The 132,661-nt window shown below is 36.9% G+C and overlaps 11 protein-coding genes, 1 long non-coding RNA gene, 1 other non-coding gene and 2 pseudogenes across 23 annotated transcripts; 5 read left to right on the forward strand and 10 right to left on the reverse strand.

The window, feature by feature from the left end:
• Positions 1-1,759: 1,759 nt before the first annotated feature.
• LOC148693679 (CDT1-like protein a, chloroplastic) lies at positions 1,760-4,577 on the reverse strand. Its single transcript, XM_088677586.1, has 4 exons — positions 4,222-4,577; positions 3,640-3,759; positions 3,294-3,531; positions 1,760-2,988 (listed from the first exon to the last, which is right to left on the reverse strand). Exons 2-4 carry the CDS (start codon positions 3,687-3,689, stop codon positions 2,788-2,790), a joined length of 489 nt encoding a protein of 162 aa, XP_088533712.1. The 5' UTR covers positions 3,690-3,759; positions 4,222-4,577; the 3' UTR covers positions 1,760-2,787.
• A 4,804-nt stretch (positions 4,578-9,381) lies between these two features.
• LOC148693680 (uncharacterized) lies at positions 9,382-10,741 on the reverse strand (annotated as a pseudogene). The gene is made up of 3 exons (XR_015952451.1): positions 10,716-10,741; positions 10,251-10,488; positions 9,382-9,944 (listed from the first exon to the last, which is right to left on the reverse strand). The product of XR_015952451.1 is annotated as an uncharacterized LOC148693680 (transcript).
• A 10,660-nt stretch (positions 10,742-21,401) lies between these two features.
• On the forward strand, positions 21,402-24,618 carry LOC148693681 (uncharacterized). Its single transcript, XM_088678089.1, has 5 exons — positions 21,402-21,542; positions 21,690-22,846; positions 23,213-23,397; positions 23,724-23,988; positions 24,138-24,618. Exons 1-5 carry the CDS (start codon positions 21,402-21,404, stop codon positions 24,616-24,618), a joined length of 2,229 nt encoding a protein of 742 aa, XP_088534215.1.
• An 18-nt stretch (positions 24,619-24,636) lies between these two features.
• LOC148693682 (secreted RxLR effector protein 161-like) lies at positions 24,637-25,116 on the forward strand. The gene has a single exon (XM_088678090.1). It carries the CDS (start codon positions 24,637-24,639, stop codon positions 25,114-25,116), a length of 480 nt encoding a protein of 159 aa, XP_088534216.1.
• Positions 25,117-25,221: 105 nt separating this feature from the next.
• On the reverse strand, positions 25,222-26,928 carry LOC148693683 (uncharacterized). 2 transcript variants are annotated; one of them, XR_015951837.1, is made up of 3 exons: positions 26,788-26,928; positions 26,167-26,229; positions 25,222-25,453 (listed from the first exon to the last, which is right to left on the reverse strand). It is a non-coding gene; the product is annotated as an uncharacterized LOC148693683 (long non-coding RNA). The 2 variants fall into 2 exon arrangements; XR_015951838.1 differs by having other exon boundaries at positions 25,329-25,462.
• Positions 26,929-28,313: 1,385 nt separating this feature from the next.
• Positions 28,314-31,952, reverse strand: LOC137729621 (serine carboxypeptidase-like 20). Its single transcript, XM_068468601.2, has 14 exons — positions 31,688-31,952; positions 31,451-31,596; positions 30,961-31,037; positions 30,744-30,866; positions 30,392-30,494; positions 30,269-30,306; positions 30,089-30,190; positions 29,861-29,941; positions 29,532-29,777; positions 29,284-29,349; positions 29,058-29,170; positions 28,773-28,886; positions 28,643-28,688; positions 28,314-28,518 (listed from the first exon to the last, which is right to left on the reverse strand). The coding sequence occupies exons 1-14, from the start codon at positions 31,831-31,833 to the stop codon at positions 28,435-28,437; spliced, it is 1,485 nt and encodes a 494-aa protein (XP_068324702.2). The 5' UTR covers positions 31,834-31,952; the 3' UTR covers positions 28,314-28,434.
• Positions 31,953-40,908: 8,956 nt separating this feature from the next.
• LOC137728332 (monocopper oxidase-like protein SKU5) lies at positions 40,909-45,714 on the reverse strand (annotated as a pseudogene).
• A 1,364-nt stretch (positions 45,715-47,078) lies between these two features.
• Positions 47,079-49,127, forward strand: LOC137729698 (uncharacterized). Of its 3 annotated transcripts, none has more exons than XR_015952549.1 (3): positions 47,369-48,043; positions 48,148-48,430; positions 48,785-49,127. XR_015952549.1 is itself a non-coding variant. In XM_068468705.2 (2 exons), the coding sequence occupies exons 1-2, from the start codon at positions 47,576-47,578 to the stop codon at positions 48,208-48,210; spliced, it is 531 nt and encodes a 176-aa protein (XP_068324806.2). In that variant the 5' UTR covers positions 47,079-47,575; the 3' UTR covers positions 48,211-48,535. The 3 variants fall into 3 exon arrangements, 1 of the variants encoding a protein (XP_068324806.2); XR_015952550.1 differs by having other exon boundaries at positions 47,371-48,043; positions 48,597-49,127; XM_068468705.2 differs by lacking the exon at positions 48,785-49,127 and having other exon boundaries at positions 47,079-48,043; positions 48,148-48,535.
• Positions 49,128-50,136: 1,009 nt separating this feature from the next.
• Positions 50,137-53,114, forward strand: LOC137729011 (putative sodium/metabolite cotransporter BASS3, chloroplastic). Its single transcript, XM_068467828.2, has 5 exons — positions 50,137-50,732; positions 51,086-51,181; positions 51,298-51,604; positions 51,689-51,936; positions 52,363-53,114. The coding sequence occupies exons 1-5, from the start codon at positions 50,344-50,346 to the stop codon at positions 52,598-52,600; spliced, it is 1,278 nt and encodes a 425-aa protein (XP_068323929.2). The 5' UTR covers positions 50,137-50,343; the 3' UTR covers positions 52,601-53,114.
• Positions 53,115-71,126: 18,012 nt separating this feature from the next.
• LOC137727283 (transcription factor IBH1) lies at positions 71,127-72,164 on the reverse strand. Its single transcript, XM_068466148.2, has one exon. The coding sequence runs from the start codon at positions 71,926-71,928 to the stop codon at positions 71,380-71,382; it is 549 nt and encodes a 182-aa protein (XP_068322249.2). The 5' UTR covers positions 71,929-72,164; the 3' UTR covers positions 71,127-71,379.
• Positions 72,165-78,073: 5,909 nt separating this feature from the next.
• LOC148693684 (transcription factor IBH1-like) lies at positions 78,074-79,154 on the reverse strand. The gene has a single exon (XM_088677343.1). It carries the CDS (start codon positions 78,821-78,823, stop codon positions 78,356-78,358), a length of 468 nt encoding a protein of 155 aa, XP_088533469.1. The 5' UTR covers positions 78,824-79,154; the 3' UTR covers positions 78,074-78,355.
• Positions 79,155-83,275: 4,121 nt separating this feature from the next.
• Positions 83,276-88,081, reverse strand: LOC137729483 (fimbrin-2). The gene is made up of 14 exons (XM_068468445.2): positions 87,658-88,081; positions 87,398-87,571; positions 87,055-87,302; positions 86,770-86,941; positions 86,601-86,639; positions 86,403-86,471; positions 86,186-86,302; positions 85,805-86,016; positions 85,559-85,714; positions 85,029-85,228; positions 84,734-84,891; positions 83,982-84,078; positions 83,768-83,859; positions 83,276-83,648 (listed from the first exon to the last, which is right to left on the reverse strand). Exons 1-14 carry the CDS (start codon positions 87,742-87,744, stop codon positions 83,472-83,474), a joined length of 1,998 nt encoding a protein of 665 aa, XP_068324546.2. The 5' UTR covers positions 87,745-88,081; the 3' UTR covers positions 83,276-83,471.
• A 1,941-nt stretch (positions 88,082-90,022) lies between these two features.
• LOC137729140 (protein PEP-RELATED DEVELOPMENT ARRESTED 1, chloroplastic) lies at positions 90,023-95,261 on the reverse strand. 7 transcript variants are annotated; one of them, XR_015952650.1, is made up of 11 exons: positions 94,859-95,261; positions 94,162-94,317; positions 93,417-93,485; positions 93,117-93,287; positions 92,508-92,651; positions 92,151-92,303; positions 91,938-92,003; positions 91,615-91,674; positions 91,216-91,270; positions 90,804-91,035; positions 90,023-90,251 (listed from the first exon to the last, which is right to left on the reverse strand). XR_015952650.1 is itself a non-coding variant. In XM_068467982.2 (10 exons), exons 1-9 carry the CDS (start codon positions 95,180-95,182, stop codon positions 91,226-91,228), a joined length of 1,188 nt encoding a protein of 395 aa, XP_068324083.2. In that variant the 5' UTR covers positions 95,183-95,261; the 3' UTR covers positions 90,657-91,035; positions 91,216-91,225. The 7 variants fall into 7 exon arrangements, 2 of the variants coding, with proteins under 2 accessions (XP_068324083.2, XP_088534716.1); XR_015952648.1 differs by having other exon boundaries at positions 90,023-90,294; XR_015952651.1 differs by lacking the exon at positions 90,023-90,251 and adding an exon at positions 90,361-90,530.
• A 51-nt stretch (positions 95,262-95,312) lies between these two features.
• Positions 95,313-95,385, reverse strand: TRNAK-UUU (transfer RNA lysine (anticodon UUU)). Its single transcript has one exon. It is a non-coding gene; the product is annotated as a tRNA-Lys (tRNA).
• An 8,732-nt stretch (positions 95,386-104,117) lies between these two features.
• LOC137727961 (uncharacterized protein At5g48480) lies at positions 104,118-105,312 on the forward strand. The gene is made up of 2 exons (XM_068466824.2): positions 104,118-104,540; positions 104,848-105,312. Exons 1-2 carry the CDS (start codon positions 104,251-104,253, stop codon positions 105,083-105,085), a joined length of 528 nt encoding a protein of 175 aa, XP_068322925.2. The 5' UTR covers positions 104,118-104,250; the 3' UTR covers positions 105,086-105,312.
• Positions 105,313-132,661: the final 27,349 nt, after the last annotated feature.

Below are 132,661 nucleotides of genomic sequence, written 5' to 3' on the forward strand. Positions count from 1 at the left end.
TAGGCTTGATCTTGAAGAATGGGTGTATGAGTTTGTTAAGGTTGTTGATCCAAAGGGCCGTTGGGGCTTGATCTTAGGATGAACGATGAACACTTTCTTCAAGGGCCGTCGGGGCTTGATCTTGAATAATGGTTGTGTGGATTTCTTCAAGGGCTTTTGGGCTTGATCTTGAATGAACGGATGATGAACGATGAACACTTTCTTCAAGGGCCGTCGGGGCTTGATCTTGAATAATGGTTGTGTGGATTTCTTCAAGGGCTTTTGGGCTTGATCTTGAAGAACGATTGGATGTGTGGATTTGTTGAGGTTGTTGATCCCAAGGGTCGTCGGGGCTTGATCTTTAGGATGAACGGGTGATGAACATTTTCTTCAAGGGCCGTCGGGGCTTGATCTTGAATCGGTGGAAGTTCTTCAAGGGCCGTCGGGGCTTGACCTTGAAGGAGGATTTGACGAAGAACGAAGAGTGTTTTCTTGATCCTTCGGGATTTGCTTGAGAGCTTTAGAGTTTCAAGGCTTCAAGGTTTTGGTGTGATGTAAATTCCCTTCTTTCTTTCTTCCCTTCCTTCTCTTCTTTTTCTTTCCTTCCTCTCTTTCTCCTTTTCCCCAAAATGAATGCCTTGGCTTCCTATTTATAGAATTCCAAAACTTGATTTTTGGATTTAAATAATCAGATGAAATAAATCATTTCTGCCAGGTAATGACACGTGTCCTATTTGATGACTTTTCCAATTTATTTCAATTTTTCGTTGAGTCACACGCTACATGTAAAATTTATGTGACACGTGAGCGTTGAAATTTTAATTATTGGTCAACATTCACTTCACCGAAATTTCGATGTCCACAAATGCCCCTTTGAGCTAGAACGCTCCTATGGTTTATGATATGATGTTTGAGTTATTGAGCTCCAATGATATATGTTTTGGAAAGATTATGTTCATGATTTTATGTGCTTACTTAGTGAATGATACTTATATATGGCTTCGATTAGGTGATGAAGGGCCTTCGGGAAAATAATACCTATATATGGCTTCGGTCGGGTGATGAAGGGCCTTCGGGCGAATGATACCTATATATGGCTTCAGTCGGGTGATGAAGGCGAATGATACTTATATATGGTTTCGGCCGAGCGATGTAGTGCCTTCGAGCGGAAGATAATTATATATGGCTTCGGTTGGGCGATGTAGTGGCTTCGGGCGATTATGATACCATTTCTAAGAACACTTTATATGATATATAAAAGGTTTTATGGCATGCTAGGGTTTTCAGAAAACCTATTACTTATTATGTTATATGAGTTTTCTAAATTGGGGGTTAGTACATTTGAAGAATAACTGTTTTAGTATTATTTATTTATAAACTTGGTCCACTCATGTTTTGTTTTACGCCCCTCAACACTTAGAATCGAGGCGTACAATCCTAGCATCAAGGCACTCCCGCATCAGTATCTTCAAGTCCTCTCAGCGTAGGACCCTTCCCTTTGTTCGATATTTTTATAATATTCTTTTTACAATGTTCTGGATTAGTTGTATGCTCTGAACACGTTCCACAATTGCATATTCAATATAGTTTAATTTATGAGTTTTATTTATGTTTGTTCGTTCTTCACAGTTCTCATGCATGTTAATTTGGCTTCGTCACCTTCGGGTGTCAACCAGTACGTGTCTACCCTAGTGTTTGAGAAATTTCAGGGCCGAGCATGTCACATATGGTTGATATCCAAAGGCAGCATACGACATTCTTTCTGTTGGATACTGTGGAATGTGGAAAAAAGGATTGCACAAAAACAATGTTGTGGGTTGGATGAATGTAGTAATATTACAGTACACACTTAAGTTGAAGTCAGTTTCAGAAAGCCTTCACAGAATAAGTACACGAAATGTTGTCATAAGTAAATAAAATTTTGTGTAGGTGGTTAAAGTAAGCTCCAACAACTTTTATAGAACTATAGACATATAAGACATGACATACAAATTCCGGAAGAGTATCAGAAAAACCATTATCAATTGATGCATCGTCCATATCAAGTACTTCATTGTCGACCTTTTTATTCTTCACATGAATGTCAAATTCAGTGACTTGGAGCGTGGATGACAGCTAACCAATTTTTCTAGAGAGCTAGTATAATCGTCATATGCGCTTTGGCGGGTGCAATACTGGTGTGGCTGACATCAATCTGGCAGGAGTTGAAGTAACCTTTGGTGGAGCGTAGTGAATACTAGCAACTTTTAGGTGCAAATCATCATAATTTTCTATTTGGCCTACCTTTTTGGATGGAGCTGAAGCAAGTTTTGCTTGAGTGGACTGAATGCTAGCACTTTTCATGGGCAAACCATTTTGATTTTCTATGGGGTCGAGTTCTTTCATTGGTGTTGTAGACACTTGGCCAAACGATGAAGCAGCAGTACTAACTTCATTAGGGGAGCAAACTATCTTGGGAATTGACTCTGAAACTGAAAAATTTCAGCTTGGAAATATGATTGAGAAAAGTGCTTTTGAAATAATCAAGGAAGATGAGATGTTATTGCTGGTTGTTATTCTACTAGCATTTCAAATGATGATGCAGCAATATTAGCTTCCTCAATCAAGCAAATTATATTGGGATTTGACTTTGGAACTAAAACATTTTGACCTTGGAAGGTTGGTAGAGAAAAGTTTCGTCGAAAAGATTGAGGAAGATGAGTTGTTATTGCTGGTAGTTGCTCTATTGGTGCTTCACATGATGTTTCAGTGGGCAATGACGGGTCAAGAATTCCGCTTATGTTTGAATTCAAATCCTCCTTTGATTGTTCAGCTGGAGTTAAAATGTGTTTCATCTGCAGTCGCATCACCTTGAAATGAGGTTTTAAATGCTTCTGGTTGCTCAACTGTGTGTACACCAGTCAATGCCTCGGGATATGATGATAAGGAACACTTAATCATATCTTGATGCATATGTTGCTCTGCACAATTGAATGGTTGGGGCAAAGTTTCTTCTGGAATTTCATAACCCTGAAAGCATAAAACCCATTTTCAAACCGCATGTTATTCGAAAATTAGTTCAAGAAAAACAATGTTGAACCAATAAAACACAATCTTGAATTGCTAAGTAGCTTGATAGAAAAGAGTGTAACAAGGAGTAGGCTCAAACTTTTGAATCCAGTCAAACAAATGAAAATCTCAGAGATTGCTCAGAACATCCAATGTAAAAGTGGATTCCATTAACCTCAAATCTTACTAGAAGATTCAATAACATAGAATACTTAAGAAATTAAACCATGTTAGTTGTGTACCACTGAAAATAAGTAGATGTATACCTCAGGATGAGATTTTGATATCTCTCTAAGCTGATGGCGGAAGGCTTTCCTCAAATGCATATGCGCACCACCTTCATATTTCAACTTGTCGTCATTCTCTACTGCATCAACATTCATGGTGACACGAAGATCCGGCTTCATATTATTGGTTATCCCATCCTTAACAAGCACTTTCGTAATCTCAATAACCTCAGGTAAAACAAACTTCAACTGAGCCAAGTAACCAATTGTAAACCTCCTAAAAACCCAGATGAAGAAATAAAATCAGTCACTTTTTATGCCTAATTTATTTCTTCAGCAACCAACCAAACCAAATAATAGATTAAAAAGAAACCTTTCTCAATACCTATCAGTTAAACACTTGATTTTTGGGTGAAGATTTATAAAACTTGGCATAAAACCCCTCAACTGCAACAATCGAATCAAAGCATCCAAGCAATTGAAAAAATCGCTCAAAATCTCATACCTACAGCAACAACGAAAAAAAACCCACACAAAAAAATCAATCAAAATCCACCAAAAATGTTAGGAACAAAATACGAAAACATAATAAATAATCGAAATTCACGAAACCTTACTTAGACTTGGTTTGGTACTGAGGTGATTCTGAAAAAAGTTGGTGTTAAAAAAAACTGGGAGTTATTTTTGTGTTTGGTAAACATTCAGCTTCAGCTTTTTTTCACAGTTTTGAGTGAAAAAAAAGCAAAAAACAAGAAGCTGCAAAACCCAACTTTGAAAAATCGATTTTTTTTCACATATGTTTTACATAAAAGTTTACCAAACATTATAATATTGTTTTTTTTTTTTTTTTCAAAAGCACTTTTACAAAATAGTTTACCAAACACTCTGCTGCTTTATTTCATAGCCGCTTATTCTCACAGTGCAGCAAAATCAGTTTTTTTTCAAAACACAGCAATACCAAACCAACTCTTATTCGGCAGCTTCTCAAAGGCTCTAACATGGGTCTCAATCGGGTTTTCCTTGGACCAAGAATCGATCTTTCGTCTCGCAGATCGGATCTGTGCTGCTGGTTGCTTTGGGGGTCTGCTCCCATAAGAACTTATGACGGAACTGTTCTAGCTTCTTAGGGTTTTGGAGCTCAGTGAGTCAATTTCTACAACTCGGAGCTTTGGGTTTAAATGGGGTTTCTCCGATTTGAAGGTTAGAGAGAGACTGGGTTAAGTGGTCTTTTGGGTTTTAGAGGAACTCATCGCGGAGAGAGAGAGAAAGAGCTTTAGAATTTGGAGTCGATAAAAAAGTTGCCAATTTTGAGGGTGAGAGAGAGAGAGAGTAGTGGCTAAATGGCCAATTGGGGGCTTTTGAATATTTTAATAGGGTTCTCTGGTGGCGGGAAAATTTTCCCATTGCCTCCCTCGAAATAGATCCGTTGGGCAAATATTTTATCTTCCATATCAAGAGAGCACTGTTATTTGGGATAATGCTAGATACACCAAAATTTTAAACTAAATTTTGTAAAATAAATGACATGGATGTTGAGCGTAAGTGGCCATTTACCATAGTGTTGGAAAACTCTTGCATGACGATGTGAGTTCAAATCCTGTCAGTGGCTAATATAACATATACTCTAACAAATTCTATCATTTGATGAAAAAAAAAAATGACGTGGATGTTGATGATTGGATTATAATTAAGTATTGATTAGCGTGGTTCTTTTTTTATTAATAACATATCATTTGGTTTGCACCTCTGTCTCCCTTCTTTTTATTTTTCCAAGTCCATGGCGTATCCAATTTTCCTGCTCAATTTTGTCTCTTAACTAAACGCTTAATTCTAGCTGCCCTTCTGTGTTAAGCACATAGATGTAGAATGCCATGAGAACACGTAATGACAATTTTCATCAAAACGACTACTAAAAATTTCTGGGGTGGGATTAGAGGTGGGCATAAAAACCGCCAAACCGCAAAACCGCATCGAACCGTAAGAAAAAAAACCGAAAAAAACCGTGTTGACCGGAAAAGTCAATTTTGAGTGAAAAACCGAACCGAACCGATCAAACCGGTTCCGGTTCCGGTTTCGAATGACCAAGAACCGGCCGAACCAAACCGAACCGTTTTATTAATAATAAATTAATTAATTATATATACACACACATGTCATGGTATAATAGGTTGAAAAATAGGTTGAAAATTTGTGTACAGGAGCTGCTGCTTCTTGCTTGCTCTCTGAAGTTTGAAAACTTGCAATTTGTTTCATCATTTTTTTGTTTGTTGACTGATTGACCAGTGCATATGTATTTTAGTTGTCTCTTTTTGTTGATTTGGTGCCACTACCAAAGACATTTGCATTAAAAAAGATGTGTTGTATGCAACTTTATGTAATCAGTTTTAGAAGATGTATTTGAATGCATAATGATTTGGTGTTCAAATAATTTATTATTAGGAACCGTAAACCGGCAAGAACCGAATCGGAACCGGTGTAGACCGAACCGTAATGTTCTAGTCATAAATTTAAGTGGAACCGCACCGAATCGAACCGTTAATATATTTCGGTTCCGGTTCCAATTTAGGGGTGAAACCGCACCGAACCGCACCGTGCCCACCCCTAGGTGGGATATGAGAATGCTCAAACCCTACAAGTGATAAAAGTAAAAACGAAAGAAAATAAAATGCATCTATTTCACTTTTTGTTTCTTTTATACGATTTGGAGGGCACATTGGTCTTTTAAGCGAGTTTTTGGCTTTTGTTATAAAAATTGTATAAAAACTGACAATTATAAAATTAAAGGTCAAATTTTGAATATAAACGATAAATTCTTCAGCCGAGGTCTATATTTGTATTATTTTTGGAAGCGTGATTAATGTTGAGATTTGATGATATTTTACTGTAGATTTCGAGTCCACTTGATTAGTGTCATTAGTAGCAAAATACTGTTCTTTAATGACCAAATTCATATTTGTACTTCTACTAGTTTACCCAACCTTGTTAATGTTACATGTCAGATCATGGATGGTAATTTATATGCGAAGACTACTAAGATGACGGTTTTGTTCTTAAATTTCACGTTTCGTAAATGGATAAACTTTCATGTTAATCTAAGTATAATTAAGGATTATTTCAAAAAAAAAAAAAAAAATTCAGATACTTTTTTTCATTTTATATAAAATATCTTCTTCAACAAAATAAAAAGTATCGTTCAAATCAAATCTAGCAAACACACAAAAATCGACATCTAGTTTGTTGGGCCGGTCATGACATGATTGAGATAAGTCCAACGCAATTTATCTTCTAGAAGTCCTTTTATTTCTTACAAAAGAGCATTTAACCTTTTATTTCTTACAAAAGAGCATTTATCTTTGCATTCAAAGATTATTCCTTTTTAACATCAAAAGTGGGCACTTTTGTTTTCGAAGTCCAGACTTTGGAAGAAAATTTGTTTTTCTAGTCACAAAAACAAGTGTTCGAGTCCAAACATAAATCCCATTTAGACATGTGAGCGAAGATGGATATCGTTTTTTAATTGGATAAGAGTTTGAGCACATTGACTGCAACATACAGTTAGGGAACGTAATTCCTATTCAGTGCAGGATTAGAAAACATGAAACCAAAACCCTATATATATTTATTCACCACATCAACAATCCCACCTACCACAATATTTGCATCCTAATATTTGCTTTGGAGCTTGCAATTTTTCACGAATCAGGATGAAGAATTCTAATTTAGCTTGGACTTTCTCACCACATCAACCAAAACCCTATATATATTCATTCATCACATCAACAATCCCATCAACAATTCCAAATTAGCTTGTGCACAAGCTCTTCTTGTAAGATGGCTGAATATTTGACTGACTAAAATACGAAATGAATCATGTGGACGAGCTTAGGTAGGCTGAAAATCCTCTATTGATCCCTATTTACATGTGAGATGGCTGGAATTTGCTCCTCCATTGCCGTCCTCTCCTCATCTTTAAGCTGTAGAAAGATGAATAGATACTTCTAAAAAATGTTGTTCATATATTCAAGTCCACATAGATGCTAGGAAATGCTACATTAAGCACGCCTCAATGATTGATAATGCGATTGATTTTCAACAATGTAAAAGTTTCAACTTAAAATGGTTCCAAAAACTTTCATAACCTCGAGGGCAACTAAATACATCTATGTTGAACAAATACAATTCTTCTTCAAACTCAAACAAACAAAATACATGTGGTTGATATCCAAGGGCACCATACGACCTTCTTTGTGCTGGATACTATGGAATGTGGAAAAAAGGGTTGCACAAAAACAATGTTGTGGGCTGGATGAACTTACTTAAGTTGAAGTCAATTTCAGAAAGCTTTCGCAAAATAAGTAGACAAAATATTGTCATTAAGTAAATAAAATTTGGCGTTTTGTTTCCTTTATTTGATTTGGAGGGCACATTGGTCTTTTAAGCGAGTTTTTGGCTTTTGTTATAAAATTTTTATAAAAACTGACAATTATAAATTTAAAGGTTAAATTTTGAATATAAATGATAAATTTTTCAGCCGAGGACTATATTTGTATTATTTTTGGAAGCATGATTAATATTGAGATTTGATGATATATTACTGTAGATTTCGAGTCCACTTGATTAGTGTCATTAGTAGCAAAATACTGTTCTTTAATGACCAAATTCATATTTGTGCTTCTACTAGTTTACCCAACCTTGTTAATGTTTCATGTGAGACCATGGATGGTAATTTATATGCGAAGACTACTAAGATGACGGTTTTGTTCTTAAATTTCACGTTTGGTAAATGGATAAACTTTCATGTTAACCTAAGTATAATTCCGGATTATTTCAAAAAAGAAAAAAAAAAATATATATATATATATATATATAATTTCGGATAATTTTTTTTCATTTTATATAAAATATCTTCTTCAACAAAATAAAAAGTATCATTCAAAATCAAATCTAGCAAATACACAAAAATTGACATCTAGTTTGTTGGGGCGGTCATGGCATGATTAAGATAAAGTCCAACTCAATTTATCTTCTAGAAGTCCTTTTATTTCTTACAAAATAGCGTTTATCTCTGCATTCAAAGATTATTCTTTTTTAACATCAAAAGTTGGCCGGAAAAGTCGTCGACATCTCCATGGACGGTCACAAAGCATAGTACCTCCAGTAGAAGCACGTGTGCTCCACGCGTTGGCCAAGGCAAGCGCCCACATGCGGACCTACGCGTCGATTGGAATTTGGGTTGGGCCGGTTCTCATTTGGGTTTGGGCCAAAGGCTTAGGTTGGGCTAGCTCACTAAGACTGGGCTTGAGTTCTAGTTCATTGGATTGGGCCCAGGCTAAAGAGTTGGGCTGGAGCTAGTTTTGGGCTTGGTTACATAAGCCCAAGGTTTGGGCTGGATTAAGGGATTGGGCTGGGTTCTATGGGTCGGTTTTGACCCATTTTCAGGTCGAGTTGGCCGATTTCGACGGATAAGAAAGCTGGAACTTTCCCAAGCTCCAGTCAACCTTGATTCTCAACCACAACCTACGATCTACCTACCAAAATGAAGACAAACAAGTGTAGATTAGGATGGTACATTTGGTTTCCACGGTCATGGCCCGAGGTGGCCGAAAAATGGCTTGAAAGCTGCCGTACTTGCCGGAAAACTGGAAAAGAGAAAAATACGTATAAACAGGGTTAAAACCTTCGATTTTTCAGCTCAAGTACAACCTGGGTTCCCAGAAACTCTCACTAGAGATGAAGATACAACCTAAACTCAAAGAATCACCTTGGTTCGTTGGGCTTCTAAGTTAAGTCGTCGGAGCAAATGGTGGTTCCATCGTATATGCCTAGTTCCAAAGTTGACAGGGGCGAGAAGGGAAATGAAGTGATGATCTTGTTGTGATGCTGGTGACTGTCTATATGTGTGTGTTGGTTCTCAGAGGTAATGGTAGAGAGATGAGGGAGGGTTTCACAGGGAAAGAAGGGAGAGAGAGAAAGATCCGAAAGTTGTAACGGGGAGGAGGAAGAGAGAAGTATAAGTGGACTGGGGGACAAAAAGGAAAATGGGCCCCCACTTGGCACACCATTTAACACCCAAATAGTAGCCATTTCAAAATATCTAGCAAAATCTTATGAAATTACCAAAATACCCTTCCGATAAAAAATCCGTAAAATTATTCGCGACAGGTTGTTACATTATTCAAAGAAGAAAAGAATTGAAAGAAACACCGGTAGAACATGAGATGTTATTGCTAGTTGTTGTTCTACTAGCGCTTCAAATGATGACGCAACAATACTAGTTTCCTCAATTGAGCAAATTATATTGAGATTTGACTATGGAATTGAAACATTTCGACCTTGGAAGGCTGGTAGAGAAAAGTGCCATTGAAAAGATTGAGGAAGATGAGTTGTTATTGCTAGTAACTGCTCTATTGGTGCTTCAAATGATGTCTCAATGGGCAATGACGAGTCAGGAATTTCGTTTATGTTTGAATTCAAATCTTCATTTGATTGTTCAGATGAAGTTAAATGTGTTTCATCTGCAGTCGCATCGCCTTGAAGGGAAGTTTTAAATGCTTCTGGTTGCTCAACTATGTGTACACCAGTCAATGCATTGGGAAATGATGATAAGAAACACTTAATTGTATCTGAATGCATATGTTGCTCTACACAATTAAATGGTTGGGGCAGAGTTTCTTCTGGAATTTCATAACCCTGAAAGCATAAAACCCATATTCAGACTGCATGTTTTTTGAAAATTAGTTCAAGAAAAACAATGTTAAACCGATAAAACATAATCTTAAACTGCTAAGTAGCTTGTTAGAAAAGAGTGTAACAAGGAATAAGCTCAAACTTTTAAATCCAGTCAAACAAACGAAAATCTCAGAGATTGCTCAGAACATCAAATGTAAAAATAAATTCCATTAATCTCAAATCTTACTAGAAGATTCAATAACATAGAATACTTAAGAAATCAAACCATGTTAGTTGTGTACAACTAAAAAATGAGTAGATGTATACCTCAGGATAGGATTTTGATATCTCTACAAGTCGATGGTGGAAGGCTCTCCTCAAATGCATATGCCCACCACCTTCATATTTCAACTTGTCATCATTCTCCACTGCATCAACATTCATGGTGACACGAAGATCTAGCTTCATATCAATGGTTCTCCCATCCTTAGCAAGCACTTTCGTAATCTCAATAACCTCAGGTAAAACAAACTTCAGCTGAGCCAAGTGACTAATTGTAAACCTCCTAAAAACCCATGTGAAGAAAAAAAAATCAGGCCTAATTTATTTCTTCAGCAACCAACCAAACCAAATAACAGATTAAAAAGAAACCTTTCTCAGTTCCTATCAGTTAAGCACTCGATTTTCTGGCGAAGATTGGTAAGACTTGGCATCAAACCCCTGAACCGCAATAATCAAATCGAAACATGCAAGCAAAAAAAAAAAAAAAAAAACTCACTCAAAATCTTATACCTGAACAACAATGAAAAAGAACCCATACAAAAAAGTCTATCAAAATCCACCAAAAATGTCAGGAACAAAATACAAAAACGTAATAAAGAACCGAAATTCACGAAACCTTACTTTTCCGGCAGCTTCTCAAAGGCGCTAACATGGGTCTCAGTCGGGTTTTCCTTGGACCAAGAATCGATATTTCATCTCGCAGATTGGATCTGAGTTGCCTGTTGCTTTTGGGTCTGCTCCCATAAGAACTTATGACGGAACTGTCCTGGCTTCTTAGACGTTTTGGAGCTCAATGAGTCGATTTCTGCAACTCGAAGCTTTGGGCTTAAATGGGGTTTCTCCGATTTGAAGGTTAGAGAAAAACTGGGCACTATTATTTTGGATAATGCTAGAGATGCCAAATGTTTAAACTAAATTTTGTAAACCAAATGGCGTGGATGTTGAGCGCAAGTTGCCTTTTACTACAATGGTGGAAATATGTTGAGCCTTTGCATGACAGCGTGAGTTCAAACTAAATCAGTTGCTAATCAAACATCTACTCTAACCAAATTTATCGTTTACAACAAAAAAAAAAAAAAAAAAAGACATGAATGTTGATGATTGGATTATAATTAAATATTGATTAGCGTGCTTATGTCTTATTGATGTCATATTATTTGATTTGCATTGGCCTTCAATATGCTCCATTGAACGAGATTTTATAGTATATAGCCAAATTAGTTTCCTAAGTATATAAATGTTAATTTTTATGAAATTAATCAAATAGAGCAAAAACTCTATTTTTAATAGAACCAACTATCCTCAAAATTAAAACCTAATTACACCTAAAAACTAAAACCCTTATTTTGTGAGAGGAGGAAGAGTGGCCATTGAGGAACAGTGCGACCATTGCAGAACAATGCATTGTTGAAGAAACCATGAATCATGCATGTATGTTAACTGCACCATTGTGGAACTGAAATACATTTTGGTTTGGCAACAATAAGCACACATGTTGAAAAATAAATTAATTTATTAGAATCATTGGGAGACATAAAAACAGCCATTAAATCGATACATTGTTTTGATGACAATTTTTATGAAAACAATTACTTCAAATTTTGGGGGTGGAATATGAGAATGCTCAACCCCTTCTAGTGAAAAAGGCAAAAACGAAATAACATAAAATGCATCCATTTGGCGTTTTGTTTCTTTTTTATTTGAATTGGAGGGCACATTGGTCTTTTAAGCGAGTTTTTGGCTATTATTATAAATTTTATAAAAAACTGACAATAATTTTTGGAAGTGTGATTAATGTTGAGATTTGTTGATATTTTACTGTAGATTTCGAGTCGACTTTATAAGTGTCCTATTCTTTGATAACCAATTTCATATTTGTACTTCTACTAGTTTACCCAACCTTGTCAATGTTTCATGCGAGAATATGGATGGTAATTTACATGCGAAGACTACTAAGATCACGGTTTTGTTTTTAAATCTCACATTTGCTAAATGAATAAACTTTCACGTTAATCTAAGTTTCGGATACTTTTTTTTATTTTATATAAAATATCTTCTTCAACAAAATAAAAAGTATCATTCAAAAATCAAATATATCAAATACACAAAAATCGACACCTAGTTTGGTGGGTCGGTCATGACATGATTGAAATAAAGTTCAACCTAATTTGTATTCTCGAAATCTTTTTATCTCTTACAAAAGAGCGTTTATCTTTGCATTAAAAAATTATTCCTTTTTAATATCAAAAGCGGGTACTTTGTTTTCGAAGTCTCAACTTTGGAAGGAAATTTGTTTTTTAAGGGTTCTTTAGATATTGTCCTCAAAAAATCATGATTTCTAAATATAAACCCACATATAATTAAACATCCAACAGTCAAATAAACTGCTACATGAGAATATAAGTAACCTACTATTACCAATTATTTACAATTTTTGCCACACCATTTTACACTGTTTCTCACACTTGAATTTTAGCTTCAATCAAGGGCCTTAAAATCTGATTAATCATCCTGACCATTTTTTTTTTAATTTCTACAACAATCTAGTGCATTACCTTATTGAGGGTAAATTATTCTCCTTATATATAATAGTAACACATCTCTACTAATTTACCTATATAAATAGTATTGCCCTATAGTAGGTTATTTACCTACAGTATATACACATTCTCGTATTTCTTTTGGCAATTTACCTATGATATACGCAAATAATATTCTCATATTTTGTAGGTATTTTACCTATAATGCAAGTAGATAAATTAATAGAAAGTAGGTAAATTATGTTTTTCTTTTTCTTTTTCTTTGTCCTAAAATTAATTTACCTGCAATTTTATCTCCATTAATTTATATATTTTTACCTTGACAACAGTTTTTTTTTATATATTTTTAAAGTACAATAATTCACCTATATATAATATGGACACATTGTAATGGTAAATTGGAATTCGAGTGTGCCAACCATAGGCTTTTCTCCTTTTTAAATGTGTTAAGGAAAGATTGAACCAACAAATCCGTAAATTTGTGCCAATTCGAAATTGATTATCAAATTGATATTATCATGGATCCAAACCAACAAATCCCTACATTTATATCTAAAATATTATTTTGGGTAATTTTGTATAAAATCAATAAAAAGTTACAATATTGACAATAGATCAACAATATTTATGTTAATTATAAATAGGTCAATTATGTATTATGATACTTAAATGCCTTTAAAATAAACAATAATTACAAAATCTGCCTCTATATCTATCACACTCTTTCTCATATTTTTATATTTTGGAATAGGTCAATACGAATTCAGACACTACAATGTAGCGTCTGTTTCCTGATTCTGTTTTTCACATTTGGATTCAGACGTTGTGTTGCAATGTCCACTTCCTAGTTTTGTTTTTTCCATCACTCATCGTGCGACTCTTGATTTTTACATTTGGATTCAGACACTACAATGCAGTGTTTGTTTCCTGGCTCAGTTTTTATATTATTTTTACATTTGGAGACAGATTCATTTCCTAACTCTTTTTTCTTTTCTTTTTTTTTTTTTTTTTTTTGTGACATTTTGATTAAGACACTGCAATGCAGTGTCCTTTTTTTTATTTTATTTTTTATGCAGTATCTGATTTGGGCTTCAATTAAAACATGTTGAAAACCAATTTGTCCTTCGTTATCCATGGCTAATCCCATTGATCATTGTAAGTGGAAAAGTGTGCAAATCCGAAAGAGAAGTCCTACTGCATTGTCACATTTCAATGTAAATGGAAAAGTGTGAATATTTGTATACTAACGAGCAGCAAAGCGATAACTATGTCCATATTCAAGTGTTACAAAAATCTAGTTACAAATAAACTAAAAATCAAAGTGAGTTCGGCATTTGGGCATGCTTGAAAACGCAATCTCAGTTTCGAGCCCATCAAATTGGGCACCTCGCTAAATTCCTTTCAAATTTTTACTGTCAACGTATGAAACGTGTAAAGCAGCACCAAAGCATCGCTCTAATGAAAAACACAATTCCACACACAGCTGAAGCAAAATCCAAAATTTCCATCAATTCGAAATGTGAGACCAATCCAATAATCCATACAACAAAAAGATGCATACCCAAATCAAAATCAATCAAAAACACAGGAAAATCATCCAATTATTGAAACCCTGTATCGCAAACTAAATGGAAAACAAGACTCACAAATTGAGGGAGGCAAGGCCCAATGGGGGCACATGCCCCCTCTAATCCCTTTTTTTTTCATTACAAATTATTCAATTAATCATATTAAAATAGTGAAAATCTTCTTTTAGTTTTTAAATGTCCCTCCGCCTTGTATATTTTTCTCACGCACCAATGTCTAAACCTCGTTGATTGCATGTATTTGGTTAATTAGTACAAATGAGCATTAGATTGTCAACAATTAAAGACAAAATTAGACAATAGAGTAATAAAATTAGGCATTTTGTAATTAATTTTTCAGCATTTGTAAAAGAACTAGCTTTATTTGTCCAAAAAAGGAGCTCAAATTTTTTTAGGTGCCCCTCTTAGTTAAATTTCTAGCTTCGTCCCTGGATTAAGTCCAAAATTAAAATCAACCATTTTTATATGGTTCATTAGTAAAAATTTTATTGACCTTTTACTATATTTCTTTATTATTTTTGTAAAATCATTAATTCCCCTTTACAATTTGCTTAGAATTAATTGTGTACATTAAACATTTAAATGAGGGTATGTTAGGCATCTGAAATTTTTTAAATGGGTAAAGTCAAACATAATTAATGAATTTGCTTATTTAGAGTTTAGTGAATGAGTTTTATTCGAGCAAAAAACTTATATTGGGTTTTATGTGGAAAAAAAATTGAATTTCAAGGGTTAAAGTCATATTTTCAGTTTTTCTTATAATCACAAAAACAAATGTTCGAGTCCAAACATAACTCTCATTTAGACATATGAGCGGAGATGGATATCATTTTTAATGGGAGTTTTAAAGAAAATGGCCTGAAACTATTCATTCTTAACCAAAAGGACATTTTGTGTATGAAAAGTCCATAATGGATCAAGTTTTTTTCTTTATTTACTCTTATGCCCTTATTTTATTATTGTAGCGGGGTCCACAATGATGTTGACATTTATGTCTGGAAATACATTATTTTATATGATGTTATTCAACTTATGCTAATTTGCTGCCAACTCTTCGTGTTTCCATCATGTTGTCGATGTTATGGAGCTCTTCTTCTGTCAAATTGTTCCAGTACTATTCATCACTTTCTACTAGCTCTGCATCTCTTTCTCTATCTTCTTTCACCTTGTAGTACATTTTTGTTGTTTCTTATTTGAAAATTTGAAGCTTCCAATAGCGCTAATGACTAATCCTTGTTTTGTTATAAACATACATTTCTTCTTTTTCTGCTACTAATACCATATCATACCTAAAATCTTCAAACTCATCTAAGGCTAGCATTTAGATCCCTCGAAATTTTAGAATATTTTTGTATGAAGGAGTCCACCATATCTTTGTAATAATATCCATCCCTGGTTTTGGATCAAAGATGGACTGATACAAAGCATATTGTAATTGTAACTCATTCATGGATTGTGATGCTTTGCTCAAGATCTCATTTTGCATATCTGATGACATTATTCTTAATTTTGCTTTTGAAATTTCTTCTAATATGATATCATCTATTATTAAGTCTAAAGATATATTCCTAAGAAAACTTTCATATCTTTCTTGTTTTTTCTTTGTCACTTACATGCTAATGTTGTTTATTATTTTGATGCTGCTTCATTTCAATGTTGTCTTCTAAAAACTCAATCTTAATCTCTTCTATGGGTTCATTAGCCTCTTGTTCTATGAGTTTATTTTTCTTTCTTTTTATGCTGATCAGTTTCCAAACCTATTTTCAATTCTCTTTTCAAGGTGTCACTTGCCTTCTGCTGCATATTAAGAGATTGGAGTTCTTGGTTCATTTTGGTAAACTTACTGAGTAATGACTCATGGTCTCTAGAAATGACTTGAAGGCTGTGCTCAAGAGAATGAATATGATGCTGGCTTTGATGGATACTAAAATTAAACTATCAAACTCTTGTTCTAAGGCTATAATTAATTTTTCATGACCTAACCTCATGCTTGGCTGTTTGATTTGAATATTCCAAAAATTATCTAAGAGAACCTGTTGCCTATCAGAAAGTCCTGGTACTCTTGACCTATACCTCAGAGTTAGATTTCTGATTTCTTTAACAATATTGTCATTAAAGTTGAAAATTGGTACTGGTGGTGATGTTGATCGGTTTATGCTATTTTGTAATCCATTAAATGGTGGAGGTCCATGGTACATCATTATGCTATTAAAGTGTGCTTTTCTGCGTTGTGGTCTTGTGCCATTTGAGGATGATGGTCCACGATATTCCATTTATGTTCAACAAATTAATCTTGATAATATATCAGCTAACGTATTGTCATTACCTTTTATATGTTCAAAACTTGGCTTAAAACCATTTCCTATAATTGAATCAATAAAATTAACATATCTTTAGGCTGCTTGTTTATTAGCATGTATTTTGTTATAATGAGAAACCATATTTTGACAATCTGTTCTAATCCTAAATACTTCATTATGTAAAAATAAAGAGAATGCTTCAAGTGAGTTAATTATTCCTAAAATTTCTAAATCTATTGATGGTAATCTTGATTGTACATCACTAAATTTTCCTGATGAATATCTACAAACTTGTTTGTCAGACTTTAGAGACTCCTTATGCTTTTTCTGGTTTAGTATATATGCTCATCCTAATGATGAAGCATCTGTTTCAACTATTTTGTAACTATCATCTAATGGTAATATTAATGGCTTAAGTTTAGTAATTTCTTCCTTTATATTTTGAACTAATTTAATATCTTCACTATTAAAATACTTTTGTCTAGCTTTGTTAGCTTTACTGTGTAATACTGCTATTTTTCTTCCTAAATTAGGGATAAAATTTCTTGCATAATTTAACAATCTTAAAAATGCTTGTAACTGTTTTTTATCTTCTAACTTATCTGGAAATTCTAAGACCTTTTTAATTATATGATCTTGTAATTGTATTATACCCGACTTGATATACATTCCTAAAAATTCTATATCTTGCTTTTCTAATGCTCTTTTATTTTTGCTAATCACAATTCCATTATTGATAAATTTGTGTAAAACTATCTTTAAGTGTTTTCTATGTTCATTTCTATTTTTACTATGTACTAAAACATTACAAAAATTATCATATGTCTTGAAAATTTGATCCATCTTTCTTTGAAAGATCGATGGAGCATTTTTAAGCCCAAATGGCATAACAAGCCACTCAAAATGTCCTTCTGGACAATTAAAAGTTGTCCACTCTTGATTCTTCTGCTAATCGTATTTGCCAAAATCCTGATTTACAATCAAATTTACTAAAATATTTACTCTCTTGAATTTTATTTATAAGCTCATCTTTATTTGGTAACTTATAACTATTTCCATGTGTATTATCATTTAATTTCTTGTAATTATAAACTATTCTAGCCTTACCTCTCTTTAGTTCTGAATGTTTTCTTAACAATAAATGTTGTTGATCTATGTCTAAACTTAGAGGGTCTAATGACTTTTAAATTTAACAACTCTTTGATTTGCTGCTCAAAATCTTGTTTATCAATTAAACTACAAGGCATATCAACTGGCTTTATGGTTAAATCTAGATTAATTATATTTAATTTTGCTAGTATTTTATTTTTACTCCAATGTAACTGTGGGTCTTCTCCTATAATTCTAGTTTGTTATGCTAATTGTAACAATTCTTCTAAACTCTTTGGTCCATCTAACTGTAATATTTCTATATAGTTTCATTATTCTAAAATCGGATATTTATGTTAAAATATTTCTTCATCAAACTCTTCTATATTATTATCCTCTTCATTTTCTTTTGAGTTTTCTAAATAATAACCATCTTGACTACAAGATTCTTCTATACTTATGTTTTTGTATGCTTCTACAACATTACTTTGGTCAGTTATTGTAATGCCTTTTTTGAAAAATGTTATGTTAGGATTCATGAATAAAAAAACCCTTGTAAACTTTTCAAAAAATTTAAACCTAAAATGAATGGGTGTGATCTTACTGGTGAAACCTAAAATGAATGGGTGTGATCTTACTGGTGAAACAAATGTTAATGGTAAATTAAATTGTTGTTTTTCTACTTTAATAGACTCATTATTAATACAATGTGTTAAGTAAACTAGTCTCTCATCAAACTGTGTTATTCTCATTGGTTTTGGTAATTTTTGTCTATATTTTTCTGGTACTAACTCTTCTCTTATGACACTCTTTGTGCTTCATGTATCTATCATGGTTGTTGTTTTTATTGTATGTTCTTTTGCTAATTCTATTTCACAATTTATGGTAAGGCTAAATAGCCAAAATGGTCATTGAGATTTGCATAACTCATTACTTTGGTCATTGAGATTGAAAATCAATAGAAATGGTCCTTGAGATTGTCCACCATCCATCATTTTGGTCCTTCCGTTAAAAACTCTCTGGGCAATTTTCAAAGCTTCGTAACTCAATCGTTTCTTAACCATAATATATCAAAATGAAGATAGGAAATTGTAAAACAAAATTATACCTATTTGGAAGCCCAATGGTTGTCGGAGATGGCCAGAAAATATCCTCAAAGGTAACTGGTCCGCGGAAAAACTGGAAAACTCGCCGGAAACTGGGTAAACTTTAAATGTTTCTTCAATAATCAACGAAATTGAGTGATTCAACAACAAAAATTATAATTCTTGACGAGAAAAAGAGAATGGTATCTTTCTTGATGCTAACTCGTCATGGTTTGGCTGGAAAACTGCTCGAAAGTGGCTAACTCGAAAATGGTTAGCCACTTTCGAGCCGTTTTCCGGCCAAACCACGGTGAATTAGCAGTCAAGAAAGATACCATTATTTTCATCTCATCAAGAAGTATGATTTTCATTTTTTAATCACTTATGATTTTCGTTTTTGAATCACTCGATTTCGTTGAGTAGCAAATAAGTTATAAACGTTTAAAGTTTACCCATTTTCTGGCGAGTTTTCCATTTTTCTGGCGAGTTTTCCATTTTTCTAGCAGACCAGTCACCTTTGAGGCTATTTTCCGGCCCTTGTTGTCTAAAGGTTTTCAAGGGTTGCTGTATGTTTTGTCTCCCTAGAGCCCTCCTTTGTCATTTTTCTTATGCCCAGTTTGGGTATTATCAAATTATTTTGTTCTGATAATTAAAAGCAAACCTTTTTGGATATTTTGGATAATTTTCCCTTTTTTAATTGGATTAGGAGATTGCATGCAGTCTAAGTTAGGGAACGTAATTCCTGATCAGTGCAAGAATAGTAAACATGGAACCAAAACCCTATATATATATATATTCATTCACCACATCAACAATTTCACCCACCACAATCTTTGCATCCTAATATTTGCTTTGAGCTTGGAACTTCTCACGAATCATGATGAACGTACACCGCCAGAAGAACGCAGAATGCTAGAACGTGGTTCGGCTGCGTCGATCGTGACGAGAGCAAGAGAGAAACGTCTGCTACCAAGAGAAAATTCAGGCGCGTCGATTGTGCCAAAAGTAAGAGAGAAACGTCTGTCGCTAAGAGAGAAGGGAATACCTTATTCAAAGAAGAAGAGAATCGAAAGAAACGCCGGTAGAAGACCTGCTACCACCGCTGATGATGAAAGTGAGGACTCCGACATTGATTTTTACATTTACATGGCTCCGAAACCGGAAGAGATTGAGCTTTCCTCTCACTTGAATCGGTTGTCTTGGTCGAAGGGGTCCGATTTAGGGGCGGCACTAGCCTCGTTAATCAAGCAATTAATTAAAAAGGATTTCATGGATGATTATGACTATCTGGAAGGAAATTTAATAACTTTTACGACTTTTCTACAGAGATACTTTAATTTCAGGAAAAAGGATTCGGCTTCCCTCTTAAAGAAGCAGCTTTCGCTTCATACCATAGGCTTGCTAGAGCGGCGGTGAAGCTTCTGCAATGCTTGGCTGTTGTGAGTTTCTTTGGTGCAAGTAACTAGAAGGAGACTGAGACTGCAATGCAGGTTGTTTGGAATTTTGTTAGTGCTCCGGAATCTGCGAAAGAGCTTTTGCCAGAGGTTCTGGTTGCCGGAATATATGCTTGGATGTTTCTTCTTACAACCACGGAGGGATGGCGGCTCAGCTACAACTACTGGAATGGGGCGATTTCTTACTTCTCGAATCTGTTAGAGCACGACGATAAATCAGTATGTGTGGTGGCTACTAAGCTCTAGCTTTGATATTTGAGATTGGTAGTTTGGACAAGTTCTGGAGATCTGAAGAAAAGGATCCGAGCGCGATCAAGTATTCAGATTTGCAACAATTGCTGACAAAGAATGTGTTGGAAGCTAACCAGGTCCTGGAGTCGAGGGGTCGAAGGCAGCAAGGAGCTCCTGAGCAAAACGTCCTGTCTGTATCGAAGAATGAAGAAGAAGAAGAAAATGAAGGGTTGGCCTCCAACGGCTAGTTTTTTGTTGTTTAAATGTGTGAGTGAGAAATGTACACTCCAGATTAAATCACTTAAATCCCAATGAAGGGTTAGGATTTAATCTAGAGTAATAAGGTAATTTTAGTGTTTAAATATTGTCTAATCACCCACTCTTTTACACAAGTATGGGTGATGGAAATGTACCATACCCTTGCACATTTTCTCTACTTAATGAAGTATGCTGCTGCATTTTTTCTGCACAACTTGGAAGTTGAAAATCACACTCCAATATCCTCTTAATTCTCAGCCATTTTACCCCTAAGAAACCAATCCAAAAACTATAACCAAAATCATCCAAACAAACAAATACTATCATGGCCTCAGAGATCAGTTTCTGATCTGAAAACTTTCTGGGCATAATATGTGAAAGTTTAAACTTTTGGGAGCACCAACGAAGTGTCCTCAACAACAACAACCAACAAACAATTCCAAAATGAAGGGATCCAGCAGTAGCAGTGAGCTAAAAGCTCCAATCTTTGATGGGGAGAATTATGATTTTTGGAGAATAAAAATGACAACCATTTTCAAATCCTATGATCTATGGGATATGGTTCAACACAGTATGAACTACCTGAGATGGAGATCGATGCTCTAGAGGAGGATCTCACAGAAACATAACTCAAAACACTGAAGCAGAATCGGATGGAGGATGCTAGAGCACTTGGAATCATTCAAGGTGTTATCTCAGACACCATTTTCTCAAGGATAGCAAATGAAGAGACTACAAAGGGAGCTTGGGAAGTTTTACAGCAAGAGTACAGAGGAGACACTAAAGTCAGAAAGGTAAAACTTCAGTCCCTTAGAAGAGATTTCGAGTATACAAGAATGAGGGAAAATGAGCTGTTAAAAGACTACTTCACTAGGCTGTTTGATGTTGTAAACAAGATGAAAACATATGGTGATGAACTGCTTAATGAAAGAATTGTCTAGAAACTGTTGATCAGTTTGACTAAACCATATGATTCGATAATGAGTGTTATTAAAGAAACCAAAGACACTGAAACTCTTAGTGTGCAAGATGTGATAGCATCTTTAAGAGCCTTTGACCAAAGACTCGAGAGGCATGCTGATTTTGCATCTGAGAAAGCCTTTCAATCACTCAATGTTGGATCTGATAGTCAAGCCAGTGCAAGCAATCAGAAACCACAGTGGAAGGGCAAGAACAAGAAATGGGAAGGAAGAGGGTATCACAACTTTAGACCTAACCAAGGCAGCAACATTAATGCAGGTCCAAGAATCAAACAACAATGTAAACATTGTGATAGATTTCATCTTGGAGAGTGTTGGTTCAAAGACAAGCTTAGGTGCCACAAATGCAATAGGTTTGGGCACATTTTGAAGGACTGCAAATCAAAGAATGTGCAGCAAGTAAACTGCGCAAATCAAGTGGAGGAAGAAGCAAATGTGTTATGTGCTTTCAATGCAAAAGTGGAGAAAAACAATGAAGTGTGGTACATTGACAGTGGTTGCAGCAATCACATGACTGCACATGAGTCATTACTTATTGACATTGACACAAACTTCACTGGAAAAGTGAAAATGGGGGATGGAAACATTGTCAAGGCCACTGGAAGAGGAACTCTGGTTATCAACACTAAGAAAGGACGAAGATGCATAAGGGAGGTGATGCTAGTGCCAGGATTGGATGAAAACCTATTTAGTGTAGGTCAAATGATGGAGCATGGGTATTTCCTACTCTTTGGGGGAACTGTGGTTGAGATCTATGATGACAGATCCCTATCAAATTTAGTGACCAAAGTGGAAATGAAAAACAGAAGTTTTCCACTTGTGTTGAAATACTTAGACGAAGCGGCAAGGAAAGCAAGTGTGACAGGTTCTATGAAACTATGGCACAAGAGGTTTGGTCACTTAAACATGACAAGCCTAGAAAATCTACAAAAGTATGAAATGGTACAAGGGATACCTAAGATCGATCACTGCAATGAAATCTGTGAAGGATATGCATTTAGGAAACATCACAGGGATCCATTTGAAGTTGGCAAGGCTTGGAGGGCAACAAAGCCACTTGAATTGATTCACACAGATGTGTGTGGACTAATGCAAACAACAACAATCAGTGGAAACAGGTATTTCCTAACCTTCATTGATGACTACTCACGGATGTGTTGGGTGTATTTCATGAGGTTCAAGTATGAGGTATTCATAATATTCAAGAAGTTCAAGGTAATGGTGGAATTACAAAGTGGATACCAAATCAAAAGACTGAGAAGTGATAGGGGAGGTGAGTACACCTCACATGAGTTCAATGCATTCTGTGAAGATGTGGGGTTGGAGAAGTAACTCACTGTGGCATATTCACCACAACAGAATGAGATTGTAGAAAGGAAGAATAGGACTATAGTTGAAATGGTTAAGTTTATGATGAATAAGAAGAACATGCCTTATATACTCTGAGATGAAGCTGTGAACACCTCAGTGTACCTATTGAATAGGTGCCCTACTAAAGCACTGGACAAGAAGACACCATTCGAAGTGTTCAGTGGTAGGAAGCCCTCTGTGAAGCACCTGAGAATGTTTGGCTCAGTGTGTTACACTCTCATCCCTCACCAACTAAGGCACAAGTTAGAGAAATCAAGTAACAAGGATATTTTGAAGGCTATGGTACTAGTGAGAAAGGGTACAGAGTTTATAATGTGTTAACTCAGAAGATAATCCTATCAAGGAATGTTATCTTTGATGAAGACTCAATGTGGAACTGGGAAACAAAGATAGAAGAAAAGGACAGTGTCTCTCTACAACTTGACCTCAACAAAAGGCAAACAAGGGAGCCTATAGAGACCTTAGTTCAAGAAGAAGTCACAGATAATGGTGACATACAAGGGATTCCATAGCAAGCTAGTATGAGTCGACAATCAAGTCAATCACATATAACAACTCTAAGTTCAACTCCAGTGAGATTGAGAAACCTTGATGAGATTTATGCTATATGTAATTACTGTGTAGTAGAACCAGAAACATATGAAGAAGCTGAGAAAGACAAAGCTTGGAAGAAAGCAATGAAGGAAGAGCTTGAAATGATAGAGAAGAATGACACTTGGGAACTTGTAAATCGACCAAGTGACAAGCCTGTGATTGGAGTGAAATGGGTGTACAAAACAAAACTCAACTTAAATGGTTCTGTGCAAAAGAACAAGGCCAACTTGGTGGCCAAAGGTTACTCACAGAAACTAGGTGTAGACTTCAATGAAACCTTTGCTCCAGTAGCAAGGTTAGACACCATAAGGACTTTGATAGCCCTAGCAGCTAAGAAGGGTTGGAAGTTACATCAATTGGATGCCAAATCTGCATTTCTAAATGGAGTGCTAGAGGAGGAAGTGTTTGTGGATCAACCTCAAGAGCTCGAAGAGCTTGGTACAGTGAGATTGATTCATATTTCACTAAAAAAGGATTTCAGAAAAGTCCTAGTGAAGCTACACTCTACACCAAGACAGAAAGCAACAATAAGACACTCATTAGCTCAATCTATGTGGATGATGTCGTCTACATTGGAAATGATGCTATAATGATTGAAGAGTTTAAAGAAAAGGTGATGAAGAGGTATGAAATGACTGACCTTGGCCTCTTGCATCATTTTTTTGGCATTGGGGTAATTCAAGAGGCAAACAACATTTTCATTCATCAAAGGAAATATGCTGAAACCTTGCTTGAAAAGTTTGGTTTGAAGGGTTGCAAACCGGTCTCTACACCTCTAATTGCAAATGAGAAACTTAAGAAGGATGATGGAAGTGAATCTGCAGATGCTAGTCTCTACAAGAGTATTGTTGGCAGTCTATTGTACTTAATTGCAACAAGGCCAGGTCTAATGTTCACAGCAAGCCTACTTTCTAGGTTTATGTAGAATCCTAGCAAGATACATATGGGCACAGCTAAGAAAGTGTTGAGATATGTGCAAGGAACACTAGATTATGGGATCAAGTATGAAATGGGGAAGTCAACTATCCTAATTGGATTTTGTGACACTGATTGGGGTGGCAGTGAAGATGATAGCAGAAGCACATCGGGCTATGCTTTCACCTTTGGTTTAGGGGTGTTTTCATGGGCCTCTGTGAAGCAACAAAGTGTCGCACTATCCACAGCCGAGGCGGAGTACATGAGTGCATCAAAAGCAACGGCTCAAGCTATTTGGCTAAAGTTTATACTCAAAGATTTTGGCAAATTACAGGTTGATGCCACATCACTCTTGTGTGACAACACCTCTGCAGTTGCCATGACCAAAAACCCAGTTTTTCATCAAAGAACAAAGCATATCAAGAGAAGATATCATTTCATCAGAGAAGCATTGCAAGACAATACAATCAAACTAATCTATTGCAGCACAGAATATCAGATCGCATAAATATTCACAAAAGCACTACCGAATAAGAGATTCAATTACCTGAGGGGTTTGTGTCACACCCTAAATTCGAAAATAAGGATGATAATCGAATTAGGGCATGAATAGTATCTAAAAAAAATTAAAATTTACAACAAATGTATGATGGAACCAGAGCCATCTAAGAGTTCACTTAACCTTGTTTATTTAATACAACATGAGTTTAAAGAGTTCAACTCTTACAACATACTCTTAAGATACTAAAACACTTTATTCTAAGTACAACTAGGAAACAAGCACACACATGATATGGCTATCCCTTTTAGAGACAGGTCATCATCAAGTTCCTCCATACTGGTACCTGCAATAGCTAAAAAGGGGGTGAGCATTTCATGCCCAGTAGGAACCATATACCCTTCAAGTTAACTTATCACGGTTAATCAAAGTGACATCCAACAAACAATATGGTAAAATGCAAACGATATGACAAATAAGTACACAAGAACTCACTCCCTTCTAATCCCACTAACTTATATTTATGGCATCCAAACCCGCACGTCCCATACCATGCTTATACCACTTGGTTCTGAACACCATAAAATATAAGTTAACTCCCATTCCTCCCTTAACCCCGAATTTTATTAGTAGTTTCAGTTTCGTTAATTTGGGCCCTTCCCCCGACGCCCAACTACATGTTCAAGCCCTTCACCCTACGCTTGAACATATATAAGTTTCCAATACTTTGTTTAAGCAACTTTTCACAACACAACGCTTGCTTCTAAAACATGTAAGGCAACCTGAGCATTTCAATTTCACCGACACAATTGTAAACCTCAACATATTCAATCCAAAAATTTTCCATAGCTTAACCACTCATCAACACATAATAACATTTAACAAAATCAAGATATATAACATACACCAGAGAGGAAACTGTCAGTCCATAACACAACAATGACAATCAAATGTTTCCATTCCAACCAATTATTTCATTACTATTGTAATAGGTATAATTACTAGTATCCCAAAGATTAAACATAATATAGAACTACAATCGGGAAATAGAGTCCCTACCTCAAGTCCAGCTAACTAGAATACCTTTCTAAGCCTCCAAAGTGTCTGGAGTCACTCCCAGACCTAAAATCACATAAATAATAATAATAATAAAAGTTAACTTAAAACTGGAATAAAAATTCAATTTCAGTCTATCAAAAGTTTACCCAAATATACCCATCACAACCTCTTGATAAACCAAGCTTAAATCTCCATATTGTGACCCCATTTTCATCCCTCAAAACTCTATGGAAAAGGATGAAATTACTTGGCTTTTAAAGCTTAACAAACCTAGTTTCTAATCTAAAACGAGTTTCCCAAAACGGGTTTAAGAGAAGAAAATAATCAAGTTCCAAAGTTGAGTTCGCAAACAGTTTAATCTGCAGAAAATCTGCAGATTTCAGATTTTTTTTTCACATTTTCACATCATATTTTCCATAGAAGATCCCAACCAAAATCAATGAAATAAATTGGGCTTTTTTCCTTGTCATGTCTAATTTCAAATATATAAGAAGACTTTTTAAAAACATGTAATGGATTGAGAGAAAACAAGAGCCAAAATGAGGCTCACGAAACTGCAGTTTTTCTAGAACTCAAAGTTGCAATGGTAAGAAAATAGAAAATTAACAAATTTAAGCTAACCTTTTGTACCAATCGAAGAACACACTAGCACCCTCTCAGCTCCCTTTTTCCGATTTCCCACTTTTCCCTCTCCGAAACGTCTCACTCTCCTCTAGTTCTTCAAAGAGAGTTAGAAATACTCCCTTTAATCCCATCACTGCATATCTGTTTAGGATGCTTACTCACTCCCCCTAGACTATCAACGTCACCCCCTAACATTTATGGACAGAATCTGGATATCTTGGTTCCCCACCGTGTGATGGTTGGGAAGAAGAAGAAGAGTTGGGATGTCTACCACGTATAAAGCATCCTTTGTCTGTTTCTTTTTTCCTTTTTTTTTTAAACTAAAATAATTTTACTCCTATAATATATATATATATATATATATATATATATATATATGTATGTATGTATGTATATGTATATGTATGTGTGTGTATATATATATGTATATGTATGTATATAAAATATATTTTTCAAATGTTACAGTTTGCTCGGAATGACTCCTAGAAGTAGTTTAGAAGGGAGTGTTGGAAGCTAACCAGCTCCTGGAGTCGAGCAGTCAAAGGCAGCAGGTAGCTCCTGAGCAAAAGGTCATGTCTGCATCGAAGAAGGAAGAAGAAGAAAATGAAGGGTCGGCCTCCAACGGCTAGTTTTTTGTTGTTTAAATGTGTGAGTGATAAATGTACACTCCAGATTAAATCATTTAAATCCCAATGAAGGGCTAGGATTTAATCTGGAGTAGTAAGGTGATTTTAGTGTTTAAATATTGTCTAATCACCCACTCTTTTACACGAGTATGGGTGATGGAAATGTACCATACCCTTACACATTTTCTCTACTTAATGAAGTATGGCTGCTGCATTTTTTCTGCACAACCTGGAAGCTGAAAACCACACTCCAATATCCTCTTAATTCTCTGCCATTTTACCCCTAAGAAACCGATCCAAAAACTATAACCAAAATCATCCAAACAAACAAATACTATCAGAATGTTTTGACGAAACTCATGTCTGTTTACCCAAACATGAGAGGTGATGTGAATGCTGCGAAGAAAGTCCGCCAAGTTATGATTTATTTTCAGAATTTTTGCTGCCCGGGAGCATCTGTAACGGTCAATGGGATTGATCTGAAGGTATCGTCATGGTACCAGATGATTCAGTGGCAGTTTTTTAAGGGTTTTTATAGCTGATGGGTTTGAACGACACATGAAGGAAAATGAGAAGCTGTGGAGGGTGTTTAATTTTGATCCATACGAAGTCACCGAGGTTGGTCAAGAATTGTATGTGTCTACTACTGATAAGAGCAGGACCCGTTTCTTTTTACCGAAAGAAAGAGATCCGTACATGCTAACGAAGAAAGATACAAAGAAGGAGAGAGTTTGGAGGAACTCTCGTTTAGACAAGGCGAGAACGCAGTTGATGAACAAACAACGCGGTTTGTCGCAGGAACTGAACAGCTGGATCTAGTTCATGGCAGAGTTGTTAGCTTTAATTCTTGTTTGTTAGCATTTCAGAGATAATTTCTAGAGAAGAATGTTAGCAGAGTCAATGTAAAAGTAGTTTAATTCAATAGTAATGCAAACTTTTCTTTTTTTGATCATATGATTTATTCTCTCTAAAATTAGTGTAGCATAAAGCAATAAATAGCAACATTGCTTTCGTTCTCTTATTGTGGTTTTCCAGCCAAAAACCGGCTAAACAAATCAAACGCCTCTCGTGGTTTGTACTCCGGAACTGTATGTCCAGACCCCTGCAACAATACATTAAAACGAATGTATTAAAATCGATAACTGAATCCAATCAAAAGGACCAGCTAGATACAGTTTCAGTATAGCCTATCGTACGTAGAAAGAAAAACATTTTCGTGCGCTGACCTTTACAGTTAGAAAGGTGAGGTTATTCTCATAACCTTGCGTGTACCTGCGACCATTTACATTCGATTATTCACTACACAAGTACCATATTTCACAATGTTTGATGACGGAAATATGTAATGATATTTACCCAGCAACTTGTCCGTTCGAAGTCCATGGCCTCCATTCATCCACAATCTTATAACCAAGTGATCTAGTCCATGCTTCACTCCCAGTGAAAGGAACACACATATCATGATCACCACTGCCACGAGAAATCGAATAGGAATGCATATCAGTTATAGCATTCAATTTTCATTTACTTCTCCCATTTTAGCACAATTAAAGCGAACATTGATGCAGAGGTGAAAAGAAAGCTTTAGAGAATTTTCGACAGGCATGACTTTAATAGATGACATTGTAATTGGAGATTTACCTATATATAAGTGCCCGATAACCCTTTGCAGTGAGGTTCATGTGGTACTTGATCATACTTCCAGAATCATGATAAAATTCGATTCTGCTTGTGCATAATTCCCATGAAAAATCCTACATAGTGCAAAAAGGATTTCAAAAAGCTACAATGCTTCTCGGAGCCAGCAGGACTAGACATTCACAAACTTTCGTTTCTGGTTTAAAACATTAACTCTGATAAACCTCACCGTTTCTGCATGGATTGCCTTCCTAACAGATTCATTGTTCAACCATTCAGTAGCAACCTCATCATTCTGCAGGAGACATATCAAATCTAAGGCTGCTTGTACATGAGAATAATATTCTAGTATCGAAGTTGAACAACTTTCTTTTAGCCTTTTCAGGGAAGTATACTTACTATCGAAGCAAGAAATTAATGGCTGACAATGGGAAAGCGGATCAAAAGATGAAAATTGTAACAGACTAAGCAACTTACAATACACGGAACACTTTCATTATCCATCAGCTCCGGCCAAGTTGGAACAATACCATCCCTCACAGGAGCTCTAAGAGGCCAGGCACGACCAAACATTCTTTTTCTGACAGCAAGTGGCCTTTCAGTCTCACCCAACCCTCGAAAGCTAGATGGCAATCCGCTCTTTGTAACTTTTCTGTTCTTACTCGAATCTGTGCTGTGATAGCATGGTTCCAGAATGTCATATATGTTCAAATCTTCTATGTTCTGGGATCAACAAAAATCTTAAAGTCAGTTAAATAAAAACATAGCATTCCATGTTATACACAAAATATTGAGATTTGTATTACCTTGTCAACTTTTTCAAGCTTGCTCCCACAAGTATCATTCACCGGATAAATGTACTTTCCTCCGCACGCCGTGTTAACCTCCTGAAGCACAAACACGTCTCACCCAAATTACTACGATTTTTTATTTTTATTTTTATTTTTTTATTCTATTTTTTTTTTGTGGTGGGGGGCAAAGGGGGTGAAATTAGCATTACAATGCCAGTGTCAAATTGGTCATTCTATACAAACCTCATATAGATCATCTGATATCAGTCCCATCCCGTGTGCAAACGGAACAAGAGCGTTACCATCGAATTTATCATCCGTAACGCCATTTCCCACCAGATAACCCTGTGTTATGTAGTCATTTGAGGTTTGGAGCAAGATATTATTCAAATTTACAAAAGGATTACCTATACAGATAAATACCTTGAAGTTGAGAACAGGCGTTACACCAGCATCAATTCCTGTTGAAACATCCAGAGCTCCACCTTATATTTTGGTTTCAATATGTAAGTTGACTTCTAACGTTAACATTATTGACTGCTTTACCTTTCACTACTTCAGAAGAAAGCGTCGGCACGTAGACTCCGGCATATGACTCCCCAGCAATAAAAAATGGGTTGGAGAGGAACTCAGGGTAAATTTCAAACCACTGTTTACAAGAGAGCAGATGCATTAGTACTACTCTGGGAAATTAGAACAAACAAAATGTTAAACGAGTTCTTATACTATACATCAATGTAAAGTATACGTTGCCTTTCAAATGGATCACATCCACCTATTAAGTTCTCTTTGATTTTTGACTTTACATCCAGCCGTTAAATTCCACAATGTATACCATACATTGAGGTAATCTAGATTTTTCGGCGTTAAAATCTTTTCAAGTTGTTTCCTTTTTCACCTTGAGGAGAAATGTGTGGGAATCAGAGGCAGTCTTTAGATCCCCAGTTTCATAGTCAGTCTCATTTTTTGAGTAAGAAAATCCAACACCAGCAGGAGAGTCCAGATATATAATGTTGGAAACCTAATAACATGAAAATAATTTATTTCACTTACACAAAGAAAAATAAGAAATAAAATTCAGAGATAATATTCATTTCACATCTCAAAGTTGCAACCTTCGACCAGCTATATGGATTAAGTTGGAGTTGGAGCAGACTTCCCTTGGTCATGGCCTTTTCAAAATTGAATGGCCCTGAAAAATATGGACAGAATCAATGTTTTCATAGGCTAATTAAATTAACAAAAGTTTTCAACTTCATGAGAATTATCCCATCAGTAAATTTTATTCAAGGTGACGTTAGAAGATGGATTACTCGGGTAGAAAACTTATCTATTCTAATCCTCAGAAAATGGTAGGATATCAACAATTTATTACGTATCCCCTCTAATCCTACAAAATGAATAATACTTCGCCTCTACCTTTATTTCTTACTTCAACATATATGAGTTTTCCGATTGAATTCACTCCTGAGCACCAAACGAGCCCAATATGTTTTAGCCATTTGAATGTAGACACATTATTTCAAACCAAGAACATAGAAGAATCAAATACTTGAAGACAACATGTAATGACTATAAGCAATAAAATGAACTGTGAAACAATACCATGCTCATAAACAAAGCCATCAAGGCTGGAGCATCCAGGTCCACCATTGAGCCACAGAACCACCGGATCCTCCGCCGGCTTCCCTTCTGATTCGACGAAATAGTAGAACAGGTTCCTCCCATGACTCTGGTCAACTGTCACATACCTTCAAAACAAACCCACAAAAACATGAACAACCATAACACGAACAATCCCAGAAATCCACACGTACTTAAACTGACAAAAATCTTACTTACCCAGCATAGTGTTTTGAAGGAAGAGTGCCACTGAATCCAGGAATCTGGGTTACGAGTGCAGATTGAGGAGCTGATTGGGTTGGCAAAATGCTCAAGAAGGTGTAAATTAATGGCACAAAAAATAAATATAATACTCCCCCAGCCATTACTTCTGATAAAATTTGGAAAAACAAGAAGGATGTCGTATATCAAATCAAAACACTGTGAGAAGAGAATTTATATGATCTTTTCTGGGATTAAATAATAGTTAAGTGGGCTGATTAGTGATTGAATTGATTAGTCTGCCATACAAGTTGCTGACTTTTGTAGCTGTTGCTTACAAGCCAAGAAAAAGAAACAGTAAAGTGGAATAAAAGGATGATCAAAGTGAGAGCTGCTAAAAGCATCAAATGCTGAAGCCGCTAAAACTCTGCTGTTGTGCTGCAGCAGCAAGAGTGTGGTCTTCTGGACCAATGGGTCACTGACACGTGTTGAGGTTGACCAATCACGTGTCTTGGCAACTGAAAGTGGAAAGGTGCCCCATAATTGTGGGGACAATTTTGGTGTTTCCGGCCATCATTAGCCCAGCCCTTAACGTGTGAGGGTGGGAGTGAGAGTGACAGGGAAGAAATGTGCGATGCCAATGGATTGACCAAGACTCTTTTTTAAGGTTTAATTAATTAATTAACAGTTGTCACTTAGTACCGCAGTTTAATGATTTTTTTTTTTATTTGTTAATAAGATGTTTTATGTTCGATTCTCATTAAATGCAAATTTAAACCATATTATTGTTAGTTCATTGTGAAGCTTAGTCCACTCTTCTTAATGTGATAATATCGTTTGTTAATAAAATATTAACTATTATATTAGAAGATAATATATTTTAGCTTCACGTTTGGCAACTTCCAAAATTAACAACACATGTTTTAAGAGAATACAAACTAATAAGAGTAAATTGTAGCAATGGTCCCCTAACTTTAACTCAATTGGAGCAATGGTCCATCAACTAAAAATCAATTACCATTGGTCTCTCAACCCATCAAAACGTGCAACTATGGTCCCTCAACTAAAAATTCATTACCATTGGTCCATCAACTTTAATCCAACAAGAGAAATGGTCTCTCAACTATGGTCCCTCAGTTTTAAGCTAATTGGAGCAATGATCTCTCTTTAACTCAATTGTAGCAATGGTCCTTCGAACATAACTCATTTTGACAAAATTCTGACGAAGTTGACAAAAATGACCATAGTTACACGTTTTGATGAGTTGAGGGACCCAATTGTAGCAATGGTCCTTCTAACATAACTTATTTTGACAAAATTCTAACGAAGTTGACAAAAATAATCATAGCTACACATTTTGAAGAGTTGTGGGACCAATAGTAATAGATTTTTAGTTAAGGGACCATTGCTCCAATTTGATTAAAGTTGAGGGACCATTGATACAATTTACTGAACTGATAAAGTAGAGTTCTATGAGTAGAAAATAACGGCTTTTCTAAGGAACTGATAAAATAGAGTTCTATGAGTAGAAAACAACGGATTTTCTAAGTTGCTTATGTACATTTTACTAGTACTGTTTTTTTTTTTTTTTTTTTTTTTTTTTTTTTTTTGAGTTATGCTAGGAGATTAAATTTAAAAATTAAAGAATGTAGAAATTGATGATTGGATTATTATCTAAGCCTTGATGAATGTGTTCATTCCTATTGGTGACACATCATTTAGTTCCTAAATTTTGTCTACAAATTTAGTTTTTTTTTTTATTATTATTATTATTATTTTATAACATTGTCTTTGTGACCAAACAAGAAATTAAGTGACTTGTAAGACTAATTCCACCCCTAAAGACTTTGCGCCAGCACCAGCCCATTTATCCACTCAGTGAACAGTAATATATCCTAATGAACAGTAATAGGCCAAAGCATCTCCACCCCTAAAAAAATGTGCTGGCACCCAGTCTAAAAATGCGCTGACACAAATGATCTTCACCCCTACAAAATGCGCTAGCACCCAGTCCATTTAAAATATTAATAATAATTTATAAAATAATAAATTAAAAAAATAGTTTTAATTTCGAATAGGATTTTTAACCAATCTCGTCACGCCACGTGTCATTATCTGAACCTACTATTTTGTGAATAGATTTCCGCTAAGATTTTCAACCAATCCCAACAAGTCACGTGTCACTTCCTGTTTACAATAATTTAGCCAAGATTTCGATAAGATTTTTCACCAATCTTGTCACGCCACGTGTTATTATCCGAACGTACTATTTTGTGGATAGATTTCTGATAAGATTTTCAACCAATCCCGACACGTCATGTGTCACTTCCTGTTTACAATAATTTAGCCAAGATTTCGATAAGATTTTCAACCAATCACATAATGCCACATGGCATTGTCCAGAACCTCATCCTTTCTTTTTTTGTCCATATAAACCCTACATCCATCCTCATACTAAACTCAATCCTTTTTTTTAGCTCAAAATCCTTCTTTATCGTTTTCAAATCTTGAGTTCTTACAATGTCTTCTTCAAGGAGAGTGTATAAACAGTTGCAAGAACAGCAGAAAAGGTTGTTGGCACAACAAGAAAAATTGGTCAATCTTGACGAAGGTGGAGTTGGAGATAAGGTCTTCGCAATGGAGGAGGATGAGGATGATCACCATAGAAGGCAGAGGGTTTCACATTCCCGCCGTATCATGGAAGCTGTAGGTTAGATAGCCAAACTCAAACGTGCGGTAAACATCGATAAAAGAAGGGAAAGACGAGGTAAAGATCTCTTGGAAGATTATTTTATTCCCAACATTGTTTTCCCTGATCATGTTTTCAAACGTCGTTTTAGAATGTAACGAAGTTTGTTCGACAAAATCATGAGTGCTGTTTGCAACCATGATCCATACTTGTGCAAAAAGAGGATGTTTTTCATGTTCTAGGTCTTCTTCCTGAGAAAAAAATTACAGCTGCCTTGCGAATACTTGCATATGGAGCATTTGCAGATCAAGTGGATGAGATCACAAGGATGGGAAAAACAACTGTTCTGGACTCCCTGATGCGGTTTTGCTCTGCAATTGAAGCCCTCTACACCAATGAATACCTCCGGAAACCCACGCCAAGGGACATGAGAAGGCTTCTGAGGAAGGGTGAGATGCGAGGCTTCCCTGGCATGATTGGAAGCATCGACTGCATCCACTGGACTTGGAAAAACTGTCCAAGTGCGTGGCCAGGAACTTATGGCAACAGAAAATGAGTCAAAAACATCATTTTAGAAGCAGTGGTTTCATTTGATACATGGATTTGGCATGCTTTTTTTGGTGTTTCAGGAGCTCAGAATGACCTAAATGTCCTTGCCCAATCTCCAGTGTTTGACAAACTACTACAAGGAAAGGGGCCGAGATGCACATATTAGGTTAATGGTAATAAATACGAGGGACCATACTACCTTGCAGATGGCATTTACCCAAGATGATCAACGTTTGTCAAAATAGTGCCACATCCACAGAGTGAAAAAGAAAAACATATAGCAAAGTGTCAAGAGGGGTGTAGGAAGGATGTCGAGCGTTGTTTTGGTATCCTGTAAGCTCGTTGGGCGATTGTCAGGGCCGCAGCTAGAATGTTTGATGTCGAGGCTCTTCGATCCATCATGATGACGTGTATTATTCTCCACAACATGATTGTTGAAGACGAGTATGATTATGATGTCGTCGATGAATACGAGCTGGATCCGATGAACAACTCAAGAACACAAATCTACTATGCTCATGACTAGACCGAAGATCCCCGTGCAACATGAGTCGTTGGAACGAGATGAATGTTACAATGAATTGATCATTCAACGGTACACTTCATTGCAAGAGCCATATTGGCACGTAACCTGCCAGAATGACTTGATTAAGCACCAATGGGGATTGCACGATGGCGAAGACAATTAAAATGAGGCTTGTGGTTGAAGAATAAAGTGTATTGTTTTTTAAGTAATCTTATTTAGTGTGTTTTTTTTTAAGCTAGAACGTTAGGTTATGTAATTTTATTTGATGTTTTTTTTTTTTTAAGTTTATTTGATGAGTTTATGTAATCTTATTTGATATTTTAAATAAAGTATAAAAAAATAAATTTGAAATTGCATAAAGTTCTAAAAATAAATAAGAAATTACATAAAAATTACATAAGAAATTAAATAAAGTTCTAGAAATAAATAAGAAACTACATAAGAAATTAAATAAAATTCTAAAAATAATAAAAAATTACATAAGAAATTACATGAGGGTTAGGTATTTATAGAAAAAAATAATAATTTTTTAAAATTTTTCTGTATTTCAAAAAAAAAATTCATAATTTTTAATAATTTTTAATGTTGTTAATTAATCTGGACTGTTGGATTTGAAAATATTCAAATCCAACAGCCAACGAGTTGCCACGTGGCCAATGGTCATAATTCTGACTATTGGGCCTTTTTTAATTTTATTTTTGGGGGAAAAAACGGGAACCGCTGATATGTGATCAAACGGTCCAGTTTAAAAGTGAAATTCAAAATTTTTTTACGTTGGAAATCCAACCGCATAGAGTGGGCCACGTCTCCCAGCCTGGATGCAATTTGAGTGCGCTTGCCAGCGAGCCTCGCCTTTGATTTTGTTGTATGCTAATCGCGCCCACTCGCGAGTGAAGGCCACAAGCCAAGCTCAAAAAAACAAACGGGCCGGTCCCTTGGTCAGTCCATTTTAGGCTGGGTTGGAGACTAGCTTGGGCTGGGTACCAGTCTATTCTACGGGTTGGAGTGGTTTGGCTGAGCCCCAATCTGTTTTTTCCACTGGATGCTGGTCTCCTTTGCTTCCGGTGGAAATGCTCTAGGATGGTAAATACCAAACTAATGGCGGATGTGATTGTTATCCATTTGTGATACCAATGTTTTTAGGTAACATCACATTAAGCAGGTTTTGAGCCCTTGAGTTAGGGCTGGTTTGGTATTGATGTGCTTTGAAAAAACACTAATTCTGCTGTACTGTGAGAATATGATAGTGTTTGGTAAACTTTTATGTAAAACAACTATGATTATATGAAATGACTAAAAAAGGTATAATACTAGATATGCCATTAATTTAATTTTCTTAACAAATAAAGGTGAATTACTAAATATACTTTATTTTTTAAATAAAAATATTTATAAACTTTATCTTAATATTTATAATTAAGAAATTTAAAAAAAAAAAAATTTAATGCCTAAAAATTAATAAATCTCTCTCTCTCTCTCTCTCTTATCTTCTTTATTTCCAACGCGCTACTCCATTTGCTCGTCCGTCATCACCTTCACGAACAACCCTCCATTTCCATTTCCAATCCCATCATCTTCTTCTAGGTTATGCAAGTTCTGGTGGATTATTTGCTGCCGCCACTCCCCCATCATCCTTCCCAATCAATTTGTTGAGTTGCTTTTTCTTCACTAGCTTTTCCTCTTGGGCTAGTGGTCTGTGGACGAGAAGAGCGAAAAGGAAGAGAGAGAGCTTCGGTAAGGTTTCTTGAGACTCTGCGGGAACACTTTTCTGGAGAAACACAGAAGGTTGCGAGAGAGAAGTAGAAGAGGAAGGCACGACTGATGATAGAGAGAAAGAAGGTAGGATTGGAAAATTGAAAAGTTCATTTATTTTTTACTGTTCACCCATGTTTTACCAAAATAAGTTGTTTTGTTGAAGCTGTTACTTCCAGCTTCTGGTTTTCAGCTTTTATTTTCACCCATAACTTTGAAAAAAAAAAAAAAAAAAAAAAAAAAAAAAAAAAAAAAAACCTGATTTAAAGTGTTTACCAAACACTTAAAATGCTCCAACATTTTTTTATACCCACTTTTTTTTTTTTTTTTTTTTTTTTTTTTTTTTTTTTTTTTTTTTTTTTAAGTTAAGCTAAGCCAAACTAGTGCTTAGTAGAGCAATCCTCATCACTAGATTGCTGACGAGAAATAATTTCAACACATCATGTTTCACCTTTTTACACAACTCTTCCTAATTTTAACCGTTGATTCCCCTTCAACTATTACAATATTAGGAAAATTAACGAAAAGTTCAAAAAAAAAATTTAGTTTTAATGAAAAATAACAAATAAAGGTGTAGTGAATAGTACTAGGGAAAGGTAAAAATGTGGTTTTTCATTAAAAATGAACAGTACCGGAAGTGTTTCGTTAAAACTCCCTACAATATTCCCACCTACCTTCATAAGAGAATATTGATTATGTGTGGGGTTTACTCTTTTAAGTATTTTGAGCGGGATGATTAGGATGATGGTTTTCAATCTCCTTTCCTTTTCTTTTATGGCGTGTTTACATATAGGGAAAGGTTATGGGGGAATGGGAGTCATTCCCCATTCTTGATTATTCCTCCATTTACCAACTTTAGCGGAATGTACAGTTCTGCGAGCTCCACATAAAATCAAGATTTCAATTCATGATATTGCTGAAATTGGATTACCTAGAAGAAGGTAGTACTTGTATTCCCAGGAGAAAGCTCCATCTAAAATCAAAATTTCCTTCCCAAAATACCCTACACCTTCGGTACTCATTTCCATCTTCTCGTTGTCTTCAGCCATCCTCTCCAGCAGCTATCTGCTCCTCTGCCACCTCCTCTAGCTCCACCACCCCAAAATCGTCCACGTCCTCCTCCATAGGATTCAGCATATCATCATAAAAGGATACAAGGGATTCGCTATCAATCACAGTGCCTAGATCCCTCTTTGCCTCCACATGTGTTGCCATGTCGAACGGTTTCGATTTGGGGCTCGGCTACTATTCAACCCAAAAAACCCATCGCTCCCTGCATTTCACCTTTATCATTTGTGCCACACCTTCCACCTCCCCGTGTAGCCATGCCTTACTCCCCTGCCACTGCCTCACAAAACCCAACCACATATCCCCCAAATAGGATTCAAGAATTTATCAACCCAACCCCAAATAATAAACCCACAGATCCGGTGAAGAAATCACTTAAAACCCAGAAAATCTTGAAATTGAAATACTTGGTAGGGAGGAGGGGTGGTGATTATGGGGTAGGGTGAGTGGCAAAGATGAAAGTGAGGGAGAAAAGGGGAGGGAGGAGTTCTTATTTTCTGTTGGGGAAGTCTGATAGATGTGGTTTACAATAATGACATTTTGTGAAAATGTTATTAAAAAAATATCAGAAAGAAATAAAACAAAAAAATAAGGGCATTTTAGTGATCATATTGATTTCTATTCTGATTCAGGTGAATTAGTAAACAACTTATATGAATTTTGTTTCATTTTTAGTTTGATTCCAGAACATTTAAGTAAACAACTTCAACATGAATCTGATTCTGACTCCTCCTCAATCCAATTCCTCCTCAATTTAATTTCTCCTCAATCCAATTCCTCTATTTTGATTATGATTACGTAAGCGAGCTCTTAATTCAAACAAACAACAAAGAAACAAAACAAGAGTGAGGGACCCAAAAATCATGACTTATTTCAAGTACCATTTCACTATCAGAGAATGACCGTGATGCTTGTCTTTGCACCTGATTTTTCACACCTATATTCTAATTTTAGGCACCCAAATAAAAGATTTGAAGATACTTTAGAGGCTTATTGGGGAGGATCCATATATTAAGCCAATTATCTCAATAGCCACTTTTTCAATCAAGATAATTAGAAAAACTGTTGAAATTGATTGATTTATGATATTAGACAATCCAAGACACAAAGATGTTAACGGAACTCCAAAGAAATTATTTTACACTCTTTGTAAATGATTTTTTTTTTTTCCAAATATACAGAATTTAGAGTGGTCACAATTGAAAATAAAATGAGAAAAAATCGTTTAAGGTGGTTTGCACATGTGAACCGCAGACTTCTAAATACTCCGGTTAGAAAATACGATTATGAAATAGAGTCTTAGAGCAAAATGAGTAGGGGAGGACTTAGGAAGACTTGGAAATGAACTCTAAGAAAAGACATGAAATACTTGAAGCTAACGAAAAACTTAGCACAAAACTAAGTTCAATGGCGTTCTAAGGTTCATACAACCACCCTATTTAGTGGAATAAGTCTTTGTTTGTTTATATGAAAAAATTGGAGTGCAAATTAGTTTTTTGGAGTCCAATAATTGTACCCCCAGGGAAATTAGCTATAAGATATTATCCTAATTATCTCAAGAGGAAATTGTAACAATGGTCCATCAACTAAAAATCCATAACTATTGGCTCCTTAAGCATCTATAATCCTTTTTATCAACTCTATCAAAATGAGTCATGTTGAGCAACCATTGCTCTAATTGGGTTAAAGTTGGCAGACCATTTCTCTAATTGGGTTAAAGTTGAGGGAACATTGCTACAATTTTTCTCATTTGGTTTTTCATATTTGCCCCTTGATTCAGCGTCATGTGCATGCACGTGACTCATTTTGACAGACGTTATAACGGAATTGACGAAAATAATCATAGATGCACATTATGATGAGTTTAGGAATCAATAATCACGGAATTTTAGTTAAGATGTCACTACTCCAATTGCATTAAAGTTAAGGACCATTGCTACAATTTCTTCTTATCTCAAATATATGGTTTGGTTGAATATTGGTTCTTTTAAAAAGAGAGAATCTACACTCAGTATAAGAGGCAAACAAATAACCCAAGCTTTAGTTGAAGCTCTTTCAGCTTCAAGTCTCTTTAGTTCATCATCTTGCAACTTTACACAGTTCATCTTCCTTTTCGTGCCGTTTTAGGTCGACTTTCGGATAAACAGTTCCTTAATGCAAAGCAAATTTGAAAAATAATTCATGCATTACTGCCTAAAACTACCTGCAAGGAGGTAAATTACAATTACAAATAGTTTGCAATGTAATACTAAATTACATGGTACGTAGTAGTTATATTGCTATATGGATTGTATCCCAACTTTCCTACTCTCATCTCACTCAGTATGTTTTGCATTTCTACCATCCCCTTAAACTACATTTGCGCGTAAGGTACCAGTTCGGTAGAAAGAATCGCAGAGCGCGCTTTGCTTATAGCTGATCGTAACTTGATTACCGAATGAAGGCCGCACATGCTAAGATTAATGGTGCACTAGAGAACTTGACTCCTCTCTGGTCTCTGGAGAAGAAAACCAAACAAAGCTATGCATTAGCAGAGTTTGAAATAAGGGTTTTTAATCTTTGGCATGCTATTGTCTTTATTTAATCATTCTATGAATATAAATTTCGATGGACAAGTAAAATAAATGGACGAAAACTTGGAGGAGTTCTGATATCTTACTTCTGTAAAGAGGAAAGTAGTCCACAATATATGGTATTGTCAGGCAAAGAATTTTCGTTTTGGTTGCGATTCACGACACTCAAATAAGCTTCTTGGCCTAGATACCATGAGTCCAGATTCTGTGCACGAAGGTTCCAAATTCCGGCATTGTCAAGAACAACCAATATGGCTGTCCAAGATCCAGGGAAGACCTATAGCCATATGAGCATGAAGCAAAGAATTAACAATACGCAATCAACCTAAAAGTGGATCAACCAAGAATCTTGTTCCATTCCATGCGCATGTAAATGTGCACGAGTGCAACAAGCCCATTGAACCAAGGTGTACCTGTGTTGTGCAGCGAGCAACGCCATCCCATTTGCTGCAAGTGCTTCTGCTATTCTCTGTCCACACTCCCACATCCATACTACAGGGCAACATCAAATTGTTCAATCATGTTTGTACTTTGGCAGTTCCATAATTAGGAACAGAGACAGATTACGAACTCAAAACTAAAAGCTCACCCCCGCGACAAAAATTGTAGAGCCATCCAAATGGTAGTTCCGAACGGTGGTGTCATTGTTCTGAAAGATGATTTCCATGAAACCTTTGAAAGTACCATTAATCAGGGATGTGTCGACTTTGGCAGGTCTGTTCATCAGTATATTCGGGAAATCAAGCTTGTAAACCCCTGAAATGTTGAACTTTTGGGCAAGCTCAAGGGGCGTTGAAGGTGGTATGTACGAAATACCATTGAGGGTAGTGCGCCACTTCCCATTTATAACTTCTGCGGGTCTATTGAGGATGACGTATACATCTGTAACAGTGACTTCACCGTATTAAAAAGATCCTTTGGGTTTGGAGGGCAGCACCGGCGGAAAAATTCCACCTGCAACTGTTTATGATTTTTTTACGTCCTAAGTTGGTCCTAAATTTTTAAAAGTGGACTCAATATGGACAATGTTGAAGTTTGTTACAACCATACATAAGTTGGGCTCAGATACAACGGAAGTTAGTTATGACTGTGAGCAAAAATATGAATTGAGTCTATCTACGATATGAGCACTCTACAAGGATTAATGGAGATTGGAGAGCAAAGATGAAGATGAATACGACAGGGCATTCGAAATTGATACCTCTTTCAACGTTGAAAAGAAAAAGTATCACTAGATAGCTAGTTAGTGATTGTGAGTAGTTTCCACAAGGGGTTGTAAGTTAATAACTAAATTGGATTTGATTCAAAAATAGAATAATTACCAATTAAGACTATAGTCTAGCGTGTTTTTATTCACTAGTAAATGAGAGGTTTGAGATTCGACTTACATAAAATCATAAACCACATGAAGATACATTCTTTGTGTTGATTTACATTTCTAATTATGATTGACTTATTATGTAATCTAGTTCACTCCTATATTCTATAAAATATCACATCTTCTTAAGAGTATAATATTATTGAATGGGTAATACTAGAGAGACTAAATTTGCTAACTAAATAACGTGTCACCAATATGAATGAGCAGGTTTATAAAAAACTTAAGTAATAAACCAATCATCAACTTCTATATCCATTAGTTTTTAAAATTTTGTTTACAAATTTAATATTTATAGCATCACTCTTATTGTATAAAAAAAAAAAATAATGATTATATTGGGCCAACATCATGGCCTAGAAGGCTAGAAGCACTATCCAACCCAGTTATCTGACTCAACGTTTCGGCTTGGGACGAAGGCCGCTGAGTTTAATACGGCAACGGGATCAATGGCCTCTCAAATGATGGAATCCACGATACAAAACTCAACAACTGGAGCAATTATTCTGTGTATTTGGCACACGTTGTTGTAGTGTTGTTACTTTTTTAAGAGATAAATATCAATCAATTTTTTTTATAACACATTAATTTTCAATTATTTTAAAAATAGTTCCAAACAAGCCCTATGATGTTTTCTATAACATTATATTATGAATGTACGAATGAGATCTTTATAATTATAATGAAGAAAGTAGAGAGTTGAACCAATAATTGAAATGTATACACGTTATAATCCCCTAAAGGAAAGAGCAAAGAGAGAAGAGAGAAATAGGAGACAAAGATTCGGAGGAGAGGTCTGTGAGGAGGACAGGAGCAAAGAGAGAAATGAGAGAAATAATCAGATCATGTGAGGGATAGAACCAAACTGGATTATCTTTAAAGTCAAAAACACGTTTTCTCTCCAGTTTCCCAAACTGCAAACACTCTCGAGTTTTCTCTTTTGGTTGCAGGTTTGGTATTTTTTTGCTGCGGATGTCTTGGTCATTTTCTCTGGTGTTGCTGGTTGGGTAGCTGCTGACAAGACTTTCGTGATGATGACAATGATGAATACGACTTTCTATAGTCAAATATTAGGATGTGAGCTTTAGCTTTTGCTTATATAATTGGGCCAGACTTTTATGTATATGTCTCTTCATAATGCATTGGGGTTGTAACCTTGTTTCAAAGTAATGAAATTCACTTTTCAGACCAAAAATAAAAAAAATCCCCTAAAGATTTGTTTAGCAGACTTGTCTTCAATCAATCACTGAAGTTAGTGTCCATAAATTCGTCCAAGACAAAATCATAGTAACTTATACCCAAGTAATGTCTTAGTGTAATATTGTTATTATCTTTCGCAAGCTACCTTTGGCTTCCCATGTGTCACAACATTATCATTTTTCATAACCTCTCGAAATTTTTAACGTATCGAAAGACTATAATGCAGATAATATTATTTGTTTAAAAAAAAAGTAAATTGTAACAATGGTTCCTTAACTTAAATCAAATTGGAGCAATGATCCCTCAACTAAAAATCCATTATCATTGATCTCTCAACTTATCAAAATGTGTAGCTATAGTCATTTTTATCAATTTCGTCAAAATTTTGTCAAAATAAGTTATGTTGGAATGACCATTTATACAATTAGGGTCTCTCAACTCATCAAAGTGTGTAATTATGGTCATTTTTATCAACTACGTCAAAAATTTTGTCAAAACAAGTTATGTTGGAAGGATCATTGCTACAATTAAGCTAAAGTTAAGAGATCATTTCTCTAATTGAGTTAAGGTTAAGGGACCAATAGTAATAGATTTTTAGTTAAGAGATCATTGCTCTAATTGAGTTAAAATTAAAGGACTATAGTTACAATTTACTCTTTAAAAAAATACTGACTGTAATGAGTTTGTTACCGATTGAATTCTGACAAAGTGGCTCGTTATAGAAGCATCTGGAAATATGTTATCGCCCACAAATTACTTTGTGTAGACATGTAGTAAAATAGATGTCAAATCAATGTACGAGTTAGCCGGATAACACGAAATTTGGACCATACATGATGCATGTGAAGAAAGACATATCTCCTGCTCATTTTTGGCGCGGCTATATCTTATATCATATTGGTCTATGAACAATGATTATGTGTCAAATCAACATATTTTGTCGCTAACTTATAATTATGAACATGAAAGCAATGCATGCATAATGTCACGACAAAAAAACTGTCGCATCAACAATTAAGGGATAAATACACAGGTGTATGCGTATAATTGTATGTAAAAAAAAATACAGAAACAAAATTATATACAAATTATAGTACGCAAAGGAAAAAGAAAGAAAAACGACACTTAATGACACGACGCTAAACTTTTATGCATGATCACATGAACGACAAATTTATAAGAGTAATGCTAAGAATATTAAGTTTGTAGACAAAGTTTTAAAAATTAAAAGATATGGAAATTGATGATTGGTTTACTTACATGTGGATAAAGTTCTTCCTATTTTTATTAGTGACATATCATTTAATTTGCAAATTTAATCTCTTTAACATTACCCAATTTGTAATTGTATACAAACGTATGCGAAAAAATCGCATACTCCATACAGATCAACAAACAACCTTTTTTTTTTTTTTTTTTTTAACGCGTCGTTGATCCCTTTTTTGTGTACAAGGGTCAAGGTCCAATTTTCTTTGCAGTGGGAGAGTGACCAAATACTACTCAATGTTAATAAACATTTGAGCAATGAATTTAATTTACAAAATGTTATTTTTATTATCTATTTGTACTATATTTTCAATAGAGATGAGATTTATGGGTGTGTTTATTTGATTGGACTGTTTCGGATTAGATTAGCTTCAAAAACTATGTTGGACTGGCTTAGAATAGATTAAGTTGGACTAATTTAGTAAAGCGTTTGGTGCATTGTCAGACTAAGGAGAAGGATAATGAAAAAGTAATTAATCTTTTTAAATTTGTTAAAAAAATATTTTAAAATTATAAAATCCAAAATATATATGATTAATAAATCTTCCATTGCATCCCCAACTTTATGATTAATAAAATGAGTGTAGACCAACTTCCGGTAAAATAAACGTTCAGTAACACATTAAAGTTTCAACATGCTAGGGCATACGTGACATACGACATGTGTTTCACAAATCGTACACATAAATGTGACTCATCAAAATCGCTCGAGTCATTAAGAAGGACTCCGAAACTCATCAAATGTTAATTGCTGGAGTAAAATCACGAACCGGTGCGCAAATCGAGTCCTTTTGTCAATTAATCAAGCCCACAATCAAGGCGAAATCCATCTGTAGGCAAGGCTTGGAGAGTTAAATATGAGGCTCCATGACAGAGAAAAAGGACCCAAAAATCATTCAGGCCTAGACGCTAAACCTTTGAAACTCTGAAACTCTCAAACACTTAAACCCTCCAAACACTCAAACACTCAAGAAGACTTGTCAAACCCTCCATGTTCTTCGTCAAACCTGTGAAGAACCACCAAGCACCCCTACACATGCCCATTTATCTATTGCTAAGAGCTAAAACCTTGCAGCACCTGTTCAACCAAGATCAAGTCATCGCAACTCTTTGATTAACACACCTTACATTTCAGAGATCGAGTCAAATGATCAAGTTGCAAAGAGATTGTAACCCCACATTTACATTAGTACAATTATTATTTTGTGCATGTGTTCTCGTGTTATTTGCTATAGGATTTTCATGTTTATAATGAGAACTAACAACTCCTCCACTATCGTAACCTCAACTCCTCCATTATCGTACCCCTTACTCCTCAGCCACAACCAGCAGCAACTCCTCCATCGCAGTCCTAACTCCTCCATCAAAGCCCCAACTCCTTCATCACATCCCTAACTTACTCCATTAAAAAAAATAAAAATTAATGGGCTAATTCTTGAAACGTGAAATTGATTCAAGCATTGCATGGATTTTGAGGTGCAGAAGAAAGAGGACGAGCAAGGGTCGCGTGAGTCGAAGGCAAGGGTTTCGTAGACGAGTCAATGGCCTCTGGTCTGAGTAGTTCCGAAATGAGGCCGATTTATGCCCATGATGGCTGATCTATGCCCACAACAGTCAGGGGTGGAGGTTTATGGATATTGTCGGAAGAGAAAGAGTCGCAAGGCAGAAGAGTGCAGAGAAGGAAGAAGGTCTTAGCAGTCAAGCTCTCACGAAGAACTTTTGTGAAGCGATTAAACTTAGTCCCACAGCGTAACCAACACTGGACTACATTAATAAATGGTCCGGTCTCATCCAGTGAGAATTAGTGAGGCCAAACAAATGCATCTTAGATGTGTTGGATGACTTTAGCTTTATTAGAGAGATAATACACATGATGGTACAAATAGATGATAAGTATAACACTACCCTTAAATTTAACTGTCAAATAGTTTTTAGCACCAGTGGCATAGCCATATTAGCACAAGGAGGGGCAGCCGCCCTCCTATCATCGAAAATCACCATGAAAGGTGAGGAACTATGTTTAAATCCTCCTTCAAATAATATGGTTAATTCAAATCTTCCTTCAAATATTTGGAAAACAATTACTTTTATTAATAGTGAGTTTATGTGATGTTTTTATAACATACAATCTACCGACACAATTATAACTTGTTTATATTAATAAATTAAGAAAGATACTAATATTATCTACTATCTAAAAAGATTTGATTGTCTAAATTTTTTAAAACATTTTACCGTTTTAAATTTCGTCTCTCCTTACAACAATTTCTAGTTTCGCCGGTAATCGGCACTACATGACATACATGTACCAAAGTACGAAGATACCGAAGAAAGATCCAGAAGACAGACAGCGCTTTTGGTTGGTTATGACGTCTAAAATTATGAGGTTTGGACTGTAGATTTTAACTGTTTAACCAATATCTTGCTCCTCGTGCCCAATCTCTTCTCCAAAACTCTATCCCAAATCTCTCCACCTCCTCCGCCGCCTCCTTTTCCTCCTCCTCGTGCTTATCAGATTCCACGACAAAAATACCACAAAATTCCCGCCAAATAACCACAACTACCGTTTACGTACCCACATGGCAGGCCCCCATTCGGCATCCACTTACACACTACAAGTCAAAAAACACAGAGATGCACAGCCCCGCGGGCCCCACCTTCCCAACACCACTAATTGATCACTCTCCTAATCCTCTCTGTACTCAAGCTGGCACCGCCGTCTCCTTCTCCACTTCTACTAGATCGATACCACCACTCCCAAAATCTTCTAATCCCACTCCCAATCCCTCCTCCAAAACCCTAACCCTAATTCTCCAAACCTCTGCAAATATCACTACCAAAAACAAAATTCTCACTTCAGTTCGTGCTTTTTAGTTGACTCAGGCATTTTAACAAACACTTCAACATGCTGCGGCTGCCGCAATTCACCTGCTGTTTCCTCCTCTTACTGCTCCCGTTGATCACGTGCTTGAATTCGAAGCCGACGACGGTGTACGACGTGCTGCGGGCCCACGGGCTTCCGATGGGACTGCTGCCGAAAGGGGTCGTCGATTTCGAGGTCGACGACACCGGCAGGTTTACGGCCCACCTGGATCAGGCCTGCAATGCCAAGTTCGAGAGCGAGTTGCATTACGACAGAAACGTTTCGGGGATGCTGAGTTTCGGGCGGATCGGATCCTTGTCGGGTATTTCGGCGCAGGAGCTGTTCCTCTGGTTTCCGGTTAAGGGTATCCGGATCGACGTGCCCAACTCCGGCATCATTTACTTCGATGTCGGCGTCGTGTATAAGCAGTTCTCGCTGTCGCTGTTCGAAACGCCGCCTGATTGCACGGCCGCCTCCGGCAGCTTTGAAGCCATTGGAACCGTTTCCAAGGTAAGTTCCAATCTAGTCTCTCACTTGTTTTGGAAATTGATAATTGGATTGATTTTTGATGAAAAATGAGACTGGAATTGTGTGATTGATTGCTTGATGTGCAGAGTAAACCGGGGAAATTGCGGTCCAAGCTCAATTATGAACTCGGTGGGAGATATTTTGTGTAGAACTTTGGAGGGAGAAGTGGTTTGGAATTGTGAGTTTTGTAGAGTCTGGATTAGTGTGTGTTGGGTTGAGTTTTTTTTTCGGTTTTCAATGGCCAGTGAATTCGATTTGAAACCGAAGATTGGAGGAGGCAGAGTTAAAACAGTCAGTTTGTTGTGTCTCAGCTACAAGAAGATTGAGTGAGGCAGAAGAAACAATGTAGTCAGGTGAAGCCCAAATCAGGTGATGCATCTGCAAACAGGTTTTATGTTGTATTTTTAAGCTCATAACTGGTATCGTGAAAATGGTATAAAAGGTATCAATAAAAATCCTTATGTTTTGTAGCAATTGTATGTGGAGGTTTTATTCTCGGTCTTTTCTTTTATCGATACACACGCTATGTTTTAAGTTAAATTAATCTAAACTAAAAGGAGCATATTATTGTGGGAAGGAGCATAACTGCTCTAGCCGACGTGGCTACACGTAAATGGAGGAGTAAATGAGAGGAAGAGTGCTAACCCATCTTATGTTGTCTAATTCTATTTACAAATCCAATTTCAATTGAGGATCTAACTTATTAGGATTATGAATGATCAGGTCTAAAACCTTGAAGGACTCTGTGTCAGTTGTCTGAGAGAGTTAGAGCAGATGCTTTGATTGATTAGTGATGTGACTCTAATCAAAGTAAATTCCTTTTGCACTGGATTTTTGTTCCGGGAAGTTTCTGTCCGATCAAATTTTGGTTTCTTTCATCCTTCTTTTCTTCTTTGTCAGAGCAGAAGCTCTGCAGATGGTATGTGTAATATTTTGTTCATTGAGAAATGTTAGGGAGATCTTTGCCACCTCATGTTTTTAGCACAATATTTTATAATGCTGGCACGAGAATTAATGTTAAACTGTGAGGTAATAGAGAATCTATAAAGAGTCCCACTTTGAGTCAGTCTCCTTGGCATTTACCTTGTTCTTTTATGCAAGCAAAAGTATGGGAACTTCGAATGTAAGCGTAATGCTTTTAGTTACTTGAACTACGAGCCCTTTACGTGACTATTTTTCTTTCAGCTACATGTGTTCCTTCGAATAGTTGAGGCAGACTAACAATATAGTAAGAGCTCTCTTGTGGCAGAATTTCCTATATGTCAGTATTTTGAGTGGAACTGTTCCTTTAGCTTCAGTTTTTGAAGTGTTGTGCACAGGATCACTCACTTTAGGGTTTAAGCCTTCTGCACTCAAATTTGTATGTGGCTTCTCTGTGTCCTATTTTAGCTTTTGACATGTTTTCACACCAACTTCGGTTTTGAGAAAAGAAAAAAATAAATAAATAAAAAAGAAGAAAAAAAGAGCAAAACGCGAACTTTGATCTCTTCACCATCGACTCTTACACCGAAGAGATAGAGATCTGATATGAAAATCCCCAAGTGGCAATGGACCCTTCCAACCACTACCACAAGTACGGTATCCCTTTCTACACCGCTGCTTGGCTCTCCGGCCTCAGCAAATCCAAATGACCCATACTGAATTAGCCCAATTTGATTCCGCCTCCGCTTCTCTCTTCAGTCACATTAAATTTGTAGACAATATTTTATAAACTAAATGACATGGAAGTTGATGATTCGAACCTAACAAGTTGTGATTACCACTCACCCCCATGAAGCATTATTATTGAGCATCGAATCATTTAGTGCAGGCGTATCCAAGATTGTAATCATCGTATTTATAGTTGAAATTGAAAGAGACGCATGCAAGAACTCATAAAACAACAAAAGACGGGTCCCCTCTACCGGAAAATGTAGAAAGCTCCCGGACAATGACAAGAACATCAGTCTTAAAATTACAACAAAACCAAGGGCATTTCTGCAAAAAATAAAATCAAATTTCCCATCTTTTTCACCCGGCACGTTACCCCATCACGGACCGTCCATTTCTATGATCCAAATTGCACCCAACTTACAGAGACCCATGAAAAGCTAGAAACCCTGTTTAACACGCACCAAAGGTCCAAAACACTTCCCCACCTTCCTCTCTGTTTTTTCAATCGAATTTTATACAAATAAAATCCGCTCAGTCTATCACTTCATCTCTTCCCAACGCCACCCAAAACCTCGCCGGAAACAACTATTCTCCGGCGGAAAACCCCCTTTCGCCACCGACCCATTACCATGTCCACCACTCCCATCTCCTATCCAATAACCTCAAGACCCTTTCTTTCTCTCGCACCTGCCACCGCAGCCTCAAAACTCTTTGCACGCCCGACTTCCCACACCAAAAGCTCTCTCTTATCCTCCTATCATTTCCTCAATAGGGTATTCAGAAATGGGGCTGCTCTGTCGATAAGAGCTTGCTCGACGTCGCCGTTTATCGGCAGAGTCGGGTCGCAGAGGAGGGAAGGCAACGCGTCACTGCTGTCGTTTGGGAAAAACCCACCAGCTGAAATATCGAAAGGGGCTTCCGACGACTCGTCGTCGTCTCAGGTCTTATCTGCAATGCTTCCTTTCGTCGTTGCTTCTACCGCCATTGCTGCTCTGGCTCAGCCGTCAACGTTCACTTGGTAGGTTCTGGTTTTCTTGAATTTTTATTTGGTTTTGAATGATTGCATGTCGAACTCTTGTGGAATTAGCAAGTGGGATTCAGTTTTTTGCAGTTTATGAAAGTCCAAGTTGGATTATTTTATATAGGGATACATATTACTTTCGTTTTTGCTGGGATAAGCAAGGATTAAAGTTATAAATTAATCCTGGATCATTTCAGTCAACTCTCAGTTTCTGAGAATTTGGTTTAGAAAAATTTAAAGGTCGTGAGCTGGGAGTCTGGGACTGCTTGCATGTGTTTGATTTTAGGCACATGAGAGACTTGATTTTTGTTAATTTAGTTTAACGATGCATTAACTCAAAATTAATATAGGGTATCCAAGGATTTATATGCCCCTGCTCTTGGTGGGATCATGCTGTCAATTGGAGTCAAACTGTCGATTGATGATTTTGCTCTTGCATTCAAAAGGTAATATCTTTATTCAGCGTTGTGTATATATTCTTCTCACTGTCATTTATTTATTCTAATATGTTAGCGAGGTTTTGAGTGTGCTCCCAATATTCTTTACTTCTCATCTGCTGCAGACCTTTACCCCTCTCTGTTGGGTTTATCGCGCAGTATGTACTGAAACCGGTACTTGGGGTACTAATTGCTAACGCATTTGGCGTGCCAAGGATGTTCTACGCTGGCTTTGTCCTCACTGCTTGTGTTGCAGGGGCTCAGCTGTCTAGCTACGCTAGTTTCTTGAGCAAAGGAGACGTGGCCTTGAGCATTCTCCTCACCAGCACCAGCACCATTGCTTCCGTGATTGTAACCCCTTTACTAACTGGCCTTTTAATCGGTTCTGTTGTTCCGGTTGATGCTGTTGCCATGTCAAAGTCGATATTGCAGGTAGTTGGAGTTTAGTAATACAGTGTTTTACCTTCTGCGGCTATTATGCTTAAATAGACATTGACATTGTTATTTTACATGTAGGTGGTTCTTGTTCCGGTCACAATTGGTCTTGTGCTCAATACTTATGCAAAACCAGTTGTCAATTTCCTTCGACCAGTGATGCCAGTTGTTGCTATGATATGCACTTCATTGTGCATTGGCAGTCCTCTTGCAATTAACCGGAGTCAAATTCTATCTGTAGAGGGTTTCCGGTTGATATTTCCAGTCATAGCATTTCATGCGGTGGCCTTTACACTTGGATACTGGGTATCCAAAACTCCAGGTTTGAGGTAAATCTTCCTCTGTCATAGAATGTTAAAAGTTCGTGCTTGGAAGTCATGTGTTGTCCACTGTGAGGAAGAGTTGTGAGCCATTGGCATAACAACCTTTGTTGCCGGTTACCCTTGTTTTGCACTTTAATTCCTCCGCCACCATGTTTCAGTGGAGGTCCATAGTTAAGTGTTTATCTTTTATCCCTTGACGATCTTGCAACTGGCTTACATGGTTGATCGTTGCATCCCCAGTCTCAAATTCTAAATCATGTTATTCATTCACTCTAGCAAGTATCTAAGACTCGTCTGCTAATAGTTTCTAGGAGAGTCATTAAGCTCACTTGGTTCTAAGAAATGTTACATTTCAGAAATTTAAAGCTGGTGTCAGAAGTGTTTTAATATCCCCATGTTCCGTTATAGATAATGTTATTGTTGTCACCTCAGGCAAGAAGAAGAAGTTAGCAGGACACTTTCCTTATGTACGGGAATGCAGAGTTCCACTTTGGCAGGGTTACTTGCAAGCCAATTCCTTGGGAGCAGCCAGGCCGTTCCTCCAGCATGTTCGGTTGTTGCCATGGCCATCTTGGGCCTTTTTCTTGCATCTTTCTGGGGCACCGGCTCTCAAATCAGAGACCTTCCATCCCTACTAACACCTCGAACAGGTTCTCCAGTGAAGGCTTAGCAATGAAAACAACAATCAGAGAACTCATGGGGCATAGATAACGCTAAGTTAGTACACACTGATGGTCGTGGTTACTAGCACAGAACATTACAAGGACGATACAACAAAAAGGAAGATCGCTGTCATGTTGAACCACCTCAACTGGTTTGGAAAGCAACTACTGCTTACAGAGAGGATCGGGAACCGAAAACAGACAGACGGCGGGAAAACATAGTTTAGGCTAGAGCTGTAAAGTTGTAAAGCTCTTGTACTATAGGTGTGTATCTTTATGTTACTTTGTAAGTAATGATCCAAAGGTATACATAAATGTTGTCCTCTCTCTCCGGCCCAACATAGATAGACATTTTATGGGCTGACCACGGAGTGCTTGTTAGTTGTGATCTTGTGCATAGTAAGAGTTCACTGTTTACACAGATTATTCCTTGTAAAATTGACAAAAATCAGTTACTAAGGGTCTCTTTGTCAACCTAACGGCAAAGTGATCCTTTGCGTTTTCAACATAGAACGCATAGAACTCTCAGCTGGTCTATATTTTGCTTAATTACATGGACGCTTAGCTGGTCTATATTTTGCTTAATTACATGGACGCTTACCTGGTCTGTCTTTTGCTTACATGGACGCGTAGCTGGTCTGTCTTCGGCTTACACGGACTCTAGTTCGATGACACATTGATAACAAATAAGACCTTTTTTCTTTTTCAAGAAAAAAAAAAAAAAAAAAAACCTTATAGATACAGAGAAACAGAACATATCGGAAGTGACATCAATCCAGGGTAATGAGGTTCGGAAGCAGGGGGTTTTGACGGACAAAGGGACCAAATGGTGTTACAATTTGCAAGTTTTAAGTGTTATTTGGTCAGTTTTCAGAACGTTATAGACCTAAATAGCAGGGACGTAAGTAGTGCCCTGTTATCCCCAATGGTTTTGGCCCCTCCCGATCCCACTATTTCTCAGACCTGCAACCGTATCCTCTAACTGCGTTTCTCGGCTATCCCGGAAGGTGTGTAGGGTTTTTGCTCGGGTGGTCATACCACCACCTTCCGTCTGTGTTCTTTTGTTGGCACGATTACTTGTGGGATATATTTTCCCATGAGTTTCATTCTCATGATGGCTGCAGATTTGAGTTTTGTGGCATGATGAAGGTGGGTGGAACCTACTTGATTTTCGATTTGGAGGCTTCGTTTAGCTGGATTCGGGTGCTTGCAAGAGGCGGTGTTTCGTGGTCGACGGTGTCGTGTACTTAAGAGTTTTTTGTTTTTCTTATGTTTTTGGGATTCATATTTTAATTTTGGGCTTTATTTGTAATTAGATTCTAATATGTAAATGTTAGTTGTTTTGATAATGAAAAATTTACCTTTGGACCCCAAAAAAAAAAAAAGAACAGCTGGAAAGTAAAACGTTAACGCTTTGATTTTGTTATACTACTTAACCCTGTGTGTTTGTGGTAGTTTTCAATTGAGGCAATTCCACATTAAAACCACGCTGGCCAGATTCTTTGTTTTTGTGTTTTTTTTTTTTTTTTTTTTGGCAACCCAAGTAACACGACCACAACATCTTCTTTAGAGCATTTTCAATGAAGTCCTTAAATAGAGTCCTTATCACCCTCTACCACCATATGTTTTTTAAGTTAAGAACTTTGTGGCTTCCAATCGGGCGGAGCTCTAGTCCCTATAGTAGAGGGACTGGCAGGAGTCTATATAAAAAAACACTACATGGGCCCCATATGAATTGTGAGTGAGTTGTAACCACTGCGTGCAATACAAATGAAGCTGTTGTGCAACAATAACAAACCTACCAAAAAGCGCAAATAAAGCTTACTTGCCTGGCAAACCGTCAAGGCGTCCCACACATTTTTTTTTCCTCCTTCTTCCTTTACCAATGGGATCCGATGATTCAACATTTTTATTGGACTTTTTAATCTTGTAGTCCTAAATTTAAGAATTATACTATGAGGATCATCCATTGGAGCTCAAATTTCTTGAGCGACTCAAAGATTCCTTTATGTCTCTAAAAGAGTTTTCATATGTGGTGGTTGGAGTCCCTAAATAGAGAATCTCATTAGAGATGCTCTTAGTCATTTCCCTTTTTGGATTCGTATTTGTTCAAACCCAAAATGTTATTTTGGGCCAAGCTCAAAAATATTCTCGGCCCAAAGGCGTTTGTTTAGAATCTTGTCATGGGCCGGCCCTGTCAAGGTTGGTCAAATCCTGCTACAAAGAGGATTATTTCGGATAAAGGTGAAGTAGTTGAGACCTAGTATGATAAGGAGTCCTAGGGATGCTAGGACTCGGGAAATGAATTAAACGTGGGTTCAAAGTCCCAATTGAATTAAAATTGGTCGAGTCCTAGTTAGATTAGGTTAAGGAGTCCTAATCCGAGTGTGGTTCTAGCTTGGCCATGAGATAGTTTGTTGCTATAAATAGACAAAGGAGTGCATCATTCAAACCCCCTCCAATTCAACACACAATCTGCCATGCGCAAACCCTCACTCTATAAGAAACCTCTCAACAACCTTGAGATTTTTATTTTTATTTTTCCGCAAACACATCTTCAGTTTGGATAAACAGCACTGTGAAGACAACCAGCGACATCTTTAGTTTGGATAAACAGCACTGGAGACGTAGAATCAACCGACGAAGGAGCACCTTCAGTTTGGATAAACAACACTGCATTGAGGCCGACTAGTTACCTATCCAAGTCTCGATCAACAAGGATTCTCGAGTCTATGTTGGTAGAGGTCATCTCATCATCCTTTTCAACAAAGTGAGGTGTTACCAGGTTACAACATTCAGCACATTGAAAGTCGAATTTAATATTTGAACTTCGCATAACTAGTAGCCTTATCTTCAGGCTCTAGAACCCGAAGGTCGAGACGTGTTCCTTCTTTAGCCACAGTTGCAAGATCAAGAAGTTAGCAGTAGTCCCAACGCCACATCAACATATTTTACTCCTCAGCTGAGCTTGACCGACAAGTTGGCACACCCAGCACATAATCGAATAGCGTAGTTAGCTTATTACTTACTCAGCCTGCGTGCCACGTAGGCTTGGTAGTTTTTAGAGTCAACAGTATTACATTATTTTTTACTTGTTAGGCAAGTATTCCATGCATATAAAGAAATGCTATAAATAAGGTACTTCATACAATTAATCAGAAAGAAAGTTAAGGTTCCACTATTAAACTAATTGGCTATATAGCCTAATTGCTTATAAGCATATGCAATATACTTTTTTCCTATATGCGGGTTTCATACTCTCAACTCGCCTCCTCATGTGTGGCGAATTTTAACACGTCAACACAAATTGGGTAATATGAAGTATGTGTGGCCGTTGGACTTCATACATGAGACCTCTGGTATCTGAAAGGAAGTTAAGATTCCACCATATATAAAACTAATTGGCAATATGGGCAATAACCCAACTTACTTATAGGCCCATGCAAGGTCTTTTCTATCACCAAATTCATTTTCAACACGTTCCAACGCGTATGACGAATTTTCAAGCTTAGCACGTGGATAACACAAACGGGGTGACATGAAGCAGGTGTGGTCATTAGGCTTCACACATAGGACAACCTACTTTGACACCATGAAGAAGTTGAGGTTCCACCATAAACCCAATTGATAATATAGACTAACCCAATTACTTATTATAAGCACATGAAAGGTTCATTTTTTACCCGATGTGAGATTTATACTCTCAACAAATCGTCGGTAAAAACTTTTGGCTAATTAACTGATAGAAAGGAACATAGTGAGAAAGTTCTAGGGTTTAGTCATGAAAAACCATACCTTTAAAGGCCGGCCTTTCTTCTCTTCTTCGTTTTCCATGAGCGACCAACATCCAAACTAGCCGTAGTATGCTCGACGACACTATGACCCTTTAAAAAGCGGAGTTTTGTGATGTGGTTCTCATCAAATCCATAATTACAAGAATAAATTTACATAATTTCATCAACATGTGATATCTACAGTTTTATTTCATAACAAACCAGAAATGAAAGAATGAAGAAGAAAGTATAAATTGAGAGAAAGAGAGAAATGCGAAAGAGTACTGTATTCTGCAAAACTAACTTTACAATATAGTCCTTCTTTGGTATTTATAGTAATCTAGTAGCTTAATGAGTAAGCTTTCTCTCTAACTAACTAAGTCTACCAGATGATGATACTTGGCATTACAAGATTATTCCTAACTATCCAATCTTCACTCAATACTCCCCTTCAATCCAAACTAGGAATTCACAGAATTCTAGTTTGTGATTGGTATAGTAAACACCCAATCATCACTCAATGCTCCCCTTTTCCAAATTCAACTAGGAAAACCAAGCTTGAGATTTGAACAATGCTGCAAAAACAATGATCCGTGAAGTCCCTTGGTAAATATATCAACAACTTGATCAGAAGTGGAAATATATTTAGGCACCCACTCTAGAATTTAAACCATTACCGGATCATCTCAAGTATCACCTCCCGTTCAAAGATCAATTCCATGCCATGGGACCTAGGGTAGCTTAAAAGGAGGTATCGTCTGGCTAGAAGACGTTAAAGCAAGCGCTTCTTGGGAGGCAATCCATGCATTCAAATAAAGAAGACCTAGGAATCTCCAGCTCCACAACCAGATTTGCGTTCCTAAACCCTACTCTTTATTGCTTTTACTTTGCCATGATTGTCATGTTTGTTAGTTGTGTTGTTTCATTGTTTGAAACATTGAGGACAATGTTTGGTTTAAGTGTTGGGGGGGGGGGGGGTAAACAAAGTGTTTTTCATGAAAATTCGTTGGATTTTATCACCTATCACTTCTAAAGTTATTTCTCACTGTTTTTAAGTGTTTTTAGTGTGTTTTGAAGTATTTTTATGTGCCTTAAACAGAAAATCCGAAAATTTGAAAAAAAAAATTGAAAAAGAGTGTTTAAAAAACCCAAAAAGAATTGTTTTTAGAGTCGTTTTTGTTTTTATGTTTGTTTGTGTCTTAGGATACCTTCCAACATAATGATGAGGATTTGGTTTTTAATTGCATGACTGTTAAAGAAAGTTACAAACATGGATGGAAGTTTGATATGCTCTTTGGTTTATGCTTAGTTGTAGTTGTCATTTACGAATTCACATGTAATCACAAAAAGGAAAAAAATCAGTTTTTGTAACATGCTTGAAGGAAGGAACTTAAACTAATGCTACAACCCTGAGAGACTTGAGCCTAAACTTTGTTTGGAGAGTTATTAATCTTGATGTTTTTGTTTTCTAAAGTCGTTGCACGATCTCATTATTTTTTGCTTGGTTGCTACTTAGAATGCGTTTTATCACTATAGTTCCAAATACTAGAACCCATGCCTGTTTCATTCAAAACATAAAATTGAGTGCATAACATATAACAAGATAAAGTTGTTTAGTTAAAACCAAAGCCAAAAAGCCTTACCCTTTGCATATGTATAGTAGGTTGAGCCCATTTGAGCCTTATTTAGCCTATTTTATTTGTTAGCCACATTATCCTTACCTAACTTAGAATAGGACTATCCGTACCCTTGTTCTTAAAGAATAGTGGAGCATGACTTAGAGGGGATTCCTTTTGATCTACAATTTGCGGAAAAACAAGTGTGGGGGAAGGTGTTTTTCATGGAAATCTAGGAGGATGCATGTTTTATGTGCCAAAGAAAAAGAAAAGGACACGAAAAAAAAAAAAAAGAAAGAAAAGAAAAAACATGAAAAAGAAAAGAAAAAAAAAAGAAAGAAGAAGAAAAATTTGAAGAAAAGAAAGAAAAAAGAGTTGAAAATAAGTGAGAATGAACTCACAAGTATTGGTTGTTGAAGAAAGGATCCAAAAGTTTGAATCTGGCTCTAAGTGATGTGTGAATCTTCCTTTCATGTTTAAAGTTGGTTTCTGCATTCAAAAGTGTATTTTAAGTGTTTATTTTTTTACTTTGCTTACTATTGCTTTAAGAACTTTTGTTTATCCTCACCTTTCTTTGTTACCCAATACCTTAGCCCCGTTACAACCCTTTGACTTCAATCTTGATTGTTATGTGTTTCAATATGTGAAGTTTAAAATTGGTAAGAGCATATGGTATCCCTGGTTCTCGCATCTAAGTAGTGGCATTCCGTTCATGAGATCATATCATATACATGTTAATAATTCCAGAAAGAGCCTTCTTTGATTATACATATGTGAGTATTAGCCTATATGTTTACATCAATCTTCTCACATATACTTAGTGTAGGGAGTGTAGTCAGAAAATCTGTGTGAAAATAGAGAGTATATCCAATGAAGAATTGAGGGATTCTCTAAGGCATGTTACTACATTCAAAATGTTGTTTTAATTGATTAAATGCGAGCTAGTAAGTGGTGACTACGGTTAAGTGTATGCTCAAGAGTAAGGATAGCTAAAATATGTGGGAGTAGTGATTTTTAACATATCATGTTGCATTGGAAATCCCTGAGGTAAATGTTGGAAGGTCTAGGTTATGTTTTGTTTGTTTTGTTTTGCTCGGGGACTAGCAAAAACTAAGTGTAGGAGAATTTGATAGGAGCATATTTTATGCGACTTAGTTAGCTTGTTTTCTTGCATTTACATAGCTAACTTCTACTTGTTAGAGTGTTTTAAGCTATTTTCGTGTGTTTTCAGGTTCAATTGACAAAGTTGGCAAGAAAGTGCAATTTGGAGCAGTTTTGGGCTTGGAATGGATTGCACATGCATGGAGCAAGGTGGATGGACGAATTTGAATATCAAGAGAGGCTAGGAATGCGATTAACATCTGGAAGAATTAAATTGAAGACTTGGAAGATAAGGGATCAGCTACAAAGAAGGAATATTATCCAAATTTCCTTATCTTATCCAAACCTTATCCAACCTTATCTTATCTTATCCTATCCTAATCTTTTCCTACCTTAATTTCAGCTACAAAGAGGACTCCTTTTCACATTAAATCACCTAAATATCATGTTCTAGAAGCCCTATTTTCGTGCCCTAAGCTTATGCTACATGTAACCCTTCTAGAAGTTCTAGAATCTGCCACAAGGACCATTCCTTGTCCTCCTTGGAATCTGATTGAAAGTGTCCTTGTTCTTTGGTGATTTGGAGTCCTAATTCCTCTCCTTTTTAGCCCAAATTCGTGCTTTCCCTTCACCTTATAAATACATGATGCTGTAACACTCATAAACCACCACCCTCTACCACAATTTCACACCACACCTTAAGAGCCTAAATTCACACAAATCCTCATTGTGCGCAGCAAGGAAGGAAGGAGGAGCCATCTGGAGTGTTTCTAGGTGTATTCTATCTTTGTTTTTAATGTTTAAGTTTAATTATCTTTGTTTTGCGAACATGAGGAGCTAAAATTGTTTTAGCTAGAGGAGACTTTGAAACCATGATTATATTTGCAATATGAATTGATTACTTTCAGTTGTGATTTCATAAATCGTGAATACAATTTACTTAACTATTTGATTAAGAACTTATTCTTGTGTGTTGATTAAGAGGGCCCGCTTAGTTTGCATGCATGAATTTGATGCTAAAATATAAGGGAGTTTCACCTAATTGTTATGAACTTATATTTATAAGTAGTGGAGGTTGCTAGTCACAATTGTGTTAAGTAAATTCCTGGCAAGAGTATCATGTTTTTCATAGTTATGAATGCCTTGTCAATGCTTATGATTTTCATAAAGCTTAATGATCTTTGATTGTATCTCTATTATGCTGTTCATGTAGGGAACCATTGAAGAATAATTTGGTTGCCGATGCGTATTCCATCCAATTCAATGACTTAAGGAAAATCTAAGGGTTAATTAGTGCTGTTCACGATTAATCTAGGGTGTTGAGGTTCATGGTTTATTGGAAAAGCAACTGGAAATCAATTTGTATACAAGTGTGTCATGTGTGGAGAAGGACCCTCTAGCTAGCTTATCACCCATATTTTTCCCCAATTTAGTCCAAGTTGTTTAGAGTCTTTACAATATGCTTGTTTTTACCTTAATTTCGTCCAAAATCTAATCCCCCTTTACTTGGTTGTGTCTTTTAGTCAAAATTTGTCCAAATTTATGTTTTTAAGTGTTTTGACTCAAAGTTAAGTTAGAATTCGTCCAAATCACCCTTTAGAGTCTAGTTTGAGTCTATTTGATTGTTTTGTGATGTTTTGAGTCTTTTTAGTTTGTTTTGAGTCATATAAGTCTAGTTAAGTGTTTTTAAGTCAGTTTAGAGTAGATTAGCATCCCTTCTAATCCCCGGTCTAAAACGATCCTTACTTTCATATACTACAATCATAGGGTTTTAATTTGAGTGTTAGAATATTTCACATCAATTATCTTTGAAGGTAATCTGCAACCCAAGAAAGAAAGTGAGTTTGCCCATGTCTTTCATTTCAAACACAACACCCAATTCATCAATGACTTGCTGAATTAACACAGTATCAGATCCAGTGATGATTATATCATCAACATATAGCAGCATAATAACCATATGTCCATTCACATATTTGACAAACAAACTAGTATCAGAATTTAAGACAATAAAGCCCAAAGATGGCAAATATGATGTGAATTTTGAATTCCAAGCACGAGGTGCTTGCTTGAGGCCATATAGAGATTTGACCAATTTGCACACATAATCTGGATGGTTTGAATCTTTAAAGCCCTGAGGCTGCTTCATGAAAACTTCCTCTTGTAATTCCCCGTGAAGAAAGGCATTCTTCACGTCTAATTGCCTTAAAAACCATTTATTTGCAGCTGTCAGTGCTAAAACAATCCTCACAGTACTATGGTGGACAACAGGACTAAAGGTTTCTTCATAATCCAAACCTTGTTCTTGGTTAAACCCTTGTGCAACCAACCAAGCTTTATACCTTGATATCTTCCATTCTTGATCTCTCTTAATTTTATAAACCCATTTACTACCAATTACATTCTTGCTAGAGGGTTGAGGAACTAACTCCCAAGTTCCTTGTTTTTGTAAAGCAACAAACTCTTCAGTCATGGCATCTCTCCATTCAGAAATAACAACAACATGCTTAAATGATGATGGTTCAGTAGGTTCAATAATGTTTAGAACCGCAGTGAAACCAATACAAGAAATATTACATGATAACCAATCAGAATTCTCACACCCATGTGTAATAACAGAAAAAGCTTTATAATCTCTCCTAGTAATAGCACCAGTTTTTAGTCGTGTTTGCATCAGATGAGTAAAAACAAGGACATCAGATTCATGATGTTGAGTAGGACTAACTGAAGAAGTTGCATGATCAGATTCTAGAGAGATAGGTACCTCAATTCGAATAGGGTTATGAATAGGTAACATGGCATCTTGTGAGGGAGAAGAGGAATAAGTTGTACTCAGAGGTGGGGCCTGTAGTTGAAAAGAACCACTCGAACGCTGATCCAAAGATGTAGACACCGTTGATGAAGAATCTAAAACCCGTGAATCACCTACTGACTAAGCTAATTGTTGTGGAACCCCAATACTTGAAGACTGAGATATACTTCTGGAATGCACAGGCAACACTATTGGAACAAGGATATAATGTTTACAAGTAGATTGAGTACTCTCATTCAATTGTTGGAAATTTACTGAACCTTGAAAAGGAAAAACCTTCTCATCATGAATCACATGCCTAGAAATGAACAGCCTTATTTTTGTCTTGTGATAGCACACCACTCATTTATATCCTAACACATATCCCAAGAACACACATTGATCTGTTCGAGCTTCCAGTAATAAGACATGGAAAGGAACATATCATGTTGTCTAATGGTACAATTTTGACCATTAAGGAGGCACTCTATTCTCCACTTTCCAGAAGAATGTTGTTGAGTTTTAGAGATATTTGAAATAATCAATATCATCTTGAAACTAATGAAGATAATGTTTTTGAATTTCTTTGTATCACTTCGTACAAATATGGCCAAAAACATATTCATGAGAAGTTCGAACGTTTGCCGAGTGGGTTGTACATCACAACCATTTGCGGCATAGAAGCCCACAGTGTGGCCAGCCCTATGCCTGAGTTCCAAGATAATTTGTTGATTTGGCATGACCGTTTGGGACATCCTGGACGTGACATGATGTGCCGTATCCTTAAATCTTCACACGGGAGTAAGTTACATCTTTATGTTGGAGTTCCGCCATGCAAAGCGTGTTCTTTGAGGAAGTTGAATGCTCAACCCTCACATACAAAGATCATTCACCACCCCTCTAAGTTTCTTCAAAGGATTCAAGGGGTCATTTGTAGACTTATCCAACCAACATGCCGACCATTTAGATACTTTATGGTGTTGGTTGATGCATTGACACAATGGTTACATGTTTGCCTGTTATCCACACGCAAAGCCGTATTTGCTAAACTCTTAGCTTAAATCATTAAGCTAAGGGCTCACCACCTTGATTATCCAATTAAGTCGATTTGACTAGATAATGCTGGAGAGTTTACGTCATAGATTTTTGACGATTATTGCATGTCAGAAAGGGTTAATGTGGAGCATCTTGTACCCCATGTTCACACCCAAAACGGCCTGGCAGAAGCTTTCATAAAGCACATTCAATTGATAACTCGGACTTTGGTTGTGAGAATCAAACTGCCAGTATCTGCCTGGGGCTATGCAATATTGCACATAGCTATGTTGGTCCACCTGAGGCCCACCGCTACTCAACCACATTCACTGTTACAGTTAGTCACTGGATACAAGCCTAACGTCTAGCATTTACAGGTGTTTGGGTGCGCCATTTATGTGCCAATAGCGCTGCCCCGCTACGTACCAAAATGGGTCCTCAAAGAAAAATAGGAATCTATGTTGGTTATGATTCGCCATCAATTGTTCGCTACTTAGAACCCTTGACAGGAGATCTCTTTACCGCACGTTTTGCGGATTGTCAATTTGATGAGACATTTTTTTCGTCGTTAGGGGAAGATAAGCACGCTAACGTTCCCATAGAACATCGTGAATTGTCGTGGTATGCTCCCACTATGTCTCATTTAGATCCTCGAACTACCCAGTTTGAAACTGAGGTGCGACGAATTATAAATCTTCAGAGCATTGCTCAAAGCATGTCAGATGCTTTTAATGATCTAGCAAAGGTGGCAAAATTACATATACCCGCTGCAAACACACCTGCAAGGATAGATGTACGCCGCGCATGTCAACAACTCACCTAGGAAGGTTGGACCGTCCCCGAAGGTGGGGACGTTGCACCTTCCACGTGGCAAGGTACATTGGTGCTTAGCCAATCATTTACTCCGACGCTGAAGCGTGGAAAACCACTTGGTTCAAAGGATTCACAACCCCGGAAGAGGAAAATGACACCAAATAGTGACCCTAGTTTGAATCCAACAATCGCTTACTCATCCATTCCAACACATGAGGCTATTTTAGATTACGATGATGCTTCAGAAGAAACATGCTGACCTCCCAAGGATCGCGAGATTTCGGTCAACTATGCAATATTGGATGAGGTTTGGAATAGGAATGAGATGATCGTTGATGATGCATTCGTGTACTCAGTAGCTACTGACATCATGCTCAACGATGACATTGAACCACGTTTCACCGATGAATGCCGACGTGGAATCGATTGGTCAAACTGGAAATAAGCAATCCAAGTCGAACTCGATTCGCTCGTGAAACGTAAGGTATTTGGACCTATCGTTCTTACACCACCACATGTGAAGCCCGTTGGCTACAAGTGGGTTTTCGTGAGGAAGCATAATGAGAATAATGAAATAGTGCGATATAAGGCACGCCTCGTAGCGTAAGGCTTCTCTCAGCGTCCTAGGATTGATTACGAGGAGACATGTTCCCCCATAATGGACATTATAACGTTCCGCTACCTAATCAGTTTAGTAGTTTCCGAAAAACTGAATATGCAGCTTATGGACGTAGTAACTGCGTATCTCTATGGGGATTTAGATACGGAAATGTACATGAAAGTTCCAGAAGGACTTCCATTGACTAGTTCAAATAGTTATAGACCACGGAACACTCTTTCAATTAGGTTGAGGAGGTTACTCTATGGATTAAAACAATTCGGGCGGATGTGGTATAACCATCTGAGTGAATATTTGACAAGTCAAGGTTATGTGAACAACGAATTATGCCCATGCGTGTTCATAAAGAAGTCAGATTCCAGATTTGCAATCTTTGCAGTTTATGTCGATGACATGAACCTCATTATGACTCATGCAGAGCTTAAGGAAATTGCTGCACACTTGAAATCGGAATTTGAGATGAAGGATCTTGGGAAAACTCGATACTGTCTTGGTCTGGAGATCGAGCATTGTTCGGATGGAATCCTAGTACATTAATCGAACTACACCCAAAAGGTGTTGAGACGTTTTAATGAGGATAAAACGAAGCCTTCAAGTACACTCATGGTCTTTCGGACTCTAAATGCTAAACGAGATTTCTTCCGTCCAAAAGAGGATGAGGAAAAGATTTTGGAACATGAAATCCCTTACCTAAGTGCAATTTGGGGTTTATTATACTTAGCTCAATGCACTAGACCTAACATCTCATTTGCTGTTAATATTTTGGCAAGATACAGCAATACGCCCACACCAAGCACTGGAATGGTGTTAAAGACATTTTTTCGCTACCTCAAGGGTACAACGGATTTGGGCTTGTTCTATACCCACAAATCTCTGAGTGTTGCTGCCCCCAATGGTCCTTGGATTGATTCTCGCTTTGTTGGTTACGCAGATGCTGGATATCTGTCTGACTCACATAGAGCACGTTCTCAAACATGTTATGTCTTTACCGTTGGAGACACCGCTATATCTTGGAGGTCTACCAAGCAAACGCTAGTTGCGACTTCATCGAACCATGCTGAGATTCTCGCCCTACATGAAGCATCGCGTGAGTGCTTTTGGCTGAGAGAAGTTATGGAATATATCCAAATCACTAGTGGTCTTACATCAGTCGTTAACCTTCCTACGACAATCTTTGAAGACAATGCAACATGTATCGAGCAGTTAATCACATCAGCATCAGAACATTAAAGTCAAGCAAATATGTTCCCAGGACAACCTGGCTAATCTCTTCACCAAGTCATTGCCTAAGTCTACATTTCAGAAACTTATCCAAGGAATCGGTATGCGTAAATTATCTGAGTTGAATCGCCTGTAGTTCTCTTATTTAGAAGTTATGTCTAACTCAGGGGGAGTATCTAGAAGCATACTCACATAATCTTAGTGTACTCGTTTTCCTACGATTAGGAGCATTTTTCCCACTGGGTTTTTGCTACCTAACGAGGTTTTAATGAGGCACCCATCCTGGGATGATCCTACTCCGTTGAGTTCACTACCTTTGCCCTGTTTGACATTTGCTTAAAGACATTATGCACACTTCTCACTTTTCTCCTTAGTCTATGGATTTTCCCCATGCCTTGGGTTTTACCATAGCAAGGTTTTGTGAGTTTTACTATAAATGCATACTTCAATTAAATTTGAGACTCGCGATCACCCATTTGCCGATGACTTCATCAACTATTCTACCTTATCTACTGAAAATCTGATGCAATGGTTTGTTAAGTATTTATACACTCAAGGGGGAGACTTGCAGTCATATTTAGAATAGGAATGTGATTGTGTAAATCCTAGTAGATATGGGAATGTATCTTATATTCATATTAGGAGTTGATTACCTATTAAATGTTTTAATCCTAAGGGGAAAAGTTTTTACCTATCCTACTGCTATAAATAAATACACAACGTGGTGAATCAAACACACATCACAATTAAATCAATCTCTCCTCTCTAAGTGTAGCCCCCCCCCCTCTCTCTCTCTAAATCCTAGATTCGTTCAATTACATAGGTGTACAACATTTCTAACTTTAAAAAAAAAAACAAAAAATCACTAATAACTTCATTTAATAAAAATAACTTGAATTTGATATAAAAAGACAAAATTTTACTATAATAAAAAAAATAATAATAAATAAAAAAACACTTTGAAAAACTGAAAAGTCGCAATATCTTTATCAATCTCACTTGGATGGATTGAAGTCATACTTTGACTTTCAACTTTTTACAACCTTTGCTGTAACATATAGGAGCAATGATTGGTGGTAGGTTGAAGTTGGGTTTTGGTCACAAATTTCATACTAATAGTTTGGGAAAATAAGTTATGATTTTGTTCCAAATTTTCAAAAGACTGCTACTATTGTGACCACATTCACACTTCAATAAAAATAGTAGTTATGGTTACATTTTTCTTTGAAGTGACTATCTTCTTCTTTTATCATTTTTTTTTTCATTATGACCACATAAAAACGTTTCCACAAAACGTTCATTTCGTTGGGCAATTTATAGTATTCAAAGAAGGCAAATGTAGTGCATGGTTTTTCTTCAAATTCCATATGATGATTAGTAAGAAAAAGAAATTTATGTTTCTAGTCAGATGATTGGGAGCAGTTTTACTTGCATTGTCTTCATCAAAACAAGAAGAAAGAAAAAATCCAAAACAGAAAAGAATGATATCCATGATGAAGTTTTTTTCAATCTTTCCTTTTTATGGAAAAAAAAAAAATTGTATTGGGCAACCAATGGTTTTCACAACATATTTTGCATTGGGAAGGGAGGATCTGGAAATGTCTACAAGGCAAAGCTACCATCAGGCAGCATAGTTGTATTGAAGAAACTCCATCAAAAACTTGATGGCGAGGAGATATCACATGAGGAGTTCCACAATGAAATAAGTGCACTAATCAATATACGACATTGAAACATTGTGAAACATTGTGGTTTTTGTTCAAATTTGCAGCTCTTTTCTGGTCTATGAGTATCTAGAAAAGGGTAGTTTGGCTTCAATCTTGATTAAAGAAGACGAAGCTAAAGAATTGGATTGAAGTAGAAGGGTGAGAATTGTAAAAGGCGTTGCTTCGACACTATCTTACATGCGGCATGATTGTGTGCCGCCAATTGTACACCGAGTCGTATCAAGCATCAACATTTTGCTAGACTACAACTACAAGCCTTGTGTTTCAGACTTCAGCACTGCTATGCTTTTGAATCCAGACTCATTGACTTGGAGCTCCCTTGCAGGCACATACGGATATGTAGCACCATGTAAAGTAAAACAGTTAAAAATATAATGTTAAATTTGATAACATAAAGTTAAACATATACTAATGGTTTGCTCTCCCTTAATTTTATGCAGAGTTGGCCTACACAATGAAGGTAACTGAGCAATGTGACGTTTATAGCTCTGAAATGCTGGCACTAGAAGTGATCATGGGAAAGCGACTAGGCGGTTTAATCTCGTCCTTTTCGTCTCCATCAATATGTGAAAACAAATTGTTGAATGATGTATTGGACTAACGGCTTCCTCCTCCTACACCTGAAGTTGAAGATGAACTGACAACCATTGCAAGTTTAGCGCAATCGCATGCAGGCATTCGCAACCGCAATCAAGGCCAACAATGCACATGGTTTCTCATCCATTATCATTTCAAACCACAACTTCCATTGGAGGACCAGACGTCACGCTTGAACAAATCATTAAGATTTAAATTGCGTTTGACATTGTTTGAGTTGGCACAAAAGTTAAAATGTCTTGTTCCCAATCAAGATTATTTACAATCTTCAACTACTTACATATATGCATATTGTTCTTCAATCAAGATTATTTACAATCTTCAACTACTTACATATATGCATATTGTTCTTCAATCAAGATTATTTACAATCTTCAACTACTTACAAACATTTGCAAGCATCAAGTACTGAAGTTTATTTTTTTTATTTTTTTATAACAGAATCAACTGGTTTAGGTTGACTATAATTTAGTTTTTATAGTTGAATTGACCATTACTTGATACGAAGCCACATGATACTCTGTTATACTTGCACATAAATTATAACAAGAGGAGTGCTATCTAGACGCACTCAAAAGCGAGTACAATATAAAATACCAGTTAAATGGACCGGATAAAAATATCCTATTTAGTATTTATTACCACCTTCCGGAAAATTCATATCCAACATATTTGTTTTTATACATAAAATAATTTAAATTAAATTAATTCAAATGATGCGATTGTGCATTCGAATTTAAGTGCGAAACAAATAAAAAAGTTCTAGTGAATTTAGTTAAGTTCAAGCCTATTGACTTCTTGGACTAAAACTTGGATGACTATTGAGAGTACTAATCCTACTGTAAACATCTGGAATTTAATTTATAATTTTTATTTTATCTCAAATAAAAAATAGTTTCAGCCCAATTTTATTTTTAGCCTTAGCCCAACACTTTGTGTAGGGCCATTAGACTACAATCAGCCCAAACAAAAGAGAGAGAAGCCCCACACACTCTCTCTCTCTCTCTCTCTCTCTCTCTCTAAACCTACAAACCAACAATGAGAATTTTTTTTTTCTCGTATCATCTACCTTTCCTTCTTATCTCTTACGTAAATATCTTCTATCATTGCTGACTAGTGAAGGCTATCTAAGGAGAAGGTGGCGGATTTATAGAAAACGAAGGAAACCTTAAGCAGAAGGTGGCAGTCCATGGTGATTTTAGATTCTGTAAACAAGCAATCTATATAGCTGAGTAACCCAATCTATGAAGCAGGTGGTGGAAGGTCTAGGGCTAGGTTCCAATCATGACATATTTCCCTATAAATAGATGCAATTTGAGTAGAAACTTCCATAGCAAAGTTCTTTCAGTTTATTTTACAGAGAGAAAATTTGAGTGAGAACAATGAAGAAGAAAGAAAGAGGTTTAAATTTGCAGAGGAAGGCTTAAGGGTAAGAATTACAAACTAATTAGTACTTCAGTGCTCGAGGAATGTTCAAAAAGGTGCCTTTAAATCCATGTAAAACTCTGTGTAGCTTTTCTGCACATACTTGCTGTTTTCACTCGTGATTTCTCTCATTCCAAAGCTCGGTTTTTAACATAATTTATAAGGAGTTTTAACGAAAAGCCTACCGTAATGTTTATTTTAAATAAAAAATCACATTTTTACACTAAAAAGTCAATCCTGGTACTATTCACTTTACCCTTTATTTTATAATTTTCATTAGTTTTCCTTAATTTATATCGTTGGAAAGATGGTTCTTCAAGCTTCAAACAAGTCTCAATTCAAAAGTTTTCATTGAGATTTGACTAGGCAAAAGGCTGTTCGTTTTATGTCCACAAAACTAGAACAAAGTTCAATTTTCTGCAATTTCTATTTGGTAGGGTTAATGAAGTGATTTTATGTTACAATATTCTTAATTTTGGTTTGTTTGTCCTGTTTCTTTTACCCCTGACGTTCGGCTTTAGACTCGACGGTGCTTAAGAACTAGGGAAAGCTAAGGAAGAGATTTTAGCTTGCATGGACTCGAGGTAAGGGATTTAGAGATTAATAATTGAGTAGAATTTTGTAAGTTAATTATATACTTATTTTGATAAAGTTTATATGCTTATGTTTCTATTATTAATTGAGCGATTTGCCTACTTAATTATGAATCATGAATTTGATATCCATGGTGCTTATGTATAAGAATAAGCATAGAAAAGCTAAAAAAGATGAAGCATAGAAAAGCAGTGGGTCTTGACAATTTGCCGATTGAAGTGTGGAAGGTCATGGGAAAGACGGGTATAGCATGACTTACTAACCTTTTCAATATGATTTTGAAAATGAAGAAGATCTCCAATGAATTGCGAAAAAACACTTTGGTGCCTATCTATAAGAATAAATGCGACATACAAAATTGTATGAACTATACGATCCCGTTTAGTGGGTTGGATGAGATTGGGCCTTAAGAATAAGATTGGATTGCCAGAGACTTATAAGACAGGTCTTGTAACTCATGTATAAAAATAAGTTAGATAACTCACTTTATTGTGAACTCATAACCCATCATGTTCAATCATGTTTGTCTCACATATGACACAACAAACAACTGACTAAACTAAAGTCTATTTTAATTGATCATAACATATCTCATCTAGCCCACCAAACAGGGCCTAGGAGTACTAGGTTATGAGTCATATAAGGAAGCTTTAGCAAAAAGTAATTGAGCATAGAATGAGGCAAGAGACACAGGTATCAGACAATCAATCCGGGTTCATGCTAGGCACTCGACCATGGATGCAATTCTTTGTTACGAAGATCGATGAAACAATTTAGAGATATGCAAAATGATGTGCACATGATCTTTGTAAATTTGAAAAAAGCGTATCATAGGAATACAAGTAGCATGTATCAATGAGTGAAGTCTTCAGTGGCGTGTATAGACTATATTCTTGTGGCCTCAAATTAAATTTTATAACCTGCACACGCTTTAAACTACTGGATCTGCAAGCTTTTGGTTGCTGGTTCTTGGCTTCGCAAAAGAAGCTAGAGCCAGCATATAACGAACATAAAGATATCCACGTATTATATTTTTAATCAGATTGTCTACTATTGCACAATCACAATGCAGCTGGTACCTGGAGGTTTTGTGCATGGAATAAGCCACGCCTCTCTCGCTCCCTCCCCTTAGCTAGCTAGGCGGCATGGCCACCAGCGACCGGCCACCGGGCAATCAAGCAACTTCTTAATAAAATAGAAAAAACTAGAAAAGAAAAATGAGTTATGTAGAATGGTAAGTTCCGTGACTATATTCCCGGTAGGTATAAAGAAAAGTTTCCTTCATGAAAAATAACAATATTCATTAGACAAACTTCAGACCGTACATCAAAACGTCTACAGAGACATCAAAGATATCAACAGTAAAAGTAATAATCTCAGGACAGAAAAACTAGTACGGAAGAACCCCGCTTTATTATATTATAGAATCAATCCATGATTAATGAAACACACACACACACACATATATATACTGATCAAGCAGCAGAGCAGATATCTGCAATCTTTCTCATCACTTTTACCTGAGTGTTGAGACACTTGATGTAATGTGCAGCCTCGTCTAACAAGCTGCAAATATCCATGGCTTCCCCACCTGGTACGAACTTTCGAAGCTGGTTCACCTCGCAAACAATACCAGTCTCTTTCTCCTCCTCCTCCTCCTCCTCCTCTTCATCACCGTCACACTTCGTCATCATTGTCATCATCATCATCATCTTCTTACTGTTGTCAGTTCTTCTTGATGAACAATTATAAATCCGTGAACCCTTGTGGCTTCGATTAATCTTCGTAAGCAAAGCACGGCTCCAAGCTCTTCTAGTCCCAACAGCCGAAGCCATAGATGCATCAGCAGCATTCTTAACACTCAAATACCTTCTACACACCTCCCTAGGAGAAGGTGGTAGTACATTCGTTGATGATATAGATCTTTGCGTATTTATTCTCTTCAAGGCTTGAAGAAACCCTTTCGCGAACCTAGATTTAAACGTGGTATAATTAGGCCTCAAAGACAAGCGCTTTGGATTCATGGTGTGGAATAGGGTTTTACTCTTATAGGGATGGACCAAAAGCCTAACAAGAGATGGGAGATATAGATTTTATTCTGACACAAGGGATCCTCTAGTTCTTAAAGCTCACAAGGACAAAAGGAGAATCAAGTTCTGACACAAATGTCTATGCATGTTGTGTTTGTATTTAGAGAGAGGGGTTGAAACTGAGAGGGTATAAAGATTAAGGAGAACCAGGAATCAATTTTTTTTATTATTATTTTATAATGCAACTGATCATTGTAAAAGGAAATTCGATTCAAACATCAAAATAAAATTCTTAATCAATTAAGCTATAAATACTTCGTAAAGAATCAAATTCTTTTAAGATACTACAAATAATGCATTGTTTCTACTAGCTAGCTTGGGGTTTTAGGAGGTGAAAAGTGGGTTTTGTGGGGTTGCTAAGGGCCAACCACCATATGAGAGCACATGGTTGCAATACCCACTTGGATTAATTGTGGGACCTTAATTTCTCATTTCCTTTCTTTGTTCTTTTTAATTGTATGGATCTTTCCTAGTAAATGGATACATGCTTACGCTAACTTTGCAATATTTGAAATTTGTAATTTTTGGTCATTCATTTTTGGTAATCAGTGACCAAATGATAAAGGCAAACGGTGATGATCAAGCCACACGTTCTAGTGACCAAGATCAAACTATGTCCTACCATCAGGATAATTGTTATGGAGTTCAAATATGCAAGTTTTTATGTTTTAAGGTTTCATTGATCAGTTTAAATCCTACATCTAAAACACTTAACTAGTTATTTTGAACGCCCAAAATATATTATAGTAAGAGTTTGTAGCCCAAATGTTTAATAAATTCACCCTAAGCAGTTGAAATTATATACGATGTATTGTTATGGAGTTCAAATTCTCTATTGATATTTATAAAACCTAAATCTAAAACATTTAACTACTCCAAAAATACAAAACGTATCATACTAAGGGCTTGTAGCTAAGTGTCTAAAAGTATTCACCCTAAACACTTAACGACTAATATGCAATATTTTCACGTCTTAATATGCTAGTATATATTGTAAAAAGAAGAAGAAGAAAAACTTCAAATAATCATTTTTCATCGGTATAAAGGCACGGTGGTGTTGAAGGATCACATGGCTCCAAGATTTTATCCCAAAGTACTAGTTTTTTTTTTGTCAAAACATAGATTTTGTTAGATTAGATGTTAGATTAGACACCAAATTACTAACCTACAAATGCGTATGTTTATGGCTCCAATAAAGATCAATATTAAAGAAAAGAGTTTAATAAAGTCTTGCACGAATGCAAGAAGATTACAACATGAATATTTTAAGATCGTTATGTAAGAGTAACGGATAAATTTTTTTCAACAGATGCAGCTAGTGGCTTCACCACTGTAGTCCACTTTTTCAAGGGCGAAGGACAATTTTTTTCAACGGATAAATTTTAGTTACTTTACTTTAATCATATGTCCTATATTAAATAGGACCTTAAACAACTTGTAAAGAACAAACTGACAGATATGCATGCATGCCAAAACGCACACTTGATTGGAGCTTTTCAACCAAAAGAATATCCACTACTGCACTTGATATGATCAGTTGCAAAATAAGAACATGGGTGGGCCTATTTTTTCCTATATAAGATGACATAACCTTCACCAAAATTCTAGAATTAGACTATTTAACTAACTCATAATTAGGCTTAATATTCAAATTAAGTTGGACCAGCATGTGCCTGCCTCCAAATTAATTAATTAATTAGCATTGTTTGGACCACTAATATGCATGCTGACTCATTGTTTGGTGTGTGCATCCTCATTAAGCATACCTAGGGTTTCTTTTTAGCTTATTGTTATGTTGCTTCCTATTAATAGAGTACTCTTTGTCAATTAAAAGGCCAAAAAAAAATACTATTACACCCTTTCGTGCATAATAATTGAGAGAAAATATTAGAAAAGAAAATTCATGGTTATTACACCCTCTCCAACTCCTCTCTTTCATATATTTTTTTTTTTTATAAATCTTTTATATATCTTTTTAAGAAAAGGATGATAATGGATTAGGGGAGTCAAACTACACATAAGGCTTGGTCATTAGTCTACCAAAGTAGTCTTACTCTCTAAACCCGCATAAGGTGGTCATAAAGAACTAGGACCCATGGAATTGGTCATTAACTACAAAGTAACCTACTTCCTTCCTACTCAGAGCAATTAGAAAGGGCTAATTCCCCAATAGAATGACCCCCTATCATCTATCTCCGAATTTTATTAAATAAAGAAATAGCAATAAAAAAATAAAATTCAAGCAGGGGGAGGAAGCCAAAACCTGCAAAGGAAAGAATAATACATCACTGGAAAAAAGAAAAATGGATGAAGAAAGAAAAAATTCCTCGAACCACGGTCCCAAACCAAGCCAAGCGAAAGTGTTACTAAACCACCTTGATGATCAACTCCATAATTAGCTAAGCAATCCATCACCTGAAAGCTGCAATATGCATTAATTTGAGAAGCAGAAGTCAGGCAAGCCAACAAAGTCTGAAAACAAAGCAGCACGAACACCAACAAAGGAGAATCATGCAAACCAAATTAGGAGAAGACATGTTGGAGAACAATTTAGAAACAATAAAATAACAGAAATACATAACCAAAATACTTATACTTTATTATTCACAAATACTTGCAATACAGAATGCAATAACACAATAATTACAAAAAATTAATATGATACTAACTTGAATGAATTAAAGGTAGAGGCTAGTGCAAACGCTATGTCCTTCGAACAGTATTTCCGTCCCACTCGTGTGCTTGTGGTTCTACAACGTCTGCTCAACCAGGATACAACTACCTAATTCTACAACCTGCACTGGATTATAGAACTCTAGCGAATTGCTTTGTGTGTTTACTCTCTGGAAAGTTTGTACGGAAGATAAGAAGGAAGAAAATATAATTTTTGATGGAACTGAGGACTCCAGTTATATAGGCTCTTTCATACCTCTTCAAACACCTTTTGGATGTATCTGAAGCTATACAACTCTTTCCAAAGAGTTGTGTCTATTAATCAAAACGTTTTTAATTAAAAACTTAATTTGAAATTAAAACTAATTGACCAGATTAATTTTAATTTCTTGGCCCCAAGTGCCACAAGGCCCAAGGCCCTTGTCTTGATTAATTAATATTAATTAATATTAATATTATAGTATAATCATCAAGCCTAATCCACACAACCATAAGGCTCAAGCCTTCAATCCATTTCCAAATGGTCCGAGTTCTAATTACTAAGAAAAAGGAATAAGTCTATATAAAGGCTAGTGAAAAAATACTGTTGACCAATGTGGGACAAGAGAGTCTCAAACTCCAACAAGACAAACCTATATTAGCTAAGCTATCTACAACAACATTCTTCTCTTGAAAGACGTGAGAACATCAAGAAGACATCTTGCTAATGCGGGCCAAACAAGTAATTAAACCTTTGCATACGAAGAAGCAAAGGAGAATTAAAATCATTCAAATAGAGAACGGAAATAACACTAAAAAGTCGCTTCCAACCAAAAACAATGCCAACCCCTAATAAGAGAATTCAACACCAATAATAATTGTGTAACAAAGAAGAATGGCCAATACCCTGATAGAAACCACCAAGAAACTGACTACAACAATCCCTAAAAATGCCCTCGCAAGTAGCAAGACCAAGATTTGCTTTAGCCAAACCATCTGTACTAAGTTTAATCCAAGATACCAAGGTGTAGGCCATAACACGGAAATACTAGTAGTCTGAGGAATAAATCGAACCCTATAGAAGAAATGATATGAGTATCTAAACCTTAATAGTATCCAAGAACATACCTTTTGCCGTGAACAAGCCCAGAAATGATAGACATGCAAAGACAACGGATAGAGATTGAACGGCCCTAAAAATAAATTGTTTCGATCTTTCCAAATAGCTGAAATAGTTAAAAAGACCCGCAAAGACGATCGATGAAGTGAGAATTTGCAGAGACGTTCTTTCTTCTCACTAAACAATTTTTTTTGTTATAATGCCTTCACGTATATAATATACAAACAGAAGGTCGGAGCTACAGGCGTGTTGCAGGCAACCCTACTGTTGTATAGATTTCATTGCAACCATAATGTATACCTTATACAATCAATGCGGATGGTTTTTACCTTGTAAATCTCATCCCTACTATTGTATATAGATTGTATCAAAACTCACTAGGATCTCCAACTCTCTCATCCTTCAATTATGAAGGTGGACTACTAGTATAGCTATCCTCATAGTAAACCAGCATAAAATCTATGTTGATCAAAGATTCTTTTTCTTATAACAAAAGCGATTTAGAGTGTTTCATTACTAGGGCCAATCAAATACAATAGGTGCCAGATTTGCTTCAGTGACCAATTTTTGGTCTGGAGATAATTTGCACACTCATAAATAATTTTAAACCCCTATACGGCTACCACAATGTACCAACACAACTAAAGATCCCAAAGCAGATTTGTCATTAAGTGAAAAAAACGGCATACCACTATCAAACGATGAGGTCCTTACTGTTTGGAGTAAACAGAAGGGGTTGCTTTTTTTATTTTCTTTCCTAGCTGATTATTTTGTTCTGCACTTCATTAATTTAAGAGTATGAATGTAGGGGACTCTAGTTTTAGACCACATTAAGTGATCACACGAGATTGCCATAGTTGATATAATAAGTACATATCAACATACCTTCTCAATCTTCGTGTAGTTGGCTAGCTAATGTATATCTTTACCGTTTTGATAATTCAAATCAAAGAAGGATAAATACATCCATGGGCGGAAGTCATGTCACTAGCATGTATAAAAGTTGGGTTGAGAAAAAAAAATATATGTTCCTCTCCATAGTTCAATTAAGTCCAAAGCTCTAAGAGAATTTTGATGGGATAAGCAGAGTGCTATATTTAGCAATCCATCTAGTAAGGTAAAGTTGTCATACCTAGAATGTGAACTAGTACATAATTTTATTGTCAAGAGTTCATATTCTAACCACAAAGAGCCAATAAAATTCCAAGAGGAGGTACATTAACAACATCTAGAAAATAAAGTATTCTCTCAACCACTTACAGTAACAAAGGGTCAATATACTTGCGGCTTAGCGCCAGCAAGCGTACTTAAACCAATTATATTATCAACGCAAGCAAACTTAAAAATTTTAGGTATAAAAAGCTTAATTTGGTAATTGGTAATGGTATCCCCCAAACAGAAAATACTGTTCCTAAATACATAATAAAGCTATCCAAGTCGCCTCCTTATGGAACACTTACCATATATGCGAGAACACTAGCTAGCTAGCTACGACCCCAAACAAAATGTCTTTAATTAGTTACAAGCAAAGAAATTCTAAACTAAATGCATACATAAAAAAAAAAATATATATATATATACACACACACACACACACATATATATATATATATATATATATATATATATATATCTCTAAGAAACAATTCTACATGCATACACATCCCAACTATTGCAAGCAGACCTGGAGATTCGTTACTACATACTTATTATCTGCATGGACGCAAATATATAGCCAAATCCAGCAGATGCAAATTAATGGCGGGAGCCTCCTCATGATGTCTGTACTAAACAAAACATATGAGAGCTATGCGTCTAAACGTTACCTTCCATAACTATGCTCGGTCTTCCTCATATAAGCCTTGCATGTAGGCTTTTTAATGGTTTTTCTTTTCCTGGTTTCTTTCAGTTTAGCTTTTGGATACAAATTAACCATATTGGGGAGGGGGAACTCGAACTCGAGATCGTAGGTGCGAAGGAGATTGCTCTTAATCAACTGAGTTACAAACACTTATTCTTTTCGGATTAGTTAATTACATGAATATTATCCACAAGAAAGACATGTGAAGCAAATATCTACAAAGTAAACATTAATTCTGTGACTACTTATCGACACATCTAAAGGATGAGTAACTGGACAAAGCAAATCACGGGTCATCGGACAATGATTAACCAAACAGCCAATTTCCTATATATCTCCTTTCTTTAAATAAAAGATCTATCTTGATTGTTGATTGTTGATTGTTGATTGTGAGGAGATAAATGCAAATTTATTTATGAAGCTGATCAAAATTTCAGAAGTGAAGATTGTGAAGCTTAACACAATTAATTACAAGTAAAATCACACCGGCCTGTCACGCGCACATACATATATAAATTCTCTATTGACAAATATCACTTCTACATTAATTACAGATCAAAGTTCTATATAGTATCAATCTCCTTTTTTCAGTTTATTTATTTAATTTTGAGATCTATATATACCATCCATAAAGTGCATAATTATACAAATTTTTGTATTTTTTTTTTCCTGCAATTGTTTCCAATATTATTCTTGCTATCAGAATATATATTATCGATCAAGATCACTCAAGTAGTAGGAGAGTAAATTTCCACAATTGTCGTCATCACCTTTACCTGTGTGGTAAGGCACTTCATGTAATGAGCAGTCTCCTCCAACAAGCTCCAAGTATCCATGCCTTCACCGCCCGGTACAACCTTCCGCAGCTCATTTACCTTGTTCTGCACAACTATTTTCTTCATGGAGTAGTGAGAGCTACTGCCAATTGATCTCCTCACAACGCCGCCGTTGCACGCTTGGTTTTGGATCTTCCAGAGCAGAGCTCTACTCCAAGCTCTTCTTGTCCCTACAGCGCAAGCCATGGATGCATAAGCAGCAGTCTTGATTTTATGATATCGTCGCCGGATCTCTCTCGGAGAAGATGAGATTGATGGTGATGATGATGATCTGGGGTAGTTTTTGTTTATTCTGATGAGGGCTTTCACCAACCCTTTGGTGAACCTAGATTTCAGTGAATTAGGGTTTGGAGAATTCATGTGTCTATATATGTTTGTGGAAAAAAAATTAGGCTTTGTTTGGACAGTAGGGTTGCGGGTACTTGAAATTAGAAAGAGGTGAACTTTTAGGAGGAAAGAGAGTCAAATGAACAAGATAAAAGATTTTCTTCTGACACAAAGGGGTCCAGTTTGCTCACAAGCCACCAGGACAAAGAGGAGAGAACTTCGATGTGTGCTCTGACAACACTGTCTCTCCTCCAAAACAAAACCACAAACAACAGGAGATTTAGAGAGAGGTTATGCGATTGGGCAATTTAAGGAAGAGAAAGGATGAGAGGGCAAGAAGAAAAGAAGGAAGATTGAGAAAAGAGAGAATATTAGAAATGGGAGGTGTAAAGAAGAAGGAGACTTGGAGAATCAACCTTTAATATAATAAATACAACATTATTAGAGAAGTATTATTGGCACTCTAAAAATCTCATTTTACACTCCTCGCAAGTGTATTTTTCTTTTCAAATATAAAAAGTTTGGAGTGTAGAATGAAATTTTTAGAGTGCCAATAACAATTCTCTATTATTAATCAAATATGGAAAATTGATGAATTGTCTTGGTGAATATATACTGTCTTTCTCTTAAATCTACTGCGTTTAAGTTTATATTTTTCTTTTTTCTATAGTTTATATGAATTTAGTATAAATTATCTTATCTTTTGTTTATACATATATATGTGTGTATTTATTTATTATTATTATATTTTATAAAGATAGCACTACGTAACTGTGTTCCGGATACAAATCAAAAAAGCTCTTATTTAGGTGAGAGATAATGGAATTGAATAATAGGTTTATAGCTTCTTTCGTTTTCAACATGAGTTTTGGAGGTAAAAGGGGGTCCGTGGGGCAACAAGGGACCAACTAGCATATGAGCGCACATGGTTCTTACCCACTTGGATTATGGGGCCTTTAATTTTCCTCTCTTCATCTTGTTTTCTTATGCATCTTTCTCACTAACTTGATGTTTATATCCAACTCATGGTATTATATTTGAATTTGTCTCCTCTTGGCGGGTCTATAAGCCAATGACATGACAGTGCATGGTGATGGTAGTTACTAACTAATTACTAGCTAGTGGTGGTTGTACATGATCGAGATGATACCAATGGCCGGCAGCCGACATGAAATGGTATATGCATATGTCACGGTCACTTTAATTTAAATTAAAGCCCAACTTATAACTGCAATGGTATTGCCTTTTAATTAGAATAATACTTGACTACTTAAAAAAAAAGTATGAATTTTTACTTAAAATTGTTCGTTGCCAATTCATAGAACTCTATTTTTACGATCATAACCGTTCATATTATGAATCACTTTATCAAAATCGCCTTTTGAAAAAATCTATTAAGGTCGTTTAGTCATTGAACTGTGAAAAAAAAAATTAACAAAATTGATAAAAGCATTACGAACCGTCTATGTATTTGTCACAATAGACTGACTAAACAACTTTAGTTTTAATTCATTCTTTTGCAAATGTGCTCTTTATAAAGCGATTCATGATATGAACAGTTTTGATCATAAACACAAAGTTTTGTGATTTGAACACGAAGAATTTTGAGTAGGAGTTCCTAGTCAACCTTGATTAGGAGTTCCTACTCAACCTTGACTAGCCAAACATTGTTCTTTTAATTAACCCTAAATTAATAGTATGCCACAACATTCTAATTAGGAAAAAATAATGAAAAGTTTGATGGATTCATTTGTACACTTTGCCCTTTTAAAAGTGGATTTGAACCACTGACACAAGGTTTTTAATCATTTGCTCTAACTAGCTGAGCTACCTGAAGCACTTTCGCAGAATGACAAGAGTATATACTCAAACTCATATCGGTATGAAGTAAGTGTTTTCCGTTGATGATGTGAAGTGATGATATGCATTAGGGAAAGTGACAATTGGCAAGTCTAAGAGTTTTTTTTATTGTTAACCATTTGAAAAAATTCGTTACGACTGTTGGTGACAATCAGTAGATTTGCTCTAATTGGATTTTGTTTTCATTAGAGGGTTGTTCAATCTTAAATTCGTAGATCAACTCCTGATGAATAGTAACAAGTTGAACATGATCTTTGTTGCACGATTTTACAATCTCTCACTGTGAAATTTGTAGTTTGCAGTTTGCTTTCGGTTGATGGTATTTGTGTTAGTTTTGTTTGGTTGGTAGTTGAGTCTGGGTTTTTCCAATAGGTGTTTTGAGAATGAATCCTTCCAATATCATTATAGCATTGCATTCACATTTGAATGTCTTTTATTGGTCAGGATACGAGGATTAGTCACTAGGGAAAACTTTTACTCGTCGCAACCCTCAGAAAACGTTGCAAATGACTTTGTGCAGTTCCAAAGCGTTGTACATCTCGTGTTGCAAAAGGTCCTTCTCTTTTGGATCCTTTTTTAATTGTGTCACAAAGCAACGTTGCAAATGATTTTTTTGTAGCACTAATGCAGTGTGGTACATCGACATTTACCAGAATAATATTAAAACACTGTTTTTGTTACACGTACTACACTTAAAAAACGCTGCTATTGGTTTTTATGCAACATTTTAATTTCTAATGCATCAGACTTTGTAGGTACATACCTTGCTAATGAAACTTTTCATAGTCTTAGTAGTTTATTTTTCATATTGGTGACTTGCTCTTGTTTTAAACAACCTCAAATATTATCAGTTAATATGATAAGAAAGAGAAAGGTGATGATCTTCCTTTTTTCTGTAGAATAATGGGTAATCTTCCTAATCACATGGAAAGATGCATCATGCTAATCTCTAAAAGAAAGCAAAAATTAAGGCAGAAATTAGTGAGGATGTCTGCTTTTTTTTTTCCCTCTCAAGTCTCACGCCTCAACACATGTTGAAAAGTTGTGTGTGTTTTGGCCTTTGGGTCATGTGAAAATCCCATCAGCCAAAGATAATAGCAATTTTTAAGCAAGATAATAAATAAAAATAATAACTTAGGTTTTACATGTTTAAAAAGAAATTATGTATTGTATTCTCATATATTAGATATGTTTTCCTCCAAAGAGAATGTCAGTCAATATATATAGAAAAAAAAAATTCTTTTAATGCAAACGATACTCCTATTCTAAACTACATTAAGAAGAAAGTTAAGGGTTTGAACTCGGAATGCAGTGAGTTGAAGAGGAAAATCTTATTTACCAGAACAACCTACTACTTCCAGAATGTTAATGTGAGAATAAAGTCCCACATTAATGAAAAGCCAAACCTTGACTTATAAAGAGTTCAATCACTCTCAATATCGTCAAATTGATTTTATAGTAAAATCTTAACTTCTTTGGTGAATATATATATATATATATATATATATATATATATTAAATAAACGATAGTTTATGGGTTATTGCACTGAAAAAGAGAATTAATTAAAATAGAAACCCTAGCTGGAAAATAGAATCAAGTGAGTGAGTGAGTGACAGAAAGGCAAAACAAAACGCAGTAGAGCAAAGCTTGGAGTTGGTGTTGTGGCCTTTTGTAAAGGGTGAGGAATTCATAGGGGAGGTGGGCCTAGCTTGCCTACAAATGCCCAAACAAGCACCAAAGCTTTTGTATTAGACTTTAACAAACTCATAATTAGGTTTTGTGTATTGATAATTTGAGATAAGAAGGATCCACATGGGCTTGTTAATTTATGTACATCCTCAATTTGCTATTAGCCATGAAATATTTCAGGACCACCAAATTGGTATGAGAGTCGTTTACAGATGTCATCCATATTCTATCATCAACGATCGACAACCACTCACTCCATCAACGATTAACAACCATACTTTTGAATGTGCCTAGCACATCTCCATTTCGCATTCCTAGTTAGATTAATATACGTGTTATGTTATTAATTGTCTGAAAAGGTGCACTTGATTAAAAGCATGAAATAACAAACCCATAGAAAAGTCTCACAAATACCATATCATGGACTTTGAAAGCTTACCAAATCAAACATAAATTTTTTCAGCTTACAATATAATATTATTAATAAATACATAATTTTACATACATTTTTTTTTTTGTCAATAAATGAGTTAATAATACCACGTGAAGGAACTTGACAATTGCAACAAAAAATACTTCTTATTGATGAGTACTAAAAAGCAAAGGAAGCCCCACTATAGAACTAAGACATACAAAGAAGACATGTGAAGTGACATTAATTCGACCACCAAGGGTCTTCTGTACAAGAGGATTTCCACCCTAGTCATCATCATTGGCCAAAGAAAATTTGGTGATTACTCAAATTGGTTGATCAAATTATTTGCATTTGTGGCTTGTTTGATGCATAAAATTTGATTACTTAACTCATATAATTAATGCGAAGGTAGCGTTGAAACCTTTTTCATCGTAAAGAGATTAAAGGGATAAATTTTCTTGTGAATATTAACGAGTTATTCAATCTAATTCAATGACAGACACGAACCACCCTTTGAATCTTTGATGAACCTGGATTAAAAGATCCTTGTATTCACATATGCTGCCTGAACAAAATTTGGTTTGAAAAACACTTAAATTCCTACTCTTACATATACTGGTTATTGCAATCATTTTTGCAATCAACTTTACCAAAAAATAAAAACTCATGAGCTTTAAATAGAAACTTTGGTAAATTTTTCCCAGTAATAATTGTGTTTATAGATTTCCATTCTCCTCCATTGATGACTCAGAAGCAGAGTCATCAGTAGTTGAACTGGAGACAATGCTGGAACCCTCACTATCTGAAATCCCAGACGGTTGATCTTCGATGGGTTGTTTCAAAAACCAGTACATAATGCTTGCAGTCAAAGTAAGAATCATCTTTTGATTCACCTGGTGAAATGTATTAAGATAAACTAGTTTAGGTGCATCGGTTGAAAATAGAAAATGAAATGAAAGTTGTTCATCAGATAATGAACAAAAATATCAAACATCTGAACAATCGAAAGCACCTCCGTTATGTCTTCGGGAAGCAAAAATATCGAACATTCAAGCTTTCTTGCAATACTTATAATGTAGGTGGCATTCATCTTCTTCTCCTCATCTACAGTTTTCAATGATTCAAAAGAATAAATTATAGAGATGGTTCTCAAAAATGTTGATATGTGATAATAGGATTCACTAATAAATTCTACTTTGACCCCGAAAAGATAAGAGAAAACATACCGGTTACTCCTTTTGTTACGAGACTCCAGTTCACCACTCTAGGCTGCACAGAGCTAAGCAACTCAAGGAAAAAAAGGCCATCTGAAAGACTCTTATCCTGTAAGATTGATATAGTAACATATGATCAGGGATAACAGTAGGCACAGATTGATGCGCAGTCAAAAAGTTCTTGCTAATGTTTCAAATTTTCAGGCATCAAAATCATGCATGGATGTCACAGCCTATACGAAAACTCCAATCCTTCACCTAATTCATGAAACGTCTAAGCAAATAACATGATAGCGTATGGAGTCTATGGACCTATGGTTAGAGCGTTCTGCAATTGGAAGGAATAGTTGCACAACTTCTTTCATGAATACAAAATCTTTGCGGCTGTCTGGAAATACCAGGCAAATAAGTACATTGTTTTTCCTCCTTTTTTCATCACCAGGTATAAAGTTATTCGTCTACTTCACCAAACACAGTTCCATGGGAATGACATTTCAAAAGTACCTGCTGCTATGTTAGTTGATTCTTCGATCAGCTAATCAACTCAGAGTTTCACTCACATGCCTCAGAAAGCTAAGAAGCACACTTTACTGCAGTGGTGGGTGCAAAGCAATCATGTGTATGCATCCTGATGCAGGTTCGATCCCACCCCCCCCCCCCCTCCTCCCACGGGATCCCCTAACAACTATCAGTTTAACCCACTAGCGCTATTGTTTGTAAATAAAAAATCAAAACATGAAAGAAAGCAACTATAGAAATGGCACCTTAAAACTTTTCATGCAGCTCTGGCTTCCCGTGCTGCTGACTTTGGTGTTGGCCCATTCTAGAATATCAGCATCAGCGATTTCCTTCCCGTGGGAATGAAATCTCAAGTTCTTTAGTAGTTGGAGGATGTTATACCGCATCAATTGCCACAAATAAGCTGAAAACAAAACCCGATACACTTTGATTCAGATAATTTCTTTGAGTTATAAAAGCATAAAGTTATACCAAGAGTCTGATGTATTTGGAAGATTGCTGTAAGATATAGAATTAACAAAAATGTGGCAGTGGACGTACCAAGTATTAACTTTTTATTCCCCTGCACGATATCATTTCCAGCAATATTTACCAAAGAAAACTTCAACTGTTTCCCGATTTTTACAACTTGGTTGCAGTTTTCTACTTTTCTGAATGGCATTTTAATTGGTGGCTTGTTTGCAATCTTCCAATTGACAATGCCTGGTGAAATCTTGTCCAGCGATTCTAGAAGTGCCCACCTGCAGAGGACCAAATTAATTACAGCTCCAGATGAAAGTAAGGATATTAGCAATCTCTAACTTTCGAAGTCCTTGAATTTAGTTCATATGATGTTTACTACATCAAAATTTAAAAATCTAAGCCTTCTTAGGACAATGTTTTCGATATTTTAAAAACAAAATTGAAATTTGGAAGTTTGGTTTTGTTTGAGCCATGAACCTGAAGCGAACTTAGCATGCCACCAGGTGCAACACTAGAGTAAGTTGATCAGAACATAAGTACCTTATGTTCAGGAGGATAGACAACTTTACAATATTAAATCATCGTACGAGTTCAAACGCAAACTTTACCCGTTTCTGAGGTCTTCAAATACATTATTGATATATGATGAATTTCCAAGACTATTCATCCAGAAGCGAAATGCCCTCTCTTCTCTGGAAATTTGGGTGTCATCTTCCAAATTGTTGAGGAATGATATTTGCTTTGTTTGGGTTGAGAGCCCATTTCTACATGTGAACAAGTAAAACTTAGATACTTACTGCAATAAACTAACTTTTCTAAAAGGAATTCATTGGTCAAGTAGATATAGTTCTCACCTGTGCTGGAAAATATGTGCGACAAATGCAAGGTTAAGATTCGGGGATCCTTCAACAATATCTTTTGCAGTCAAATATCTCTTACAACCCATCCTATCTGCATGTTCAAGAACTAACTTTGCTCTTTCCAAAGGATTCTTTGCATCCAATGCAGATGGTTTACTGTGCTCTGGGGCAAGAACGTTTAAGAGGTGAGCATAAGCCTCAGCATCCTGCAAGACAGACATCTCATAGCCTCAAACACTAGCGTCGCATCTAGTTATCAGCCATTGCCATTGCAACCCACAGAATCGAATCACTGGCTACATCTTTCCTATTTCATTCTATACTTGGGCATGTCATATTCCCAAACCTCAACAGGTCATTAACTTATTCTCATACCTTCACATCAGAAGAGAAGTTTGTGACTATCTTTTTATATCCTGCTTTCTTCAATTGGAAATTCATCCACCTCAGTAATATCTTTTCTGGAGGTAGACTCATCAACTCTTCCACATCCTGTAGGTTTCAAACAAAAGAACAGATTAGAAAACTTGTTGGTTGAAAACCTCGCCACTAATTGTCTTTAGAATCAAAATTTCATGAACGACATTCTTACCTTGTTATCGTCAACCAACTCCACCAATTGAGGTGTTTTCTTCAAGTTGAGGTCTGCCAATAGTTGTATCTAAACAGCATAACGATTAGTATAACACTCTTAGAAAGATAAATCAAATTTATTTGTTCGGACATAGTCCATATATATTCCAAATTCAAACTTCATGCTGATAAAGTTACACAACTATGAAAGACTTACCTTGATTATCTGAGAAATGACTCCAAGGACAAGATGACGCTGAAATCCAAACAAAGAATACAACATTGTGTAAGTATCCATATCCCGTATATACTTATAAACACTCAATGAAGCAGTAGCAACCCTAGGGCACACTATATGAAGTAAACGAAAAGTCATGTATACATACCCTTCCTTCAATGAAATCCTGAGTCCCTATATTGACTACAGTACATCCAACTGCCTTAGCAGAGTTGAGGCACAGGGTGTGATTTTCATTTCTCTCCCACGGATTAAGTATTCGTTTAGTGTTGATAGCTCGTTCATCGATTGTTCCAGGCACTGCCACATTGATCAGCTTACTGCATCCGGAGAAACACAACCATAAAAATCCAATCCACGATCCCAACACAAAAGAAACTAGTAACTCAACGAAAAATACCACAAGGGGCAGTAATGAATAACAATCAATCACCATAAAAGTACTCCATCTTTGACGATCTCGAATAAATCATTGGTTGAAGGATCAATAGGCAGGTATCTCTTTAAAAAATCGTCCTGTCCAAGGTAATTATTGATATGTGCAACATAGGAAGCCTTCTCGGATTCGCTGATCGTGTGGAGCAAAGTGGTGGTAGCGGCCTTGAGAAAGGCAGATGAGGAGTTGTTCTTTCCACCACTTCCTGTTGTAGCTGTGGCACGAGCTTGGAGTTGCAAATAGACCTGCAACATACAAATCAAACATGGCATTCAGCAATACTTATTCGATCGATTGCTCAATTGGGTTTGAACTTTGAAGTAAAAGTGTTAAAGCAGACCCGAAGGAAGAATTCGAAATCGACATCTTCATCGAGTTTGGGATGCAAATCTTGAATGAAAGAAGCCCTGTCTTGGTCAGTGAAATTATCCGATCCCACAACCTTGAGCCTCGACATATTGGCAGGCAAGTCTCCAACTGTGAGCTTTCCACTCTCTCTCTTCATGCTCACAAACTTCATCACCACAAAATCACAAATTTTTCAGCCAAAAAATGCTCAAAAAATAAAATTTAGAAAACATGAAATGCTGAAGAACATACATGGGATTTCAAGCTCCGGAGCTCCACTTGGGTGAACTGGTTCTGCAGCCATGGATCTGAGACTAGAATGCCGACGTACCCCGACATTTTCGGAGCTTCCCAGAAGAAGAAGATGCAGGATTGAGCTGAAAATTTAGCTAAAAGCTCTTCTCTTTCAGTATTTCTTGGTTATTATCCCCACCAAAAAAAAACCCGACTTTGTATTTGATCTAATTTTTGAGTTAATTATTTGAGGTTTGAAACTTTAGAGGAGGAGGATTAGTACAAGTAGGGAGGCAAGGAGGAGGAGGAGGAGGGTGGGCAACACTCAACGCAGTTGGGTCCGGGTAGAGCTGTTACACTTGAAAGTTTGTTCCTTTGAATGAAGATAGACAATTCTAATAATGACCATCATGTCCTACTCAAGTAGTCTCTGTCTCCAATCTCAACCAGGGCTGGTTTGCTGCTTTGAAAAAAAACTGATTCTGCTGTGCTGTGAGAATAAGCGGCTGTGAAATAAAGTAGCAGAGTGTTTGGTAAACTTTTTTGTAAAAGTGCTTTTGAAAAAAAAAACAGTATTATAGTGTTTGATAAACTTTTATGTAAAACTGATGTGAAAAAAAGTCGATTTTTCAAAGAAGAGTTTTGCAGCTTCTTGTTCTTGGCTTTTTTTCACCCAAAACTGTGAAAAAAAAGCTGAAACTGAATGTCTACCAAACATAAAAACAGCTCCCAACTTTTTTTGATACTAGCTTTTTTCAGAATCAACTCAGTACCAAACCAGATCTCAGTCGGCTAGTTACCTCTTTCTCTCTCTAGAATGAGTAAACTAGGGAGGATAGAAGTCCGACCCCACATACACAATGTCGTTGGAGAATTCAAATTATGACTGACATTGTTGTGTAGTGGTTTTTGTCCCCTCATTTTTTAATATTTTTGTCTATTTAGTTATAGACATTGTACCATTTGTTTATATTGTAACACGTGAATTAATATAAAATAACAGCATGATCTTTTTATACAACAGTCACACTTTCTATTGTTGTCATTCTATATGGTTATGCTTTCAAGTTTCAACCATGACCGTTGCAATTTCAAGATTTGAACTTTAAATAATAAACAATTAGAGCAACGAGCAGGATTAAACAATGGGATTTGCTCAGTTATCTTTAAGGGAGATGTCAAATCCTAAGTGAAATATTATGTAATCAAATTTGAAGGTAAGAATAAACTCCAATCGATATGTTAATCCTATTTGGATTGACATATAAGTTTTCATATGTCAAATTTGACATATGAGAAAAGATAATGTCAAATAATTTAATTAAATTATTTTATTGTGGGGTCCCCTTAATGTACCAACTAGATATCTTAAAAATTTATTTTAATTGATTTCTTTTTAAAATGCATAGGATTGACATATGAGTTTTCATATGTCCTATCTGACGTATGAGAAAAGATGATGTCAAATAATTTTAAATAATTTTATTGTGGGATCCCCTTAATGCACTAATTAGATATCTTAAAATTTTATTTTAATTGATTTCTTTTTAAAATGAATCATACAAATATCATTTATAACAAAAAAAAAAATATTGGTTGGAGAAATAGAAAATTTGACATTGTCACATCTGCTATCAAATTAACATTTGACATTTATCTTTCGACATCTCCATTGGAGATGCTCTTAGGCATTGAATTAAGTGAAACTAAATTTGTAGAAAAAATATGCAAATTAAATGATGTGTTACTAATAAGATATGAGCACGTTTATTAAAGCTTAAGTAATCATCCAATCATCAATTTCTATGTCATTTAATTTACAAAATTTTGTCTTCCTAACATTACTCTTCTCACACCTTCTCTTTATCTCCCACATACTCCTCTCAAATTTCTACCCAAATCGAATAAATTGAAGAAAAAAAATCATAAAATATAAATCAATATAAGGTGTCCAGTATAGTATGAGAACTAAAAAGAAGCGTGGATAACGCTACGCCTAAATTAATAATTTTCCTGATTGACAGATTGGGAGTGTAATTTTCTTGATTGACAGATGGGGATTGGTACATGCCCAAAAACTGGTAAAGCTCGGGCATTGAATCGAATATATTAATAAAAAGTGGTCGGTCATTTTTAAAAAATAAGGCATTTGCCGACCTGCAAGGCTGCAAGTGTGTGGGGTAATAAGAACCACTAGTTAAAAAGATCGTTTGCCTTTTCTGAAAAGCAGAATTTGATTGGCAACGGATGTTTTGACGTTTCCTAATTCCTTGACTTCTATGGATGTAACTAGGTAAAGTACCAAAATGGTTCACCACTGAACTTGTTTTGATGTACTGTCGAAATGTTGTTGATGATATATTGATGTATCGGTAATAATGTGTTGATGCAATGTTGTTCATAATGTATTGATAAGTTGTTAATAATGTGTTGATGTTGTTATAACCAACAAAACATACTGACATCAATAATATTAATGGTGTGCCATTCGTCTTCCAATGAATTTGTCGTTGAGAACTTGGCTTTATGACAATTGTGCGGCATGCTCACATGGGAGGTCATTTGCCCTCTACATTCTCGAGGGAGATGTGGGGGGCAACGATGTGTGACGCCTGAGCAAGCGTGCCCCATTTAATTAAGCATGTGAAAGTATACCTAGAAAAATCATGCACAAATCAGAGTAGAGACTAGATACATGGTATCATATCATCCCCACAGACCATATTCATATTTGGCTTTTCATAATCATCATTAAGCAAGTTCAGTTATCATCATATAACAAATCAGTCCATTTAAACTCTCAATCTCTTACAGAAAGCATATACTAAAGTATCATCCGATTCGTGGGTCATAAGAACTTCCATATTTTCACATAGTTGTGAGGCTCCAATCTGCAAAAAAGACGGTGCAGGCGGGCAACGCTACCTTCATCCATAGCAATATCTTATAAACAAAACAAGCTAATCACATGATCATAAACAAAGAGATTTTGCACACATGAGAGAGCATGGGAGAGATAACAATGGTAAGCCATACCAATGTGGATTAAGGAAGCTTTATACACGGTTCATATTTGCTTTACAGAAAAGGCAAATAAAAAGAGAGAAAAAAAAAAAAAAGGCGTGGGCAAAAAGATTTATAAATAATTAGGGGAATGTGTGTACCGATCCTTGCTGTGTTTGCTTCTACTACTCAAGGCATATGAATGATTACCGAGGTCCACCGAAGTTTGCACTGATGCAAGCATATCAAAATCCATATTTGTGGGACATTTCCACACATGGTATTGCACTGGTGTTCATTGGACACTGTTAAATCTTCATCATCAGTTTTGCTGATTCTCGGTGCTTTCCTTTAAACAAATATGATTCGAGCCACGCTTGTGTCTGATTCCCGCTATCATTGGACAACAGATTAAAAAGACGTAAATAGTTAGATGAATTTTGCTTTGACCATCTTGCAATCTTTGTCACAGACACAGATTACAAAGCACTCGGCAAGGTTATTGCTAGACCCAACCTAAAATTATCTGTTCCAACAGTACATAATTAGCGAAAAAATAGGGATGGCACCTACAGTAAAATGTTCAAAATGCTATTTCCTGAAGAACTTCAAGTGTCTTCTGATGAACCTGTATGTGAGACAAGGGAACAAAATGAATTGAATCGCAGGAAGAATGTGGAATAATATAGCTGTAAAGTGAAGGAAATTATAATGGGAAATGATAAGGTTAGCTATTTGTGCACCATGACTTTCAGAAACATGCTGTAAATTGCTTAGAAGAGTGACATAGACAAAGTGTATGTTATAAACTTCTAAAGCATATCGTAAGAATAACTTCTATGACTTTTCAAAATAAAAACTAGATAGAAAGCTTAAATAAAATTGAAGACAGTAATTCATTTGCAGGAAAATTAAAAGCACGTTCTTTTATTTATTTGAGAGGGGATGGCAGGAGAGAGAAAAAAACATTACCCATTCTAGATGTTGTGCTGTGATACCAGAGACATTTCCACCATATATACCACCTAAGACCTGGCAAGTTCAAGGATCAATTAGAATTTAACCTAAACAGGTTTACCGCATATCTGACAGCTTTAATAGAGTAGCTCAACCCATTTAACCTAATAGATGTTTCAAGGGTATGAAATATCTTTGAGATCAAAAACACCAAATATATATATTGTCCTCAAACACTATCCAACTTGACCTTATGGATCCTTAGAGATCCTGAGTTCCACAGGGCTCAAAATGAATGTGTTACAACTAACAATTTAAATTGGTGAATCAACTCTTACCTTGGAGACAGTCTCAAGAAACATGCCAGGGCGCACAGGAAGTGGTTTTCGTCCTGAAACACTTTCCTGGAAATTATGATGCATGAGTCAATATAGTTTGATACCAACGAATAGTTATACGTGTGTGTCAGTGTGTGCGTCGCGCGAGTGTGCACGCTGTTGAAACAGATATGCACACACACACACACATTGTAGTTATGGATTGTTACCCACCCTTCCTCCAATTCCACTCGTCGCACCAGTGTCATCTTCCTCATCACTGCTAGACTGGTCAGCACCTTCATTTTTACCTTCCATTACATTTTTTATCATCTCCTGGACAGTCTTCCCTGGCTTTAAAGCTACCAGTTTGGTTAAGAAATTCACCTGCACTGACAGGAATTTTAATCATGCCAAACAATGACAGATGATGATGGTAATAATTTACCTAAAAATACAATTTTTCCAAAGAATTGTTGATATATTCATTGAAAAGAACAGATATGTGCCAATGAATCAACTGGATATCCTCAGACCAAAAAACCAAAATGGGTATCCTGCAATCCTTTTTATAAATGCAGAAATACAGACCTCGGATTCTGGAAGAGTGTTAAATCCACGATCATTTCTCTCATCTAGTATTCCACCTCCCATCATATTCCGAGCTTCCTCTCTGATCAAAACAAGTCTTGCAAGCAGTTTTCGATCTGGAACTATAGGCCGAGTTTCCATTGTCTTCCATAGATGAGAATACGCTTTTATATTAGCTTCAATTATTACTAAATGACAGGAAGTACAAATTCAAACTTCATAAAAATAATAATGCATAAAAGCATGAAAATTCAATGGCCAGTGCCATTGAATACCTTTACATATTACAAGGACTATAGTGTTTGAATATAGTGTTTGTAAGTTAAAAATTCTATTTTCTTGTTTTAACATTTAAGAGTGTTCCCAAAAATCCCAGGCCCAAAAGAGGGGGAAATCTAAAGTTCAACAGAGCAAAACTATTAAAACACCTGGCATCAAGTTATGAGGGTCAAATCTCATGGTGCAAAGCCAAACTAGGAAAACCACCGAGCTATATTTTAACTCCTTTAAATGGCATTAGCAATACATGGTGGCCAGGATGATTCGCAAATAATGCTATGCATACATCGTCAAAAGCCAAATAAGCATGCAGGGCTTCGCAGTGATTACCTCCAGTATATCATCAGCCTGGTTAGCAATATCATTAAGATTTGCAGCTGGAACATGAACTTTGATGTCATTTTTACTTTTAAACACACCACCACCAGCAGCTACTCTGCGTAGTAATTCCTGCCTGCTTTCTTTTAAGGGAGTTCTACAGAGTAGGCCAACCACTTGAACCTAGAAATAATTACGGGATGAAAAAAAAATAAAGAGGAAAGAAATTAGCATTCAATAACCGTAAATGTCTATACTAGCTATTACTCTGAATTAAAGTTTCTAAAATTGGGCTTAACGAAAAATCCTTACATGTGGGGGGCATTTTTTCGTAAGATAGGATAATACTGTCTCCTTGATCACCTCCAATAGAGACTTGCGCTAAACATAAACGATCAAAACAGTCATTGAGTAAACAATCCATAGCTACATTCAGTGACAAGAAATGAAATCATCCGACAACAATGTCTAAAAAAGAGGACCAAGTGTGTTTGAGTGTTTGACCACCAAGGGGCAGTCAGCTATATGTTGGCTAGAATTTACCTAAAAACAAAAGCAGTGCAAATTTTAGCACATATTCAAAACTGCAGCAGTGCTGAAAGTGCATTTAATTTGCACAAAAGTTCATGTATTGAAATTGAAGCTTGCACCCATGAACAATATCATACAACACAAAAACTTATGTTTCCCTCCTCTATCCCACCCTCTTCCCACAAAAAGAAAATGCATCACTGAACATTCGCAGCACGGATACTACAGAACCTAGTTAGTAGTGCCACTAAAAATGTAACCAAAAAACATGCATCCTCATATGAAGGCACACATACGAACAAATATTGGAACAATAATACTGTGCGGAAATCAAATACCACATCAAAGGTGATGTGAAAAAGTACAGAAAATGACAGAGAATGTGGTGTTATCTAAAACTTGATAAAATCAAAAGGTCAATGCGTGCTCATAGCTCTATCATATCAGATCAATCGAAGTTTCTTGGGGTTAGTTCAAATCCACATTAAAGCTAGGGTATGTATCAAGCTGCAAAGGAAGTAGGAACCTTATCATCTTGGTCACTGTCAGCGAGTTGGATCATGTAATCTAGAGCCATCATGAAACTGGCCTCCATTTCATCAACTCTCTTCCCTAGGACCCCCTGTGCAGCAATTTCCACTGCCACCTCTTCAGATGCCTCATCCATGTTCATATCCTCCAACTGTACATGCACAAAACTAATAATCAGCAATTTTAACAATCAGTAAGGTCGTGATTTCAAAACAAAGAGCACAAAGAGATAAGCATACGAATCCAACTTCCGGAAAATAACTAAGAGGGCAGTTAATACATATCATCCCATTGATGCAAATCATATGAAATTCACATTTCAATGCAAAGTCTGGTTCAACTAAGCCTTATACCAAATAATCTATCATTTCCTTCTATACCAATTTCTCAGCAACCAACCTACAAAGCTAATGATCAGTACAATGAAGCATCAGTTGGCTCGAAATTTCAAAGAGAGAAACAGCTGAATAATCCAATTTTTGCAAAATTCGCCAACTGGGTAGTTGTTACGTAGTAATATACTTTATCATGATGGATGCAAATCGTATGAATTTCACATTCACACTTCAAAGTCTTGCTCAACCAAGCCTTATACCAAATTATCTACCATTTCCTTCTCTACCACTTCCTCAGAAATAAATCTACAGAGAATGACGACAGAGAGAGACAGATAGAGGGAGAGAGAGACTTACAAGTACGATCATCTCTTCAAGAACAGAAGTGACCTGCTCACCACCTCTGAGAAGGGCTTCGTATTGGGCAGGCTCCAATTTTGAGCTGCCTTGCTCTCGGGCAGTTCTGTTCTTCCCTTGTGCGCCAAATCCTTCGTCCGGGTATCCGCCGCCCACCTCATAGGTGCCGCACCGCCGCAGCGTCTGCCGCTGCATCTTCTTATTGGGTTGCTTTGGCTGAAGCTGAGGTTGGGGAAATTTGCTGTGGTGGGAGGAAAAAGAGGGTAGACAGAGAATTGCTGGCTTTACAGACTGTGCAGCTGTGTATGAAAAACACGGAAACATTTTGGTGTTCTGCCACAATTTTTTTCTTGTGGGGTTTTTGCTGGGTTTTTGTATCTTGCAGGAAGAAGGTGATAAGGATGCTGTAATATTAACCAAAAAAAAACCAGAAATAATAAAATTTAAGCGAGGTCGCCGTCTGTGGGAATCGAACCCACGACCACACGGTTAAAAGCCGTGCGCTCTACCGGCTGAGCTAAGACGGCTTTGTTATTTCAACAGTTTGTTAAGTTTTAACAATTTTATATTCTGTTGGGTGACGTTTAAAGATTAAGAGCAAGATATTGCAATTTAATTAAAAAACAACACATTCTTTTTCATTTTTAAAATATGTTACTATATAATCCACATATATAGCATCCAATATATAATCATTTATTTTGGGATTTCGATGTTAGGGTTAACATCCTAAGGCCTCGTTTGGCAGCTCGGATTGTACTGACTATTTCTGTCGAATAAGATAAATAGCCACCGGATAGCACTGACTAAATTAATCGGACGTTTGGTGCAGTATCGAACTATAACTGTATTATTTATACTGTATCGAATATAAATATGTAATTATCTAAAAACCCAAATATTTTTCAAATCCTAAACTTCAAAATAAAAAGCAAATTAAAAAGCCCCAAATTAAGCAAAATCTAATTTAAAATAAAAAATAAAAAATTGCCCAGATGAAATATTGTTCAACAGTCAGGCTGCAGACAACCAAATGAACAAAAATAAACAAATTAAATGTTGAATAAAAATACAGAAAAATACCAAAAAATTGCCTAGATGAAATATTGTTCAGCAGGCATGATGGTAACCCGCTTGGCACGGATGGCGCATAGGTTGGTGTCCTCAAATAGACCCACAAGGTAGGCCTCAGTAGCCTCCTGCAGTGCCAACACCGCGTGGCTCTGGAAACGCAGATCAGTCTTGAAATCCTGGGTAATTTCACGAACAAGCCTCTGGAATGGCAACTTCCTGATCAAGAGCTCAGTACTCTTCTGGTACTTACGGATTTCATGAAGAGCGACGGTACCAGGAGAGCAACAGTGCGACAGTACCAAGAGAGCAGCAACCGGGAGAACGACGACGACGAGGGATGACGGCGAGAGGGACGACGGCGAGAGGAGGTGTCATGGAGAACGAAGTGCGAGAGAAAGGAAAGGTTATACCCGACTAATAATCCACTCCTTTTGGAAGGGTTTATTAAGAAGGTGTATACCCGACTATCCTATCCAGCTGATTAAATTAATCTGACGACTATTTAATATGAGAGAACACCAAACGGTCAAGTCCGTACTATTAGTCCTATCCGATCTCTTATATGACATGCCAAACGAGGCCTTACTATTTTATTTGGTTTCTCACATTACCACCCTCAAAGCAATATAATAATAGTCGGCAAAAGATATAAAAGTGCGTTGATGGTTATGGTTGTAAACGAACTGAACCAAATATCATTATGCTCAAGTTTGGCTTGTTTAATTTTTTTCGAACTCAAGCTAGGCTTGGCTTGCTTCTGTTACAAGCCAAGTTCGAGTAAGCTTAATAATTTCGAGCCTAATCATGAGCTCAAACTGTTTTGAACTATTTCTTATTGTAAGTTAGCTCGGTTGTATAATTTTTTTTTTTTTTTTTTTTTTTTTTTTATCGTTGGAACCCAGTAAGAGGCTAGATCATCACGTTTGTAGAGTTTTGTAAACCAAAAGGATACAAAGGATGTAATGTCTTTAAAACAATCATATTAAATTTGTCAAGCTAGCCAAACTTGAAATTTTTTGAAGTACATACTAGCCACGAAAAACAATCTAACAATTTGGCAAATAAGACTTAGTTTTTCGACAGCAAAATGAACTCCTATTTTAGTATTTCTATCGAATCCTTTTATACGGCAAAAAAATATCCCCTTTAGTTTATTTTGTTATTTTGTTAATGTATTATTTGAACTTGGGCATCCAAGCATGTGTTGGACAGAGTTGAGTGAATATATTGTTTCTATGAATATTATTGGGGTGTTGAGCTTGGACGACTGAGCCGAGCTTAAGACTACCTCAAGTTGTTTTGTAAAAAAATTTTAGTTGCTCACGAGTTTAACATACTAATGTTCAAGCTTGACTTCTTTCTTAAACAAGCCAACCTATGCTTGGGCTAGTTCTTTAACAATTCAACCTCTGACGAGTCAAACATGGACTGAATCTAATGCAATATCTAAGGGCTTGTTTGGTATCCTATTTAAATTTTTTATAATTTCTCAAAACATTTCTTAAGAATTTTTCTTGAAAACAATTTTTTTTCAGACTCAAAAACTTGTTTGGTATGTGATTTTAAATTTTTAAATCTTACAGCTTAAATTGGAGAAATAGATCCAAACAAAAGGTGTCGAGAGAGAAAAAGGAGAGAGGAGGAAAGAAAATAAGACATGATTGGATGAAAGAGAAAGAAATGAGAGGATCGGAGGAGATAGAGAGGAAGAGGAGTGGGAGAAAGAACCGAGAGATAGATAGCGGATTGACAGAGAGATGAAAAAAGGTAAAAAAAAAAAAATAAAAAATAAAAAAGGTGGAGAGAGAAATAAGAAAAGAGATAGAGATAGATTTGGAGTGAAAGGGGAGGAAGGAGAGAAAAGAAATGAGTGATATTAAATTTAAAAACTTTAAAAACTCACCTTTTGTGTTTTTAGGGAATAAACTATATTTTTTAGTTAATCTTGAATTCAGTTTTTGAAAATAGTCCTACCAAACAAGTTTTTAAGGGCTAAAACTTGAAAATTGTTTTTGAATTAAAAAATTGAATTTAAGTAGAGTACCAAACATGTTCTAATTGTTTGGAGCTGATTTACAACCCCATTGATGATAAAAGGAATAGACACTCACTTATGGGCTTTCATATGGGGCCTAGTTGCAACCCAATTACTTAGATCAGGTAGCCCAATCCCAATGGACGAAAGCCACTGAATGCTAGTCAAATCCTCGTATTTACTATTTACCCCAATGATTTAACTTCTTTTTTTTTTTTTTAACTGTTAAGAGCTTTTCAATACGACCCAAAAATTGTTGTAAAGAAAAATACCTACCACCTCAAAATAATATGATAAATCTTTTGACCGGACTGTGACAGTTGACTTGTGATGGGATCATAGAAGTTTTAGGGCTAGTATGGTATTATTGTGTTTTTCAAAAAAAACTGTTTCTACTGTGCTGTGAGAATAAATAGCTGTAAAATAAAGCAGTTGAGTATTTGGTAAACTTTTGTTTTTTTTTATAAAAGTGCTTTTAAGTGTAAGGATGTTTGGTAAACTTTTATATAAATATGTTGTAACTATGTCAAATGACAAAAATGAGTATGATATTAAATGTAAAAAATAGAACAATTTTATTTATATTTGACAAAAAATAAAGAATAATTATTTTATTTATTAATACTCTCTCTAAAGTCTTCTTCCTTTATTTTCTCCATCTGCATCGACTAGACTTTTCCAAAAGCCAAAAAAATCTCTTTAGAAGTCTCCCCCACTATCCCAATTTTCTCAGTTTTTATTTTCTCCGTCTTCTTCTTTTTTATTTTCATCTCCATGGATTCCGAAGGCGCCAACGTTGTGACTATGCCGTCTTTGATGGGTTGTTCCTCAATCTCTCTCACCTGTCTCACTGCATTTTTCTTCCTCAGTTTCTCCGTCTGAGCAATCTAGGCTCTCCTAATTTGCAGAAATACGAAGATCAGTCTCTTGTAAGTGTGCAATATGAAAAATCTAGGCAAGGCTGCGATGCCAAAACAGAATCTGAATCCGAGTCTGATTATCATCGGAAAAGATGGTGGTGTTTCTCGGCGTGATATTGTCGGCGTGGGAGTGAGAGATGACGAACAAGAGATGGGTGAAAGGACAGAGACAGAAACGATGTTGTAGGGTATGGGACCCAAGGTCAATAACAGTGATTGTTGAAGCTGGGAGTGAACGGCGTTGTGGCGAAGTCAACGAGGATGATCTACCAATTGAAGTCAGTGACACCTTCCAGTTGGTATTATGTGTCCTTTATTTAATTGTTTAAGGCCATTTTGGGTATTTGAAAGTTTCATTAAAGGACTCAGCGCCTTTTACAAATTAGGTATGCGCGAAAGCAGTGGAAGCAAAAAAAGTCGATTTTTCAAAGCTAGCTTTTACTGCTTATGTTTTTTGGCTTTTTTTTTTACCCAAAACTGTGAAAAAAAGCTGAAGCTGAAAGTTTACCAAACATAAAAAAGCTCCCAACTTTTTTTTATACCTGTTTTTTTCAAAAGCACATCAGTACCAAACTAGTACTAACCCCTGCTGTGTTGCCATAAAGGACAATTTTGTCAACTTAACCTGAAAAAAATAGTTTTGCCTGGGGATGAAAATGGATGTGCTATCGGCTTTCTGGTTACTGAATTTAATAAATTAAAGAAGATTAAAAAATAAAAATTAGGGTTAAACTTTGTTTACTACCCTAAAGTTTTGTGGTTTTCAACATTTAGTATATTAAGTTTTTTTCGTCCCAAAGTCATACCTAAAGTGTAAATTTTTTTACAGTCTTATACATTTGTTAGTCAAATTGTTAAGTATCTCGTTAACTATGATGTGGTGCCCATGTGAACAATAACTGGACGCCACGTGTCATCCACGTGGAAATTAAAAATAAATTATTTTATAAAATAAAATATAAATTTATATATAAAAAATAATAAAAATATAAAATATAAAAAAAAAACCTTCATCTTCCCCAAATCCCACCTGTGCCCACCTTTCCATCACCCACCCGTCTTCTACCTCCCCCTAACCCCTTCCATTCCTTCTTCCCTTTGCAACCCGCATCCTCTCCCCCAAACCTCCTCCAAGCTCACTCCAACCACCAAAACCAGTCTCCCACAACCTTCATTCTTCCCTCTGCAACCTGCACCTTTTCCCCCAACCTTCCTTCACCACCAAAACCAGTTTCCCCCAACCCGCACCCTCCCTTCCTTCTTCCCTCAGATCCAAGCTTACACCTGAAATGATAACCCACGGCCAAAACGACAATGTCACACAGCTTCGCAATTCGCCTACAGAATATATCATTGGCCACCGAGTCGTTGCTCCCACTGACCCAACCGCCGCAGTGAAACTGCAACATGACTGGTAATTTTCCACCTGGCCTAGTCAAACTGACCGACGAATAGCCTCTGTACACTCCCACGCCAGCGTTCGCCATCAAGCTCACTCTCTCATTTCTTTTTCTCTCTCTACAAATTGGGAGATTTGCAGAGACTGGAAAAATGAGAAATGGGGGGGGGGGGGTGTGATTTCCTAGGTTGTCAGTGTAAATTCATGGCGGATTAAGGATTGAGATTAAGGGTTAATTAGTCTCCCTTTAAAATCGGATTCACATGGGATTAGTGTGAGATCCTACATCGCCCAGGGGAGTGATCCTTATATGTATATTCCCATCCCTACCTAGCACGAGGCCTTTTGGGAGCTCACTGGCTTTGGGTTCCATGGGAACTTCGAAGTTAAGCGAGTTCACATGAGATCAATCCTATGATGGGTGACCCACTGGGAAGTTCTCGTGTGAGTTCCCAGAAACAAAACTGTGAGGACGTGGTTAAGGTCCAAATCGGATAATATCATGCTATGTTGGAGTCGAGCCCGGGATGTGGTGGGGGTCTAGGCCGGGATGTGACAATTAGGGTTTTGTAATCTAAGGGGGAGAGAGAGCTTGAAACCTAAATTGAGGAAGACGAAGAGGTGGGTGATGGGAGGGTGGGCGCTGGTAGTCACAAATGGTGATGTGGGTTTGTTGAAGATTGTGGCATGAAGTCTTTAGTTGCAAATTGGACATTTTGTGGGGTTTGATTGAGGTTGACTAAGTGCGAATGAGGGTGGGATTTGGGGAAGACAAAGAGGTGGGTGATGGAAGGGTGGGCATAGGTGGGATTTGGGGAAGATGAAGGTTTTTATTTTTTTTATTTTTTATTATTATATAATTTTTTTTATTTTATAAAATAATTTATTTTTAATTTCCACGTGGATGACATGTGGCGCTCAGTCATTGTCCACATGGGGCGCCACGTCACAGTTAACGAGAGACTTAACAATTTCACTAACGGATGTATGAGACTATTCCAAAATTTATACTTTAGGTATGACTCTAGGACGGAAAAAACTTGATAAATGTTGAAAACCACGAAACATGAGGATAATAAACAGTTTTTTGCCCTAAAAATTAACAACAGTTGTACGGGAAATAAAATGAATGTATGAATATCACCACTTAAGTAAAAAATGAAACAAAAATCAAGATTGAGATTTTAGATTGATTAAAGACAACATAGCATTGACCAACATTCTTTTTCTTTTTTCAAATGGAGAATGAATCTATTGACTTATCCAAGACAAGCGAATTCTAGACAACAAATAGATTCCTAAATATATGTTTTATAAGGGTATGACGAGAATCCTTTCAAAAAATGATTTGCATGACAATCGTAACCCCGTTATAGCTGCATTATGGTGTTTTTAGGGGGGTTCACTTAATTTTTTTTATTTTTTGTTTTTGTTGAAAAGAGGGGATGAAGACACCCTTGATCAAACTAAGACATAGCAATAAAAACAATAGAGCAGCACATAAGGACACCTACAAGATCATCCGTTAGATGTTGCATAAGGTATCGTTTGGTACGTGGGACAAGACGGGACGGAACGCGCTCGTCCCATGTTTGGTGCACTAAAAAGAGTGGGACGCGTTGTCCCGTGGAATAGATTTTTGCTAAATTTTGGTTCCACCCTTACCACCTGGAACGAACTTGTTCCAGCCAATGGAACACAAAATTATAAAATTTTGGACAACAATACCCCTTAAATTTTTCATTAATTCCACCGTCTACCCTCTTTTCTCCTCCTCCTCCACCACAAATCTAGTAACCTAACCATGGCTTATCCACCGTCTTCCCTGTAGGACGATTTCATCCTCCCTTTCCAATCGACCCCAACGCTAACCCAATCCTAACAAACCTACCCGAACCCAATCCTGCATTCCTCTCGCCGCCTCCCTCATTCCTGCTGGTCCGACAACACCTTCCACTGCACTAACCTTAAGGCCACCCACTTGGCAGGACGTGGCTGAATCCGTTGCTCGACGATGCCACGTTGTTTTTTAGGCGTTGTAAAAAATCAGAGCTTCTACCCTCTCTTTCTTTCGTAGCATCTCTCTTATACCTTTTCTCTCTCGTAACCTTCATCACTCCCAAATCCTTTACCGCATCCCTTCCCTCTCTTTAATCTCCAGATCCTCTGCCTTCTTGACTTCCTCTTCGCGACTTAGGACATTTCAACGTTATCGCTATTGTGGGCGGTGACACTGCTCGACTCGTACCCGGAGGTCCTGGGGAAGGTTTGGTGGCGGGTTAAGTGATGAGGTACAAAGCGCCGGCGACAATGGTCATGCACGATGGTCCCCCACGATGCCTAACCTTCCTTCCCACAGCCATGACGGCTGCAGAAAATCCAATTTATGCATAAAATCTATGGGGTTAAGTCAATGAAGAACCATGGGTACGTTTGTCATTTAATCCTTTGTTTCATTCCGCCCTGCACATACTAAACGTGAAACAAAACAATTGCCCCATTTCGTCCGGTGCGTACCAAACATAGCACGAAACCTCTGTTCTATTCCGCTCCATTCCGTACTGTTCTATCCCGTTCCGTCCCATCTTCGTACCAAATGCTACCTAATCTATTGGGGAGGAAGCTGAAAAGAATATAAACCAAGGTCTAAATTGTAGCTCCATTTGGCTAGCTGATCTGCAACATTGTTCAATTCCCTGAAAATATGATTTAGCTCACAATGCGCAATTCTTCTCATCAAATCCTTGCAACTCTTCAATAGGGTAGCAAGGGGGTGAAAAGTATCTTGGACATATTAGTTCAATAGTAATATAGTAGAGAAAGAGTTCATCTCGATGATTAACTTAGATATGCCTTTTTCAATAGCAAGCTGGAGTCTAAAATACAATCCTCAAACTTCAGCTTCTATAATTTGCCCTTGCCCTAGATTAATAGAGAGACCTCTTATATAATCACCATTGTGGTCACGGAGGATTCCTTCAGCATCGACCTTGCTCAAAACCATTTTTCTAGAGCCATCCAAATTCAACTTAGTGTTATCCAATAAATGTGTTTAAAACATGACATTATATATCTCACCCAATTATTTGATAATGTTTTAATTTTGATAAACTTTCAAACATGACACGACGTGCTGTGAATGAGATCAAATATATATCTCTACTAATTAGTAAAACACTCATTGTTAATCCACTTTCTCTATCACTTCCTTCCTTTTTGCTTCTGTTTCAAAAATAAAATAAAATAAAAAAAAAATTTCACACACTTTGTGTGTGTCTTAGTATATATTCAACAATGTTAAACTATAGGGTTCGGAGGAAAATTTCATCCGAACGAACACGTTAGTACACGACACGTTGCACGATCTACGGTGGACCATCCCCGACTTATACATGGACATAGAACGCATGAGTACACTGTGGGTCAAAGGGTCAACGAACGTCATAAAATAACCAAAATACGCAGAGTTTTGTTATGTTTTGGGCCTTCCTTCGTTCCCATCATTTTCTATTTCTTCTCTGCAGACCCAAAAGATAACATGTGCAAAGGATAGAATGTACGGATTATCTCCGCTGCCTGGGCCACCATTTTCTTATCCGAATACTTTGTTGTTTTATTTATTTATTGTAGCATTAGGTAGGTCGTGAAGGGATGGTCAATATCTTAATCCAACGGTCCAAAGTACATAAGCCGAAACGGGGAGTGGTACCATTCGTAATTCCTCTCAAACTCACGGGCAACTGTAAGACATCAACAGTCTTAATTTCCCGTTATACCCTCAACCGTACGGTTTCGCTTCCCCGCTTCTATAAATCACCTACCCCAACCAAACCCAGAACCCACGCCTTTTGCCTTTTCCGTCTTCTGCTCTCTTCTCTCGGCGTCCTCCTCTTTCTCTCTCTCTCTCCTAGGGTTAGGGTTTCTCTGTCCTTTCTCAACATTTGCTCTCACTCTTTGTGCTTCAATGGAGGAGCAAAAGGTACAGAAAGGCGTGGCCGCCGAGAAGGTCGCACCCGTGTCCCCCATCTCTGTCACGGAGTGCTACCCTCGTCTCTCGATCAAGGCACCCAAGGGTGAAGACGCCATCAAGTTCTACGAGACCGTCTTCGGCGCCGTGGAGCTTGAGCGTGAGAGTGATCTCAAGCGCAAGGCTGACCAGGAGCGTCCCTTCATCTACAATGCTAAGCTCAAGCTTGGGTCCTTCACCTTCCTTGTGACTGAGTCTGACTCGATTGTTGACTCCGGTGAGGCCGCGTACGTATCGTTCTCTCTTGCTCTGCTTTTTTTCCAAATTTACTTTAAAATAATTGTTATTACAGTTAGATCTGAAACCCACTGTTTGCTTTGTAGTGTGTGTAGTTTTCGTGTTACTACTATTTTTTTTTTCGATTTTTAGTTGAATTTTTCCGATTTTTAATCATATTTTTTACTGTTTACTTTTCATTTTTAGCTATTTATATAAAATTCTTTTACATTTCTATGAAGATGTGGTCTATTTGCGTGGATCTATTTCTTGCACTTGATTTTTTTGTAGATGTGATAAATTTTCTTGGTTTACCAGAGCTCTGGCTGACGGTGGTTTTAAGCATCTGTTGCTTACTGTTGCGGACGTCGATGCGGCTGTGTCCAAGGCCGTCGAGGCGGGAGCTGCGGCGGTTGGGGAGATCAAAGCTGGTGGTGCTTTCTTTGGCGACGAGCAGCGTTGGGCACAGATTAAGGATCCTTTCGGCATTTACTGGTACTTCGTCACCCCCCTTGAGAAGAAGGCCGCTGTGGCCGAAGCCCCGGTTACCGTCTGATTCCATCTAGCCCAACCACCACATATCATGACGATCTGTTGGATTAGATTTTAATCAAATATTTAGACCCTTTATGGACCGTCTGATTCGATGACCTTAATTGGTTTAGGATTAGGCTAATCGCAGCTTTAGCCTTAATATTTTGATGAAGGAAATGTTTGACTTTATTTGACCGTTGTTATGTGGTTGGATTTTTAGTATTAAATGAGTTCATGGTTGTTCTATGATCCGTCGTTTTGTATTTATTTTTTATGTTCATTGTTTTTCTTGTCTTTTTAGCTGTTTGGGTGGTTATTGCATGGTGAAAATTACCTTCTTAGACTGGTACTGGGCGAGAGAAGTTGGCAATGGTGGGGGGTAGTATTGACATTTGAACAGTGGATAAGGACTGATGAAGGAGAGAGATTGTGTCGCATTCGAATAGGGGGTGGTACGGTTTCAGAGAAAGGAGTGGGTAGGACTTTTAGGTTCAGTCTGGCCGAAAGGAAACAAACGTGGTGCTTGTCACGTGTCAATAATCTGGAACTAGGCGTGTTTACTTTGAAATCGTGGTTAGGCTTCGGGAGGTGCATGTCATGGTCTAGAATCGAATCGGTGGTCGGATTCTCTCGTGAGTCGAGACTGGAATTCAATTTTATAGTCGTGGCAGTTGGTTTTATATTCTGCTTCGTTTGAAACAATACAAGTGTTTGATAAAAATAAAATATTCTACTTGTTTCAAAAGAAATGAGTGAAAACCCTCCATATCAATCAATCTCCATAGGAAACAAGCACCATATCAATCCATCTCCATAGGAAACAAGCAAAAGAAAGGAATCCCAAAATTTTGCAGAAAAAAATTCACTCTGGGGGTATTTATCTGAAAGTAGAGGGTGGGCAAGCAGTCTCCACTAACGAGTAAGGTGCTTCTTTCTTTCCAATGGAACCCCCCGATCCCGAACAACTACAATAGATTTACCAACGAACAGGGATCAGTTTCTCTCGTCCACTACAGCTTGTAGTGCTCCGCTCGCAACTCCCCTTTTTGAATACCTCATCGGAGTGAGTTCTTTTCCGTGGGATTTTGGGATTCCTTTCTTTTGCTTGTATCCTATGGAGATGGATTCATAAGGAGGGTTTTCCAGACAACAATTTTTAAAAGCAATCTGTAAGTTGCATTTAAAAGATGCTTTAATGAAAAGAGAAACTGAGTCTTTAAGTGATATTATTAATTTTATAATACCCTCATTAGTTTTAAATTAATCTTTCTATACTCACTTTTTTCCTTGGAGAACAAGGTGACACACCACCTATTACTACAAAACACTAACCTTATAGCACCACTCCCATTACCACTACCACTACTAAAACCGCCATCACCCCCATAACTTCCTACCACCATTGTTAACCCTACAACCTAACCACCACACCCCATATTGTCACCACCACCATACCGCTGACCTTTGTCGATGCCATCACCACTGCTGCCATCGTCACCACCACCACTACTGCCCTTGTCACCACACCTACTATCATGTCCATTTTTATCATTATATACAATTATATAACTTTTACATCAAAATTTACCAAAGATTTTGCACTGTTTTTATACTCACAATATTTTTCAAATTATAGTTTATCAAACTGTTTGGGCCCAAAATAATATTATTGGGCCGAGCGTAGATTTATGTTCAGCCCAAAGCTTTTCCAAGTATATTATGGGCTGCCTGGTGGTCCTGGGTCGTTCAGTGAAGGTGGTTGAGTCCTATTGCAAGAAGGAGTGATGTGTCGAAGTCCCAGTACAATAAGGGGTTCTAATGCAATATGGATTCTCGGCCGGCAATGAATACGGCTTGAAAAGAGGGTGAGTTCAAAGTCCTACTAAGAGTAGGATTGGTCGAGATAGAGTTGGATCAAAATAAGAAGTCCTAATCCGAATGTGGTTTCAACTTGATCTTAAGGAGGATTTGTTGCTATAAATAGAGAGCAGAGTGCATCATTCGAGGCTCCTCCAATTGAACACATAAATTGCCCCGTGCAGACCTCTCAAACATCTTCAGATTTTTTATTTTCTTCTTCCGCCAACACATCTTCAGTTTGGATAAACAACAGTGTGAAGGCAACCGGCGAACATCTTCAATTTGGATAAACAACATTATTGCCGTAGAATCAGCCAACCAAGGAGCACCTTCAGTTTGGATAAACAGCACTGCGTCAAGGCCGACTGGTTACTTATCCAAGTCTAGGTCGAGAAGGGTTTCCGAATCTTTATTGGCCGATGTCATCTTATTAGCTTTCTCAGCGAAATAAGGTGTTACAATTACTACATTCGGCGCATTGAACGCCGAGTAGTTTTATGATTGGATACACGCAAGTGAGTTTCAGAGTTCGACATTCTGACAGCCGAACCACATTTACCATCAAGACATACATCTCCTTTGAGTACTTGTGTCCATACAGTCTGGTGTCGATTCGACGTGCTTATACTCTTACGAATATAATCACTGTGACCGAATCCGGCACCAACAATTCGTGAACTTCGCAGAACTAGCAGCCTTGTCTTCAGGCTCGAGAACTCGAAGGCCGAGACTTGTTCCTTCCTCGGCCGCAATCAGAAGATCAAGAAGTCAGCAACGCGCTCAATGCGACATCAACAAATTGTACTTCTCGGCCAAGCTCGGTCGACGAGTTGGCACTCCCCGCATCAACCAAATGACGTAGTTAGCTCATTAGTTACTCGGTCTGCACGCCACATAGGCTTTGTAATTTTTAGTGTCAACATTTTGGCATGCCCTGTGAAACCCAATGCTAAACCTTCGGAGTTCATGACCATTGAGACATGGTCCGTCAAAAAGAAAACAGTCATGGGAAAGTCAACAACTGACTTGCCAGTACAAGGCCTTGGATAAGATTTGTCACAACTACAAAAACCCCCTCATTACTATGCCACCTGAGGCTGCAAGTGCGACACACCAAGAAAATGAAGTTTGTCTCGGCGGCCAGCCTCGCAACGTAGAAATTCCCAACAAAGCTGCAGGCATTTTCATCGAAGGAATAATGGAAGATTGCGACAAAGATGGTGGGGAAGGTTCTGATCCCCCAACTAGGTCGTTTCTTCGAAGACGACTTGATGAGCAATCTCGGCATGTCGAACAGTCGATTGGCCAAAAAATGAACAATTTGCTCGAAGCAATACAAAGCAATAGTGATATGTAGACTAGATTGCTTGAACTATTGGTCAGTAAAGCCTTCGAAGATGGCCACGTCAGCCAACCTCGACAACTGCTATTTAAGAATATTCCACTACAAGCCAAGACAGGATTCACTCGGCTCTAACCAATTGACTTGGAAAAAAGAGGAGGATCAAGCAGTAGATCAGACGGACCCAACCAGGGAGGGGAAACAGCATATGTCAATATGACCAAGGTCCAAAAGGATGATCGATTCGGCCTTAAAAAGGGGGCCGAAGTTCCAAAATTCATCCATCCGTACCCAGCTTATGTGGAGAAGTTCGATTATCCTAAAGGCTTCAAGATCCCAGATTTCAGTCTTTTCGCTGGAGAATCATCCTTATCTTCATTAGAACATGTAGCCCGGTTCACTGTGCAATGTGGAGACGTTAATAGCGATTTCCATAAACTGCAACTATTTAACTTCTCACTAACAGGTTTAACATTTGCTTGATACATCAACCTTCCACCTAACTCCGTCCAGAGTTGGGAAGAACTGGTCGAAAAATTCCATGAATAATTCTATCGACCGGGGATGGAAATGTCAGTTTCATCATTAGCTAGGATGGCTCAAGCCTCAGACGAGTCGCCAATGGAATACTTAATGAGGCTCAAGTCAGCCAGAAATTGGTGCCGAGTACCTCTCCCTGAAGTTGAATTCATCAGAATTGCTCTAAACGGCTTGGACGTGGAATACAAAAAGAAATTCCTAGGGGCAAATATTCGAGATATGTATGAACTGGCTCAGCATGTTGAGCAGTATGATTATTTGCTCAGAGAGGAAAAGATCTCAAAGTCCTCGTCCCGAGGAACGATATACAAGAATCCCACGGTTAGCTACGCATTAGCCGAAAGCGGATTCCCAATACGCCAGTGTGGACGCGGCTGAGATAGTAATAAACAAACCATACACTTGCAGGGCATTAGCTCAAATCAATTCCAAGGATGCTAAAACCCACTCGGCCTCTGAAGAGACGATTAAAACATCGAAAGTCTACATTTTCGATATCACCAAGGCCGATGCAATTTTCGACCAGTTGTTAGCAAAGATCATAAAACTTCGGCTAGGACATAACATTCCTAAGGCCGAAGAGTTGAAAGGCAAAACGTATTATAAGTACCATAATCCAAACAAGCATACCACCAACAATTGTGTCGTGTTCCGTGATGCGATTCAAAGTTGGATTGATAAAGGTAAGTTAAAATTTCCTGAGAAACAGATGGCTGTTGATGTTAATCCCTTTCTTTCAACAACAATTGGCATGGTAGACGCTCATCTACCTAAAAACAAAGGGAAAGGGAAGGCCGAGTTCGTCCCAATACAACATGTCCTTAAGCAGAACTCCCAGCCGCGACTTAAGATTGATTTATTCTTCAATGAACCGCCCACGGAGTTTTCGAGGCCGGCCATAGTTGAATCCATATCAGGTTCCAGTTTCGAAGAAGTTGATGGACCAATGGTTTTGTGCGGCTGTTGTAAGACACGCGTTGTCCTAACCGAACCTAAAGAGAAAACACCTCAGGCTCTAACTTCATGATAATCGACCACAGCCGCAGCGACACCTCTAAAGGAACTCGGTGCCGGCCAACGTCCGAAGGTGTTTGAGAGACTCGGCCCTCAAGTACGACCAAATAGTCCAACCTCAGTGAGAAAACGTCTTGACTTTGACGCACCGTTTTATAATGATGACTACTACTCACGTAACTCCAGCGGTTCGAGTTCATCGGTGAGTCAAAAAACCTTCAAACCGCCTAAGCCACGCGACCAACGCTGGTATAGTTACAATTCTCCCACTGGCATGTATACGACGTTATCCAAATCTCAGAAACGTCGTCGCCAGCAGATAGACTGCATGGCCCGATGACAGGAAGCACAAGACAATTCGACTACCTGGTGGCAACCAAAAGATACAGCAGGAAACGGCGATGACCGACCAACCCCGACGATTATGGTCGAACTACTTCAAGAGAAAAAGGCAGTTGATTGCGATTTTGAAACCACCATTGCAGAATCTGAAAAACACATCAAACTTCTGCTTCGGCCTGGGGAGATGAAAGCTCGTCTCGAGCATTTCAGACAAGAAGTCGAAAACAAGCATCCCCCCTTACCTCCACAGGAGCCATTAATAAAAGTCCGATGAAATCTACACCCTCTATTCCTCAGCGAATCCTTGGAGTACATGCGAGAATTTCACAAGAAGCATTTCGCCAATGACTTGTACAGCCTACCCAAGGCATGCCAAGAAGCTTTCGACCTGGCATTAACTTGTCCCGATGCTGAACAGATTATCCAGAAAACCACTGATCCAACAATAAAAGCTAGATTCCAGAATATACGTGAGGCTCGCGTCCTCGGTTTTGAGGTCGACCCATACATAGACATAGATATCGCCCAGCTTCCTTTCTTCCTTGAAGATCTTCAGCATTTACGATATCATTTCGAAGTGTTCTCGGTCGTATCACTCTTCGGCCTTACGGTTGATGAGAAAGATCGTGTGGCACGTTTAGATGCATATCTAGACACAAGAAACGCTCGAATAGCCTATGAAGAACATGACCGTAAAACATTGCAGAAACAAAATCAAACCTCAACATCGAACATCCTCGAAGACGATAACCATAATGAACTAGGTCCAGGTGCCATTCCCCAGGAGCAAGCATTCGAGGAGGCAGAAGACGACCATGACAAGAATGCTCAAAAGCATGATATTGCCCTTGATCACCCAGAGGAAGACAATCAGGACCCGATGGGTCCCTCAGTCCTTGAAAACATGGAAATCAACATGGTCCATGTTTTACCCGTTGAATTTTGACCAACCACACACCAGATTTCTTGGATGGGGACGTGGTTGCTGAGGAAGCAACACAAGTCAATTTCATCACCACCGAAGAGGATGGGCAAGCGAGTAAAGACGACAAACTTAAAGCAGCCATGGCCGAATTATTTCCCTGTTCCTCTTCTGTTAATCTCCAACATCTAAGCTGTTGTATGTTATGGCTTATATTGAAAGATACCTTATTTCTAAGGGGTTTGTTGATCGTGGAGCCATAGTTAAACATTATTCCTCTATCTATCATGAAGGCATTACGTCGTTTTGACGACAAACTCATAATGTCAGGGATAACAATGAGCAGCTTCGTCGGCGACAAGACTCAAACCAAGTAGGCGCTGAGATTCTATACCATCCAGGTAGGCGCTGAGATTGTATACCAGGATTCGGCAAGACTTGGCTTGGCAGACTTAATTACCAATAACGATGACTGATGCCCAACAAGAAAGGCGTTGGGCCGCGATTTCATCCACCATGGAACGTCTACTGGCTCATTGGTATGCTATTTCCAAGCATCCACACTCGGGCATAAACTTAATCAAATTTTTGGCTAAGGGAGACAACGGCCTAGTATTATCGTTAGATAAAGTTCAAGCCGCACTGGTCGAACTCGAAGACAGTAAACCCCAAGTCAAGGATCCGTTAAAAGAAATAAATGTTGGAATGGCTAAGGACCCTCGGCCGTTATTCATTAGTGCGTTGTTACCTCACTCCATGAAGACTGAACTTTGTCAATTGTTACACGAGTTTAAAGATTGCTTTGCTTGGAGTTACCATGAGATGTCGGGCCTCAATCGGAACCTCGTTGAACATGAATTACACATCAAAGCTCGTTGTAAGCCTTTTTGGCAGGCCCCCTCACTGATTCTCGACTGAAGTATAGCTCGGCATAAAAGAAGAACTAGTTTGACTTTTAAAAGCCGGGTTTATTCGAACCGCTCGATACGTCGAGTGGCTAGCCAATATCGTCCCAGTGCTAAAAAAGAATGGCGCCCTACGTATCTGTATCGATTTTTGTAATTTGAATCTGGCCACTCTTAAGGATGAATACCAGATACTGATCTCAGATTTGTTAATTGATGTTGTAGCCAATCATGAAATATTGTCCTTCATGGATGGCCATGTCGGCTACAATCAGATCTTTATCGCTGAAGTTGACGTTCACAAAACCACTTTCCGTTACCCGGGGGCACTCAGTATATATGAATGGGTCGTCATGCCATTCGGCCTCAAGAACGCCGGTGTCACATACCAACAAGCTATGAATACGATATTCCAGGATTTGATCGGTACGGTCATAGAAGTATATATCGACGATGTGGTAGTAAAATCGAAGAGTCGCGGAACGCATTTGGATGATCTTCGGCAAGCATTCCTTCGTATGCTCCAACATAATCTCAAAATGAACCTGGCCAAGTGTATCTTCGGTGTGTCGGCCTGTAACTTCTTGGGTTTTCTCGTACACCATCGTGGCATTGAAGTAGACGAAAATAAAGCTCGTGCAATCATTAGCGTTTCACCCCCGACGACCAAAAAACAACTCTAGTCGTTACTCCAAACGATAAATTTTCTTGGCCGTTTCATAACTAATTCGGCAGGTAAAAAAAAAACGTTCTCTACGCTTTTGAAACTTAAGGACTCAGATAGATTTGAGTGGCTAGAAAAACATCAGGCGGCTTTCACACAAATCAAGGTTTCCCTTACAACACCACCAGTACTCGTACCGCCTCGACGCGGTAGGCCTTTCAAACTGTACATTTCGACGGTGGATGAGTTTATCGGTTGCCTCATCACGTAAGATAACGATGTTGGGCGTGAACAAGTTATCTTTTATCTCAACCGGAATCTAAATTCGCCTGAGATCAATTATTCACCTGTCGAGAAACTTTGGTTGGCTTTGTTTTTCGCCACGTCAAAACTTCAACATTACATGCTCCTATCAGTTACACAGGTCATCGCCCGGACAGATGTTATTTGTTACATGCTTAATCGGCCTATCGTCAAAGGCCGAATTGGGAAATGGACAATGGCATTATTAGAATTCAGTTTGCAATACGCACCCCAAAAAGCCGTCAAAGGTCAAGCTTAACTGATTTTTTTGCCCAACATCCCTCTCCTTATGGTTTTGCGGGCAGTGAAGTCGACGTTGGTTTAGTTGAAACACTAGACAACTACTCGAAGATGTACTTCGATAGTTCTAGCACCTCAACCTCGGCTGGGATCGGCATCGTCATTCAATCTCCCGACCACTATCGTTGGTACTTCTCTCTCAAGTTAGACTTCAGTTGTACGAATAATTAGGCCGAATATGAAGCTTTCATCATCGGCCTTCACGTCTTCCATGACTTAAGAACAGCTTGTATCCTCGTCCTTGGTGATTCCGAACTGGTGATTAACAAACTAAACAATATTTTTCGTTGCATGAGTTGTACTTTGGTGCCTTATCACATGGTTGCCACCTATTTGGCCTAGTCGTTTGAGGGCATTACATTTGAGCACATTTCACGTGTTCGAAATACTAACGCAGACGAACTCGCCCAAATAGCCTCTGGAGCATAACTCCCAGAGGGCGAGTTAAGCCGGGCAACAACTATAGGACTACGATCTTACCCAGCCTTGGTTAATCAGCAAGTTCTCCAGCATAACCACATAATACGCACACGAGTGATGTCTTTACCATCATTGCTAGAATAAGGAGACCACGTAGAAGTATGTGCTGTTGAGACATTGCCAGACAATTGGAGAAGGGCAATTATAAGATATCTCGACAACCCCAGCGACAAACACGACCGCAGGACAATAGTCCATGCCACAAACTACATGTCATACCAAAATGAGTTATATCGAAAGGGTGAGGATGGTTTATTGTTATTATGTCTCGGCCCATAAGAGGTAGCCTAAGCAATTGTCGAGGTACACGAAGGGATTTGTAGGGCTCACCAATCCGGATGTAAAATGCGTTGGTTACTTCGCCAACACGGCTACTTCTGGCTGAGTATATTGAAGGATTGCATTGAATACGCACGAGGATATATACAATGTCAAATTCATTGACCTATATAGAGAGTCCCGGCCGAATTAATCCACTTTGTTACCAAACCATGGCTGTCCAGAGGATGGGCAATAGACGTAATCGACAAAATCAAATTGTCTTCCGGAGCGGCAAAACACGCATGGATACTAGTGGCAACCGACTACTTCACTAAGTGGGTCGAAGCAAAATCATATGCCAAGTTGACGACCAAAGAAGTTTGCAATTTTGTAGAGGGAAATATTGTAACTAGATTAGGCGTGCCAGAAACGATCATAACTGACAGTGGTACAATTTTTACAGCCGACATGTTTAAAGAGTATATGGAAAATCTAAATATCCGATCCATAGGCGAATGGGTAGGCTAAAGCAAGTAATAAGGTTTTGATCGGCATTCTTGAAAAAATGGTAAGAAAGAGACCTAGTATATGGCATTTGAAGCTAAATGAAGCATTATGGGCCTATCGAACTTCACCCCGATCAGCCACTGGAACAACTCCATACGTTTTAACTTATGGACACGATGCTATGTTACCGGTCAATCTGAGTATAAATTCATTGCAAATGATTGAAAAAAGTAGTTTGTTTAGTGCTGAATACAGTCAAGCCATGAGACAAGAGTTGGAAGACTTAGAAGAAGTTCGGATTGATGCTTATAACTTATTAATGGCATAGAAAAAGATTGTCGAGCGAGCTTATAATCGGCATGTTAGACAAAAAACGTTTGGCGAAGAAGAGTTAGCATGGCAAACCGTGCTACCGGTTGGAATTAAAGACCTTAGGTTTGGAAAATGGTCTCCAAATTAGGAAGGGCCGTTCGTCGTACATAAAGTCCTTGGCAAGGGGGCATACCATCTCTAAGATCGAACCGCTTTAATTCACAAACTACCAATGAATGGGAAATTTTTAAAGAAATATTATCCAGTCACATGGGAGATGCGGGAATAGAAGTTTATTTCATTAATAAGTTTGCGAAACGAGCATACAAATACAGATGATCGATTCGTTTACGGCTAAATATTCTTAAGGTGAGGAAGGAATGAGAGATTCAAGGACGACCTTCAACTCCAACCACCTCACCTCTTCCATGGTGACCTCAGCTTGCCGATTCCTCTTATCTATCTTTAGCTGCTTGACCCGCCGCACACTAACCGCGTATTCTATTAGGCAAGATTTGCCGCCCGACTCAAAATCTTTTGCAAGCTCGGAAGCAACTACCGACCTTCGGTTTTGAAGTTCGACAATTTGACGATCAAGGTAGGCCAGTGTTTCTATCTTCTTCTTCAGTATTTCGACCTTTGGACACAAAGCTTCTTGATTGACCATTGCTGTTTACAAGTCACCTTCGGCCTGAAGAGCTATCTTGAAAATACCAAAATATTCTTGAGTTCGTTCCAGGGTAGAAGATGCTCGAGTGATGGCCTCATTGCTCAATTGACCATCAACTGCAAGATCGTTCAAACATGCCCCCACGGAATCTAGGCCCTGGTGTTCGAGAATTTGTAAAGCTAAGAGAGACAGGAGTTCCTGCAGCTTGACAAGGGCATCTGATTCGCTTATTGACATGGAAGGCTTGGTTGTAGTCGTCGAAAAACCAGCCGCTCTCGAGGTAGTTGCGATAAGAGCATCAAACTTGAGTTCCCATAAAGGGTGCACATGAAAAGATTTCAAGCAAGGAAAATCTTAAAACAAGAAAAAAAAAAAAATTGATCGAGAGAAGTTGTTTTAAACCTGTCGGGAGGAGATTTCGGCCATATCCCCTGGTTCATTGCTTGAACTTAGAGAGCTTAATGGCCGAGCCCAGTGCTTTAGACTGTTTCTCAAGTCACATGGCCGATGAAGGTTATCTACGTTCAACGGCCATTGAAGTGGCCAGGAAATGTAGATAACACCATTTGGCGCATAGAATTTTCGGTGAAATGAGAAAGTAGGCACTTGACATTTAATATTTTCCTGGTTTAGAATTCTAAGACAAAAGATTGACCAAAGGAAAAGAACACGGGCACTTATGAAGGCTGAAGTGGCTTCTTGGGGGGATACCAAGGTCTTGATCTTGCAGGTGAATGGGCATTTCCGCCGTCGCTTCGGGCTCAACATAAGGCGTTTTTCCACGATCGGCTGCAGGGGAATCGACCTGGTCAATCACCTCGACCACATAGGGAGTATTAGTGGAAAGAAGTTTGGTTGGTTGAGGACGACCCACCAACGAAATCTCGTCATTTTCATCATCTTGAAATAAAGAGTTGTTTAGTACTTTTGAATCTGATGAAACGAATAGAGTTATTAGCGACATAATCATACCTTTTCCAAGATGATCGTCGATTGTTTTTTCAGGAGGTTTGTCCCGACGGATGGGGCTATTTCTTGCAGGACGGGTGGAACTGTCGGTCCCGGAACTGCAGGTTCTTCGACCAGCGGAGTAGCCACTGGTTCAGCCACGGCGCCAAGGACTGGTCGGGCCGCTTGGTAGGATGGTGTTGGCCTTTTTTCCGTAGAGGCTTGGACAACCGAAATAGGAGGAGATACATTAGGAGCAGTCGTTCCCGTAGTCTGGCTGGAGATCACATGAATCTCCCGTTCCCCCTTCTTTACCAATTTCTTAATGCTTTTTGAGGGTCGAGGAGCTTCACCTGCTATCTCAGCTTCTGGGTGAGGCCGTTTGCTTTGCGGGGATTGCACAGCGATTTTGGTTTTCTTGGAAATGACAGATTTTTTCCTGGCCACTGCCGCAACAATCACCTTCGCTTTCTTCAACGCTCAATTATCTAAGAAAGCGAGCTCAAATTAGTGAAGTTTAGTGATAATAAAAAGGAGAAATAAAGGTAAAGGTAGTCGTATACCTCGGGTCGTCTCTTTGGATTGGAGGGCAGAAGGTTTTTTGGGCCGATCGCCTAAAACTTGTTAACGACATCTTCAATCGAAACCCCAAAAAATGCCTGAGTATACTCTTCCCACCAATCGCCGAAGGTGTCAGTGCCGAGAGATTCAGGAAGAGTTGGTCGGAGGCAGAATGTTTTGCACCGTTCCTGAAACTCTTTTTCGGTATCTCTACACTCCCTCTCTGAAGAGCCAGAAAGACGTTTTCAGCTTAGGAGGGAGTGGAAAGTAAGTAGAGGCACGAGACAACCTTGGAGGTAGCCGAGTTGTCGGGCAGTGAAGTGAGGGTGTTAGACCTCCCAACTCGCTCGGCGAGAGTAGCAACCGAGGGGAAAGTCGCGTGTTAACACGATCGACCCCTAATTTTGATGAAGATTAGCACCTTCACTTTCACTCCATGCTGATGTTGGAAACCTGATAGAAGAGGGGTACCGTTGGTGACGACACACTAAAAACTCGTCGTCGGATAGGACATCTAGGCTGAAGAAATATTTGAAGACTTCTTCGGCCTGATGAGGAGGCGCCGGCCGAGATGCAACCTGAAGGTTGAGCGATGTAGTGGATTGGAAGTTAGGGATCTATGGCCGAAGTGTGGTGAAATAGACCTGTAGTGAGAGTTGGAAGACCCAAAGATGACCATTCTGGTTTGGGTCAATTTTGTTAATGGTCACCTCGGCCAAGCAGCAGAGAAGATTGGCGAGAACGGCCGAGCTGAACGCAAGGGTGTGACCACTAGTCAGAGTTTCAGCCACGAGCATATTTTCGACCAATCATTTGTTTGACTTAGTACAACAAATAAATTTGTTGTAACAGTAAAATAGGAAGGCTTCGTGTTCCCCCTTCCATAGACTCGTCTCCCAACGGCCAATGAAATGGAGGATGAAGGTGTTGTAGTTAAAGAAGTTTTTGTGTAACTTCTAAACCTCTTCTTTTAAAGGCTCTTGACCATCTCTACTTAGCTTCTTGATGGCTCGTTCGTTGAAAAACGCCCTAAGGTCGAGGTTTACGGGCATCCAAAGAGGGCAGCATCTATCGGGATGCCAGAAGGAGAAATCCCAAGAATAGCTGAGACGTCAAGGATGGTGGGGCCGAGAGGGCCAAATGGAAGGATCATGGTATTGGTGACCGAGCACCAGAGACTTAGTGTTACCATAAGAAGTTCCTTGTCCATGGTTAACTTCATGGTCGAGAGTCTAATGACATCATAGTTACCAAGAGCCTTCCATTCTTGACCGAAGAAGTTTTCCATCCGAATAACCCAGGCTGCCCAGTTGGCGTTGGTCGTAGGCCAGGTTCCATGGGGTTTTGTTAGGTCCCATTTTGACCAATCAAATCCTTGCAGCAAGGGTGTCAGACAGTGAGCCTTAAAGAGCGTGGTGATAGACGATGGTACTGCATCCTTGAAGAGTGGCCTTAGGATTTGATGAGTGGTGCTCAGATCACTCTCGAAGCGCAGAGTTTTGATGGCACTCCGGTCGATGAAGCCTTTGCATTTGTTGCATTCGTCAGAAAGCTGTGAGATGAAGGAAGCCATTGATGAAGATTGGAATTGTTTGGGTTTGAATGAGGGATTACTGGTTTCAGAGCCTGAGATTTTCTGGGATTTTGAAGGAAAAAATGGCAAGAGGATTTTCAAGGTTTCTGAAGGCGTAAAGCGCAAACGGAAGGGACTCAGGTATTTATAGGCATTTCGAGAGGAAGGTCAAACGTTTGATCTTCAAAAGCGTTTGATTTTCAAATTTTAGGGCGAAATTGACAGGGAAATCACTAATCATTATGGTTATCTTGGGAATCCAGGGGATATGATCGAGTTTTTTGTGCTTTGAGGGCGTACGATTGCATGTTGCGGTGGATTTAATGCATTAATGCGGAAGAGACGTTTCGGCTGGCCCATGTTTTCGAGGATCATGATTAAAGGCTACTAGGTTAACCGAAGGATTGACATGCAGCAAGACGTGCAGGAGAATTCGGATCGTGCGATCATGCTTCATAAATGCGTTCGATGGATAGGATGTTTGAGGTTTTTCATGATTCCGTAGTTATCTTATAGGGTTTAAATTCACATCTTCAAGGTTGAAAATCGGCTAAGGGATTCTAGGCTGAGGACCTTAGAAGCGAGGGGGCAATGTTTGGGCCCAAAATAATATCATTGGGCCAAGCGTAGATTTATGGTCGGCCCAAAGCTTTTCCAAATATACTATGGGCTGCCTGGTGGTCCTAGGTCGTTCAGTGAAGATGGTCGAGTCTTATTGCAAGAAGAAGTGATAGGTCGAAGTCCCAGTACGATAAGGGGTTCTAATGCAATATGATTCTCGACTGGCAATGAATATGACTTGAAAAAAGGGTGAGTTCAACGTCCTAATAAGAGTAGGATTGATCGAGATAAAGTTGGATCAGAATAAGAAGTCCTAATTCGAATATGGTTTCAACTTGATCTTAAGGAGGATTTGTTGCTATAAATAGAAAGCAGAATGCATCATTCGAGGCCCTCCAATTGAACACACAAATTGCCTTGCGTAAACCTCTCAAACATCTTGAGATTTTTTTTTTCTTCTTCCGCCAACACATCTTCAGTTTGGATAAACAGCACTGTGAAGACAATAGGCGAACATCTTCAGTTTGGATAAACAGTACTATTGTCGTAGAATCAGCCGATCGAGGAGCACCTTCAGTTTGGATAAACAGCTCTGCGTCGAGGCCGACTGGTTACTTATCCAAGTCTCGGTCGAGAAGGGTTTCCGAATCCTTATTGGCAGAGGTCATCTTATTAGCTTTCTCGGCGAAGTAAGGTGTTACAAGTTACTACATTCGGCGCATTGAGCGTCGAGTGGTTTTATGATTGGATACTCGCAAGTGAGTTTTAGAGTTCGGCATTCTAATGGCCGAACCACATTTACAATCAAGATATACATCTCATTTGAGTACTTGTGTCTATATAGTCTGGTGTCGATTCGACGTGCTTATACTCTTATGAATCTAATTACTATGACCGAATCCGGCACCGACGATTTATGAACTTCACAGAACTAGCAGCCTTATCTTCAGGCTCGAGAACCCAAAGGCCAAGACTTGTTCCTTCCTCGGCCGCAATCACAAGATCAAGAAGTCAGCAACGCACTCAACGCGACATCAACAAATTGTACTCCTCGGCCAAGCTCGGCCGACGAGTTGGCACGCCCCACATCAACCGAAAGACGTAGTTAGCTCATTAGTTACTCAGCCTGCGCGCCACGTAGGCTTTGTAATTTTTAAGGTCAACACAAACGCTCAAATAGTTTATTTTACAATGGATTATTCTTAAAGAACAACATAAGTAATCACTAAAAAAATGCTACAATCCCAAATTGGCCTTTAAAGAGTTTGTGATAATTAAATTTAGCAGTTAAATACTTAAAACATAGAAGTTATACCTCTTTCTTTGGGGTTTGTTCTTTCTTTTTAGGAGAAATTAGGTTCTCATCCTTCTCTTTGCTAATCTATTGATTAAAATCCTATTCATTTTCAATTTTTGATCAAGGTCCTTGGATATTAATAACATCATTAATTATTTCAATAATAAAATATTTTTTTATTTCTAAATATATTCATTTAATGTTAAAAATGTTACAATTAGTATATTTATATTTATGACTAAATTTTTTTATCATATATTTTTAGTTTTAGTTTGTACCCATTTTTAATTTGTAATTCTTTTTTAATTTGTACCAATTTTCTTTTCAGTTTTAATTTGTACCAATATATTAATTTCTTTTTGTGTCCATATTTTTTAAAGTTTATTTGTATTTGTACCCATATATTTTTTTTATTTGTACTTTTTATTTTGCAAAATGTACCCATGCTAATTATACGTATCCATTCATGTAAAACTTTTTAATCTTAAAATGTACTCATTCTTAAACATACCAATTTGTTATATGTAAAATGTACCCTTTTTTTTTTTTCTTTTTTTTCTTTTTTTTTTTTTTATAAAATCTATTCAATTTTTTTTCTAATCCATTTTTAAACTTATATGGCTACATTAATTCTTATTTCTTTGATTTTAAAATGTATTCATGTCAAGTTTAATCGAAGAAATTTACTAATGTTATTAAGCCTCATATTTTTTTTTTTTTTTGGTAATTTTGAAGAATGTACCCATGTTTTGATACAATTTTTTTGGTTAATTTTGATGAATGTGCCCATGTTTACACACACACACACACACACACACACACACACACACAATAGTATATTTATATTTTAATATTTTTAATCCTTCAAATTATGGTTTTTTTATTTAAAATCTCATTTATATAAACAACTAAAATTTCTAATTTTTAATTTAAAAAGTATAGTAACGTACATAGAAATAAATTATCACATTAATTTCGGGGACCTTAATCAAAAATTAAAAACCAACAAGGTTTCAATCAAAGAATATTCATAGCTAAGAATTGCATCAAAAGTCTTCCTTCTTTTTATTTTTAAGGTATGCATCATTACTTGTTCGGATTTTTTTTAATTTTTTTTTAATTTTAAGTACAACGATATATTTTATACTAAGGAGAAGGGGAGTTCACTATATACGAGATTTGAACCTATGACCTCTCACTTAAATGTGAAAAGAAATACCACTATATCATAGTGTTGAGTGGCTAGGACTATTTATTTTTCAAGTCGCTCTTTAAAGATTATCTAATATAAGCTACATCGTTAGTCAATTTATTCATCTAACTTGGTCTACAAAATACTTCATAAATAACAAACAATCCGATGACCAAAAAGACTTCACCAATTGGGCCTAAAACAATCAAATATTATTTGTCAAATGACCCAAAGAAAATGAACCGACGACGGGGCCGCAAAAGAGGACTATGTAGCCCAAAATAAAAAGGATGATTGCAACCTAATTTGGAATCAAATTCGTCATCTACGAAATTCGAACATAAAATCTCTTACTTTCAAATGAAGAGGAATTTTACCATACCATAGTACTGACTGACACATGTTTTTGAACCTTGTAATTGTCACAATTCCTTCATATACTTACATTTGCATTTCTACTTCCGAAGGCATCGTTTACAATTCAGTTGCTGTAAATTTATCCAATTTAGTATCAATATTCACCAAAAGATTAAAGACGTCGATGGAAGCCCTTGGTTTTGACCAAAAGATAAAAATTGTATTAGCTGTCGATAAGCAAAATTGTGGTTTATGTAAGCATCTTGATATGGTACAACTTATGATTTCATTTTATACGTGGTGGTGGTGTTGTTGGTTTATCAAAAATAATAAACCTGACTTGTAGGTAACATGCATGTTAATCATTCTATGTTAGAGGTTTAGTATTTTTAAGTGGATTTTAACAAACCTTTATTGTTGATTTAATAGATACTAGATGAAGCATTGAAGATATTTGATTAGTGAGCGACCTTTTTTTATGCAAAATGATCAACATTGAGACACTCATGATAGTAACCACACTGAATTTGTCAAATATTACCGTTGAAAATTGCATATCTAAGGAGATTGTCAAAACTGATTGCGAAAGAAAAACTAAATTTCATTACCAATATAGGAAAAATCATTTTTCATAAATTGAGTTACAGAAAATAATTTCATTCTCATGGAAGATACATAAAGAACATTGTTCAAAACTAAAACATATTCAGAAGACAATCTCAACATTACCCAACCAACTAATTCGACAATCTCTTTATTTTCATTTCCAACATAAACATTGTAGATTTTTTATTTGTCTCCTTCAATCTTTGAAATCTTTGCCAAGAGTTTGTTATGTGTGTAGAACAACCAATGTCAAACCACCAAAATTTTTAAGGAATAAAAACAATATTTGGTACAACAGTGATATAAATATCAATGGTTTTTATACCTTTCCTAATGAGTCAAACTTTAAAGTCAGGACAATTTTTCTTTAAGTGTTCAGTGGATTGACAGTGAAATCATTTCTTGAAATTGATTGCATTAGGGTTGAGACCAGTGCTCTTGGAAGCACCATCAGTTTTACAGACAACTGAAAATTTAGCATTTTCTTTGAGCCAAAGATAGTACCTGGTTTAGGGTTTAGGGTTTGTACTCCAAGTTATTTTGTTGTGTATATATTTGTACCTTATATGCGGGATGTGGGATGTAGTGCACTTAGGAGTAATGGTCTGTTTGAGAATAATTATTGGTGGATTAAAAATCACTTTAATTTAGAGTGTTTAGCAGATGCATTGGATGACTGAATTTGTATGGCTAAATATTATTAGGAAAGGGATCCTCTCTGGATCCCTTCCACCTGAGCCAACTGAGCACAAAATCCAGGCCCTTGAAATTTAATCCAACGACTAAAGTTATTATAACTTTTAATGCGCCCCCTGTTTTTAGCCGTTGAATCAAATTTCAAGGGGCTGGATTTTGTGCTCAGTTGGCTCAGGTAGAAGGGCTCTGAAGAGGATCTTTTTCCAAATTATTATAGTTAAAATTTCTCCATGGAGCTCTCTGAAATTGCTAAGATTGGGTCTACCTTCAAATAACTTTAATGAAAAAAACGTAATAAATAAAAATAACAACCTTCTAAAATGCATCCAGCAGCTAATTAAGTTATTTTGGGAAAGGTTATGTTACGAAAAATAAATTTGTAGATAAAATTTATAAATCAAATAATATGTCATCACAAATGAGCACATTTATAAACACGTAAGTAATAATTCAATCATTAACTTCCATGTCATTTAATTTACAAAATTTAGTTTATAAATTTAATCTCCTTGCATTACCCTTTTAGGAAATGTCAAAAAGACTCTCAAAAGTGAGATTATTCATGAACTTTTCATCATCTCGTGTTTCTGGCACAATTTTCGTGCCAACATTACAAATCATTGTGCAAAACACATGAGATGATGTCATTTAGTACTACGGTCTAGTGATAGTCCTCTTCATTTATAAGTGAGAGATCTTAGGTTCGATTCGCGCCAAAGAAAAATTTGAATCAAATTATTATTAGCACATTACAAGGCTAAGCTCACCCATTTTCCCTTAGTGTAGATATATTGTTTGGTCAAAAAAAAAAAAAAAAAAAAGATGATCGAGAGTCTATGAAGAATCTCCTTAACATTTCTCTCTTATAGAATGTAAATAGGTTTAATAATAAAGAAGTTACTGTGAACAATGTAATGTTGTATCACTTTTCTTCGCACTCGCGTAGGGTTAAAAGTTAGATTGAAAATTTCAATTTTGACATGAGAAATTCCAAATTCGAGTATTTCTAGAAAAAAAATTGAATGAATATTGAAATGTAAATATAGATTCTGATGTTTTTTTAGTAACTGTATGCATCTTGTAATTAAACTCTTACATTATCGCGTCAATAGTTCTGGATATGTTTTATTTTTAGCCTTTTATATTTAATCGCACACTTATATATAGAAAGTGAGTGCTTGTACATGTTGTTGTAAAAATAAGGTTTAATTGTTATATTAAATTACATAAAAAATCAAGAAATAATTCATACAATTATATATTAAAGTAATACATGTACATGAGTAATCAATGTTAAATGAAATGACTTAAATGATTAGAAAAACCTGAAGATACAATCGAGGCAAGTGTTGGACACTTTGTTCTTAAGTAGGAAAAATACCGCATCAAGACAAGTAGTTTTTGGTTTTGAACCTTCCGTAGTGTATTACTATCGGATTTACTTGGCTAATTAGTGAACGGGATGTCTTGAACTGCTCAGCCATTTGTCTAAACCAAGATAATAGTAATCACACAATACCTTTCCAGACACCTCGTGGTTGCTCAGTTGTGTTCATTTTGACCTTGACAATTCTCGGTTTCTCATTAGTGCTTTTAAAGAATTAAGCCCTTCAGAAAATTCTCACATGAACAACCTCATTCCTCACTCAAGATAGGTGACTTCCCATTAAGAGTATCCTGCAATACCCCGCTTGGACTTCTAAGTCTTTCAAGCTATAAGAATCATTAAAAGCATAAAGCTTAACCTAATGTCAATGGCAAGTAGCACTATTGTCATCATGGGACATTGGTAGAAAGAGAATACATCTCTACAGTGCTACTCCGAGTTGTCATAATTTAGTTGTCCCTTTTGAACCTAGATCTTATTTAGTTGTCCCTTTTGAACCTAGATCTTGTGATCTCCAGTCGACTAGGTTGGGCTTTTAAACTCATTGCCCTCGATGATACAACTTATTTTCTAGTCAAACCTTTAAAAACTAGTACCACTAGGTTGACTACTCATGTTATATGCCCATCACAAAACTCATTCGTGCATGGAAATAAATTTCGTTTGAGAGTAGTTGTTTTCCGGTGTTAAGTCCTCCAAATATATATTCAGATTTACTAAGTAATTTGCCTATGCTTGGGTAAATTCCCCCACATTTAAGGTATTTACTAGAAGATTTCTAACCTTTCAATACCTTAAAAATTCTATTGTAAAAGATAATCTTTCTCTTTCTACAAGCACATTACTTTTTCTTTCTTCTTAATTATAGATCATTTCTCAAATATAGCTAAGCCATCCCAACAATTTCCTCCAATGTGGTTGCTTTGAAGCCTAATAACTAATCCTTCCTACGAGCAGCACTTCTGGCAATTGTTGCCCTTGGCCTCTAGACTGAGATTTAATAGTTAGGACTTCACTCTTTGACTAAACACAACCCCAACTTTCTTTGTAACATATGTGCACTATTAATATGATTATTTAGTAGTGCAATAACAATGACAACACGGTATAATAATAATGTCTCATCACAAATATATTCACATTATGCATTGTATGTGTTCAGTAGGACGCCATGTTTGAGATTCACAAGCTGTGTAATATTCGTATATACCATATACACGATATCTCAAACCTTCGAAAGAGGATCTTTGCCGGATCCTTTTTGTGAGGATTCCGGGAACCCTTCAATCACATCTGTTTATTATACATCATAGGGTTAGTTTTCATCGGGTACTGTTTATATTCAATTTTAAATAAAAAATTTACAATAATTTTTTATCACACGATGTACAATGAACAAATATAATTTAAGGATTCTCTTGATCCTCACCGGATCCTCACTCCAAACCTTTAGTCCTTCTGTATCAACGCACGCCATGCGCAAACTTTTCAGGTGTCCTTTCATGAAAAGATATTTTACCTTTTCTCAGATTTTCTTATCACCTCTATAATGCCATGAGGCAAGAGATATCCATTTAATATATCAAATACAACGAACTCATGTTCCTTCATAATACCTCGCATACATATCCATCATGGCTGCATTCAAATAATTCACTAATAGTTGTTTAGGAAATATCGAGCACAACCAAATATCCTGTATTTCTCCATGAATACATATGGGATAAATCATAGTTTGGACTATCGTCAGTCACAATCAATTGGTTGAAACAAAGATCATGTAATAGATTTCCCTTCCAACGCTTAGCAAAGAGGGCGGCTTTTTCCCTTCATTTTTGTGCCACTTCAAGAGACATAGTAGACGTAAAAACACACCAAACATATAACAGACTCATGCATGTGTATATGCAGTAAATAAATTATCTCATTCTCAGATCTTTCATATACCAGTTCCTTACAATACTCAAGACCCCAATTGTGTCATTTGGTCAAACGATGTAACCTTTACTAGGATTGCATTAGTTTCAAAAAACACTTTCAGACATCAGTTGGTCGATCATAACCAACCAATCTAATTCTCCATACTTCTAAAGGAAATTAAAGAAAACTGCAAACTTATAAGTCAACAAGTGTAAGAGAAATATTCAAGTATATATATACATAGATTGTAGACAAAACTTCAATGCAAAGCATGTCTTGAAAAGGGTTCAAGCAGTCGAAGTGGCAAAGTGTCAAATCTGATCCAAAGCATCCAACCTTAAACCAGGATTTGATATATACATTGAGTCATGCTTTGTAATAAACATGCAAACCCCAACCATATACTAATCATGGGTTTGCTCTCATATGACCATATTATTCATATTTTCAATGACACACGAATATACTTACCAAAAAGACAAAAACATGTAATCAAACACCATATTTTCTGTCCGTGATTTTCTCACAAGCACACTTTATTTGATCAACTTTTGATAGCAACTAAACCAGAACTTGTCTTTAAGATTGTTGGAAAAAATAAGGTCTAATTGCTATATTAAATGACATAGAAAATCAAGAAATAATTCATACAATTATATATCAAAGTAATACATGCACATAAGTAACCAATGTTAAATGAACATGACATAATGAATTAGAAAAGGAAATTAGTATTGGCACTAAAAAAAATCTCATTTTGCACTCCAAACTTTCTATAATTAGAAAGAAAAATACACTTGTGATAAGTGTAGAATGTGATTTTGGGAGTGTTAATAACAGTTCCCTTAGAAAAACCTAAAAATACGGTCAAGGCAAGTGTTGGACACTTTGTCCTTAAGACAAGTTTACGCCTCACTATGGTGCTCATGGTTGATCGGTGTTTGTCTCCCAAGATACAACGACCACGTCCTTATAATAGTAGCACTCCAAATCACTAAGCTCCATGAACCACGATTGTGTTGAAAACTATCTCATATAGACTCAATGCGACTTTCTAATATTTAGTGCACTATATGTATGAATATATGTATTGATTAAAAGTTATTTATGATTATAGGGGGCTTTCCTATTTATAGAAGTTGAGACACCTATTTAAAAAGCATGTGACTATTCATAAAGAGTTAAAAGTTACAACTTTTCATTTGAATAGACACATCTTTCTACCAAAAGACTCAACTTCTAATTTCCATTCAATTAATAAATTTAATATTATAATAATAGTAATTTAAATTTTTCAACACATGTATATTATAAACATGCACATATATTATAAGGGAATTGTTACTGGTATTCCAAAAATTTCATTTTGCACTCAAACTTTCTACAATTAGAAACAAAAATACACTTGTGAGGGATGTAGAATGAGATTTTTAGAGCGCTAATAACAATTCTCTATTATAAACATAAATATAAAGTAATAACTTTGTCAAATAGAATCCTAAATAAAAAATACAACATTCTTTAAGGATAAATAATTCAATAAATAATATTTTTTTAATTACACCTCTATTTGTTTAAGACCATCTCCAATGGTTGGGCTAAAAGCCAAATTTTTTAGCCCGGAAAATTTAGCTTTTAGCCCAGAAACAACTTTTCTGCTCCAACCGTTCTGGCCTAAAATTTTAGCCCGGGATTATTAAAGAATGAACTTATGCAATTTTTTTTGTTAAATTAATTTTTTTAAAAAAAATAAATATGTAGACTATCGTAAATTAATTTTATGAACATTTTAATCTAAAAAAATTTAAATTCCGATAAATATTGAAAAATCACTAAATTTCCCACAAAGCAAGCCGTCAACTTTTACCAATCTTTCAACCCTGGGCTAACTTTCAATTCACCAACCTTTCAACACCAAATTTTCAATTCACCAACCGTTGAACACCACACTTTCAACTTTCACCAACTATATAAACACCAAACTTTCAACTTTCACCAACTATATAAACACCAAACTTTCAACCAACCATTCACCACCAAACTTTCAGAAATCATCCTCTATATAAACATATGTCCAATATTTGTTGATCACACAACCTTTCAACCTTCAATCATCCTCTATATTCACTCATATTTCAACTTTCAAAGAGTTTTTGTTTCCTAAAAATCCTCAATATCTCATCAATGGGTGATAGAAGAAGGCGTAGTATGGCAATGCAGATGGCACAATACCAAGCAAGGATGGAGATTGAGGATACAGAATTGTTCAATGCTGAAGTTGAACTATTCAACTCGTTTATGCAATCTGAGCACAATGGCGAATCTAGCCATCATGGTTCTGTCACGGAAATGGAAAGAAATGGTAGAAAGATAAATTGGAAGAATTGTAAGAGAAATTTGAGTTTTGTGTGGATGTTTGAACAAATACATAGGTATTTATAGAGTTTTTGGGTGAATTTTGAGTTAAATAATTTTTTTTAATTATTTTAACCGTTAGATTTAAATTTGGGCCGTTAGATCTTTTTTTTTACCGTTAGATTTGATTATATTTGATCTCAGCCGTTGGATTCAATGTATTTTAAAATAACATATTTTAAAAAATCAAATTTGAATTTGGACCGTTGGATCAACCAACGGTCCTTGAAACACATCCGTTGGATTGCAAAAATAGCCGTTGGACTTCAGCTGGGTGGCCGACAACCCGCTGACAGCGGGGCCCACCCTGTCGGGCACGGACTGCAAGCGCTCCGCGTGGGGCGCGTACGCGAGTGAGCGGGCCGAGACTGGCCTTTGGGCCAGCGAGTCCAGTCGCGCGGGGGGGGAAATCTGGGGGGAATTTGGCCCAATTTTAACATTTGGCATTTAGCCCAATGTTTTAGCATGGGTTGGAGATGGTTTGGGGGGGAAATTTGGGGGGAAATTTGGCATTTAGCCCATTGTTGGAGATGGTCTAAGAATAGTACAATATTTTATGTATTGAAAAAATGACATTTCAAATTCATATCATTAATAACTTGGCCCTGAAATAGTCCTTGCAAACTAGATCTAAAAACATTACAATAAAGCATCACTAATCACAAAGTAATGAGAAGACTTCAAGCATTTGTCCAAGCTCATTGAGAATCGCAAGATTATGCAATTTAACAAAACCGTTAAACCTCGTATTACATAAAGATCACGTGAGAACAAAATCTCAAATTACGTATTGGGACAGGAAGATCGATGCCCATGGATCGACTGCATCAACTAATCACCACCACGATCTTAGGACACCAAGTAAATCCAACAAATCAAACAGCTCCACCCTTCACACATAAATTCAAAAGAGGTAGCTCACCAAAATGAAAATGAAAATCAAGTACCTCTCTTATAAAGAGCAACCAAATTAGCAAACTCTCCTAAGAGATAAATCAAAACCAAACTCCAAGACAATCCTTGGAAATTATTAGTCAGAAGCAAAATAAAATGATAAAATTATGTCACCGTTCGATACCCTTTAGACATTCAAGAGCTGTGTCGCTACACCGGCTAAACCTATAATGTAGTTCTGGCTAAACCCAACCCCGACGTAATCCGCCATTTTCCATGACTTCTAACTTCAACCCTATATCGATGATGATAACTGGATCCAAACCTTGTGTTTGTTGTGTGTGTGGGTCAAAAAACGGCAATATCATGGTGACTATAGTGTTTCGGCAACAATTCTACACCAAACAAAGTAAACAGAGAGGAAGAGAAAAGAAATAAAAAATGATTTTCAAGAAGATTGTCGAATAATCCCAAAGCTAAGAAAACTCTCAAAAGTGAGACTTTCCATGAAATTTTTGTCACCTTACAATTTTGGCAAAATTTTTCATAATAGGGCAATGCTAAAGAAGTCAAATTTCTAAACAAAATGTTGTCGATGTTGGTAATTGGATTATTGTTTAAATGTTGATTAACGTGCTTATTTTTTATTAATAAAAAATCATTTAATTTATTAATACACTTGGAGATAGTTTCCCCAGTATTTCTCAAATAAAAATCTGAATTGACAAAGCAAATACCGCCAAAACCATGAAAGTCCAAAAATTTTGGGGACTAGAGTTGAAAAGCCTATTATAGGCCACACCCTCCCACTAGTTCATGTTGTATGTTCCCTAGGCCACGCTAGGCTAGGCTGCTAGTGTTTTTTGACCCTTACATTTCTTATCTGATGTTATAAATTTAATTAAAATAAAATATAAAATTAATTGTCCTGAATATGCTGAGAACTGATCAGCTTGTCTACTACTGCATGTGCATGTTAATGTCCTTCTGCAATCTACACTCTCCAGCTTTGAAACTTTAAGTCTGCAAGTCCAACATGCTGATGGCAACTGCTTAATGTCCTCAGAAATCTGACAAATGTACTACTGACTTGTCTTAAATAAAAAACTAAAATATTTAAAAATTATTATTTACATTCTAAACTTTTGAATATATTATATCTAAATCATTATATTCAATTAATTTATAAATATAAAATTAAAAAGTACATGTATACAGTGAGTCAGCTCCACTAATTCAAGAGGAATTTTAGATTAAATTTGCCTCAAAAATACGTTTTGGTTTAAAACTTATATTTGATTCAAGGATTAGAACATGTTAAGATAAGTTTACAATCTAAAAATTAAGTTTTACTTTAAAACTTTGGTTTCAAAACTTTGGTTGGAGCGTTGGAGGAAGCACCAAAAGTTAATTAACGCACAGAGCACCACGTTCACTCTGGTGCGCGTGTGGGGTTAAAAAACAGGGTAAAGCCAAAGTGCCCAAACCCTATTGGAATGAGGCTGAAGAATCCAATTGAAAATTCTCGTAGAAATCATAGATTTTTCAATGTGATCAGCACACGAAATAGTACATCATATATTACTATACCAATAATAAGATATGTATGTTAAAAAATTAATAACTTAAAAAATAAAATTTTCCATCAATTACATAAAAACACGTAATGTACCATCTATATTTCCGTCAAAAAAAAAATTCTCGTAAAAAGCAAAACCCAATTGAAAGTTCATTAAAGAAAACAAACAAGACCCAGTTGAGAATTCTTATTAAAAGAAGATATTTTTTTTAGCATGCTTCATGATATCTTGTGCACAAGAGATGTTTAGCCAATAAATTGTTAGTTGAGGATACAATGAGTAAGATTTAACAACGATTTTTTTTTTTGTAATACGGTATACTGAATATTGAAGAAATTTCATAAAAAAGGCATTTTTATTGATTAGCTCCTTGAAATCTTTTAATCCTACTTTACTGTTAAAATTCGATTTGTCTCAGTTTGTCGAAATTGCTAAAATCAAGCTATTTCACTCAACTTCTGTCAATTCTATCTCATATTAATTAAACAGATGGACAATGCGGACATAACATACTTTACTGATTGAGATGAGCCATTTTGATTGACGAATGAATTTTTTTTAAGACCAATTTAGTTTTAGAGAGTAAATATAATTATAAATCAACAAATAAGCCATAAAAAAAAAACCCAAATGAAAATTGAAAAGAAAGTAGGGTTCTTTTTCAGGCTTTGGAATATGCATCATCCGGTGAGCGCGGAGACAAACCAGGCAAAGCAAAAGACCTGAGAAAAGTAAAAGAGAGAGGGGCAGAGTTCGAAAATAGAAACCAAAAGGGTAAAAAGCTCACTCGGCAGAGCATTCGATCATCCCTTTCTCCTTTGTCTCTCTGTCTGTTCACGTGAAACTTCGATTTCTATACTCTATTGGGTTTCATTTTTACCATTACAGTTGGAATGTGATTCTCTCCTTCTATTTTCATTTTCTTCTTTCTCTTCTCACAAATTACATTTTCGTTTTTTTTTCTGACTATTAAAAAAATAACTTAAAATGTTAAGACCATCTCCAATGGTTGGGCTAAAAATCAAATTTTTTTAGCCCGAAAAATTTAGTTTTTAGCACAGAAACAGCTTTTCTACTCCAACCATTCTAGCCTAAAATTTTAGCCCGAGATTATTAAAGAATGAAATTAGGTTATTTTTTTTGTTAAATTAAATTTTTTTTTAAAAAAATAAATATGCAGACTATCGTA

Source organism: Pyrus communis, chromosome 10 (genome assembly GCF_041283825.1).
Source record: "Pyrus communis isolate YQ-2024b chromosome 10, ASM4128382v1, whole genome shotgun sequence".
In the NCBI taxonomy this organism is placed as follows: Eukaryota; Viridiplantae; Streptophyta; class Magnoliopsida; order Rosales; family Rosaceae; genus Pyrus; species Pyrus communis.

Bases quoted from the DNA above. Each gene is read 5' to 3' on its own strand.
- LOC148693682 (XM_088678090.1), top strand. From the start codon at position 24,637: ATGGGCACAGCTAAGAAAGTGTTGAGATATGTGCAAGGAACACTAGAT.
- LOC137727283 (XM_068466148.2), bottom strand. From the start codon at position 71,928: ATGAATCCAAAGCGCTTGTCTTTGAGGCCTAATTATACCACGTTTAAA.
- LOC148693684 (XM_088677343.1), bottom strand. From the start codon at position 78,823: ATGAATTCTCCAAACCCTAATTCACTGAAATCTAGGTTCACCAAAGGG.
- LOC137729011 (XM_068467828.2), top strand. From the start codon at position 50,344: ATGTCCACCACTCCCATCTCCTATCCAATAACCTCAAGACCCTTTCTT. The intron at 50,733-51,085 runs GTAGGTTCTGGT...AAATTAATATAG, and splicing joins CAGCCGTCAACGTTCACTTG to GGTATCCAAGGATTTATATG. The intron at 51,182-51,297 runs GTAATATCTTTA...CATCTGCTGCAG, and splicing joins TTTGCTCTTGCATTCAAAAG to ACCTTTACCCCTCTCTGTTG.
- LOC137727961 (XM_068466824.2), top strand. From the start codon at position 104,251: ATGGAGGAGCAAAAGGTACAGAAAGGCGTGGCCGCCGAGAAGGTCGCA. The intron at 104,541-104,847 runs GTACGTATCGTT...TTGGTTTACCAG, and splicing joins GTTGACTCCGGTGAGGCCGC to AGCTCTGGCTGACGGTGGTT.
- LOC137729698 (XM_068468705.2), top strand. From the start codon at position 47,576: ATGCTGCGGCTGCCGCAATTCACCTGCTGTTTCCTCCTCTTACTGCTC. The intron at 48,044-48,147 runs GTAAGTTCCAAT...CTTGATGTGCAG, and splicing joins CCATTGGAACCGTTTCCAAG to AGTAAACCGGGGAAATTGCG.
- LOC137729483 (XM_068468445.2), bottom strand. From the start codon at position 87,744: ATGTCGGGGTACGTCGGCATTCTAGTCTCAGATCCATGGCTGCAGAAC. The intron at 86,942-87,054 runs GTGATTGATTGT...CTCCGGATGCAG, and splicing joins AAAGATGGAGTACTTTTATG to TAAGCTGATCAATGTGGCAG. The intron at 84,892-85,028 runs GTACGTCCACTG...TTTTGTTTTCAG, and splicing joins GAATAAAAAGTTAATACTTG to CTTATTTGTGGCAATTGATG.
- LOC148693679 (XM_088677586.1), bottom strand. From the start codon at position 3,689: ATGCCAAGTTTTATAAATCTTCACCCAAAAATCAAGTGTTTAACTGAT. The intron at 3,532-3,639 runs GTATTGAGAAAG...CTGGGTTTTTAG, and splicing joins ATCAAGTGTTTAACTGATAG to GAGGTTTACAATTGGTTACT. The intron at 2,989-3,293 runs GTATACATCTAC...TTATGCTTTCAG, and splicing joins TATCAAAATCTCATCCTGAG to GGTTATGAAATTCCAGAAGA.
- LOC137729140 (XM_068467982.2), bottom strand. From the start codon at position 95,182: ATGTTTCCGTGTTTTTCATACACAGCTGCACAGTCTGTAAAGCCAGCA. The intron at 93,288-93,416 runs GTAAGGATTTTT...AATTATTTCTAG, and splicing joins CGAAAAAATGCCCCCCACAT to GTTCAAGTGGTTGGCCTACT. The intron at 92,304-92,507 runs GTCTGTATTTCT...CTGTCAGTGCAG, and splicing joins ACACTCTTCCAGAATCCGAG to GTGAATTTCTTAACCAAACT.
- LOC148693681 (XM_088678089.1), top strand. From the start codon at position 21,402: ATGGAGGATGCTAGAGCACTTGGAATCATTCAAGGTGTTATCTCAGAC. The intron at 21,543-21,689 runs GTAAAACTTCAG...AGAATTGTCTAG, and splicing joins GAGACACTAAAGTCAGAAAG to AAACTGTTGATCAGTTTGAC. The intron at 23,989-24,137 runs GTTAGACACCAT...AGCTTGGTACAG, and splicing joins ACCTTTGCTCCAGTAGCAAG to TGAGATTGATTCATATTTCA.
- LOC137729621 (XM_068468601.2), bottom strand. From the start codon at position 31,833: ATGGCTGGGGGAGTATTATATTTATTTTTTGTGCCATTAATTTACACC. The intron at 30,307-30,391 runs GTAAAGCAGTCA...ATGTTTCAACAG, and splicing joins TTCTTCTGAAGTAGTGAAAG to GAATTGATGCTGGTGTAACG. The intron at 28,519-28,642 runs GTCAGCGCACGA...GTATTGTTGCAG, and splicing joins TCACCTTTCTAACTGTAAAG to GGGTCTGGACATACAGTTCC.